General features: G+C 39.9%; 5 protein-coding genes across 6 annotated transcripts in view; 2 read left to right on the top strand and 3 right to left on the bottom strand.

Moving 5' to 3' along the window:
- The window catches only part of pitpnm3.S (PITPNM family member 3 S homeolog), a 251,653-nt gene extending 220,138 nt beyond the window's left edge, over window positions 1–31,515 (bottom strand). Inside the window, exon 1 of the mRNA XM_041583703.1 lies at window positions 31,357–31,515. Within this exon, the coding sequence (XP_041439637.1) occupies window positions 31,357–31,378 (22 nt within the window). The 5' untranslated portion in view covers window positions 31,379–31,515. The remainder of the gene's footprint in view (window positions 1–31,356) is intronic.
- A 31,534-nt stretch (window positions 31,516–63,049) lies between these two features.
- Window positions 63,050–94,997, bottom strand: kiaa0753.S (KIAA0753 S homeolog). 2 transcript variants are annotated; one of them, XM_018249140.2, is made up of 17 exons: window positions 94,851–94,997; window positions 92,326–92,492; window positions 90,779–91,328; window positions 88,004–88,110; window positions 85,864–85,926; window positions 85,492–85,713; window positions 84,170–84,386; window positions 81,893–82,089; window positions 79,353–79,510; window positions 78,600–78,722; window positions 77,126–77,215; window positions 76,466–76,529; window positions 67,888–68,010; window positions 66,928–67,006; window positions 66,734–66,854; window positions 64,744–64,956; window positions 63,050–63,998 (listed from the first exon to the last, which is right to left on the bottom strand). In XM_018249140.2, the coding sequence occupies exons 2-17, from the start codon at window positions 92,434–92,436 to the stop codon at window positions 63,881–63,883; spliced, it is 2,556 nt and encodes an 851-aa protein (XP_018104629.1). In that variant the 5' UTR covers window positions 92,437–92,492; window positions 94,851–94,997; the 3' UTR covers window positions 63,050–63,880. The 2 variants fall into 2 exon arrangements, with proteins under 2 accessions (XP_018104629.1, XP_041439636.1); XM_041583702.1 differs by having other exon boundaries at window positions 92,326–92,472.
- Window positions 94,998–95,410: 413 nt separating this feature from the next.
- On the top strand, window positions 95,411–106,274 carry txndc17.S (thioredoxin domain containing 17 S homeolog). The gene is given in 4 exon segments (NM_001096331.1): window positions 95,411–95,566; window positions 98,740–98,821; window positions 104,759–104,834; window positions 105,907–106,274. Coding segments are annotated over 4 exon segments (375 nt in total). The 5' UTR covers window positions 95,411–95,418; the 3' UTR covers window positions 105,976–106,274.
- A 386-nt stretch (window positions 106,275–106,660) lies between these two features.
- Window positions 106,661–115,498, bottom strand: med31.S (mediator complex subunit 31 S homeolog; the record flags this gene model as incomplete). Its single annotated transcript, NM_001092024.1, is given in 4 exon segments — window positions 106,661–107,656; window positions 109,743–109,839; window positions 113,161–113,235; window positions 115,227–115,498. Coding segments are annotated over 4 exon segments (390 nt in total). The 3' UTR covers window positions 106,661–107,463.
- A 2,951-nt stretch (window positions 115,499–118,449) lies between these two features.
- Window positions 118,450–130,089, top strand: LOC108709367 (protein kinase C delta type). Its single transcript, XM_018249137.2, has 10 exons — window positions 118,450–119,809; window positions 120,251–120,363; window positions 123,125–123,292; window positions 123,480–123,571; window positions 124,622–124,684; window positions 125,137–125,275; window positions 125,425–125,616; window positions 126,767–126,895; window positions 127,621–127,944; window positions 128,184–130,089. The coding sequence occupies exons 1-9, from the start codon at window positions 119,383–119,385 to the stop codon at window positions 127,732–127,734; spliced, it is 1,437 nt and encodes a 478-aa protein (XP_018104626.1). The 5' UTR covers window positions 118,450–119,382; the 3' UTR covers window positions 127,735–127,944; window positions 128,184–130,089.
- The last annotated feature ends 14,090 nt before the right edge of the window (window positions 130,090–144,179 follow it).

Below are 144,179 nucleotides of genomic sequence, written 5' to 3'. Positions count from 1 at the left end.
TTCAGCCATGTATGAGCAGGGAGAAAGAAAGCCCCAAAGGTAGTAGGAAAGCTAGAATAACATCAATATGATCAAAACCTCTCATGATTATTCGCCAGAATAGTCTGCTGGCTGATTCCAAAACACTTTCCTGTAAAACAGAAAGGTTCTGCAACCAGAGCTGCACCTTTACAATGTATATAGTTATAAACCAATGGCTGCAGTACTGTGGAACAATATACACTTCAAAAGCATAGCCAGGCTTTCTCTAATCTCCCAGTCTATTAGAGTTGAGAGATTAAACAGATTAAACAGGAATGTCCATTAGACATTTAAAGTGGACCTGTCACCTACACATAAAAAACTGCATAATGAAAGTCCTTTCCAAATTAAATATGGAACCCCAAAAAATGTTTTCATTATAACATCCATACCTGTTATAAAGGTGTTTAAATATCTAAACTGTCAATCAAATATTACCTGCCCCGCCTCTATGCCCGTGGCATAGAGGAGGGGCAGTCAATTACTTTCACTTTCCATTCAGCACTTCCTACATGTCACTGCTCTCCTCACATTCCCCCTTCCCTCCTCAGGCTCTATATTTGTGTAGGGCACTGCACATGGACATTAGGACCCTCATTCTGGTTCATACACAAGATTTTGGGGTGATACACAATTTCCCTAAATAACCGTGTCCACAAAATGGCAGCTGCCTGCTTGCTATGATTGTATAATTCCAAAACAGAAGGAAACAAAATTTAAATAAATACAGTGAAAGTAAAGTTTATTTTGCTCAACTAACATGATAGAAAAGAATTTGAAATTATTTCTTAGGGTGACAGGTCCCCTTTAAGGAAACGAAATGTAGCAAACTATGTCTGCTGTAAATTATATAGGGAACAATGCACCACCTGGAAAATATAAGGATATTAGAAGTCACAGAGATCACGGAATATCACGGAATATCACATCTATTATCCAGAATGCTTGGGACCCAGTGGTCTTTCCATAATATGGATCTCCATACCTTATGTCTGTTGCAAAAACATTGAAAGGAACTGTAACATCAAATAATGAAAGTGTTTTAAAGGAACAGCAATCTAATGCATTGTTGTCCTCCCTTGGCAAAACTGGTGTATTTGCTATAAAAGTTTATATAAACTGCCATGTAGCCATAGGGGCAGCCATTCAAGCACAGGACACACAGTAGATAGCAGACAAGTTCTGAAAAACCCACTGTATAGTACAGAGCTTATCTGTTATCTGCTGTGTATCCTGTGCCTTTTCTCCTTTTTCAGCTTTGAATGGCTGCCCCCATGGCTACACAGTAGTTTATTTATATAAACTATAAAGGTGTTTCTGTAGCAAACACACCTGTTGTACCAGTGCAACACAACCTTACATGATATATTCATTACTTTAAAACATTATTCATTTTTTTCATTAAATAAACCCAATAGGTTTATTTTGCAACTGGATTTATGCAGCTTACTTAAGATCACATACAAGGCACTGTTTCATTATAATGGAGAAAAGGAAAATCTTTATTAAAATAACAGAACTGCAGAATATGTTGGCACTCTAAAAATACATGTTATTAATAATAATAATAATAACACTAATATTAGAATTATTTGCTATACTAAATGGCTTTCATGTAATTCTGAGCTTTCTGGATAATGGGTTTTTGGATAAGTGATTAGTGATGGGTGAATTTATTCGCCAGGCATGGAATCACTGTGAATTTCTGCATTTCGCCACCTGCAAATTGTTTCGCGAACTCCTGAGAATATTTCTGCTTTCATGCATAATACAGTATGGGAGTGTATGACTATAACTATACATGAAGTTAACAAGCAGAATCCTATGGATTGCTTTGCTATTTCTTCCCTCAGAAGTCTATACTCAAGGAGGAAGTAATCATTCAGAAATGATGTAATCTACAGGCTAAGCTTACAGGGCAAACGGATTCAAGAAAAGCGTTCTTTAGGAATTACTATTGATGACAAACCACAACCATGTCTTTTAATCATCTTGTCAGCACACAGCAGCATGTTTACTACTTGCAAAATTATCTTTTTGTGAGTAGCTGGCTTCAAAAAGATACGGTGAAATCTCAATTTTACTGATACATCCACTGTTTTTAAAGCGGACCTTTCACCTACACATGAAAGTCCTTTGCAAATGAAACAATGTACACAAATTCTTTTTTTTTTTCATTATAATGTCCATACCTGTTAAAGGTGTGTAAATATCTGAGCTGTCAATCAAATATCTGCCCCGCCTCTATGCTTGAGGCATGGATGTGGGACAGTCAATCACTTTTTATTCAGCAATTTCTACTGCACTCCTCAAATTTCCCCTTCCCTCCTCAGACTTTATAATTGTGAAGGACATTGCGCATGGGCATTAGGACCCCCATTCTGGTGCCTAGACAAGATTTTGGAGTGATACATAATTATAATCTTAATAACAGTGTCCACAAATGGCTCCAGGCTGCCTGATGTGATTGTGTAACTGCCAAGACTGAAGGAAACAACATTATTAAATAATCAATATACTATAAGCAAAGTTGATTTTGCTCAACTAACATGATGAGAGAAAAAAAATGAATTTGGAATTATTTCTTAGGGTGACAGGTCCGTTTAAGTTTTCCTGTATTTTACACCATTGTTTGTGGTCCCACCTATATATAATTGCATAATGAATTTTACATTTTACTGGATTTAACAAAATTTTTTCCAGCCTCCTGAAAAACATACAATTGGGGGGTTCTACTGCTGTTAACATGTGTACTTTTTAACATACTTTGCATATGTCTAATTTAAAATTAGATATTGTAATTAGAGGGGTTTTTATATTTCTTTTGCTTCCATAAAGATAATTATAAGGCTTCTGAGATTTTATTTTGAGAGAAGGAATTAACTACTGTCCCATATTCCTCTTTATCTACTTATATATTCCTCCTCTCATTCGTAGGCATGATACCTATCAGCAGATATTAGTTTGGAAGCATGGCCTTTGACCTGATGCTATTATTTACGGGGCATGACAACACTGGTGGTTGCAGGCGGTAACAAAGCAGGTTGACATTACCCCTTAAAACTTTATGTAAAACTCATCATTCAACATCAGTGTGCACCTATTTATTTAAGCTGGCACCACTGAGAGACCCCAGTATAATATTTTACCCAGATGCCAGGTTGGTGCTTCTGTTTACTAAAAATTGCATTGGCCCTGGGTACTACTGAAGAGGCACCTGTCACCCTCTTCTTCTATCGCATAAAGATCCCTTGTGGTCGATGTTTTCAGTGCATGTTTCCTTTCTCTAATAAATTAAGCTTATTTGGTTATATTTGCATATATTTGTGATAGCATTTTTTTTGTAAGGGCTTTATTAATGATGGAAAAACATAATCTTGAATTTTAACACATTTGCCCCTTAGAGTAAATAGTCTTGGGAAGGAGATCAGCACAATGTATATAAGCTTGGTTGGGCAAGAAGAGCTTGCTCTGTTTTTTGTTAATATTCCTTAACATGACAGAAGGAAATAAACAAAGAGAGTATATATATCTTTTAGATTTCTAAGCTTCAGATTTTCCTAGTACTTACTATAAACATACAACCACGACATACTGACATGGGAGGCACCTCGTCAGTACGTATTTACACAGATGGTACTGCAACATTTTTCCTTTTTATGTGTTCTTCAGTGTTTCTAACCTCATTCTCTCAGTACCAACCATAAACAACTGGATCATTGCCATAGCCTCTTTGTGGTTTCATATCCTTTTTAAAAGAACCAGATTCGCCTACATACAGTATTGTTAGGTCACATGCTGCAGTTTTTCTGAACGCTCTTAGTTCTTTCTACCTGACTCTAACCCCCATATGCAATAAAAGCCACCAAGTGTGCCCAGGTACAGTAATCTATAACAACCAATAAGATATTTGGTGACCACTAAATGCTTCTTGCCTTTTTGGTTGTTATAGGTGATTAGACCAGTAGGGTGGAGATATAGTTAAATTCGGTGATAACTGGCATTCCACTTATCCCACTCACTGGCACATTAAAGGACATATAAAGGATAATATACTGGGGGTGCCAATATGTCAGACATCTTTCAGTGTATTCAGGGTTGGATTGTGCCAGCAGGAGGAGGGACGGTTTGCTGCTGACTAGAAGTACACAGTACTCAATGGCAGCTGCAGGGGGGCTGTGAGTGGTCTGTGGCTCTCTAAGGCTGGAGGACCCCAGTGGTCCCTTGAGAAAAGAAAAAAACATTATTGGTTAATACATTGGGGAGGTGCCTTGTCATTTAAATTGCATTTCCTTGTCATTCATCATTAGATCAGCTAGGTCAACTAGGTATGAAACTTGAAGGATGATATGTAAGAGTTATAACTATGAATAATATCTGGGGGCAGGAGGAATACAGTATATACACTATACACCAGTGGTGCACATGATCTACCAGTATATCAGGTAGATTATGTGATTATGTGCATTATGTATATATATCGTTTTTGTTGTTTTAAATTAGTTTCATCGTAGAGCACCAAGATGGCGTTTTAACCTGCCCATTATTTAACACCCATTGATGTCATACTAAGAACTACCAATTGAGTAGTCTGTTGCTAACTTGTTTGTAACACTTTAGCATGCCTGCCATTGATTGGCTCTACTTTGTTTTAAATATGTTGTGGGAAGTATGAGTACCTAGCATATGATTAAGTATCAGTATGATATGAAACGCGTAAGGCTGATCTTTGGAAGTGCCTGCTCTATTTGTTTGAGATTATGTGCAGTGCACCACTCATCTATATAGCAATATGTATTTTCTCATAGTTGCATGATATTAAAGGGGAACTATAGCAAAAATAAAAATTTATTATTAGCTTCATCTTACTGAAATAAGAAACTTTCTAAATATAATCAATTAAAAAAATATGTAGCATTTCTGAAATAATCAAGCTTATCTTCATTATTCTTCTCTCAGCATCTTCTCTTCATTCGGGAGTTGGATGTCAGATTTTCATTAACAGATCCAATATATCTTTTAGGGGGGCTTCCTTTCCTAGCAGATGTATTAGAGCTCACCCAAATAACTGATTCCAGTAAAAACAAAATCTAACAACATAAATGTATTTTTGCACAAATCCTGCATGTAGAGAGACATGATGTCTGGCGATTTTATTAAAGTGAGCTCTAATACATCATCCAGGCAAAAGGCGGACACTCTTAAAGATACATTGGATTTTACCATCATTCAAAATTAGACTCCCAACTCCTATATGAAGGGAGAATGAAGATGCTTAGAGGAGAGGGAAACAGATGCTTAGAGGGGGAGAGTGAAGATAAACTTGATAATTTCTGAAACGGCTCAGAATTTTTAATTGATTTTATTTAAAAAATGTATTGTTTCATTATGATGAAGCTTATATTAAATTTAAATTTTTCACGATAGTTCCCCATTAAGTTGTTTTCTATGGCATTTGATATACCCCACATGGGAAAATTTGGGCAGATCTGCTACATGCTTTGTAAAAGAAGTATGGAACAGAAACAACACTGCCAGGTCTGTCTAAATAGATTTGAAGAAATAAAGAGAAAAAAAAAATACATACTAGTTTTAGTAACATATGGCATTTGTCTCAATAATGTTAACTGGGTCTTTCAAACACATTATTTACCCTTCATTTATAAGAAATAAGGAAGATTTCAGGGCTCATGGTGGGTTAGGAAATTAGATCATTATTTGTCTATTTGTTTCACATACTATAGGCCATTGTTAGTTCCTTTAGGCTTGATTTCATTTCAAGGGATCAAAAACCTGGGTTGGTAAATGCAAGGTAAAAATAGAGGTGATTTAAAGCAGCAGCTCACAAAGGAACCTGTAATGGATCCTGCTGACACTCCACATTGCATTGTCTGTCACTGGCGAAAGATATTATTAGCTCTAAACAATATCCATGTTTCATTACATGGACTAAAGACAGGTTTTTGAATAGTTATTTGCATGCAGTTGGTGAGAAAAGTAAGCTTTGTAACTGTAGCATTGCTGGAAGGAGTTTCAGGCATCTCAATAGGTCTTCTACAACATTGTACAGAATATTTGGTTAATTTTGTGCCACTTGTCAGAAATGTGACAGCTGGTGGTTGGGAAAGGCTGACTAAAGATTTGTATTTATTGTTAGAAATTTTATTTTGCTCCTTTATGTTAATACAGTTTGATGAAGTTTTTTTGGATAAGGGATCTTTCCATAATTTGGATCTCCATATTTTAAGTGTTTTAATCATTAAATAAATCCAGTATAATTGTTTTACCTCCAGATCAGGATCAATTATATCTTAGATGGGATCAAATACAAGGTACTGTTTTATTATTACAAAGAAACCATTTTTAAAAAATGTAAATTGTTTGATTATAATGGAGTCTATGGAAGATGGCTTTCCTGTAAGTTGGAGCTTTCTGGATAATGTTTTTCTGGATAATGGATTCCATACCTGTACTACTGTGTAGCCAAGAGATGGCAACAATTAAGGGCCTATGTTTTATGCTGTGCAAAAAAACACATCGCCAGGCATTGATGCGTAAAAAAGGTTTACATATCTTTGTTCTAATTTCTGACAATCACCTACCTCCAATAACAAATCCGGCGTAAGTGTAAGCAGCCACTTGAAAATGTATCTGCTTCAGAAACTACCTGTGTATCTACTGTGTATCTTGTGCTTGAATGGCTGCCCCCATGGCTACACAGCAGCTTGTTTATATAAACTCTATTAGAGTTTCCGAAGCAAACACAAACCAGTTTTAACAGTGCAGGGCAACAGTACATTATTTTGTCATTCCTTTTAAACACTTTCACTTTTTGGTGTTACTGTCCCTTTAATATTATACTGAGCGTGTCACTCATTACACATCCCACCTATGTGATTTTTTTTACATAAAATAATTGCAGCAGCACGGTCCAAAGTATGTTAAGTTTCAAAGATCAACGTAAGCAAACCAGAATTAATATAGATTCAGAATGTTATCTAATCCCAATGACCCCACAGAGAAATCGTCCCCATCAACAGTTCTGTCCCACAACAATTGTAGTATAAAACCCCTCTGTTTATGGGACAGCTGCCAGAACCCACGGCACTGCATTATGTTTCTCAGACTGACAGGCACATTTTGGACTGATTCACACTCCAAGGGCACAGAAAGTTGAAATACTGAACACTTTGTCTCTGGCAATGTTTAAAAATGTATAAACAGTTGAAATATTTTACAAAAAAAGGCATAAAAGAGAAGCCAGATACAAAGCTTGCAACTGCCTTTAGTCCTTCTCCTGCCCTCTGAGTATTAGGCCATAATTGTTCCATCTCTTGATTTGCATTCATTCCGACTTGCAGCATTAAGCCCTTGTCCTCTGAATATTTTATATCACTAAGCACTTTTCTACTTTAAGGTTTTTATTTTCTGTCCATAGGATAAGGAATAGATTTCCCGTCTAAGGTTACTGCTTTCTAAGCCAGAGACCAACCTGACACCTGTTTCTGTTACAGTTAGCATGTAGCTAGACCTTGGAAGCAAAGAACTTTATTGTGGATTTGCATTACAAAATAGTAACATAAATAAGGAGAAAAAACATCATTGTTACAGTGACATGCCCCCTATATATTATATTATTATTGCTGTTAAAACCAGCAGATTGGCAGGCTGTGTATGGAGCATTTCGGACTGTCTGCATTCAGTCAGGTGTTTAAAAAACCCATTGGGCGATCCAGTCCTCATAGGCCCACAGTTGCTGACAGCAACCTGTCAGGCGTTGGTTTTCATTCTAAGTTGTAGTAGAACGATAAAAACGAATTTCTGATTGGTTACCATTGGCACCTGCATTTTAGCACCTTGGAGCATAAATCAGCCCTAGTGTGCATCTCATTTTGCTCTACTGTAAATCTACAGCATTGTTTTTTAACATTATTTGCTGGCGGAAGTAGTTGTAGAGGTGCACAACCTCTGTATCTGTGGACATTTTTGTACCTTAGGCATGAGAAAACAACATAAGTCAAGCTGTCTAAAAATTAGGGTTTGTATAAAGGAATTCCTATAACCTTGCTGAAGGCAACTGATGGGTATATTAGAAAAATGAACAAGTAGAGCACACTGCCCATTGTACTAAAAATAGAAATCATCACACATCTCAACATTCCTGCCAGGTGCTCATATTAGATCATAGCCACTGCCAACCTATATGGCAGATTAATTGCACGAAAACAATTCCATATTCATATTTTTTTTATTTTAAAGATATACTAATGCATAGTGTGTGTGTGATCTCTGTGTCTTGCCACAGGTAAATACGCTGCATGGGAGCCCATCACATGGAGAGAGGAGAGCAAACAATCGGTAAAAGCCGATCTGGTAACTTGGTCAAGCGTTCAGCGGAAGCACACTTGCGGCTTACCGGGACATTACTTGTAAATACGAGTGCATAGATAAAACTCAAAATATATTGGAAATTCTGGATAAAACTATTGCTGGATACAAACAAATAAAACGGGCAGGGGAGAGCACGGCTCGTATTTATAAATCCTGCATATATCTCGGTAAGCCGCAAGTGCGCTTCTGATGATCCTTCACAGGTAAATAGTATTACATCCAGAAAGTAATGAAACTTGGCACCCAACTCTATGTAGTAATGCCAGTGTAGGAAATATACTGTATACTATTTACAGTATTCAAAAGGTTCTACTAAAATAAGGGATGCACCAAATCCATTATTTTGAATCCATCTTGGAAGATCGGCCGAATACCGAACCAAATCCTAATTTGCATATGCAAATTAGGGGCAGGAAAGGAAAAAATTGGTTTACTTCCTAGTTTTGTAACATATGCAAATTAGGATTCGGATTCGGTTCGGCCAGGCACAAGGAAAAAGGCAGAATCTTGGCCGAATCCCGAACTGAATCCTGGATTCAGTGCATCCCTGACTAAAATCCAAATATATAGTGAATAAAGTACCCCCTCTTGTAAAATATAAGGATATTATTAGTTACCGAGGAGTTTCATGACCATATAAAAACACGATTTTACAACTGGGGGTACTTTATTTATTATAATACACAAATTTTAGTAAGTCATGTGACAGAAATGACATCACTACTCTCCGTTTATAACTGATGACATCACTACTCACCGTTTATAAGGATATAATTTACAGGATATTCATGGCTTTTGTGTATTATATAAGATTCCCCTTACAATCATTTGAATACAAGAATAAACCTGACTTATAACCAAGTCCAGAGTTGCTATGGGTTCCTTTCATTATTGCACTTTATTAGTTTTCCGCACACATGCTTTATATAGAGCTGTGAATTTACACTAGAGCTGTAACTCTAAAGGTCACAAAGGCACAAAAGCTGTTTCCTGATTCTTTTAGTAGTGAAAGTGCTTTATACAGCAGCACTTAATATCAGCAATATGTACAATAGTCACTCTTCAGCTGTATTGCTGCCATAGGCCATGCCACTTCTATATCGCTTGCAGTTCACTCACGGGGTAACACAGCTCTGGGTGTCAAAGTAAAGATCCTAATGGTGGCTTTTAAAGTGACGGATGAGATTACACATTTTATTTTCATCTATTCCTTTATCGTTAATGACAAGCATTAATAGGCCTTTTGAAGGGAAGGTTTTACTAAGAATTAATTAAATGGAATGCAAATCCCTCTCCTTACGATATTCAGTATGAATATACAATTAGACCTCCAATTCTTTCTGGCTTTAACCCCCACAGTATTACATACCTCCCAACTGTCCCTTTTTCAGAGGGACAGTCCCTCTTTTGACAGCTCACCCTGCAGTCCCTTATTTGTACTGGAAAGTCCATATTTGCTCTGCACTGAACTGCCAGAAAAAGAAACAAAGTTTCTAACTTAATTGGCTTTTAGCAGAGAGCCCAGAACAGCTAACAGGTGCAAATAAGATACTTTGTCACAATTTTGAGACAAAAAAAAACATTTGCGATAAGGAGAAATAGTTTCAAACTTTCATAACCTGCCAAATTTTGTAAAATGAACATGGTAATTAGGGGGTGTGGCCACAGAAAGTGACGTGGTCAAAAAATTTCGCTGCGCTACGTTTCAAAACATTTTTTGTCCCTCTTTTTACTTATAAAATGTTGGGAGGTATGGTTATAGTGATTTTTTTTTATTGCTGGTGGTAAAGTGGGTTTTAAGTGGCTGTGTAAATAGCCATGATTTTTTCTACTCCACCTTTTCTTAATTAAAAACCCCTCTCTCAGGCAGCTTTGTCACTGTTCTATTATATTATATAATGTAACAAAATATCTTGTTTCCTGTGAGTTTCCAGGGAAAACGTCCCAGTGTGGGATGAAATACGCCACACACTGTAATCTTTAAGCTGCTTTTGACCCATGGCCAAAAATTGTTGTTCTGGTGTTTTCTGCCTGAGATAGGATTTCCTAAATAATGTCCTGATTTCAAATATTTCCCTTAAAATAGACATACTTCCCAATTTTCAAATAAATGAATGCATGGGTGAAACTAATTGTGCACTTATTTCCATGCAGGCACAAAACGCGTCAGGCTTTACTTAGTAATTTCCTTACATTTTCTGCAACATTTAATGGTCAGCTGTTTAAAAACTCACTCAGACTTGCCTGCAATGTGAATTTGTATATAATAAATTTCTTTTTTCTGTATGTAATATCCCTGTTGTACCTCTATCTACTCTACACTATAAGCTCTCCGGTGTAAGTGCTTTACAGAGCGTTATCGTTTTTTGTGTGCTGTACATGATATGACAATGGAAAAACTGTGCACTTTATAAATAAATGATTATCATCATTCAGAAGCAGCTAAAAATAGTATAAATAGTAATAGTATAAATATAGAAATGTACTCTGCACTCTGCACAGAAAGACATTAAAGGATACGGGTTGCTGTACAGCTGGCAGAAAATGTTAGAAAGTTATATGCTAGATGCCATCTCTGAATGCAAACACGCTTTTAGAGACAATTATATTATCACTCATGCTTACAGACCTCAACAGTGAGTTGGAGAAAGAAAAATGCCTGTGGCGCATTTGAGCTTCATGTGTTGAGTGATCTTATTTAATGGCAAAGACAGGTCTAAAGGTATAGAACTTCATCTTTGAAGGAACTAAAAGCAAGGATGCATTAATGACTACCTTGGACCTATTCAGATGTAGCTTGCTGTAATGAAGAAGGTTAGTGCAGAGGGAACAGCATTCTGGCAGCTGAAAAGTATGACCCGTATTGAGGGCAAAGATGTTCTAAGTGCAGCATAGTAATTAGATGTACAACTCAGTGCTCCCCAATAAGGAGCACTTACTAAGTGAGGGTCACTCACACTTTCAGGTCTGCCTCCAGGCACACAGGAACCAGTCAGTTCTGCATACCTTATGCTGGTGCTTGCATTACTTTTAATTGCATCAAGGTCATTGGTGTTTACTATAGAGGAAGCAGAGCCCACGGCCGTGGAGGACTCAGGGAAAAGTCTTGACTGCAGGGAGGGCTTCCTCTATTGCTTCAAAATACCTTCTCTCCAGCTGCTTCTTCTTCAAATTTTCGCATGCAGCCATGCAAGCAGGTGGCAGGGAGGTTGGTGCGGACGAGTTACACCACTGTGACATTACTGGGTAAAACCTGCTACCTCTGGATTTACTCACCAGCACCCTACCAATGCACACACCAAAAACTTTGCCCTGCCCCACTTTAAGCATGTTACTGCTAGATGTTGTAGCATAGCAGTCAATCACCAGGTAACATTATTTGCCAACTGCCAATTTCGAGAGGTCATAGTCCTAGTGCAAATGTGAAAATGCAGCCACACTCACCACAGTAATTCACACTGAATGACAGATTTTCTGCCTCCAAAAACAACATCACATATGGCTCATTTGTAGAGAGAGCAGCTGTATGTAAACTTTTAGCCGAGGAGTGCCCATACTTTACTAATGTGAGGCCTACTTTTAATGATGATGTCCAATTATGATCTACGTCCATAAAAGTATTGTTATCAATTCTGTTCCATAGAAAATATTGCTTAAATACTGATTTATGCGGAAATGTATAGGAAATGTATTTTGCTAACAAACAACTATTTCTTATAAATAAATATCTGAATGAAAAGCATAAAATAGGAGGGTGATTTAGACAAACTGTTTATTGACAGTGTCTTGAGATCTACTGATCACCAGCTACAGGTCTACTGGTAGATCCCGATCTACCTTTTGGGCACGCCGGTTATAGCCCAATGCGTCTATTAGACAGATAACTACACATGTATCATCGAGTTTCAGTGCCCTCAACTAGTTCCAGTGTCTTCTGTCTTCAGTTTATAAGTTTGGGAATCTCATCTAGGCACAAGAAAGAGAGAGTATCATGCCAGAATCTTACTAGATGATATGATATGGCTGTGACTATTGGGCGAATTCACTAACGTCCGAAAATTTGCCAGCGACGGCTTTGTTCACAGAGCAATACTTCGCCAGGCGAAGATTTGCCAGAACAACGCTAATTCGCTAAAATCCAAAGTTGCGTCTAGGACGCCGAACACTGGTGAAGTTTCGCCATCGTTACTGTGCCAAGCGAAGCAAAGTTGCGCTAGCATTGGCTAATTTGCATACGGCGGGAAGTTAAAGTTCAATGGATATATATGTTGCAGCAAATACATTACACTACACAAGCCTGGGAAGTCTTAATAAAATAAAATAAAGTTGGATATTGCCCTACACATGAGCCCAGTGTAAAGTTTATGTGCTATATGTTAGGAAATGTTGGGGGGGAAGCCGGTTACCCCAAAAAAATGTACGCTGTTTTTCAGCCTATCACCCTGAAAAAGGAAAAGACGCTAGCGTTTTTTGGGACATTTTCAGCTATTTTTTTAGGAATTCCTATATACTCTGTTGCACTTCGCCTGGTCTGAGCTGGCGAAGGCAAGTCTGGTCAAGAGGTAACGTTCAGTAAAATCTTCATCTTAATGAATTTGCATAGTTACGTCCATTTGCCAGAGCGAAAATTAGGCAGGCGTAAGGGAGCGAAGTACTGCTAGAGTCTATCTCCTTCGCTAGCGAAGTTACCCCAGTGACCGTTAGTAAATCGACGAAGTACCGAAATTACGTTGTGCTGGCAAATTTTTATCCGTGTTAGTCACTTCGCCCTATAGTAAATTTGCCCCTAAGTATGTAACATAGCCCCTACATTTTCCTTGCTGATTTTGAGAGATATAAAGCTCTAATCAAACAATTATTTTCATCATGTACTGAACTGTTTTTATTGATATTTAATTGTGCAGAACTGATAAATCAAACCCTGTAATTCTCAAGGATACACGTATGAACAGAAAATGGTTTCCAACGTTTGTTTCTTAACAAAATATTTCCCATTAACCTCTGTCTTTAAGCAGGGGCAGTCCTGACATCTTTCCATGTGGTAAGCATGTCTTTTTTACTGATTTAGGAAATCATTTCAAACCAAGCATTGAGCGACATTTCCATTTTCCTCTGCTACTCAGAAGACAAAGCATCTCTGGCAAAGGAAACCATAAACATTAAATATCTTCAAGGGGTAAGCTGATCAATGCACAGCATAATTATCTTTCTGAATTAACTGTGCACTGCGTAGCCACAAACTGTTTTCATCTTTAATAACTGCTAAGTGGTCATAATTAAATGCTTCAGACCACAGAGGGAGAAGTGCACAGAGGCAAGGCTGGTGCATCTGTTACTCACTATGTGCAGGGTCAGAAGTTGCTCGCAATGTTTAAGGTACAGAAGAAATAAAATGAATCCATCTCTGGGTATTCGCTATCTTAGCTATGTTACAGTATTAACAATCAAATGGGACTTTCTGCAACCTGAGTATAATCAGTTATGGTAACTCAGAATCTCTGTAGCAGCTCATCTTAAAGGGATTCTATAATCATTAAGATTAGAATGCACATTTTGGAGAGGTACTTGTGCCTAAAGAATCACATGCAGATGTAATTTTGATGGTGATAGAGAATAAAATTTTTGTGAGGGAGCTATCATGACCCCCTCCCAAAAAAACAGGGAAACCCCCTCCCAAAAAAACAGGGAAGTAGGGCTTTGCCTCCAGTGCTCGTTTCATTTGTCTATGCATTGCCCTACTTTGTAGTTTGAACTCAACTGCAGTGACCATACTGTATTTCCCTAAATCAACTTAAAAATCAAAGTGGGGGGCCTTATTTATGAAAGTCTGAATTTTTCGGACTATTTTAAAGAAAAAAGTCAGACCAAACTAGAATCCATGATTGGACCTTATTTATTATTAAAAAATCAAAAAAATTTCGGATCGGGACAAACACAAAACATTTAGCAAAAATTGTGAAAAATATGATTTTTTTGGATATTTTCCTGAATCGTTAGATTTTTTTGATTTTTGCCGAAAAGCCCGAAATAGTCGGATTTTCAGGCTAATTCCAGCACAGACCACAGAAATTTCCAAATAGTATAAGGACCTCTCCCCGTGACTTATATACAACCTCGGCAGGTCTGAGATGCCTGATTTTTAGATTCTGACTTTTCCCATGCTCGGGGTTTAATAAATCTCGAAAAATTCAAGTTTTTCTTTTCCACTAAAAAATTTGGATTTTATAGTTAAAAAAACAAAATTATTTTGAGTTTTTGGCATTCTGACTTTAATAAATAAACCCCTGAATGTTGGTTTTACTAAGGGTATCTACAGCAGTTTAAATTTTATATTGTGCTAGTAAATAACCCCTTATATATCCATTCTTCTTGATGTTTATATATATATATATATATATATATATATATATATATATATATATATATATATATATATATATATATTGGTATATATATATACTAATCATTTTGGTTACTCACATGGTAAGTTTAGGGCTCACAGTTCTCACAGTACAGACACCACCACATTGCTAACAACCCCCAGAACAGATATTCATAAACATCTCATTATATTCCTACAGAGAATTTGCCTCCTGCCAATTTTCTATGTGTGTATGAAACACTTTCTGTTTCAGATTATATGTAGTATTGATAATCAATACATTCATAACAGGATTGAAGCGGCAATAATTCAGACTAGAATTGTTTAGTAAAGGGCGAATTTATTCGCCAGGCACGAATTTGCAGAGAATTTCCGCATTTTGCCGCCGGCGTATAAATTCGGGAATTTGTGCTAAAATTAATGTGCATTGGATTTGTCGCCGGCATCACAAATTTTTTGAAATTCAACAGCAACAGTTAATATAAAAGTGGAAAGAACACTCTATTCTTCATCCTCCGATGTACTCTACTTTGATTCACTGGTACATATAGTCATAACCAGCAGTGCCTTGGATAGCATAACATTATTGTATTTGTTAATGTATTTATATATACTAATGCTGACACAAGTAGATGCAGTGTTTACAATATGTGACATTTACAAATACGTTTGAAATTATTGGAAATATGTAATTAATTTATTTTGTAATTATATATGCTTTCATTATGAAAACACTATTTCCAATACGAAGGCTGCACACCCAGGGTTTAACCCCTTAACCCCCTGTAGTTCATATATATTCAATGGAGTTGGCCCAAAAGTACAAGCACCATGCATACATTGCAGGTTCTATTTTCCCATATGGGAAAACAAAAGAATTAAAAGCAACTAAAACTGTATTTAAGTCACCCTAAACTGTCATCTGCTGAAAACAAATGATTATACCAAAACCTAAACTGTCATCTGCTGAAAACACATGATTATACCAAAACTCTTATATCTGAATCTGTAATACAGAGATGTAATGTCACTCATAAATGCTTACATAATCTAGAGCAAATTGCTCTATCATTTATCATAAAAATAAATGTGCTCAATGCTGCCATGGGTCAGGGCACTCCCTTTGTATTCAATTGTTCTGTCTATATTTCAACAGCTGGCAGACTTTGGCTTTATCATGTTCATCCTAGCATCAGCTGTCATTTCTCCCTCTACATAATAACTAGTAATCGTGGGAGCAATGCTTCATTTATACCTGATGGCTTTCTTTCAGTGATTTCATGAGCTTAAAAGCGAAAAACATAGATACTGCTAGATTTTTGCACTGTATAATATCAAATCATTGGCTAATTTTCTTTTTATTCACCTATTCCTTTCATGTTGGCCTTTCTTGCAGGTGTACTTGTTCTCTTTGGAGTTATCCATCTGTTTCATTTTGTTACCAGTGAAAGCTTATTGCAAATGAAAGAGTTTTAAACAAGGATTTTCCAAAATCTGATTTTTAGTGAGGGTTTTTATGCCTACTACATTCTGCAAGGGGCAATAGTACACCCAGACATTGTTCTATGTTTTCCAACATTCAAACTACTTTCCACCCACAATGCACCCCCCTCCCATTACAAAACCTAGTGTATTGATTCTTGGGTTGGCTCACAGGTCGAGCAGGTTTGGCTTTACCAACTGCCCCCAGAGACATGGCTGCCAGCCCAAACACTTGCCAGCCTCTCTGCCCTGTTCCAGCCTCATGTTAACATTGTTTCTCTTACTTATACACTCACACGCTTATCACCTCCATTGGTGATGTTGAAGATGGGACAGGCAGGGTTATATAAATCAGCCCAGCATGTAAGCACATCTCTGACCTGTCCATTACTAACCTAGTGCAACTTTCTCCAAACTTCTCCAAATCTTAAAGTATGAACCTTAAAGCACTGTGATTTTGCCCCTTAGTGCTCTTGTGCCATATCCCCAGTAAATTAGTATTTTATTTAAGTTTTTAATACATTTAGAGGTGGGCACTAACATTTGCTGTTTTTTTTTATCTGTGCTGCATAAAGTATTTAACCCCTGGCATATTTTTATTTTCATATTAATAAATAACAAACTGAATGTTTGTTTTTTTTTTTATTTCAGAGCAACTAAGTATAAGAGAGAAAGCAAATGTAGAGACCCCGAGGTTTAGGTTTCCCCTGTATTTGGACACCTAAGTGGTCCTTTAATTCATCTGGGCAGCTATGTCCCTTTTCCTGGGTCCATTGTAGTTTAAGTTTGCCCAGAAGTTGGCAGCACTTAAAAGGGAGGACACTCACATGCTTAGGGCTCTCTTCCTGGATCCCACTTTGCAGGGAGGTGGATACAGGAGTGGGTCTGGACAGTACCAGGGTCCAAAATAGGAACAGTTCATCTAGCTGTAGGAGTTTATGTTATAGTCGCTTTAGGAGCAAAAGGCAGGGCCAGGTTGTTTAGCCAGGCAGCTCAAGGCCCCATCGAAGAGGACAGTGGGGTTAGTACCCTTGCGGTGATCAGCTGCCAGCACAGGAACATGAGTGGGTCATCTTAGGACAGAATATTTGCCAGGAAGCAAGACACCACCGGTGAGAGGGTGAGCTCAGGGGCAGGAGGTCTGCCAAGGAAGCAAGATATCACCATTGAGTGGGTGAGCAAAAGGGCAGGGGAAGCTGCCAGAGAGCAAGATACCACCATGAGTATACTGTTATGTTTTGGGTAGCCTAGGATGAGTAGAGTATAACAGTGCTTTATTAGCAGAGTCTCATGCAGCCATTATACAACAGTAACTTTCACTTTTAAGCTGTCAGGAAGTATGCACAATATAAGTCTGGGCACAGTGACATCTACAGGCCATTTGTATAAACACCACATATACCTCTGCTGGGGAAAGGATCACAAAGACAGGCAGTACTACCACTGGGGAAGAAGTTACCAAGAGTATTCCTAACTGTGAGTGTTACAATCTATTGAGAGGATCTTTGGGATTGATGTAGATTTGCACCAACTGCCATTGAGAATTATTGCATTCACTAGAGGCCTATACCTGTTTGCTTGAGTCAGCTGAAATCCCCCAATATGAATGCAGTAATGGGTGCACGTACCATCAGTGGTCCATCCTCCACCATTAATCCAAAAAGAAGGTTTTCGTACAGCACTGATAGATTAAAATGCCTTTATTAATACATTACATGGCAAACAGCCTGGTCCGGACCAGGCTGTTTGCCATGTAATGTATTAATAAAGGCATTTTAATCTACTGGTGCTGTACGAAAACCTTCTTTTCACTAGAGGCCTGCCTACTTTGCTCAACAAAGAAGTTCATTTATTTGAAGCACTCTGGAGTGCTGTTACTTTCAGCTTGATTGATATGTGCACCAGGAGACACCCAGTATCCACCTGAGGGTAAGGCGCTTAAAGGGGCCACTACACAATGCTGGGAGTTACATGGAATTTCCCACAGCCTAAGGGTATCCTGGGTACTTTGTTAGCAAGTCCCTACTCACACACTTCTCAGGCCCACCCATGGGTATGCTACACATGTATCAGCTTGCACATAGTTTGGTATAGATATTGACCCAGTCTTCCAGGAAGAATTTCTCCATATTGATCAGGTTAGCCAGACAGATCTTTGCACACTTACGTTTTTAAAAGGTTCCCCACTTGGGATTGACACCAGAGCTTTGTAAAGCATTCAACTTTTTGTTGCTGAGCCATATATTACATGGAATCATCGTCCCGCTGAAAGGTGAACTTTAGGCAAAACTTAAATTTGCTAGCAAAGTGAAAGCTCCTCTCAAGAGAGTAACTACAAAGGAAGTGGAGCCTTCGGTCTCAGGCCCAGAAGTGCAGAAATCCAAATGAGGCCCTTATTAGTATGCAATTGTAATATTTCTTAATAAAATAGGTTAATGTATCAATGTTATCAGTGTGGGGCCCTAAATTGAATAAGCTGTGGTGCCTAGTAACATTGAATTATACCACTGGGTCCACTACTACCATATCCCTATACATATCCTGTGTGTGAATGAGAGCACATGTGTGAAAGAGCCATATTGAAGGATACACAATGAGCTACCAGAGATGGGGGACACAAGGGTTCACAAGAGGTACTAGCCTGGCGCCCCTCCACCTTTGAGCCCTAGGCACGTGTGTCTTCTGCCTACCCTTAGTTCTGGCTCTGGACAGTGGACTTTATTAGTAATGCTGACACATTCCTACTAATTTTCATAGAAACATTTCAGCATCACTTTAACCTCCTTTGGCACTGAGATCACTAAAATACATTGGGTTTTTTGCCTTGTATAAATAATACACATGGCATTATGTATGGCATAACCATCTCTGATTATAGAACCCCTATTTAGCATTTCGCCAGGTTTCACCAAGAAAAAAAACACCCATAGTCTCTAATGTATAGTAAAAATGCTCGTTGACATGAATGTGTTTAGTTATTTTTTTGCCATTTTGCTAAATTTTGCCAACACCCTATTCCATTAAATCCGAATGTGACTTAACTTAAATAACATTACAAGAGACCTTGCATAGTTTGCACTCAAGGCAACTGTGACCTTCTGCGTAACTGAAAGCACAGTCTTTCCATTAACCATTTGTCTTTTCAGGATGACAGCGGGAAGCAGTTTGATATGAAATATACTGTAGCTAAACATTCTGAGACCTGAGTGCTCTGATTTTATGCCAAATAAACCATACACACCAACACCCTTTTAATAAAACCTAATAAAACTTGTTTTGTAGCATCCCTTTGTGTTTCACAACTGTTGCGGCTTGTTTGGCTGCAATTATTTTAGAGTACAATGTGCATTGTTTGTTTAAAGTTTTTAGCGATACATTTTTTGGATTAATAATCTCCAATACAATCTCATGTAACATTAGTTAAAATTGCTACAGATATTATTGAGCCTAGAGAATCTCTATGCAATTTTTTCAACAATATCTTTATCTGTGTGCCACCCCTATCTGGTCGGGTCACAAACTAGCTATTAGTGTTTAACCTGCAGTACATAGAGCTCTGTATCCTGGGATTTGGGGAGCAGGCCTAATTTATAGGTGTTGGCTAGATATGCAGGGTGTTCCATTACAGGAAATGCTTCACTACACACACCACTAGTACAGTTCAGCACAGCAAAGGGTACCCTACATGGCAAAGTATCTGGGCACCCTTATAACTATTAGAATTGACTATTTAAGCCACAAACACAGGTACCACTACATCATAATATAAAATCAGGTATAGCCTGGGCAGGCAGGACACCAGGAAAAAAATCCAGTCTCACCGACCCAGACCTACTACCTGCCTCAGACCTGTCTGCCTTCTGACCTCCCTTAACCATTGGGGGAGGATTGGGGGCCCCTGATGCGGAAGACTGGTGGGCCCAGACCCCTTAGTCCGATGTCATATAATATTGTTGACATTTCTGTATTTCCTACTTTTTTGGGAATAACATTTGTGGCTTCAGCAGCATTACAGTCCCATGCACAAAGTAAAATTCATAAGTTACAATTTAGAGATGGAAGTGTTAAAACTTGACTGACCTGCACAGGTCTGCACAATTTTTCAACTGGGGTGAGTATTATGGCAGCTCATGATTTTTTTTGTACAGTACAGAACACCTGTGGAAATGCATTTTTCAGTGTAGCAATGGAACCATCATGGCATGGCAGCTTATATCCAAATGCAAATATGCGGAATACGGAATCAAACGTGATTAACGAAACATAACTAAAATTATTATTTTATTAATAACATTTATTTATATAGCGCCAGCATATTTCGCTGCACTAAAATGTTTAATTCTGGAAAAATACAATAAGGAAGTTATTTTCCCTTAAAGTTCTCTAATAACTGCACATATCTGGCATTCCTAGAGTAACTGGTTTAACAGATGTTTATGCAAGAAGCCCGACAGGAAGCCAAGGATCACACCCAAGCTGAATTGTTGCAGTGACTTGTAACAACTAGATCCAGCCTAGTCTGAAACACTCAGTATTGTATGTGGATTCTATTGTGTAACAGGCATATACAATGTGTGAATAGTAACTGTTTAATGTTTAACTATATTCTATAAAGATAAATATTTGGTAATATTTTGACAATGGGCTCAGCTGTTGACTTGTATCCCCAGCATCCTCAATCATCAAATTACTTGTGTGGAATAAAGGTAAATATAGCTAAGACGAAGCAATTGCACCACAGAATTTAAAATTAACGTGTGTGTTCTCTCTGTGCTTCTGCAGTTTTCATCCCACACTCCAAAGACATACATGCAGGTTAATTGGCTTCTTATAAACCATGGTGAATGTCATAGGGGCCTTCATTGATATTTATGATATAATGTTTCTGTAGAACTTATTGACTCTATAAAATAATAACATGAACTAAAAGACATTAATGTTTTTTCAATGCTTTGAAATTGTTTGTAAATGTCCTTCACGGATCTTGTTAATCAGTTTGTTTCTGCTGCATTGTTGCAAATGTCTGTACTGCCAAGCGAAAAAAAGAATGGAAAAGGAGATCCTGCTTTCAGTAGCAATCACATTTAGTAATAACTAGAAAACCACTGAAAAGTGTAATGAATGTTTATTGCAAAGATGCTTTGGATTCAAGTTTCTTACATTAGGCAAAAAGTTATTTTTTTGGTTTATATACCCTTTAAAGGAGACATATAGGATAAATTGATAAGCCCTAATTTTGTAGGCGATAATGAATAATATATGGTCCTGATTTAAATTTTGGCCACAAATCAGAGCCGGGCCACACTGGGCAGGCGCCCTAGGAAACCGGGGCCGTCGCAGAAGCATGCACGTATTAAAGCCGGTGCACATGCGCGGAAGCGTCAATCACGTGCGCACATGCGCGGAATCGGCGTGCAGGAAGACGGGGAGTGAGGGGACCAGACATGGGGTAGGCGACAGAGCAGGTACGTGCCTGCCGCCCCCCCAGCTTTGCGCCCTAGGCACGTGCCTACTCTGCCTGCCCCTAGTTCCGGCCCTGCCACAAATAAATTAATTATCTTTAAAAATGGCCCCTTTATATGGAGCTTCCTATAGATCTGCTAGGGTCCCTGTCCATGTTTCAAATGAGTGGTGGGTGTGTCCTACTGTTCCCTGCCAGAAGCACAATAGGAGGGGCATAGCAAATCACAGCCCTACAGTAACACAAGTAAAGACAGGCTTTAGCTCTCTATCAGGCCAACCCAGCTGGTTTCTATCATACAGTGCAGTTTGCCCTGCACAGCCTGGGAAAGGAGGCAGCAGGAAGTGGAACAGATGGGAGGGACTAGTAGGGTTTTTGCTGAAATATTCAATGAATCAACCCCAAACACTACTTTTAAGCACATTCCTTCTATTTTAAGAGTATAATGCACTAGAACAGTGCTGTCCAACTGACGGCCCACCGGTTGCATGCGGCCCTCGCCCCCCCCCCTTGTGTGGCCCTCCACATGAAAGTCTGCCTGCTGTGTCTGCTTACCTTGTGTAGATTTAATAGGTATCACTACAGAGATTAACAGACCCCATTGTTTAAACCTCAAATTTAGACTGTAATCCCCTGTATAGTTCACACATGTAATCTCCCCCGTATTGTTCACACTTGTGACACAATTGTTCACATCCTAAAACCCTGTACTGTTCACACCTGAGACCCAGACTGGAACTGCCCACATTGTTCACCTGTCAAACCTTATTCAAAATGCTAATGGAGCACCAGCACTGTGTCACTGTATGTAGTACATCTTAGAGTGGTCCTGATGGGTTTCCCTGTCTCCTGCTCTGTTCTGCCCTATGCTTCCTGTGTGTGCCATACTCTGCCTGCCCCATGCTCCCTGTGTGTGCTAAACTCTGCCTGCCCTTTGCTCTCTGTGTGTGCCATGCTCTGCCTGCCCTATGCTCCTTGTCTGCCATAATCTGGCTGCCCTATTCTCCTTGGGTGTGCCAAACTCTGTCGGTGTGTGCCATACTCTGCCTTCCCTATGCTCCCTGTGTGCCCTGCTCTGCCTGTGGAACATAAGTCTGGTATTTGTTCTGAGGGTTTGTTAGCGTTTGAAAATTATTGTTAGGGCCCCCTAAGGTGTTTAATCATGTGCTGGGGATACTATGTTATTCACAGGGGAGGAGGAGGTATATGGATTTAAGTGTATGTTTTAATATGACTTAATTTTTATATGAGTGATATCCCTGCAGTGAGCAGTGGTTGGTCCATTTGGTTTTTTGGTGTGCTATGAATGTGAACATGGTTTTGTGGTAACATGGGTGTGGTTTAAAGTGGTGTGGTCTATAACAGGGAGTGGCTAATATTGGCTTCATTATCGGCCCTTCACCATGTAGACCAGAAAAATTCCGGCCCTTAGTAGCACAGAAGTTGGACAGCACTGCACTAGAACATTCTTGTTCGTCCAGCACGGCTAGTTTTCTGTTGTTGGTTGACCATCTTGCTCTAATAAAGCTACAAACACCCTTCCTACCTACAGCAAGGGGCGTTTCATGGGCAGCCCCAATGCTGCCCCCCCTTCTCACCTTGCCTCATGGCAGGAGCAGCTCTGCCTACAGCTACTGATCTCGGTGTCTTATTATATACGAGCCCTGGATGTTTGTACCTAGTTATTTCCCCAAACACTGCTCCGATGATATTTTTTCACATTGCATTTTTCCTGAATGGACAAGAGATCACACAATTGAAGCACTGGAACCACTTTCTCTTGTGTGCTTGTTGTACTGCTGCTTTATAAATAAACTGTGCTAATAATAATAACAATAAAGAGGAAATGCAGCAGTGAGATAGGGCTGTGCTCAGGCTTCTGCTACTGACAAGAATCTTGGATAAACAAACAGCTCTTTTCCTTTGCTCAGAATTCAAACTGAATGTTGGGCAATTTATAGGGAAGGGAATTGTTTTAATGCTGCGCCTTAGCTTTAGCAATCATGCAGCTAAACATCTGATTGTAATGAGACAAGGGACTATAATGCCAATCTGAGTCTGCAAGGAGAGTATGCATTTATTTATTTGAGTGTTTTTTGGCATCTGAAGAGGGCTATGCCAAAGGTTACATCCTGGCATAGGCTTTGGAACAATTTTTAGGTCAAAGAAAAATTGTTCGATCGATGGATTAAAATCCTTTGAATCAAACGATTCGAAGGATTTAATCGTTCAATCTAACGATTTTTCGTTCGATCGAACTATTTGCGGTAAATCCTTCAATATTCGAAGTCGAAGGATTTCAATTCAGCAGTCGAATATCGAGGGTTAATTAACCCTTGATATTCGACCATATGTAAATCTGCCCCTTAATGTTGTGCTGACTCTATGAAGCTATGACTGACCACACATATTATTTGTTGAACAAATATCGCTGATCTATGTGCTTCAGCAACACACAACCTCCTCATAATAGCCCAATAAATGACTGCCACCAAAGAACGCATCACTGAAACCTACAGGATTTCCATCTTTAATAAAACAAGTCTATTATGACAGCAAAAGTTCTGCACCCACACTGTGACCCCCAAATCCAAACTATTGCTGATAGGTTGCTGTAGGCAACTATGTTAGGGCTATTTAGCACCTATGTTTATAATTAATGTCTTTTGTCAGGTGAGTTGCCTGGGTATGATTGTCTATATTTTTTATTTTCAGAACCAGACAGCACCTGCTAAAACTGGGATGTCTAGTTCAAAACCAGATAGGTGTCAACCCTTATATGAAAACCTGTGAGTTGTAGTTTACAAATTATATATATATATATGGGATGACTTTGACGTAGTTGGCCAGCTTAAATATATTGCAATATATGGACAAACAATCCCTGTTTTGTTTAAAGGGTAAGGCATATTTCAGTAGCAGTATGCACAAAATGTCTCTGTCTTAAATATATTGATAATGGGTTGAGTGCAGAGGAATCTTGTATTAGTTTACAAATTGGCAGGTCTGGGACTGAGTTGGGCCTCCCAGTATATGATTAAGTGCCTAAGTGCACAAAACGTGTAAGGCTTTGTATATTATTTGCCTAAATAAAGTCTGCAGTTCCTTTACATTGCCTGTCCGTGGGATCTGTGAATGCCTATTGTTTCATGCTTCCTCTGATACCTCCACCTTGAGCTGTAGGTATAAAGCATGTGCAACCAGACCCCCACAAACTGGTGAGATTCTCTACTTATATGGCAATGCACCAAGAATGTTTCTACTGCATTCTATATGCCTTCTATAATTAGAATCAATAACATTCAGCTAATATTATCACTTACAAGTTGTACTTTAATGATAGAGACTGAAATATAAAGTTGCCATGTCATCCTTCTAGTTCCTGGGTAGTAGAAACTACAGAGTATCAGCCTAAATTCTCTGCATGTATGCAAAATGAATAATTTGTAAGGCAGAAGCATCCAGCAGCTTCCATCTAAATCAGCACGTTTTAGATTCTGCTATTGTCATAAACAGCAGGGAGTAAATCAGTCTTTAACAGGCCTATGGTAAGTGCAGTTTACGGGATTTGAATGAGGATACACATAGTAGTGAAAAGACATTTTGCCTGCTGTCTCTAATCATGGCTAAATTGCTGTAGACCTAGAAATGCTCCGGTACTGATTGATTGGACCATTGTCCCCTTGTCTTCAATGTGTATATAATTGCAAAATGCTTTACTATTGATCAGCTTTGCTTATCACAGTGATTTTTGTTTTTATTCTGCTGAAAAGTAATTTCTTTATAATTAAAAACCAGTTGCAGGTGCAAGTAACAAATTACTAAATATCAGATTCGTACATGGAAACTCATATGTCTTCCCCACTAGAAAGCCTGAGCTTTAGCTTACAGAAGGAATGCTGGAAAATAAGCCAAAATCTGCAGTATAAATTCAATTTGTTCTTGCAGGAAAGTGTCTGGTTTAACATTAAGGGCCCTGTTTATAAACTGTTGAAGTAGTAATGGATCCTACTCCAACATATTTCAGTGGTACCTGTCAAAGTAGGAATGGACTATTTATGGGTCTGTTTATAAAGCCCCAGAACGTTTTTGCTGAAATAGTTGTAAATGTCAAAATGGAAATATCAACAGAATAGTAAAATGTTACGGAAATCCCATTACTTGTAAAGGATTTCTATTTGTTCAGTTAGTTGCAGTAGTTGACAGGTAGGAGATTGTTTTTGTTTTCTTTTATAAATCAACTTTTAATTTAAAATAAGGTATAAAACAGACATTATGCGATATAGATATTACCTAAAAGGCATTAATACCTGTTAAATATATCTTGTGTGTCTTGTGTCACATGATTTATTAAAATCTGTGTATTATAGGAAAAAAATCAGCAATTTTAGGTACTTGCATCAAATACACCCCTGGCACATCTTTATCTTTTACCCTTATTGACGCTACGGAGCCCTGGGTTTGCTGCCAAGAAGTGTCACAATTGCCAGACCTGTGCCAACAGAAAAGAATCACATGCTAATGTTTTAATGCCACACACCAGAATCACACAATCCCACTCTGAAAATGTTAGCAATAACTGGCATATTATTTGCGCAATCACAGTGGGCACTAGGCACAGCTTCCCATGGTACCCCAATTAGACAACTATTCTGGAAGAAAATGCTGCATTGTAAGTAAAAAAAAGATTTATGATTTGTATCTGAAAAGTACACTTTGCACACCGCGGTGTGTTCAGAAATGACCCTTGTTCTTTTTATGAAAGATTGTTGATTGCAGCTAATAGAATCCGCGGAACATGAATTATAACAGAAGCTAATGGATACTATTTTTACAGAGCTGATCCTTTCAATGCAATTTATATCACCATTTATACTACTATATTTTGCCTAGATGAGAACAGAACAAAACTGCTAATATACAGTAACTCAGTTATCTGTTATAGCCACAGGTTTGTCGGCTTCATTTTGTGGATATTAAGGGGCAAATTTACTTAAGGTCGAATATCGAGGGTTAATTAACCCTCGATATTCGACTGTCGAAGTTAAATCCTTCGACTCCGAATATCGAATGATAGAGACAGTACTTCGACTATCGAATGGTCAAATAGTGGAACGATTTTTAGTTTGAATCGCTCGATTCGAAGTCGAATGTTGTAGGTCGAAGTAGCCCATTCGATGGTCGAAGTAGCCAAAAAAACCATTCGTAATTCGAAGTTTTTTTCCTCTATTCCTTCACTCGAGCTAAGTAAATGGGCCCCTAAGTCTGTAGCCTGACTGTTGTTTTATGACTAAAGCTGGCCATACATGCAGCTTCGTACGATTTTCGGTCCGTGTGTGGAGTTTCCCGAAATTTTTCGTGCCATGGCAATCGGTCGTTTCATGCCATGGCAATTGGTAATTTCGGTACTTCACCGATTTACTAACGGGCACAGGCGTAAATTCACTAGCGAAGGAGATAGACACTAGCACCTAACGACAGGCAAATTTACGTAACTGCGCAAATTCACTAAGATGAGGATTTTACTGAACGTTAGCTGTTCTGCCTTGCCTTCGCAACCTCAGACCAGGCAAAGTTTAATGGACTGTATAGGACTTCCGTGTTGAAAAAACGCCAGCGTCTTTTCAATTTTTCAGGGTTATAGGCTACAAAGGTCCGTAAAAATGTTTTTGGGTACACAGGTTCCCCCCCTACATTTCCTAACATATGGCACATAAACTATACACTGGACTCATGTGTAGGGCATTATAACAACTTTATTTAGTTGTTTTAAGGTTCCCTGGACTTAATGTAATGTAATGTATTTCCCTGTAATCTATTTCCCTGGACTTAATGTAATGTAATCTATTTGATGCAACATATAGGTGCATTCAACTTTCACTTCCCGCCGTATGCAAATTAGCCAACACTAGCGCAACTTTGCTTTGATTGCTGACGTAACTCTACCGAAAATTCGCCAGGGTTCAGCGCCCTGGACGCAACTTTGCATTTTAGTAAATTAGCGTTGTCTGAGCGTGGCGAAGTGTAGCGATGGGTGCGAAGCCGTCGCTGGTGAATTTTCGCAGGTTAGTCATTTTCCCCCTATATCTCTGCATGTATTGCCACTCTGACGATTTCAGTGGGAGACTGTCACTAGCTTTTGTTGGACCGAACATTCGCACGATTGCTGTCAGGGGCAGAACATTGTCTGATCTGTTTTCTTACTATTTTATTTGATCTGAAAGGTTAGTGGCAGGTCGGGAGATGGCACAGAGCGATCGTTCGTCCATCCGTCCGATAGGAAGTTAAACCTGCACGTCTATGGCCACCTTAAAGCTATGTATCTCCCAGAAATGTTCTGCTAGTTTTGGTCCCAACTCCTCTGAGTCTCTTGCAGTATCAACAAAGTCTCCTTTTTTTTTACAATTCCTCCAAAAGTAAATATAAACCTTAAATTGACAATGCTGAAACTCTTTCCAGATTTTTCATGTCTTGTAGATTTACTTGTTGACTTTTGGGGGGGGGCAGAGCTGTGGCTGGGACATGTCCAGGAATAACTTCTGGGAGTTTGATCTCTCTGATCTCCCAAACTTATATGTTCCACAATTAGACCTTGTCTATTCAGGTAACCCCTAATTTCAACCAGCCATGGACACGATAATAACAAATCCTACAGTAGGTTTCTCCTGTGTGTCTGTACTTTATGGTCACTCCAGAAAAAGAGGGGCAGATGGGAAATATACTGTCTAGGAGCTTTACTGGAATAACATTTAAAAGACAGTAAGCAGGGCCATAGGAGACAGTAAATAGGACTCCTGCCCTGCACACCACACTCAAGAAATAAAGAGGGGGGCCCTGGAATGACGGCAACTCAGAGTAGAGGGAGTGGGCACCTTCGATATAGGGACCTGGCACTTGCCCCAAAAGCCATCAATCCCTAAAGATTGCCCTGACAGTAACTTGTAATGCCTGTTACAGAAAAGAATTATGTCAATCACAGAGATCTGGTTTCAAAGAGAAATATTTTTCTCAAGTTAAGTGAGTAGGTCCCCCAGCTGGGGGACATCAGATACTTCAGAGTGGCAGAAGGATAGATGTGTGTTTCTTTCAGCAAGGATTGAAATATTGTACATTTTCTCCGTGATACATTCAGATGAGAGGAACGTCTGGTTTCCAAAATCAAACAACCCTCCTCATATTTCCCAATAAAATCCAGTAAAATGTGACATTATTAGAAATGCATTTAGTCCAATCAGATGTAGTACAACATGCTCAGAATAACAGTCCTATGTACTATAGGTCCCACCAAAACCGGCCTATTGAGTGACACAGTTGTAATAGTTATACAGTACCATCTGCTGAATGAAAATGATAATGAAAAAAATTAACTTATTTTATAATTTAACAAGTTTGGGCTATATGCATCTGGCATTATGAGCATCTCATTCACTGTTCTGTTTATATCATTAGCTCAACCATTATATTTTGAAAATCGAAAACAGTGATGATAATGCATATAATATGTATTTTGCCACAAAACATAATGAAATCAGACTCTGAGCTCCGTATTTTGATATTGGGGTTCTCTCTTTTATAAAAAAAAAAAAAAAAAGCATGCAGTTCATAGCACTAGTTTCTGTCATTATTTTTGTCTATTAACAACTCAGTAATGTTGGCTGAATATAATCTAAATAAAATGGGCGATTCTCCTTTCAAAGAGGTTCTGCAGCAGGTGCTCAAAGTCAATAAGCAATATTTGTAACATTAGTGGATCTTCTTTGCAGCTGAACGGAAGAAAGCGGAATGCATGGGAAGGGCAGCAAAAAAAAGGTTCCTTAGCAGCGGCTGTATCTTGATTGTATGCAATAACAATAATCAGATCTCTGTTCAGATGCAGCTGCTTTATGTTGATTGGAAACAATCTCAATAAGCACCTAGATCTCCTTACAGGATATTCTGTTGCTGCTGCAGCTGTGTTCTATTTTCAAAAGCCACCTCTTATCAATTCTCTTAAAAAAAATCTTGCCAAAAATCCACTAACAGCTTCAGATTCCAGTTAGCATCATACAATTGATCTGCCCTGATAACTGGACCAAGCTCTATAGTGGACCAGTTTCTATAGTAGAACAGTTTCTGCCTTGATGATAATTAAAAGCTATCTACAACTTTCAGATTTTGGCTTTCCCATCATTCTGCGAGGTATAGTTCAACAGCAGGTGAGATCATTAGACTAACAGGGTAACTGGTGCGATATTGAATCATGCAATAGGTAAGATCTGCTCAGCTTACCAAAGATCAGAGTATAAAAACGATCGGTTGTGAAAGGCAGTATCTACACAAAACTTGGCCAGACATACTGCAGCAGAACAACAGAACACAGGGAGGTTCATTGGCAGCAACAGCATAGATGCTCACAAAACCCATGACATAAACTGTTTGCAAACATTACATAGTGAGCTATTGGGTGCAATCAATTCCAGCAATCATAACATGCAGCTGATGATACATTGATTATTTGTTTGATATCATTCAAATTGCATCTCATTTACATTTCAAGCACTGTTTTCGCTTTACTTCTTATTTTGCGACTAAAGTATTTTTTATTTTATTTGTACAGGTATGGGATCCATTATCCAGAAACCTATTATCCAGAAAGCTCAGAATTACAGAAAGGTTGTCTCCCATAGACTCCATTTTAGCTAAATAATGCAAACTTTTAAAAACAATTCCTCTTTTCTCTGTAATAATAAAACAGTACCTTGTACTTGATCCAAATTAAGATATAATTAATCCTTATTGGAGATAAAACCAGCCTATTTTAGGGCTCTTACAGACTAGCGTTTTTACCTGCGCTCCCCTGCGTTGTGCTTTATTCCATTAAGCCGCAGGGGAGCGCAGGAGTAGACGCACTAAATTATTGCCAATGGGGCTGTACTCACACAGACGCATGTAAGTGCCGAACGCAGGTAAAATGTTGCGTCCCAACCTGCATTTGGCGCTTACATGCGTCTGTGTGAGTACAGCCCCATTGACAATAATTCAGTGTGTCTACTTCTGCGCTCACCTGCGGCTAAACGGAAGAAAGTGCAACGCAGGGGAGCGCAGGTAAAAACGCTCGTCTGTAAGAGCCCTAATGTTTACATGATTTTCTAGTAGACTTGGATATGAAGATACAAGTTACAGAAAGATCCTCAGGTCCCAAGCATTCTGGATAATAAGTTCCATACCTGTAATTGTTTTTCCCATGAGCCTATTCTATTGGCCGAATAGGAGAAGTGCTTGAACATATATTAAAGTGGACCCAGGGGAGACTTATTCAATCAGCAGCAACAGGCTCGGCTCTACATTCCTACAGTAAGTTGCATTTGTTTCATTCAGCCGCTGACTTTGCTTGTAGGTATATTTGTCCTATTGCCCTCTGTAGCTGTGGGGGTGACAGGGGGTGCAGAGGCTGCTTTCTGTTTAGTCTGGGATCAACTAAAAAGCACATTGTAGACTCCCAGGTTAAATAGCAGAATGTTCCACTAGTATCCCAGTTAGCAAGTGCTGTTATACAGGATGCCCTCTGAGTGTAACACTATCCATGCCACCCAAAAACCCAAACAAAGTAAGGATGTCAGAGTGCTTGCCGTGCCCTTACCTGTCTGCTGCGCTTGAGCCATGTCCACCCTCTCCCCCAAGTAGTGTTTTCTCAGCTATTCCACTGCCTCCTGTCTTGTCACAGAGTATTCCTTTCCCTGCAGCTGCTCTCTGCTTGCTATTTCATAGCATTGAAAGCTGCTGTGTGTTTTACAGTAATCCTCCCCCTTTTCCTTTAGTCTTCTTTAGGCATTTATTTAGCTTGGCTGCCTCTAGTGGCCACAGACAAGCTGCAATTATGAAATCTCTCACAGGCTTGTACAACTGCACTAAATGTGCCTGGCTTTCTGGATCCATAGAAAAATTAAAAAAAATAATAAAATTGATGAGAATGGCACAATTCACTGTTTTAAAATAAAATAATCTGGTCTCTTTCTAAACTTTTGTTCCCGGTATCCTCGATAAATTTTTCCCCGACACCTCAAACGCCACTGGTTATTTTATGTTGCCAGAATTGCTGTAAACAATAAAAGCCGACTTGAGTTCTGAGGCCGACTGAGGTCTTGCATTAAAGGGCACAAAACAAACCTTTCCCAACCTCAATTTGCTATCATAATAATCACTGGGAAATGCATAACTGCATAAATGAATAACCACAAAAGTCTATGTTTGTTAATTTAAAATAAGATTGGCGTAGAAATGTCAGTTTCTAAATAAGAACATTTTAGGGTAATGGCAGAGAGAGAGAGAGATAGGGACCGCTATCTAGAATGCTCGGGACCTGGGGCTTTCCGGATAACAGAGTTTTCCATAATTTAGATCTTCATACCTTAAGTCTACTAGGATATCATGTAAACATTAGATAAACCAGATAGGCTGGTTTTGCTTCCAATAAGGATTAATGATATCTGTTTGGATTAAGTACAAGGTGCTGTTTTATTAATACAGAGAAATAGCAAAACATTTTTTAAAATCTGGATTATTTAGATAAAACGGGAGACAGTCTTTATTTAATTCAGAGCTTTCTGGATATTGAGTTTCTGGATAACTGATCCCATACCTGTACATACTGTAAATATCTCAGTCAATATAGATGTCAGCCCCTTTTCCCGCACTTGGAATCCAGGTTCTGGTGGATCACCCTGCAGTATTAACTTTGTACTACTTTGCTAACTACTCGAAAAAGGGCAAAAAAAAAGTGGAACGTGAACAATGGGTTTTTAGGGGATTACATTAGCCAGGGTGTTTTAAAACAAAACAAAGGTAGGGTAGTATTCCTATTCCAAATTCCCCCACTGCTTTGGAAGGCTGTGTTAAAGGAGAACTAAAGCTTAACTAAAGAAGTAGCTAGAAATGTTGTACATTATGTTTTGGGCTTCTGTACCAGCCCAAGGCAACCACAGCCTTTAGCAGTAAAGATCTGTGTCTCCAAAGATGCCCCAGTAGTTCCCCATCCTCTTTTCTGCTGATTCACTGCACATGCTCTGTGCTGCTGTCACTTATTGAGCTTAGGGACCCACTCACAATATACAGTACACATAGAATAGAAATGTCACAATATAAGGCTGATTAGTAATCAATTCAGACAATTACTACATGGCAGCAAAGAAACCAGTGCAATTAGCATCAGAATTTAATAATCAGCCCTGTAGCATCAGCTTATATTACAGACCAACAGGTCATTTTCTGCTGGATAATTTATGACGACCTCTCAACAGCTTCTCAGAGCCCACTGAGCATGTGAGTGTCGCAGACACTTTCCAAGGTCGTGACCCCCCGTGACAAGTTTTAAGTCCTGAATCATTGCTGATATTGAGAAGCTGAAACTTTAGGCTGGTACAATAAGTTCAGTACATAAAATATGGCATTTTTAGCTATATTAATTTTTAGAGTTTAGTTCTTTGAATGCCCTACCACCAGTCCACAGACTCACAGGTTAGTATCAGGAAACAAGCAACTTTTAAAATTAAGTTTTTTTGGTACGGAGTAAAAATAGATTAACATCGTTAACAAGAGGGGGACAACATTTTAAAAGCTGAATATGAGACTATTAGCCAGTCGTAGGGGTTGATATTGGTTATGATTTAGTGATTGCTAAAGAATTTGGGTGTTGTTAGCTGCGCCTGCATATTAAGGGTCCTTTCCAATGCCCAATGCTGACATCTAGTGATGTTACAGGATCTGAGTGAGGATCTGGTCCTACACTGGCTATCCCTCACTCATGTTGGCTCTACTGTGACTTGAACTTCTTGGGGGCATAACCACTCTAGGTTTGGGTACAATATTATAATTGCAAAGGGTAAGTTCCAAGAGAGAGACTTTTCATTTTTAATGCTTAGATTTCTCCATTTCATGATTAAATTGGAGACAAGCTTTTTGGTTGTGCCTTTTCTTACACAAATGCAGAAAAAAATGTTACAAAATCTCATTTCACAGTAAATTCAATAAGTACACAAGAGACCTTATTGACAAAAAAAAGGGAGGGAGAAGGTTAAGGAAAGATATGTTAAAGCCACAGAAGAAATACTGTATGGGTTTGACATACAATTTTAATGAGAATTTGCCACAAAGGACACAAGCGCGATAAACACATTTATATTCCCCAGTCCTACATATCACTTAGTAACTTCCCTGGGTGAGAAGTGAATGTATAGCATGTGTGTGAGTAGCTGGAAGTTGTCAAAAAGCATCAGACTGATGGATCTTTATTTACAGTATGAACTTCAAAGAAAGGGCAACGTGGGAATTACCTAGAAGCTCCACATTAATCTGTGTACCACGGCTTTCACGTAATTAAATTCATCCTTTCTCCTGTGGCATAAAGAAACTATCTGCAGAACATTGCCAGGGAGCTTTAATCATCTACAGTGGCCCTGGAATGCTCAACTGATCACTTATTTAGCTGAATGTAGGGGAGCTGGACCAGTAGGCTGGGAGAGTTTAAAGGGATACTGTCATGGGGAAAAAAATCCATTTCTCAAAAGAGCAAACAGATTTTTTTATATTCAATTTTGAAATCTGACATGGGGCTAGGCATTTTGTCAATTTCCCAGCTGCCCCTGGTCATGTGACTTGTGCCTGCACTTTAGGAGAGAAATGCTTTCTGGCAGGCTGCTGTTTTTCCTTCTCAATGTAACTGAATGTGTCTCAGTGGGACATGGGTTTTTAATATTAAGTGCTGTTCTTAGATCTACCAGGCAGCTGTTATCTTGTGTTAGGGAGCTGTTATCTGGTTACCTTCCCATTGTTCTTTTGTTTGGCTGCTGGGGAAGGAAAGGGAGGGGGTGATATCACTCCAATTTGCAGTACAGCAGTAAAGAGTGATTGAAGTTTATCAGAGCACAAGTCACATGACTTGGGGCAGCTGGGAAATTGACAATAAGTCTAGCCCCATGTCAAATTTCAAAATTGAACAAAATAAAATCTGTTTGCCATTTTGAGAAATGGATTTCAGTGCAGAATTCTGCTGGAGCAGCACTATTAACTGATTCATTTTGGGAAAAAAATTTTTCCCAGGACAGTATCCCTTTAAAGGAGACACAAAGCAGATTAAATTCTATTCTCTTTATCAAAATGTTGCCATGCAAACTAAGGCAAATGTTGAACCCCCACGAACCACGAACATATATATATATACTGGAGTAGGAATCTTTTAAACAACGCCCCACCCCCCCATAATAATTGTACTGGCCTACACATGGCATGGATAGTGAGCATTTTGACTTACATTTGATAATGCCAGTAGCCAGTATGCCTTTAAAATATCACTCTTATTTGATCCATATGTGCTATTTCTCTTTTGTCTGACCTTATTTCAGAAGAGTTTTTGATACGGATGGTAATGGAATCTTAAGATTTCCTTTTAACCATCTGGTCCAATGAGAGCGTTTAAGAATTTTTTTGCCCAAAAGTTCTTTAGCTGACCAACAGAGAAGAGACTTTGTCCCAGTTCAGAATTATCAACAACACAGGGGCTAAACAAATTCTGTATTAAAAGTTACTGCATCTCTGTGGGAGAGATGCAGTATTTGGGGTTATTCCCCATATCTTTTCTTAGATATTAGATATAATGAGGACTAGTAAAGTTAAAGCCTGTTGAGTAATGGTGTTGATGGCAGTGGCATCATCGATTAAGGATTTATTGGAAGTAAAAGAGTGCACACCCAGTAAAAAGAGGCAAATGTCCTTGGTGCACAAAAAAGTTACATATAGGGTTTGGTTGAACCATGGCAAAGGTTCACAAGTTGGGTTGGAACGTTATTTCTTATACACTAATTATAAACTAACTTTTAGTCCTGTGTTGTGCAATTTTTTTATATAGATTTATTTATGGCTTTACTTCTAGTGCAAATGGCCAGAGATATCTTTGGCAGTGCCTGCTCTTGGTACTTATCTCCCCCAGCAGAGAATGCTGGGAATTGTAGGAGGTGCAGTTAGGAGTGCAGTTAGGAGGCCCCTGGGAGTGCAGGATATTAGGAAAAAGATTGTTGGATACACTGTTTCCCAAACACCTGCAGCCTTTCTCTCATGGACGTAAGCATTCAATGATGCTGCAATGGCTAGAATTGGTTAGATTCTACACACATGGGACATTTTGTCTGCCATTGCCATCAATCAAGTACAGGTAAGTATGTTTTTGCACAGAAGTCTATCTGTCAACAGCAGTCAGGGAGTTAAAAAAGTGGTGTCAAATAATAATACTGTTTACCAAATTGTGTTATTTTCCTAATTCATTTTGAACATTATCCAATACTTATTTAGTAAGTGCAAGAATACACTACTGAACTGCACTATTCTATAGTCTGAACCATATAAATAAATAACAAATTCTCCAGCTTCCCTTGTCTATGCCTAGCACGCGCTACCATATACATAAATAGCACAGTGTCCAGGAGAGTCCAGGAGAGTTTCTCTTTTTTCTTAAATGCTGAATTCATCCAGAGCGTGTACATGAATGCAAAACGTTTCAATACATTTCAAATTGTTTTGTTTATATTCTTTTTCCAAAGCTGCAAGAAGGCTTTCAGAATTTGTTTTGGAAACAAATTTGTGTAATCTTCCCGCCTTCAACTGAATCCCTAAGCAGCAATGTTACTCAGCCTCTTAATAAGCTTAGCATAGGCTTTTCTTGGGTCAGGTTAGGTTTCAGTATTCACTAATACAGTAAATTATCATTTATCTGCCTAATATTCAGTTTTTGTCCAAAAAAAATCTGATGCCTTTTCATTACAATGAAAAATAATACTTACTTCTTTTTCTAATCATTAGGTTCAAATAAGTGCTAAAGGACCGAATAATAATAACCCCCGTTAACACAATTCTTGCTTCATATGTTTTAATGTTATTCCCTATAATAAATGTGGGAAGCAGGAGCATAAATGTTAAACACAAGTGTGATTAACTAATAAAAAGCAAGCAGTTTCATGAACTTATCACTGTTCGGAGGGGAACCAAATGAATTAAATTTTTACAATTGGATGACCTTGTGCAATTGGTTTTTTATTATTTGTAGTTTTTGAATTATTTAGCTTTTTTTATGTAGTTGCTCTCCAGCTTCAGATTTTGGCAGCTAGTTGCCAATGATCTATTTTGAATTAAAGGAAAACTATACCTACCCCCAACATGAATACTTAAGCAACAGATAGTTTATATAATATTAAGTGGTATATTAAAGTATTTTACCAAACTGGAATACATATTCTCTTGCCTTGAACCCCCATTTCGTGATGGTCAGAGATCACCTGACCAGAAATACTACAACTCTAATAGTAAGAAGTGTGAAAGCAAAAGACAGAACTCTGTCTATTAATTGGCTCATGTGACCTAACAAGTATATTTTGTTTGGCATTTTTGTGTGCACTGTGAATCAAACGATCCCAGGGGGGCCCTTATTTTTTAAAATGGAAATTTTCTATTTAAGATTACCCAATGGCACATACTACTAGAAAAGTACATTATTATGAAAATGGTTTATTTACTTGAAGCAGGGTTTTACATATGAGCTGTTTTATGCAATATCTTTTTAGGTTTCAATATTTTTTATTGAAATTTTTTTTAAAATAGAACATACAGTCATAAATATGACATATCTTATTAATAACAGTAAAATATTTACATCACAAGATAAAAACAGATAAACGGACCAGGTCTGAACTTTAATGTATAAAGAATTGGTTAATAGCTGTAATTATACATTAAAACATTCTTATGAAATATTTGCTTAATCTATAGGACCAATCACACTACAACTTTATTTTTGTTGTTTTCCTAAATGGAGCAGAGCCTAATAGAAACTGGGGGACCAAGATCCTCCCTGCTAAGTTTCCAAGGGTCGCATCCATCCCTTAAGGATATATGCAGCGCATTTGTGTCCTTTTAACTAATAAACTTTACATATTATTTTTATTTGTAGATATGTCTACTATATTAAGGGATACTAATGTGAAGTTCTATCGCTTACTAGTTTATTTCGATAACAATAAGTAATCAAATAATAAACAAATGAACAGGGATTGTCTAACGGGACATGTCACTGAGTATATGGATAGGATAATTAGCTATAATGACCAGTTGATTAAGTATTGCAGAATCAAAGTAAATTTAGCTAGTGAGAGATCTAAAATTCAGATAATTTGGATGCAGGATACACTGACAACCAAAGACTCGCCCTGTCGAGAAAGGTTTGTAGATCTCCACATTTAACAGCCCAAGACTTCTCAGCTGTCAAGTTGAAATCCACTTTTTTCAGAATTTCAGTAATTTTTGGAACATATGGAGATTTCCAGTTATCAACAATTAGAAGTCTTGTGGATACAAATATATGATGTAATATGAGCCTCTCTCTCTTGGGCAGGTCCCTAATTCCCAAGTGTAACAAAGCCATACCTGGGGGGATATGAGTAAGGTTAACTGGTAATGTTTGTAAAACTTTTTCTACTTCTTCCCATATTGGTGTAATTCCCATATTGGTCCAATGAGCCTGTTTGGCCACAGTTCCTCCAGCACAAAGTGCACAAAGTGTTGTTCTGCTGTCAAATTTGGATATTTTTTCAGGCGTCATATACGATTGCCAAACCATTTTGATCCAGTTCTCATGATGTGAAACACAATGGGATGCTTTCTTTAAGGATTTTAAGGCTAATTCCCAATCTTCTTGTGAGATGTCAGTTTGTAAAGTTTCTTGCCACTTTTTCAATTGCCATTTAGGTGTGTCATCTTTTAATGATAATAATGCTCTATATAATACTGATGTTCCTTTTTGATTATTTTTTTCAGATTTTAGCAGTCTATTTATCTGGGGAGGTAAATTTATTGGATTAGGGGGATTTTTAGATAGAAATTTATGCATGGTAAGATATTTGTTGTTTTCAGATCTAGGAATTTTGTAAAGGTTTACTAATTCATCAAATGTTTTCAGTTTAGTGTCATCAAAAAGTTTGTCTACCGAATCTAGGCCTAGTTCTATTCAGTTACCTATATCTAAGCCTTTAATCATACTAGATAAATTTATTATGGGGTTTATTTGGATATTTGCTAATGGGTCTTCACTGTTAAGTTTAATAAATTCTTTCCATACTCTCAAGGTGTTGGCTGTAATGGGATTGGAGGTTTGCTGTTGGGTTTTCCATATTAATCTAGATTCCAGAAATGCTCTATAGTTTTTGAGGGGGAGTTGGTCTTGTTCCAAATGTTATGCACTATCACTATCTTTTTAAAGAGACCTACATTGTTTGGGGGGTATAGTAGAAATATATAGTTTTCCTTTAAGGACTGGAATCTGAATAGGAGAGGGCCTGAATAGAAAGGTAGATCATAAAAAGTAACAGTAACAATAAAGTTGTAGCCTCACAGAGCAGCGGGGGTTAGTGATCCCCCATTTGCAAGTTGTAAAGAGGTAGAAGAAGAAGAAGGCAAATAATTTAAACTGAAAGATTGATTAAAAGTAGATTTTCTTTAACAATTAAAAGTTAAGTTAAATGTGAACAATCCTTATATGACACATGGCCTTTTTACACTGCATTAATATGAAATTGCAAAGATGTGCAGAATTGCCTGGAAAATAGAAAATAGAAGCATGTATGTATCAGCCAGGTGTATTTCTAAACTACCCATAATTTCTTCTGCTCTCCCACAACCTTTGCACTAACTGATTTCTAGCAAAGCAGCACAACTTTTTACCAATATCGGTAATGCTCCATGTAATGACTAGCATCTAAACATCTTATATGTATATAGGGACCTGACCAAAAGACATTAAATGATGGCATTGCAGAAATTCTGTAATAAAGCCACGTATCATTATATAATGACCCTATACAATGACACAGAACTGAATGCTCATGTCATTTCAGCAACCATCTTCAAATACTCTATGTTTACATGCCACATATGCCAACAATCCAAGCATATTAATTTGTTTTAACATATTTTGATTATGCCTGGCACATTAGCACCAACATGTGAAAATGGGCACATTCTCATGCAATGATATACAGAGACTCAATCATTTCCCTTACATTTCTGTTCAATATTATTTATGGTTTCGCCTTCACATCAATACTGTATGCCTTTGTGTCTCCTCCTTAAACATGGTCGCTAACGTTCGCAACGGTGTTTGCAAACATTTTTAACGCTAAAGAAACATATTACATTCCCCCATTAGAACTTTATTGTCTGACACATAATCCGTGTATTCTCTTTAATTATACAGAAGTTCTTCAGTGCCGCCAGAAAGTCAAAGAAAGATAATCACATTGCTGAAATTGCAGGTGTCTCTAAACTCATAGGAAGCGAGAATAATATTTTGCAGCTAGTCATATATTAGGCTTTTTTGAATTCTGTCAATGTAAAAAATGAGAAAGCTCATTCAATCCTCAGTTTCATACATTTTCAGATTCTGCTCAATATGAAAATAGATTAAAAAAGTAGGTTGCTTCTGTAAGTAATCAATCTCACTATGTTAACAATGCTGCAGATCTAAGCAACTGGGGCATCAATGCTCTGTCCCTTAAGGAACCCTACTGATCATGAAACAACACATTTGACACAGAAAACATTATATAGCAAAACATAAACTGTATTTTAGAATTTGGTTGCAGGCAGAACGACTAGAACAGTGGCATGACAGCTGCTGAAGAGCTGAATTTACTACCTATTAATGTGCTGGTAAAAGGAGACAAGAAGTTAAAGGAGAACTAAAGCTTAACTAAAGTAGCTTGAAATGTTCCAAAGAGTGCTGCCGATCTCACCTCAGAAAATGAAGAAACAAAACAAAAAAAATATATAGTGTAGCGTTCTGAAATAAGATTGCGCCTCAAGGTGAAGGCATACACCACTAGCAGTGTATTAACCCAACCTAAAATGAGTGCAGGTGAAGTTATTCTCATATACACTTAAAACACCATCAAATTAAAGTGTGATTAAACTGGTACGTGAAGAAAAAAAGTTCTCTTAGACAATAGGTGGGTACCCACACTGGCTTAAGACCCAGTTTCTGGAAGTCGATTATACTCACAGACGTTCAGAATTAAATTCACATATCAAATTATCAATTGCTCTTCCTGTCCTTCCAGAAGTTTCCTTTTAAAATCGCTTTTGAAACCAATGCGCAATGTTCCTCTCATAAGAGATGGTGCTTCCTGTAATCTTGAGAGGTTGGCAGGGTCGGACTGGGGGGCCCATGGCCCACCGGGTCTGTAGTCTCAGGTCTGACCCTGGTTCTGTGCCTCAGATACCTCCTGCAGCGTTCCCATCCTACGCATGCGAGCGTGCCTAACTTTTCGTTCCTAACTAGGCCGGCGCTGCAGCAAGACCAAAGTGAGTGTAGGAGTGGGTATGGGCTGGCCGAGGTATCTGTGCCTCAGATACCTCCTGAACCTCACCTCCTGCTCGCACACGCGTACCTATGTTTTCCGGCGTGGCAGCATGACCAGAATGAGTGTAGGAGCGGGTCTGGGCCAGCAGGGCCCAAAAGAGTCTGGCCCACCGGACTCTTCCCGGTGTCCCGCTGGCCCAGTCCGACCCTGGAGGTTGGAGAGAAACTTTACGTTTCAGGAAAACCCCTTAATTTATGACAACCCCTAAGCTTAGCTTCTCAACAGCTGCTCAGAGCCACTAAGCATGTGATTGTCGCAAGATGGTGACCCCTTGTGACACGTTTGAAGTCCTGGATCATTGCTGCTATTGACAAGCTGAAACTTTAGGCTGGTTCAATAAGTTCAGTATATAAAATATGGCATTTTTAGCCTTATTCATTTTTAGGGTTTAGTTCTCCTTTAAAACTCTTTATCATTGTGATGTGCCTGGTCAGGGGATATGTCACTGATGATGTACATTGGACCTCCCTTTCACACCTCTATTGGTTTGTCACCATGTAATAATTATTATCAGAGTCAGCTCCAAAATCCTCCTATTATGCAGTACAGGTATGGAACATTTCTGTCATTTGGGTCTCCATACCTTAGTCTACTAGAAAATCATGTAAACATTAAATAGACCCAATAGGCTGGTTTCATCTCCAATAAGGAATAAGTATATCTTAATTTGGATCAAGAACAAGGTACTGTTTTATTATTACAGGGAAAAAGGAAATTGTTTGTAAAAAATTGGATTATTTAGCTCAAATGGAGTCGATGGGGGACAACTTTTCAGTAATTCAGAGCTTTCTGGATAACAGGTTTCTGGATAACTGATCCCATGTATATGGTGCATGTACAATTAATGGCCTTGGTCCATTCCAATGACTGTAGAGAGTAGACGTACATAATAATTTAATAAAAATGCCTTTATTTCCAAAAACATGGATAACAGCGATATTTCAGGCCGCTCTTGGCCTTTTAGCAAGATTACCAACAGCTGGGGGTCAAGCCCCTTAATAGACAATACATTTGTGCCATCTACAGCCTCAGGTGTCGCCAGACCTTACTGGTGTGGGGTTTAGTTTTAGTGAAATTATCACATTGTGTCCTAACAATTCATGTGTTTACACTGCCTTGTGATATATAGTGTCACTGTGTTACACTGGAAAACAACACATATCATAATTCTTTTAAACTACCATTTCCCAAGCCATTCATTTAAAGGGGACCTGTCACCTTAATAAATAATTTCAAATCCTATATTATGAGGTTAGTCAAGCAAAATAAACTTCATTTACACTATAAAAATGATTTAAATCATGTTTTTTTAAGTCTTGGAATACACAATCACAGCAAGCAGGCAGCAGCCATTTTTGGGCACTCTTATTCAGGCAAGCTTTGCATCACGCCGAAATCTTGTTTATATGCCAGAATGTGTTTTTGATGCTCATGCTTATGCCCATGCAATGGCTACACAAATAGATGGAGACAAGGGAGGGGATGCAAGGAGGACACTGACATCTAGAAGTGCAGACTGGAAAGTGAAAGTAATTGCCTAAAGGTGGCCATAGACTCAAAGATCTGCTCGTTTGGCGACATCGCCAAACGAGCGGATCTTTCCCCCGATATGCCACTAAACAGCATGGCTATATCGGGGGTAATTCGAACATTCGGCCGTATGGCCGAACGATCGAATTACGATGCGCCAAGGGGCTCCGACGGGTCGGTCGGTTAAAAATCCAACCTTCCCGATCGATATCGTGGCCAGATATCGATCGGGAAGACCCGTCGGAAGCCCCCATACACGGGCAGATAAGCTGTCAAATCGGTCCAAACGACCGATATCAGCAGCTTTATCTGCCCGTGTATGGTCACCTTGAGGCATAGAGGAAGGGCAGGCAAAATATGACAGCGAGATTTTTAAATGAGTTTATAACAGGTATGAATGTTCTCATAAAAAAAAAGAATTTGGGTTTCATGTATGATTTGAAAAGATCTTTTATTATACAGCTTTTTATGTCTGGTTGACAGGTCCCCTTTAACCAGGAATAATAGAAAGTAATGATCCAGTGGATCTGTAGACAGTAGTGTAGTAGCTAAGAATGGGCACCTAGCAACAGGAGCCTGAATGGTTGCAAAAGTCTTATGTTTAATTTAGAAATGCAAGTGGCACTCGTGCTGAAATGGATGTGAATGTTGCACAAATAACATTCTTAAAAGTTATTATGTCCAAATTTGCTTCTTGCATTTCTGCATAATGTGCCTTTTGACACTGGGGGACCCTGGAGCTACCACCACCCTGAACGGTAATGGTTCCAGGGTTTCCACAGCAGGCTGCGTCAATAGGTGCGTCTCATAATACGAAGCGATGATGGTGGGCACATCAGGGCTCAGTGTCTTCAGGCTGGTCGCCGCTCTCGCAAGACTTCAGTAACTCACCTGAAGATTACGATACTAGCAGCAACAATCTCCCATTCTGAGCGCAGACCAATTCACACTGAAGTCGCTTTAAATAATATTAATCCGGCTTTATTTTAGCATACAATGTGATCCAACACCCACTGTTTGGATCACATTGTATGCTAAAATAAAGCCGGATTGATATTATTTAAACCAACTTCAGTGTGAATTGGTCTGCGCTCAGAATGGGAGATTGTTGCTGCGTCAATAGGTGCACCAAACTTGCCACGCCTCTACTCAAGAAGTATATGGGTTGCAAAGTTTGCAGGTTTTCTATGCCAATCAAAAAAGTGATGAGAAATATAAAGACTCAGAACATGCTCTGTAATAGTACAAGTCACTAAAGTTTTTAAGAAACAGCACATCAGGTTGTGATGTCATCATGGTGTGTCATCATGCAGCAAATTAAAATACACCAGCTACAGACTGCTTGGATCGATGGTTATTGATTCCTGGGCATAGCAATGTGATTTGCATTTTAAGTCTATGTCAATGTGAGTTAATTTAATGGGATTAATGTTTTACTAAATACTTTTTTCCACTATAATTTCCCACCTTTTATGTCCTGTAGCACAGCTTGTACTGGAACATATAAATGCCCAGCCTGCCAGAACCAACCCTGCACATACTTTCTGGGCTTTTTTTTTAAGTGCTAGCTCCATTGTAGACAGTTGGATGGGTTAAAAAGATTTGCAATTTGCATTATAAAATTGCACAGCTTGTCTGGTAAGTAAATGCCCTTTCTGGTAAGTACAACTAAGTAAATAGTGAAGAAATTGTTTAACTGTTTCATATGAGGACAAGTGAAAGAGAAAATAAAAATAATGCTAATAAGAAGAGAATACGTATGGTAAGGTCCAACATATATGTCAACTGGGGAGAGCATTATACAGCTAGCGGGAGATCTGCTTGCCTTTAAGAATGCCTTTAAGAATGGCTTGGATGATTTCTTGGACAAGCATAATATCCAAGGCTATAATGAGATATTAGTATATATAGTTTCAGTGGGTAAGTATGTTTGCTGGGTTTCATTTGGAGGGGTTGAACTTGATGGACTTTGGTCTTTTTTCAACCCAACTTAACTATGTAACTATGTAATTATGGATTTTGTGTGTTCATTCGTTCAGGCCTAGATTAAAGCAAACATACTATTATTTGAAATGGGTCAGAGGAGGCAAACTTTTCCATTAATTCAGTGATCCTCTGGTGTGCTGAATTCCTTTTCTTACTGCCTGAATGTATTTTATAAATGCACAAGAAATAACACCGGCCAAACAAATAATTAAATATAGACACTTCTATAGACCTTTCCTTCCCTAGTGAAGGTTTGTTCTGCACCATTATTCAGTTACCTACTGCATCTTTACTTCATTACACTGGAACCCCCACAGTTTACCCCTGAATGCTTTCTATCAGTGTGTAAGCCCATTGTGCACTCACTAAGATGGATTGCTTGTCTGCAGCCAGCTGTGCAGAGGACACCTAGTAAGGCTTACTTAATTACATTTATTTATCACTTGTTTTATCGGAAAGAAAATGTTTGCAATAAAACCCCATAAACCCTGCTAATTAAATAGGCATTTGAAAAATATTGCTTTGATTTCAGGATGTGCAAGCTAAACTCCCAAAAGAGATCAAAATGCATATGTGAAGCAATGTCACATAACGTGCAGACTGGAAAGGGAAGACTTTCATTTTCCTGCTCCCTTGTGAATCTAGCAGGGATATAGTCCCTCCTTATAATCTCTCTCTGCAATGTTCAAACATCTCCGGGGACTTGAAATGACATAAATTTGACAGTGACTTTTGCCAGCGCTGCATAACTTCAGCTGATTTGCAGCTCAGTAACATGAATATTTTGCACGTCTCGTCGGCTTCTAGTAACCCTAATTGCAGACAAGGGTCAGAATTGCAACGTTCATTCAGAAGCTCTGCACTCAATGAAACAGCTGTAGCTGACACTTTAAAAGAAATCGAGGGATTAAAAAGCCTAGCCACCGTGAAACAGGGGGAAAAAATAAAAGAGCTTGGAACCAAAAGCAGTGAATTATCAGAATCTTCAGCGACGCAGCCTGGCATTCTACCGAATTGCTTGCTTCTATAAATAGCATCCCTAAATATTCCCCATGAAGCAAGCAATGCCGCAGAGGGTGGGGTGATTGCCAAGTGCGTGTAATGACGCCGGGACTGAAGCAGAGCTGTTCAATTAACTTCTTACAACCCAAAGTATTTTTTGCTGGAGTTAAACCACAAAGAGATTGCAGCTGTTGATAAATGCAGTGTGGACTTATTCTATATCTTATATCTAATATATCAGGGCAAGTAAGGCAGGTTCTGCCTAACTTCAGCTAAGCCCCAGTCCTGCGGTAGGGAAAGGGATGCACAATGCATTGCTTTAAGCAAGTGATGCTAATGAGCAGTATGTGATCCGCATGAGAATGCAAAACATAATTTGTTATAAAGAGCTTGCAGATTGATATACACTGTTACATACAGCTCCACACACCTTTCAGGGAAGCTCAGTGCTCATAATATGCTCATATCTAGAGAATAAATGGAACTGCTGTCAGTGGATCAGTCCCATTTTGATAAAGATTACTAAAGCAAGCTACGCCATTCACGTGTTCAGATATCCTGCCACAATGCACTAGGGGCACTTTTGCAGAGAAGACAGGCACCACTAACAGATTTACATACTGTATAGGATAGTCATTTTGATTCATTTTGAGCTTGTACCATTTCAGTTTGAGGCCGTAACTCAAATAAAGAGGCATCAGTAAAATAATATATTCATGTAAATTGGCTCTTTGCTGCCATGTTTCCCATGGAGCTTTAAAGTTCCTGTTTTTAGCAACTTTGGTCTTTTTTTATTAGTTTCCTTTCTCTTCTTGTCTTTTCTTTCTCCTCTTGTCTTTTCTTTCTGTATCAGAGAAGTGTTGGAGATGCAACCGGTTAGAAGGATCATTTAGCCACATTTGGGAAAAAGAGTTGCCATTGTGAAGAGATTATTGGAAAGAAGTGTTCGACACAATCGAAGATCTAAGACCCAAGAAGTTCACCAAATGCATAGAGACAGTATTATTCCGTTTCGATAACAATACACAAACAGTGATAAAGGACAAACTCATAGTCCATATGCTACAAGCAGCGAGAGTGGTGGTTCCAAAACACAAGAGAAGTCAGGAAACACTGCATGAATATGAATGGATAAGTGATATAGAAGATACAAAGGTAATGGAAGAATTAACAGCAATTAAAAATGGGACATCTAAAGCTTTTCCGAAAAGTATGGGAAGACTGGATACAGCTCACTAGCCCAGAGCCCAGGTGAACCAAACAACTAATATCTGAACAGAAGAGACACATAGTAGTCAACAAAGAAAAAGGCCACTAATTGAACTCTAGACCTGCCTGCTCTAAACCGTCTTAACCCCACCCACCTACACCCACCTAATCCCACATTTACTTCCAAAATTATTTTAAGTTCAGTAGCAACATGATGTTAATAAAAGTGAAAGACAAGAAGCCATAGATTGCTAAATGATCAGAAAGTGAAAATAACATGACAGTTATGTATATGGAAATACTGAATATGTGATTGGCAATATGTATGTAAAATTTAGAAGACCCTGGTTCTAAGTCACCCTTCCCCTTCTTCTTTCTGTATCCCTTATTAATATGAAAAGCAAAAATAAAGACTTACAAAAAAAAATTCCTTTTGTTCTGTTATATTGAAAGTATGCAGGCTAATTATTTATTTACCCAGGAAAATATAGGCAATAAGAACAGAAACAATTTTTAGCATCTTTTTAACTTTCTTTGCTTAGTGCCCCCGTCAAGTGTCAGCCATTTATTATGCAAGTATTGGGCCAGGGTCAATGATTGGATCAGCCAGATATGGCCTTGTGTGTAGGTGGCGAAATCAGGCACAAATTTACTTGTTTGGCACGTGGATCTGACAGTATATGGTTTACCTTAAACAAAGAAAGGTAAAAAGATATTATTAACCTATATATAATCCTATGTCTTTGCTCCTCTGTAAACAAATAAGAGCTCTTACACACTTGGCGCACGTTAAACCGCATTTTTTGAGAGCGGAAAAACAGTTCTGATTTTTGTTTTACTCCATTTATGTTTGAATGCATTGTTTTGATGCAGCATGATGCATTTTCTTGTGCTTGATGCATGTTCAGCTTTAAGTGTAATAGAGGGCTGCATTTGGAATGGAAACAACGCACTTCGCTGCATCAAAAAAGTGTTTATAAGCAATATATGCGTGTTTTCTCGCTCAGAGTCGGTTTGAAAAATGCATAAGCAAACGTTCGTTTGTAAGTGCCCTTAGGCTGCAGGCTTGAGATATAACAGAACAAAAGGAACTCAGACCACTGACTCCATATTTAATTGAGGCTGAGCTAGAATTACAGAGCTGGGAAAAGCAGGAAGGCTTCAAGGGCGATTACAAACATTAATATTAGTCAGCCATGATAAATCTGCTCTACTAATACTAATCTCCTGCAAATGTTTTCCCATTTGCAATAATATAAATTGCCAGTGGAAAAAAATACGTCACTTTGTTTTCCCGAAGAAGCCCAAAGTTGCCTTGTGAGGCACTTGTGCCATAGCCCTAAATGTGTACAGGTATGGGATCCCTTATCCGGAAACCCATTATGCAGAAATTTACGGAAAGGCTGTCTACCATAGACTCCATTATAATCAAATAATACAAATCTTTAAAAATGATTTCCTTTTTCTCTGTAATAATAAAACAATAGTTTGTACTTGGTCCAAACTAAGATATCATTAATCCTTATTGGAAGCAAAAGCAGCCTATTGGGTTTATTTAATGTTTACATGATTTTCTAGTAGACTTATGAAGATCCGTTATTCAGAAAACCCAAGGTCCCAAGCATTCGGTATAACAGATCTTATACCTGTACTAAAAAATATGCAAGCAGACAATTGAAATTTGAAAGTAATTTTTTCTAGTGCAGAAAATACACATTTATGACCATGTTATATCCAGAACCCAATATTCTGGGGACACTTTGTTTTTCAAAGCTTAGGAATCAGAGTCACCTGCAATATGCCCACCCAACCATTATTTGACCAATAACATTGTACCATTCCATAGTACCAGAGAACTACTCAGTAGAGCACTGTGGCAAAAGAGAAGCCATATACCTAGGGGTTGTCAAGGGTGCTGAGCTTGGTTATACGGTCCATTTACCTGGCATGTTGGGTGTAAGCCTACTCAATTGTCTGACCAATGACATTGCAGCATTCCATAGGACTGGAAAACTGTTTAGCAGCGCATTTAGGGCAAACAGAAACCATGGTTGGACTAATATTAGTGTGTATGGAATAATAACACAAAGCTTCAGTATATATAATGTTGTAAAATGATATAGCATACAATAATACAACCTAACATGTTTTTAAAGCAACAATCTTGACAGTAGTGATGTGCAAGCTGGCCCAATACCGACGTGTGGGTCGGGTTCGGCCGACCTCGCACTCCTCTTCGCGGGTGGCAAAGTTGCTTCCGACTTTCGGGTTCTTCTTTTATAGACGCTGTGCCTGCTCGCCCCATCCCTTTTGTGACATCATCGGCGGGGCAGGCCTGGCGCGGGTCTATAGAAGGAACCAGGAAGTCGGAAGCCGGCACTGCAACTTCGCCACCCGCGAAGAGGATTGTGAGGTCATTATCATATTTCCCAGGCAATGTTGGGTTCCTCAGATTAAAGATGGATGTATTAGCATGAGAGTGTTCCAGTTCTGGATTCTGTTAACCTAATTCCTTTTGTTTTTGAAGCCACAACTAAACTCACAAACTCTAAAATCACGACTATCATTGAATTTATTAAAATATCCAAATATAAAAAACACAGTAAAAACCTCTAAAAATTCAAGTTTTTGTGAGAATTCCTAGCGAAATATAATCCGAAAACCTCTAAGGGGCAAATTCACTAAGCGTGGAAAATATGCTAGCGATGCCTTCGCCACACTTCGCCGCACTTCATCAGGCGAAGTTTCGCCAGGGCGCAGCTAATTCACTAAAATCCGAAGTTGCGCTAGCAATGCCTAATTTGCATATGACGCCAAGTTAAAGTACAATGGACGTATATGTAGCAGCAAATACTTCGCCTGGTCTGAGGTGGCGAAGGCAAGTCTGGCGCAAGAGGTAATGTTCAGTAAAATCCGCAAGTTAGTGAGAGTAGTTATGTCCCTTTCGCCATAGCGCAACTTTGCCTGACGTAAGGGTGCGAAGTAGCGCTAGAGTAGGTCCACTTCGCTAGCGAATTTACGCCAGCACCCGTTAGTAAATCGGCGAAGTAACTAAATGACGTCACGCTGGCGAATTTGCGCTAGCGTTAGCTACTTCTCACTTTAGTGAATTTGCAACTAAGAGTCCATTTGATTAAAATTGGTCCAATAATATCAGCGCAGTTCCCATTGACTCCTAAAGCACCTTGACAACTTATACCTAACGAAGTTTGGAATTAAAGGTTTTGTTCGGTTTTTTTGCACGTAATAAATTTTGCATTTTTAGAGCTTTTTAGAAATATGTGAAAACCACACATTTTTTGAGATCGGTGAAAAAAAACAGTTGCTAGTAAATTAGCCCCTAAATGATAAACTGAAATGCTATGACTCTTTTAAGAGTTGATATCTCGGTAAGGCCACATTGTGGATTGAGGAGACCATTCAATCAACAGGGTGTAGCATAGGTGCTCTCTGTGTAGAATCTTTGAGTTTCTATGTGACATGTGCAGACTCAGTATCTTTTGGCTGTGAAAACTGTGCAAATGCCTGCATTGTGCTTCCTACACAGAAGTGGATAAACTACATAGCAGTCTGACAGACAAGCAACACTATGAAACAGCTGCTATGCTGCACTGATGAGAGAAGACAATGTGATCAGTTCAGTGGAGAATACACTTCATGGAAACTTTACAACCAGGGAGTATTCAGTCACATCTTCCAGGTCCTCCAGGGAATGGAACCCATTGTCTTTTCACTCATTAGTGCAGTAGGACAGATGTTTCACAGCTTTGCTGCTAGTCAGACTGATGCAAGATAACCCCTTTAATGCACAATGCACATGTAAATAATTTGCATGCTTTCCATGGATGTACCTCTGACCAAAATAATAGCCTTAGACTGTTGTCTCTGGTTTAGGCAAGGCCCACAGTTCCATTAAAAGTAGGGATGAGCAAAATGTTTTGACCAGTACAGTCTAGCTGCAACGTTTTCATAAATCCACACTAGAATTTAGCTATGCATTTTCTTTTACATAGCAACATAGTAACACCTTTGAGCTGTGCCATACAATTTCTCTACTTGTTATTGCCTGTCTGTATCTCCTGGCAGGGTAAGCAGCGAGTCTGGGTTGATGGGGCACACCAAGTCCTGTCAAATGATGTGTAAAGGGCTCGGATCCCATTTCTTGATGTTATAGGCAGAAGGTGCACTAGAAAAAAAAAATCATTTTGAAACCCTTGCCTTCAACATCAAGAAATGGGATCAGAGCCCGTTACCCATCATTGGACTGGACTGGTGGGGCACCGGGAGAAAAACTTGGTGGGCCCCATCACCCCAGACTTGCTGTTTACCCTTCCAGAAGATACAGTTGCAGACAAGCAGACTGGCAGGCAGTAGCATGGAGAGAAATTGTATGGCTCAGCTCAAAGGTGCACATTGGCTAGGGAGTTATGTTTTGGGGTGTTTTGAATTTGCAATAATATTGGAGTATTGGGGTTAACACCCCAGTCCAACACTGCCCGTACACTCATTTTTCATTGATCTGGTATAATATGAATTATATTAATGGTATGCTTAAAGTAGCAGAACAAGCAGGGCCATTACATGCAGTAACAACTGGCCTGATTGCATTTATTTCATGTTCTATTTCAAATGCAGTAACTTGAGCCTGTAGGTGTGAAGGTTAGGAAGTGAAGGTTAGATACTATGGCAAATTGGCTATTTATTTAAACACTATATTCATAATATGTCACCGCCAGTTTACATCTATAGTTCTGCCAACTAAGCTGGAAGTTGGGAAACATTTCAGAATGATGTTGCTCTGCTTAGAAAAGATCACTTAGAAATTACACTACTCAATACAAAAAGGGGGACCATTGTGTATGTGAAAAAAATTTAAAAATCTTGACACGTAAGGGGGGACCATTGCATCTGTGAAAAATGTCAAGACGTAAGGGGGGACCATTGGGTATGTGAAAAATTTTGAAAAATCTTGACATGTAAGGGGGGACTATTAAGTATGTGAACAATGTCAAGACCTAAGGGGGGACCTTGCATATGTAAAAAAAATGTAAAAATCTTGACATGTAAGGGGGGGGACCATTGCGTATGTGAAAAACTTCAAGACATAAGGGGGGACCATTGCATATGTGAAAAATATTAAAAAAACTTAGAAATGTAAGCAGAGCCGGGCCAACCCATCAAGGTGCCCTTGGCAACCTGGCCGGGTACGGCGCCGGCTGAGTGCGCAAAAGTGCGCATGAGTGTGCAAAAGTGCGCGAAACTTTGTGCGCACATGCGCAGAAGCGCAATTCTAAAAATATATGCGTGCCAGTCGGGGAGAGACGGGACCGGACAATGGGGTAGGCGTCAGAGCAGGTACGTGCCTGACACCCCCCAGCTTTGCGCCCTAGGCACGTGCCTTCTCTGCCTACCCCTAGTTCCGGCCCTGGATGTAAGGGGGACCATTGCATATGTGAAAAATGTATGGGGAGTACATTACATATGTGAAAAATATTTAAAAATCTTGACACATAAGGGGGAAAAATGTCAAGGCATAAGGGGGACCATTGTGTATGTGAAAAAAATGTACAAATCTTGACATGTAAGGGGGACCATTTAGTATGTGAAAATCCCGACCCACACATCACTAGTACCAAGCCCAAGCATCTTAGGATCCACCTGTGTCAACAAGAAGTTATTTCTTAATTTAGTACTACAGATATTGTATATATTATCTGGAAAACCATTAGCCAGAAAGCTCCGAATTACAGAAAGGCTGTCTCCCATAGACTCCATTTTAATTCAAATAATACAAATTTATAAAAATTAATTCCTTTTTCTCTGTAATAATGAAACAATACCTTGTACTTGATCCAAACTAAGTTACACTTCATCCTTATTGGAAGCAAAACCAATCTATTGGGTTTATTTCATGTTTATGTGATTTTCTAGTAGGCAAGGTATGAAGATCCAACAGTTTTAGCATTAAAAGAATACTCGTAGGGTGAGCAGTAACTCAAGTATGAGGTTATATGATGCTGTATATACAGTATATATATAAGCTTAGGAATCCACAAACGTTTAAGGCAGTTTATTTACCCACAGGGGTGACCATTTCAGGATACAAAACACAAATCATAAAAATAAATCCTGCCCACTAGGCGCTACCTTCACACATGAAGAGTTCCCTTACTAAACGGGGCCCCTTGTGGACTACCAGTAAGCAAACACATAAGTCACCCCTGTACTCACAATACTTCTGCCCTGATGTTGGGGTATCAGTTTTGTTTTTAATTAATGCTGCCAATTAAGCTGGGTTACGTAAAATGTTCAAATTCAAATCCCATAGACACATTGCCCAATCACACGTTGCCTGCAATCTCAACTGACAAGTGCAGGGATCACTGTATATTCAGTGTTATCTATGGATTCCACTCTTGACATGGCTTAGCTTGATATGGCCTTGCAGCTATTAGCAGGATCAGTCCATATCATCATCAACACGAATGGCTTTCAGTACACCATTAATGAGCCTGATTAAGTTTCCCCTGGTCATTATAGGCAGCCTTCACACTATGGATGTTTCCCACAACCATGCTGATAGGACAGGTCCAAAAATCATCTTCAATGAAAGCCTTTTCATCTGGAGTTTACCTTTAGTCTTAGAGAGACTAACCAAAAGCTCATTTGAACCTCTACAGTTTCAGACATGACACTATCTACGAAGACAGTCTTTTTGGTAGTGGTAACTTCATTCAGACTTGCAGGCTCTTTCTTCAGGGAACTGTGAAAAGTGGTCCAAGCGGACAGAGTTCTGTTGCGAACAGTGCCAGGTTTCTTGCCTAAGGTGGTTACAGAACATGATTTGAACAGAGAAATGATATTACCTTCATTCTTCTCTAATGCTGGCCATAGACGCAAAGATCTGATCCTACGAACCGAGGATTAGTACGATTTTCGAACCGTGTGTGGTGAGTCCCGACATTTTTCGTCCGGCGGAGATCGGTCGTTTGGTCGATCGGACAGGTTAGAAAATTTCTGTCGGCTGCCGATAATATCTCTGTGTGTATTGCCGATCATACGATTTTCAGTGGGAGACTGTCACTAGCTTTGGACATAGATATCGTACGATTGCTGTCAGGGGCAGAACATTGCTGATCTGTTCTTTAACTAATCTGACTGGTAAGACTTTGATCTGAATGGTTAGTGGCGGGTCGGGAGATGGGAAAGTCCGATCGTACGATGATTCGTACGATCGGATCTTTGCATCTATGGCCAGCTTAATCCTAAACCAGAACGGGAAAAGGAATGGTACAATGTAGACACAGTCAGGTGTCTGTTCCTTTTCTTTGAATAGAAGAAGGTCATGGAGGAAGTCAGACAAGCTGTTTATCATTCCTTCCGGTAATAGGAAGGGACAAGCTGCTGCTATGTCCACAATAAGTAGGCAAATTGTCAATTGTATCAAGATGGCTTATCAAGAGAGCAGAATAAGTTTTCCTGAAGGGGTAAAGGCACACTTCACCAGGACAATTAGTACTTCATGGGCATTTCAGGCAAATGTTCCAGTGGAAGAAGTACGCAAAACAGCAGCATGGAGTTCGACAAAGACCTTCCTCAAGCACTACCATTTAGCTGTATGGTCTACTAAGAAGCCAAATATGGGCTTGAAGGTTTTGGAAGCAGTTTGCGATCCAAAATAAACTTGTTTTCTTTTCAGATGAATTGTTGTTTAGTCCCAACATTACAGATTGCTCCAGTATATAACCCTTAGTGTGGGGGCTGCCATAGTGACCAGAGAGAAAATTGCACTTCATACTTATCGGAATTTTCTTTTCCTGGTTATTATGGGCAGCCTTCACACTAAGCCCTTCCAACAACAATGCTCAGACATGAAAAGCAAGGGTGGGAAGGGGAGGTGGATAAATATAAGGGTGAGAAGGCTTTTTCTTCGACCTGTCCTATTAGCATGGGGGTCTACTAAGAAGCCAAATGTGGGTTTTGGAAGCAGTTTGTGATACAAAATAAACTTGTTTTCTTTTCAGATGAATTGCTGTTTAGTCCCTTCCATACAGATTGCTCCGGGGCAAATTCACTAACCTCCGAAAATTCGCCAGCAACGGCTTCGCTCACAGCGCAACATTTCTCCAGGCGTAGATTCATCAGGACAACGCTGATTCACTAAAATCTGAATTTGCATCCGGGGTGCCGAACCCTGTCGAAGTTGCGCTAGTGTTATTGCACCAATTGAAGTGCAGTTGAGCTAGCGTTGCCTAATTTGCATACTGCGGGAAGTTAAAGTTGAATGGACGTATATGTTGCAGCAAATACATTATACTACACAAGCCCAGGGAAACCTTAATAAAATGAAATAAAGTTGTTATATTGCCCTACACATGAACCCAGTGTATAGTTTATGTGCCATATGTTAGGAAATGTAGGGGGGAAGCCGGTTACCCCAAATAGAATTTACCCTCTTTTTCAGCCTATCACCCTGAAAAAGGAAAGACGCTAGTGTTTTTTGGGACTTGTTCAACTATTTTTTGAGGAATGATTCCACACAATAATGGAGTGCTCTGACCTTGCGTGATGAGTTCCTTAGGACCAGGTGCTTGATCAGTGTTAAATCCTCCCTGCCACGGGTCACAAATTCAATGTAATAGTCCAATACACTGCAGCACACTGTAGAATGAACGATTGTTTAGAAAAGTGAATTTATTGGCTCATAATTTAGAGCAGACAATAAAAATGGCAACGTTTCGGGCCTCTATAAAGGCTTGATAAAGGGTCCTGCGAGGCCCGAAACGTTGCCATTTTTATTGTCTGCTCTAAATTATGAGCCAATAAATTCACTTTTCTAAACAATCGTTCATTCTACAGTGTGCTGCAGTGTATTGGACTATTACTATTTTTTCAGGAAGTCCTATCTACTCTATTGCACTTCGCCTGGTCTGAGGTGGTGAAGGCAAGTCTGGCGCAAGAGGTAACGTTCAGTAAAATCCGCTTTTTAGTGAATTTGCGTAGTTACATCCATTCGCCATAGCGCAAATTCACCAGGCGTTAAGGGAGCGAAGTACCACTCAAGTCCGCTAGCGAAGTTATGTCAGCGTCCGTAAATCGGCAAAGTACCGAAATGATGTCACGCTGGTGAATTTTCGCCCGCGTTAGTCACTTCACCCTTTAGTAAAAAAGTGAGAGGGCTGCCCATAGTAACCTGGAAAGAAAATTTCAGTAAGTGTGAAGTTAAATTTTCTCTTACTTCCAGTGTTTAGTGTTATTAATGGCTAGTGATGTCAAGACAAAATTGTCGCCCATTGACAATGCATTTGGAGTGAGAAAAAAAAGTCTTCCGTAAAAAAAAAAAATACTTTTGTGACTAGGTCACAAAACAGAAACTTCACCACTACAGTCTAAAGGCAAAATGTTACATGCATAGAAAGCTTTGTTAAATCCATTCTTCGGCATGAATGTGCCATCATTTAGAACAGGGGTGCCCAATCTTTTTTACCCGTGAGCCACATTTAGATGTAAAAAGAGTTGGGGAGCAACACAAGCATGAAAAAGTCCCTTTGAGTGCCAAATAAGGGCTATGATTGGCTATTTGGTAGCCCCTATGTGAACTGGCACTCTCTACTTGGCACTATACTTCGTAATTAAAACTTGATTCCAAGCCTGGAATTCAAAAATAAGCACCTGCTTTGAGGACACTGAGAGCAACATCCAAGGGTTTGGAGAGCAACATGATGCTCACGAGCTACTGGTTGGGGATCACTGATTTTAGCTTTTCGGGTTTTACATGCCTAGTCTAATGGAATCAATGGGGATAAGACTGTATGGGAAGGGAATTAGGTCTGCAATGTAATGACACACAGAACTTCTGTTCCAAACTTCACCAGTTTGAAAAAAATTATTGTTTTAATGTATAGTGGTTTATATTCCTACATTTGCATTATTTTGGGATCTTGGTTGGTAATTTCAGGCAAGCTGATCCAACTTAGAAACACAGAAAGAAAACTCCAGCACTTGGTCTAACTCACACTCTGGAGCTGACCAGCTGCTACAAACAACAAAAAGCCATTGTTTGTACTCAAAAAGAAGAATGATTGCCAATCCAATTTACTACCCTTAATATTCAAGTCAACCCAAAGCCTTTGCTCAAACAGCACCTGATACTATTTCATTAAAGGCTGCAAATGTGCTGTATTGAACACTGAGCAAAAAGAAAACATCGAAGAATTCTAACTGACTGCCATGTATCATTTATAAACAGATCTGTGTCTCATTTACAATTTTATCCAAGTAGAAGAGGTATCAATTCATCACTTAATGAAACACCTCTGAAGTTGTAGTCATCATTCAGTCACTCGATGCCCTACAAATTTCAGTGAACACCAGGACCAAATGTAAAACATACTTTTATTCACTTACTTTTATTTTGGGTGCTATAGAACGATGAGAGTTCTTATCTTAGATGGTGGACTAATTGCTACCCTTGATCCAGAACTGCAAGCAGATAATCTGGGCTAAAAACTTCCTTTGGCTTCATGAATTCAAGCCATTCTGATATATGGGGTGGGATGTATTAATCACAGGATTCAGAAATATTAACAGCACTGATGTATGATACATACAAAGTTTATAAGTCAAAATATAGGTATATGACCTGTTATCCAGAATGCCCTGGATTTTTCTGGATAAGGGGTATTTCTTCATACCACAAAAAAAATCAATAAACCGTTTATTAAACCCTATAGCATTGTTTTGCCTCCACTAAGGATGAATTATATCTTAGTTGGTATCAAATATTTCATTATCACAGAAAAAAAAGGAAAGAATGTTTATGCATTTGAATTGTTTGATTAAAACGGAGCCTTGGAAGTGACCTTCCTGTAATTCAGAGCTTTCTGGATAATGGATTTCCTTTATGGATAGATATTTGGCAAATAAAAGAATCCACTAGGCTGTTGGTAATTAGTAATGAACATGCGTGAGTTCAGCTATAGACCAGACTAGTACACTCATTTTCAGGGCTTAGACACCAGCAGTGATCGATTCTAAATATGGAAAAGCTTGCTCAATTACATTTTCAAAGGCACAAATGTATTTTATAATGAGAAGTCAGTTAATATCATTGTTAAAGGTCAGTGTAAAATGACATAGCTCCTCATCTCTTTGGTTGATATTTGCTCTGATGAGCAGTAATATGATTGGCAAAGGCATTGGTGAAGGCCCCTATGTCTCAGACCTACATTTGAGACCATTAAAGTTGTTGCTACAGCTTATTGAGCCATGACTCTAATTCAAGTTGACTTTTGGAGGAAATAGATGTAACATAGCTCTAGGCTCTGAGATATGTTCAGCCACTTGGGAGATGAACAGGAACCACTGTTTTAAATCATGGTCTGCTCTGACATTTCCTGACTTGCCAAAAAACATCATTAAAAAAAAAATGATTAAAGCATAAAAAAAAAACTTCGCCCAGTTCTCTGTATTCTCTCCACACAACCAATATTTAGCATTTTTCAAAAGAATCATAGACAAGTCACCATATGAAGCAATATGCTCACTAGATCATGATCAAGATATTGCATATTAATGATTAAACAATGCTTCTGTAGGCTACAGCATCTCTAAGGCATGATACTGAACTGAAGCCGATACCCCCCAGTATTTAGGGGGCAGGCAGGCCATCACATTGGAAAGTCCTGTCTAATAGCAAACCTTGAGCCCCATTGCATCTGGTTTCAGAAGACACTTCCCATTATATTCAGTGTAAAAGGGGTTGTTCACCTTAAAGCTAACTTTTAGTATGATGTAGAATGATATTCTGAAACAATTTGTTACTGGTTTTCATTTTTTACTATTTGTGGGTTTACAGGTATTTAGCTTTTTATTCAGCAGCTGGTTGCTAGGGCCTAGAATACCCTAGAAACCATGCATAGATTTGAAAAGGGGAATGCAAAATGTATTAGGGGGGAGGCCTGAATAGAAAGATCAGAAATAAAAAGTAACAGTAACAATGTATTTGTAGCCTTACAGAGCATTTTTTATTATTAGGATCAGCGACCTTCATTTAAGTAACATTTTCTACAAAATAAATATAGTAGTCTAGGTAACCCTATTCAGGCTATACGGATAGTAATGTGTATCAGTACATTCTTCTCATTTAAGACACACTGAAGGATGGAGAAATTTGAGCTTAAAGGGGTTGTTCACCTTCCAAACACTTTTTTTAGTTCAGTTGTGCCTTTAAAGGGGAACGCTGGCTTGCAAACTTTGATAAAGAGGCCCACATAACACAGAAACCCCTAATATATTCATCACAGTTACCTGTTTTCTATGCTAAAATCCAGCTGTTTAACAGTTCTTCTTTTTCTGCATCATTTCCCCTGGCAGGGAAGGAGGGACTAAACACTGATGTTACAAATTTTAACAACTTCTCCACAGTTTACAGACAGCATGCAGGAACTACATAACCCACAATGCACTGCACTGTGATGTTCCGTTCCTAATTGAAATCACGTGTGCAGGGAATTGTAGGGTTTGGAGGATGCAGGCTAAGGACAAATGGCTGCTGATACAAAGTAACAGTAGTCAGCCAGCTCAGCAAAGTAGTCAGACAGATCAGCAGGAGAGCAGGGGGCTAGGCTTAGGGAACTGTCAGAAACCATTGAAATCATGAGAAGTCTGCATATTTTTTAACTGATGTATATTACAAAGTTGCTTGAAATTATGGCAAAGATAAGAAATGTATCAACTAAATGTATAAAGTTACAGTCCATGACCCCCTCAAAACTGCTTCAGAAAGACGTAAAAAAGTGAAAAATTAAACTTTGAACTTCTTTTTAGAATTTTAGAAAAACAGTCACAAATAAAACCAACTGAACTGAAAAATGTGTTGGAAGGTGAACAACCCATTTAGGATGTCAGTTAGTATTAGCTGTAGTAGTCTAGGCAGGATAGGAAAATAGCCATCAATCACCCTCTGTCATATAATGCCTGGTAATACCACACAAGTTAAATGCCCTAAAGGCTACAGAATATTCTGCAAGTGAACTACATGATCATCAGCTGTCCACTGTGTCTAAGGTATGGGGATATACAAGAATAATACTACCAGTGAATGCAGGGCCGCCATCAGGGGGGAAATTGTCTGGGCCCGATGGCTTCTATATGTTAAGGGGGGACAAAGCCGTGCTGCATTTACTGGAACCCCTTGAACTACTGCAGTAGGAGCAGAGTTGCGCCGAATCGGGAGCAGAGCCATACCAAATACCAATTTTCTTTTAAACCTTTGGCCACTACTTTTTTTTTTTTTTTTAATTTAGGGGGTCCTGGGCGCTGAGGTTTTTTTTATTTATTAACTTGGGGGGGGGGAGCCTGGCCACAAATTTTTTTTTTCAACTTGGAGGGGCTGGTCACCAAGGGTTTTTTTACTTGTACTGGTCCTTGGCCACCAATGTTTTTGCTTTTAACTTATAGGGGAGCCACGCCACCAGTTTTTTTTGCTTGTAGGGGGGCCAGAAAATTCGAATTCTGATGTTGGCCCTGATTGAATGTGTAATCTTACAGACAAGCTTTTTATGCGTTCCGGTTTTATGCATTCAGCCACAGGGGAGCGCAGGAGTAGACGCACTGAAACCTTTTCAATGGGGCTGCACTCACACAGACGCATATAAGTGCCGAACGTAGGTTGGGACGCAGCATGTTGCATTTTTCCTTTGTTCGGCGCTTACATGCATCTGTGTACGGTAAGTACAGCCCCATTGAAAATAAATCAGTGCGTCTACTTCTGCGCTCCCCTGTGGCTGAACGCATGAAACCAGAACGCAGAGGAGCGCAGCTAAAAATGCTCTTAGGACCACACAGTAACGTGTGAAAAAGAAAATAATGCATCAGCAACTTTTGGTGATGAAGACACAACAAAAGTACAAGAAAGACTAGAGAGGTAAACAACGCACAGGGACACCTGACTAGACTCATCACATTAATAGCACTTAAATACCTTACTCTTATTTGTCATATTAAAGGCCAAACTGGAGTGGCAGTTGACGCTGAACAGAATATCCACAACACCATTTAACCATAAACTGTTGATTTAGGTTTAGTACCAGCATTAATGCACATGACAAAGGCAGTCACATTTACACAGTCCAATAAAATAAATTATGCTTTATTAAAAATTATAAATAGTTACATGTTTAAAAAAATAACTTAAAACATTTCCTTTAATTCACATTTATCCCGTTTAAAAGAATCCCCCGACCATCACCAATAACACAAAACACACCAAAACAAAAGCACTTCTAGATAAAGTTTATGTGAAGCAGAGAGCACTGATATTTTGTCATGTATTCCCTGAGGAATTTGCAGACTAGATCAAGTAAACTTGCTGCGACAAAGTTCTAGGAAGGTTGTGTGAATTTTGTAAGACGTTCCTGAGTTGTTATGAAAGTAGATTCACTCATACAGTTTTAGACCTACTTTTCTATTAGCGAAAAAAACTCATATTAAAGCAAGAAATCCTGGATTATGTTTTATTACAATTAAGCTGTACAATAACAAGGAGCACTAACTAATCATTACTAAGGTATAATGAAATCTGGACTAAATGCAGGATATAGTTGCTAGAGTCAGTTATCACAGCAACTAGAATCCAGCAGGCTCAGTGTAGGTTTTTATTCATTTGTATGTTTATATGGACATTTTTAACTGACCGAACTTAAGTCATATGAGATAGGGGTGCAAAAATATGTCTCATAGATCTACCATGTGATCCATCAGTCATTGTAAAACACTCAATTTGAAATGCCCAAAATGGGCTGCAGAAGAAAAATAATCTGCAAATTATGATAGAAAAGGAATCTCAATTAAATAAAAGTTCATATTAAGAACTTATGTTTTAGATAATGATTTTCTCAATGTACTTCAGGTATTAAATACATCCGCACATGGAATAGAAAGCCAAAAATCCCTGTTCCTTTCTATATAAGAAATTAAATAGTAACGATTTTGGACCCGGATTTTCTAATATAGCTACATTTTCTGCATGTTTGCATGTACCTCATTCACTTCAGGGAACTATTATTATATTACAATATACATAATGTATATTATTACTTAAAAAGTTGCTTGTTGAAGTGACAGAGATAAATGTCGCAAAGTCCATTTCAAGAGCTGGAATTAGAAGGGTACGGTCACACTGGGAGATTCAGTCGTCCTGCGACTAATCGCCTCTTCTTTGGGGCAACTAATCTCCCCGAACTGCTTTCCCCTGCCTTCCGCCTGCTAGAATGAAAAATGGCCAGCGATGTGGCACTTGCAACGCTTCTTTTTCCAAAGTCATCCGAAGTTGCCTCACGAGGAAACTTTGGCGACTTCAGAAAAGGAAGCGCTACAAGTGCCATCCCGCTGCCGATTTTTCATAATAGCCGGTGGGAAGGCAGTTTGGGGAGATTGTCGCCCAGAAGAAGAGACGATTATTCACCAGGTTACTAAACCTCCCAGAATCTCCCCATGTGACCTTACCCTAAAGGTGCATTTGACTGTGATGGAAAGCCTGTCAACTGATTATGCAGTAGCTGTAGGAGAATTCATCACACTACACTATTATAATCTCATATAATACCAATGTAGTTATATGGGGGGGGGTCCACCCTAAATTAGGGTTTCTATATATATATATATAAAAAAAAAAAAAAAAAAGAAGTTTTATACACTCCCTCCAAAAGTAAAGCACAATTCTTGTACAAGTATGGGATCTGTTAACCGGAAACCCATTATCCAAAAAAGTTCAGAATTACAGAAAAGCGGTCTAATGACTTCATAATAATCCAGATTTTTTTTAAAGCAATTTCCTTTTTCTCTGTAATAATAAACCAGTACCTTGTACTTGATCCCAACTAAGATATAATTAATCCTTATTTGAAGCAGAATTAGCCTATTGGGTGTATTTAATAGTTACAATGATTTTTTAGTAGACTTAAGTTATAAATGGAAAGATCCATTACCCAGCAAACCCCAGCTCCCGAGCATTGTAGATAACAGGTTAAATGTAATGTAAATGTAATTAATTTCTCCGGAATATAAAAATTCTATACACAGATAAAGTGTTAGATAAAAGGTATGAGGTCTAGTGGGAGCTAGTAAAATATGTTCACATTTTTTAGCATCAAAATTATAAATTGCTCGTGATATAATCTTGCATTTAAGCATGCTGCAATGATGCAAGTCCCCGAGCAGAGTGCTTCTACCAGTGTGTAACACCTGTTTGGAGTCAGGTGCAGATAGGTGTATGGCCAAAATAGCCAAGGACCGAAAACAATATCCAGACAAAACAAAAATAGCAATGACATAACTGATGCAGTTGAACCGGTGAAGGATGTTTATTAGCTCATGACAAAGTGGCAATGTTTCGGCCCTATACAGGGCCCTTTATCAAGCATTGGCATAGAGCCCTGAATAGGCCCGAAACGTTGCTACTTTGTCATGAGCTAATAAACATCCTTCACCGTTGAATTGAATCAGTAATGCCATTGGTGTTTTTGTTTATTGGTGTTATTGTTTTGAAATGATGCATGTAAGACATCTGAACCATTTGCACAGATATGCAAGTTAAAAAAACTAACAAAAACATTTGTTACAGAGATCATCCTGCTGATAAATACAGTGGATAAGCCATGCCATAAGATTCAAGAGCTGCTGCAGCTGAGAATAAAACGATCTGACGAGTAAGTCACCTTTGTTTCACCGTGTCACCTGTTCTATTCAGCCTTTTCCTATAAGTTGCAATTGTACAGCACCACCGAGAACAGTCATAATGGACGCTTGATAAAAGTTTAAATTACTCCAAGATATATGGTCTTTAGTGCATGAAACCTTTCCTGTCACCCTGATAAGTGAGAAGATCCTACACAGAGATTGTGACATTTAACTTGTTTCTCAATAATAAAACTCTAAAAATAGAAATATAATTTGCAGGTTTATAGCACAAAGCGAGAGACTTTAAGAAATTGGCTGTAAGAATTCAGATGTGAAGACGGCTTCTGCGTATCCCTCACAGACATCCTGCAGTTCTGCCGCTACCTCATCCAGAGCTTCTTTCAGCAGCTCCTCTGCCAAGCTGGAACACAAAAACAAGACGTTATTCCAAGAAATGCTTGGAAACAACCAATTTACAGCAGAACAGCTGGCACCTGATAAATGTATGCATTTTATTACATGACAATTACTTGAAATTATCATAAAAATTGTGTGATATTAAATTATGCTTCTTTCTGGGGATATAGCCCATGTGCCTATGTGATTTAACGTGTCCTACCAAATGTCATGGAGCCATGAGCTTTCAGGTGATGGCTGACTAAGAAATAATATATTATACACAAGATTCCTGAATATCCTAAAAATTATATCCTTATAAATGGCTCTTCGTGATGTCATCAGTTATAAATGGTGCTTGGTGATGTCATTTTTGTCACATGAGTCGCTAAAACTTGTGTATTATAATAAAGTACCCCTTGTTGGAAAATACGAGGATATTAGAAGTAACCTCGGAGTTCCATGACCTGTATAAAAGCTATCGACCTTCAGCCTTCGGCTTTGTGCTTTTATACAATCCTCTGTAACTTAGAAAATCCTTACGGCGACTTAGTGACTTCCGGCGAAGTCACTAAGAAAAAGAGGCTAAAAAATGTACAATGTTTGTTACATGGTGAAGCCTGGCGATGTGTAGTGTATTATCCCACTGCTTTTTACACAGCATAATAAATATGGCCCTTAATGTTTATCTACTGTAACCCAGCTCCAAATGCCTAGGACATTTTCTGAAACATTGTCTTCTTCTGGAAATGTAACATATAGACCTTTACCTCTCTGAGATCTGCCATGGATTGAAGCTGCCCACCTCCTCGTGGGATGTCAGCCGAAGATGCCGTTGAAATTGCTCAGTGTAATCTTTAATGCTTTGCAGCATATTTACTGGGACAGTGATTGGCTTGCATCCTTCCCTCCGTTGTGCTAGGTTAAGAGGAAGACTTTGCAGAAAACCGTTGGTCAGCTCGTCTTTACTGATCTGTAGGGAGCTTAGGAAAGGCAAAAGTTTAGAACATTTCCACTGTATTTATGTCCTGTCATATCAGATCATATGTTGGAGGGCCTGAGATACAGTTGTGTTCAGAATAATAGCAGTCCGACATCACTAACCTGATCAATCACTGTTTTTGCTAGAAATTATATTTCTACATGGCAAATAATTTACTAGTAGGTGTAGTAGAGTAATATAAAACCAACAACCCAACAGTCATGATTCTGTGTAATTGAATCATTGAGGCTTGTTCCAAATAATAATAGTGGTCAAAATAATAATAGCTTGTTCCAAATAGCAGTGAAAAAACTGGTGCCACTTACAGTCCTTGGTGCAACATTTTGTGGACTGATGAAAGCAAGATTGTTCTTTTTGGGTTTAGGGGCCGGAGACAGTTTTTCAGACGACACCCAACCACTGAATTTAAGCCACAGTACAGTGTGAAGCATGATGGCACAAGCATCATGATATGGGGATGTTTCTCATACTATGGTGTTGCGCCTATTTATCACATACCAGGAATCATGGATCAATTTCAATACATCAAAATACTTGAAAAGGTCATGTTGCCTTATGCTGAAGAGGAAATGCCTTTGAAATGGGGGTTTCAACAAGACAACGACCCCAAACACACCAGTAAACCAGCAACATCTTGGTTCCACACCAACAAGATTGACGTTATGGAGTGGCCAGCCCAATCCCTGGGACCTTAATCCAATATAAAACTTGTGGGTTGACATCAAAAATGCTGTTTCTGAGGCAAAACCAAGAAATGCAGAATAATTGTGGAATGTAACAGGTGCCAGAAGGTGGTGGACTCCATGCAACAAAGATGTGCAGCAGCTCTCAGAAAAACTGCTTATACAACTAAATATTAGTAAATCTTGCAACCTTTTTCATTGTATAAAGCAAATCTTTGAGTTTGTAAAGAAATGCAGAAACTGCTATTTTTTGGAACAGTCTAGTATTACCTTTTTCTCACTTTTAAACATTAAAACAAATTTGATACATTTTACTTCATATTTTCATTTGGAATAGAAAGTGCAGTGTTCCCAATGCATTTCTGTGTATGGAAATAAAATCTATTCTAAGGATTTCGAGCTGATTTTTTAGCAGTACCATCAAATAAATGGTGCAGTTACATTATGTATTCAAGGTTGCAAAGGTGTGCTTTTCCCTTACGGAAACACAATGATATCTTGGAAGGCTGACCAATCTTTTCTGTGGCTTCTAGGACCCCTGTCCATTTTGTGTTAATTGGGCTTAACTTCACCATAGCTTTCAGCCAGATAAAAGAGCTGTGATTACGATATGCCTTGAGGGGGCCTTTAACCTTAATTACCTGTCTACATTTAAAAGATTAAGTGCAGGTATTTGATGCAACATTGAAAATGAAAGGGTGTGCAGCAAGGCACGGCCACCAATATTCTATTGCGGCGAACAAATACAGGTATGGGACCTGTTATCCAAAATGCTTGGTACCCGGCGTTTTCTGGATAATGGATCTTTCCATAATTTGGATCTTGAGTCTTAAATCATGGAAACATTAAATAAACCCAATAGGCTGGGTTTGCTTTCAATAAAAATTAATTACATCTTTGTTTGGATCAAGTACAAGGTGTTGTTTTATTATTACAAAGAAAAAAGGAATCATTTTTAAAAATTTTAACTATTTGATTATTATGGAGTCTATGGGAGACGGCCATTCCATAATTCTGAGCTTTCTGGATAACGGACCCATACCTGTACTACAGTTTGACTTATTTGTTACTTACTCTCCTTCAAGAGGCTCTTCTAATAGTATGTCCACTACTGGATCCCTTTGGCCTGCAGGTTTAGTAATTCTGATTGGGTGTGGAGAGAGTGGCCTCTTGTCTATGGCTGCACTCGCTCTCTCTGAAAGAACAAACACATTTGTTAGGGAACTGCATATTACAAAACATGTCTGACACTGAAGAACATTATTAACCTTTTTCTTCCTGGGCCCAGAATTCGGGATCAGCATACACAACCCGACTAAACCTCTGCCGAACTGCTTCTTGATGTTTCTGAAAACAAGATCAAAATCAGAGCAGAAAAATAAAGCATTCAGATACACACATCACTGGAGCGGTTTAGCTGTGTAACCCATTATGGGAATCTTAGCAAATTGGTTTAAATCTATCTATCTATATATATATCTATATATGTTTTCCAATGAGTATCCGCACTCCAAAGCTGTTGTAAATGGCGGGGTGCACGGTAATTGTTTATGTATCAAAAATCTTCAGACCAGCACTCCCTTTAAAAGTTTAGTAATTTTATTGTCATTCTGTAGTATCCGACATTTCGATCCACATTTGGACCTTTTTCCTTGAAATAGGATATATCTATATATATATCTCTATATCTCTATATCTATATCTATATCTCTATATCTCTATCTATCTATCTATATCTCTATCTATCTATATCTCTATCTCTCTATATCTCTATCTCTCTCTCTCTCTCTCTCTCTCTCTCTCTCTCTCTCTCTAGCGTGTATGAAGCTCCCTAAATTCTGTGTAAATATGATGGCTCATGGAAGGCACGTTATTAAAAATGGCAGTAATCTATTTTGGGATAATTATTATTATATTATAGAAAACTATTATATTATATTATAGAAAACTATATTTTTCAAAAACAGGCTTTATTTAAATGCAAAAGCATGCAAACCATTGGTCAGTCGATGGGCACTACAGAATGCACTTTCCACCACTAAATCTAAAAGGATGTTTTCCAATGAAAACATGGCCTTTACTAAAGAGTAGATACAGTGTACCCATATGTTTTAATAAATAATGGTTCCTGTGTTAGTTAAAATCAGTGATTATGCAAATATGTTACATTTCTGGCATTTGAAATTGTGATTTATAGCATAATGCAAGACACGGCTTTGAATACTTACTTCTATTTCTTCCATTCTTTGGATCATGTTATCCAGAGTGGAAGACCCCAGCCCGAATGCATCAGATCCATCCAGACTTCTGTCTGCAACATTACCAGGCAAAGATTCCACCACAGGAGGATTCTACAAATAGGACAATATGAATTTTTACATTCTATTAGGTCTGTGTTATATAATGCAAAAAGGATGGAAAGGCGGCACTCCGGTAATAAGAGAAAAGGAGATTTTGTGTACTCACCGTTAAATCTCTTTCTCTTCAGTCGCTTGGGGGACACAGGGACAGTGGGGTATAGCTGGAACCACTAGGAGGCAGGACACAAAAAAAAATAGAAACTTGACCCCTCCTCCTCCTGCTATACCCCTCCTCTGTAGGCAGAGACACTCAGTTCGTACCAAAGGAGAAACAGGAGGTTATCAATAATCAACAGAAAATCTGATAACTAATTACAAGAAGAACAGTCTGAAGCCAAGAGAAGGCCTCTATTCAGGGAGGGAAGCCCTGTGTCCCCCAAGCGACTGAAGAGAAAGAGATTTAACGGTGAGTACACAAAATCTCCTTTTCTCTAGGTCTGCTTGGGGGACACAGGGACAGTGGGGACGTACCAAAGCTGTCCCCTGAATCTAGGGCGGGAAGTAGAGGCCTACGTGGAACCAGCCACTGCAGCCTGAAGTACCTTCCTGCCATAGTGGGTGTCAGATGCCACAAGGTGCCAAACTGGTAAAATTTGGCAAAAGTATGGATTGAAGTCCACGTTGCAGCCTTGTTCCGCTGAGGCTTATTTTCGAAAAGCCCTCTGGCGGAACGTGCCCTGATTGATCTGGGGGAACCTGACCCTGTGATGAATAGGATCTCTGGATGGCCTGCTGTATCCATCAGGATATGGTGGTCTAAGGACAAGGAGTCCGATAGACGGATGTCCTCGACCCGGTGCAGGTAAAACTTGAGGGCCCTAACGGGGTCGAGGGTGTGCAGTGCTGCTTCCTTCGCATTGGAAAGGGATGGGCAGAAGGTAGGAATCGTAATTTCCTGGTTGAGGTGGAAAGTGGAAACCACCTTGGGAAGAAAAGAGGGAGAAGTATGAAGTACTGCCCTGTCGTTGTGGAAGGTCAACAGAGGAGACCTATAGGATTGGGCAGAGATCTCAGATACTCTCCGTGCTGAGGCAATAGCCAGCAGAAAAAACTGTTTTCCATGTGAGCCACTGAAGTGGAATAGAATCCATGGGTTTAAAGGGAGCGTGTTGCAGGGCACGTAGGACTAGGGTTAAGTCCCAATTTGGCACCGGTGAAAGTACCGGGCGCTTTATGTGGGCCATTCCCTGAAGAAAAATCCTAACATCTGGGAACAAGGCGAGAGGTCTTTGGAACAGGATGGAAGTGCCGAAAACTGAGATTTCAGTGATCCGAGGGACATGTGCAGGGACAGTCCCTCCTGTATAAGGCCAGAAGGAGTGGAGAGGAAAACTTCAGTGAATTGAAACCATTACATTGGCACCACCAATGGAAAGTGAACCAGACCCAATGGTACGTCTTGGCGGAGACCGGTTTGCGGGCTGCACGCATGGTAGAATGACAGTGTCAGAGAAGCCCTTTCGTCTTAGGATCGCAGTTTCAGTAGCCACGCCATCAAATTGAGGGTGGCAGGACAGTGGTGAAGGATTGGACCCTGAGAGAAGGTCCAGGATGAGAGGCCAAGGTTCCTCTACTGAGAGATGTACTAGATCCTAGACCCAGGATCTACGGGGCCATGTTGGAGCGATGAGGATGAGAGTATGAGTTCTCTCTGAAGTTTCTTGATCTTTCTTGGAATGAACGCAAGATGGAAGTCCCAGGGAGAGGTGAGGGCGTCTGCCGCCAGAGGGTCCCTGGACCTTGCAAAGTAGAGAGGAACTTTACGATTGTGATCGACCTCTGGCGTCCCCCATCTTTGAGTGATCTTGTGGAAGATGTTGTCCTTTACAGGCCATTTGCAAGGATCTAGGGATGTCTGCTGAGATAATCTGCTTCCCAGTTTAAGAGACCTGTAATGAAGATGGCTGACAGGCGAGTCGGATTGCCTGTATCTCAAGAAGGTTGATGTGAAGACATTGTTCCGATAGAGACCAGCGACCCTGCGCTGACCGACCCTCTGCACTGCTCCCCAACCGGAGAGGCTTGCATCTGTGGTGAGCAGTCACCATTGTGGATCCCCTAGGGGTCTGCCCCTGGTCAGGTGACTGGTTTGCATCAACCAGAAAAGAGAGACTCGAGTCATGCGGGATAAACGAAATTCCAGAAGGGATTTGTGCCTCCAGGCCGCAAGAATATTCCACTGAAGCTCCCTGAGGTGACGTTGGGTGAAGGGAACTGATTCTATCATCGAAACCATGACTCCCAACACCTTCATGTAGAATCTTGCGGTGTGGGACTTCGAGAGGAGAGACCGCACGAGGGTCCGCAAATGCTGGACCTTGTCACTGGGAGAGTTTGTGTCTGGGTGTTGAACTGCATCCAGAGGAAGACCATGGATTGGCTTGGGGTTAACGAGGACTTGTCCAGGTTGATGAACCAACCAAACTCCTGTAATCGAACCATGGTGAAGTGCAACGCCTGCTGGGCCACTGCAAATTAAGGTGCCTTGATCAGGAGATCGTCCAGATAAGGAGTTATGGAGATCCCCCTGGAAGACACGAGGGGCCGAGTTCAGGCCAAGGGGAAGGTCTGTGAGTTGGAAGTGGCGATTTTGGAAGGCAAATCGCAAGAATCTCTGATGGGGACAGAAAATTGGGGCCGCGATGACAGACCTGAGGGATTCCAACTTGAACCTTCGCGGTCGAATGAAAGTATAGAGTTCCTTGAGGTCCAGGATTGGCCGAACAGATCCATCCTTATTGGGAACTACAAACAAGTTTGAGTAATAGCCTCGGAATCTCTCCTCAGTCGGAAAAGGGATGATGACCTCTGAACGGATAAGCTTGCCGATCGCTTCGTGCAGCGCCTGAGCCTTTTGATGCCCCTGAGGATATCTGGACATAAAGAACCGGCGGGGCGGGAGAGAAGCGAATTCTAGGTGGTAGCCCTGACTCACGACCTGTACCCAGGCGTCTTGCGTCAGATTCTTCCAGGAGTCGGCAAACCTGCAAAGTCTCCCCCCCCCCGACGGCTGAGTCGCTGAAGGGAAGAAGGGGTGAGTAATGCAGACGTGGACTTGCGGGACTGCCAGGATGGCCTGGACCTTCCACTGAAGCGTCCTCTGCAGGTGGTGGAGTGTCGTGAGAGACTTTTTTGAAGACAAGTCCGCAGTTTCATCCAGAGAGATCTGCGAAACGATACCGACAAGTCAAGTCGGCTAAAGTTCTGCTAATCACCTGTAGCGCATCGAGGGAGGCTTCACATAGGTAGTAAGCTCCTTGATTTGCGAGGCCAAATGAGCGAGTTCTTCATGGGGGACCCTTGTGGCAATCGCTCGGCATAAGGCGTCTGACCAAGTTTGGACGGCTCTACTTACCCAAGCCGAGTCTAGAACAGGCCGAAGGGAGGTACCTGAAGCAGAGAAGAGGGAACTTAGAATGCCCTAAAGCTTCTTGTCCATGGAGTACTTGAAGGAGGCTGCATCAGGAACTGGTAAAGCAGTGCCCTTAGATAGTCGAGAGACAGGCGCGTCCACTGAAGGTGGGGAGGTCCACTTTTCCGTTAGTTCCTGTGGAAAAGGATATAGTTTGAGAAAAACTGCGGTTAGCCTGGAAACATCCCTCTGGCTTGAACCATTCCTGTTGTATAATTTGCTCGAGTTGAGCATGAGAGAGGAAAGGAATGTGAGGACCTGCTGACCTGCTGCGGCGCTTAAACAAGGAGGTACTGCAACTAGGTTCAGGCTCCTTTAAGTGAAGGGTCTCCAATACTGAAATGAGGGAATCAATGGCCTCGGAGGAGAGTTTGGGGGGATTCCCCTTACTCTGGGTCGGAACTGTGAGATAGTTCACCATGAGACAGAGCCGGATCCTCCTCGGAGTCAGGCGGCAGGGATGAAGTAGTGATGGACTCCGGCTCACATTCATCCTCGGAAGGAGAGGGGGCTCTACATTTTGGAGGCTTAGGCCGAGGCTTATCTAGCCACGGGACTCCACCAATTTAGGAATGCCGGCGGCAAGCTTAGATGCCCATTCTGGGGGAGGCTGGGGGTCCAGGGGGGTGGAGTCCCGGGGCTGGCCTGATGGGTCCCCATGGGAGGCTTGGCTTACCTGAGGACGGAGTTCTGATGTTTCCGAAACTGCATCAGGTGGCTTGCACGTGGAACACAGAGGGTCCTTGTGACCAGATGCGGCATTTGGCACAAGCTAAATACTGAACCGATGAAGTAGTTGCTGGCCTGGAAAAAAGGTTATCACCTGTACCTTCAGACATGGTGTACACAAGCTGTTCCTGTAAGAGAGGAATTAAGTTAACAATATATATAATGTAGGATATATATATAACTGAAAATGCCTCCCCAGGGTACTGCTGGGAGTAAAGCCTTGGAGGGGAGTAAAGGCTGATAAGGCAGTAATTACAAAGCCTGCTGCCCTGTGGCATTAGATAAAAACCCCACTGTGTCAGAAGTACTGCCCTGTTGTGTTCTTAGTATAAACAGGGGGGGGGCTGCGCTGCAGAGAAGCTGTGAAAGAGTTCTGCCCAGTGTGGTGAGTCTGCTAGTAATGGAACCTCCTCCAGAATCAATGGGAAGTAGCTGCCTGGGCGCACAATGGAGAGTGCGAAGAATGGCCCCTCCCCTAGCAGTGACATATGGTGCAGACGCACACCTTAGAAAAATGGTGCATAAGGCACTGGCGTGCAATTTTTGGGTTGCACACAGGGTGCACGTACAGTAATTGCAAAATCTGCCCCAGCTATTGCCTCCCCAGGTAGAGTGAAAGACAGCCTTGGTGAAGTCTCTTGTAAAATAGTGCTGCGCAACTGGTGTTAAGCCCACAATAACTCTCTTGTGCTGCTGACAGTGAAGACAGTAGGAAACATAAGTGCCATTCCCATTCTGGACAATTTGTAGAGATGATTTGGCAGCTGTGCTCTCAATCTCAGTAAGCCACACCCGCTACAGGTGTAGGAAATTAACCAATTAGTTAGAGTACTGAGAGAAAGCAAGTGAAAAGGCAGACCTTGCTGCTAGGTGCTCTTTATTGCCCACAACATGTTTTAGACCAGAAGCCCTTTATCAAGTGCCTGTGTTGTTTGCTGGAGGCTGATTAACATACTGCCTGGGTCTGAACTAGTGACCTGCAGGTTGCAACAAAGTCTCCTATACTGCTGTGCAAGGCAGATGGATTGTGCAGAGGGGGAGGGGGGCTCAGAGAGTGAATAGGCTGCTATTAAGGATATATGCTTACCTTAAATGAGCCACGGCAGGAGTTCCCAGACTGTAGTGTAGGGATCCTTGGGGCATATAAGGAGGATTGAGCAACAGGATGAACCTGGCTATACCTCAGCCCTGTGTCCCGGCCAGCGCATCCTCTCTCTGTATGTCAGAGGGAGGGAATCAATGCTGGATGGTCAGTGCACAGCACAAGAGACCCCGGTGACATCCTGAAGTAATGGATCAGACTACTCAGTGTAGCCGTCCAGCTCCATATCATGTGAAGGAATTGTAATGAAATAAAAATAAAAGAGCAAAATAAATAGTAAAATACTCCTGAATGCAGGAGACGGTCCTAACCTCCTGAGGACACAACGAAACTGGGTGTCTCTGCCTACAGAGGAGGGGTATAGCAGGAGGAGGAGGGGTCAAGTTTCTATTTTTTTTTGTGTCCTGCCTCCTAGTGGTTCCAGCTATACCCCACTGTCCCTGTGTCCCCCAAGCAGACCTAGAGAAAGGTGGTTTATTGAAACAGGTCACACACCAACATCACCTGACGCGTTTCGGGAGCAACTCCCTTAAACATAGGCTTACAGATACACTTGTGTCACTTCCTTAAATAGGCTATACAACAGTGACCTCTAGAGGAATTACAAAAGAATACAACAATATAAGGAAACTTGTTTTTTTCTCTTCCTTCTTTTTGATGTGTCTAGATGTTAAATTAAACATATAAATACCTGTATAAAAAATACTTTTATTAAACGTTTAAAAACAGTAATACTGATTAAAATAACCACAAATAAATCCAAAGGAAGCATTTGTGGCTTAAGGCTGAGACATGTGCCTGATCTAGTGGATAGTAAATTCTAAAACATTTATATCTGCATATTTGTATGCATGTTTTTATTGTTATTGGGTCTTGCTTCACAACTATCTGTAAAAGTAGGGGTTGCATAAATAAAGGCGTTTTTAATATCTATGATATTTATGAATCTCTGTTTCAATAAATTTGTTATTCCTAATATTTATTATTAATTCATAGATTAAATCAATTATTCTAAATGAGCCTTACTCTTATTAATAGGGATTAAATCTTATTATTTTACATTAAATTAGATTAAGTTAAATTACATTTTTAGGTATGTGCTATGATTAATTCCATAAATCAGAATAGGTACATGATCATGAGATCATGTCTTGTATTCAAGCCTGTTGGTGTTCTGGTATCCAATTCCCTTAAGTTTAAGGGGCGTAAAATATCCCCTCCTCTCAGGGGGCTCTTCACCTGTTCAATGACTTTTACCCCTAGATCTTGTGTACCTCTGGTGGAGCACGACGAAAAGTGTTTTCCTATGGATCACTTATCTTTCTTTTCGATTACCCTAATGTGCTCCCTTATTCTGTCTTTCAGACATCGAATCGACCGACCCACATACTGTTTTGTACAACATTTACATTCCAGTAAATAAACTATCCGTTTGGAATTATAATTGTAAAAACCTTTGCTTTGATAAGTTTGACCTGTAACATTAGATGTGAAGCCGCTACTCCTATTAACAACGTTGCAAGTTTTGCATTTTATATGCCCACATCTAAGGGGCACATTTACTAAGGGTTGAATTTCGAAGTGGTAAAACTTAGAAATTTGGCCATCGAATTGTAGAAATTCGATAGTTTAAGTTTTTTTTTTTGAGTGAACTTAGCTGTTTTCGATCAAATTCAAATCGATCGATCGTTCAAATTGAACGATTTTCAATAAAAACAAAAAACTATACTGGTTATAGGTTCTAGGAGGTCCCCATAGGCCAACATAGCAATTCGACAGGTTTAAGTTGGCAAAGTGTCAAAGTCGAAGTTTTTTAAAGAGACAGTACTTCGATTTTCGAATGATCGAATATTCTAAGTTTTTCAATTTGAATCTAATTTTGGCCTATTCGATGGTCGAAGTACCCAAAAATTCGAAATTCAAAGTTTTTGATTTTGAAAATTCACTTTGAATTCACTTCGACCCTTAGTAAATGGGCCCCCTAAATGTGCCCTTCGAAGAGAGCCAATCACCCCTCTGTTTGGGTGTGGAAGAGGAGACTATGCTGGGTTCCAATTTATTTCTCAGAGTGGGGGCCTTTTTGGATACAAATTTAATGTTGGTAGAGGATAAAATCTCATTCAGTTTCTCATCACCCCCTAAAATCGGGAGATATCTTTTGACTATTTTTCAAATTTGATTATATTCTTCACTATATTCAGTTATGAAACAAATCCTTTCATTTTGATAGGACGGTGTGTCCTTCTTTTGTTTATTTTCATCCATGTGTTTATTTTGTAATACTATTCTGTTCGCTTTATCATAAGAGTTGTTAATAAGTTTTAGAGTAACCCCTTCTGCAGAGTCTTTGAGACAATTCCCTCGACTGTTCACGGAAGGAGCTAATCTGACTGTAATTTCTACGATAGCATACGAATTGACCATATGGAATACTCTGTAAATTGTGTTGTGGGTGATAGCTATTCGCTTTCAATACGGTGTTTCCTGCTGTAAGCTTGCTAAAAAAGCCAAGAATGAATTTTACCCTTATCTCGCTCACCTGTTAGTTTCAAATCCAGAAAATTAATTTCCTCTCTGTGATATTTTAGTGAAAATTTTAGATTAAAACTATTGTCATTCACATAGTTGTGAAATTCTTTAATTAAATTAAGTGGACCTTCCCAAATGAATAGGAGGTCGTCAATAAAACTACCATACCAGATAATGTGACTACGACTGTTTTAAATAAACCAAGTGTGCAAAGTGTTTTGTGAAGAGTGGACAGAGCCGCTATGAGGAGGGTACAGGGAGTACTACAGTTAATTGGTCCTTTAGGGCAAGTTTGTGGGGGAATAGGCAGGGTTTGCAAGGAGCATGGGCAGGGTTTTGGCATATATGTGGAGTGACCAGGATGGGTCAGGAGTGTGCCATTGCAAGGGATATTTTTTCATTAGATCATTTTACTTGCTCAGGGGGCCCAGGAGAGTAGCGGACTAATAACTGGGGCTTCCTGGTGGGGAGGGTTCTGCTCACTTAGCATTATGGGTCCTTGTGAATAAAGGATGTTTAACTGGGACTCGATTACGCCTGTGTGGCCAACTGCTATAATAAAAATACCCCTATACACAAATAACCAGATTAAATCTGTGTGTTGCATTTTGTGGAAGGTATTTCCTTAACAAGCAAAAACAAGTGTACAGGTATCTAAAGTAAGGAAGCTATACCTGTTGAGAGTTTTTTCTTTTTTCATCCAAAGTTGGTAATCGGTTTGCAAGACTTAGCTCCTTCCTAAACCAGAATAACAAAAACATTGCGTTTATTTTTGATTAACTTCAAAAGATAAGAAAGGAATCATAAATGTGATATTATATAGGATGTATAATGTGGATGGAATGCTATGCAACAAATGTGATCCAGGGATTTAGAAAGAAAATCTATCCACTCAAACAGCATATGTCCAATCCATTCCTTTTTCCGAAAATAAAATCATAATCTTGTGCCATATTATCTGTACTGTTGGCCATATACTTCAGAATAAAAACGTGCAGAAAAATAAAATTATAGCCCAGAAACATATATGGGAAAATGACTCACTCGTGTCACATCGTATATGTAATTAGTATTGCCCTCAAGTACTGTATGCCAGCTTTCATGAACTATATTAACATTTTTGTCTTGATTTACACACATTAAAAAGCCTTACTGGGTGATACTATGTACGGTTTAAAAAGTAGTGTCTTTTTGGATTGCTATATCAGGCACTTTTATTTTATGAGATGGTGGGAGTATTTTTGCTTCAGTGATATAAGCACATAAGCAAAATGCATGCTGCAAGCAGAAGTCATGAAAAGTTTCCTGATATCCCAAGGGTACACGGGTCTTACCTGAGGCTTTGCATACGTGAAACTTCTTCTTTGTATAGATTCTGTAACTCCTGCATTCTCTGTGCTGTTACAGAGTCTAGCCATGCAAGCCTGTTAGAAAAGGAGAAAATCAGTTGGCATTGACTGAAGCATTAGAGAGCTGAAATGGTTATAAAAACCACATGCTGACATATTTAATATACAAATTAAAGCACAAAAATAACTATTTCAGGTAATATTTTAAGCTGCTGTACCAATGATCATATACAAACTCAATATAATACCCAGTCTTCTGATACTTTTTATTTCTGTGACACCAAACCCATGTATAGTTCATCAGTCACACACGTACACTGGGCACCAGCGCTGCTGATGGGACAGGTACAGGGACAGTAAAAAAAAATTTAGAAAACAGTGTCAGATATTTACGAGAGCGCAAATTAGATGTTCTTTGTAATACTGCTGTACAAAGAAATATATCCTGGGGCTACTAAACAAGGACTATTGTAGTCAATTCAGGTCGCACTCACTTGTCTGCAACTTGATTCACAAGTGCACTTTTCCCATATGTCCTTCCACACAGATACAACACTTGTTAGGAATTCAGATGGGTAGCACTCCGATTAAAAAATGTCTTCATTTATCAAATGCTGGGCAACAAAGACAGAGCTACGCTTCGAGCCCACCTGGCTCTTTGTCAAGCTAATTAGCTTGTTGAGCTAATGAGCTAAACTCATAGGGGTAAATTCACTAAGCGTGAATTCGCTAGCGTTGGGCATTTTCGTTACTTTGCAAATTCACTAATGGACGCTGGTGTAACTTCGCTAGTGTTACTTCGCATCCTTACGCATGGCGAATTTGTGCAACGGACATAACTACACAAATTCACTAACGCTCCGTTGTTCTGAAAACTACCTTTTACGCTAGACTTCCTTCGCCACCTCAGACCAGGCGAAGCGCAATAGAGTAGATAGGGATTGCTTCAAAAAAAGTTAAAAATTTTTCTAAGTCCCAAAAAACGCTGGCGTTTTTTCTTTATTATGGGTGATAGGCTGAAAACGATCAAAATATTTTTTGGGGCTCGCCTCCTTCCCCCCTACATTTCCTAACTCATGGCAACTTAACTATACAGTGGGCACATGTGTAGGACAAAATAAAAATTTTATTTGATGTTTTGAAGGTTTCCCAGGCTTGTGTAGTGCTGCTACAAATAATTCCATCGAAATTTGAATTTGGCGCCGTATGCAAATTAACCATCGCTAGCGTAACTTCGCTTTGCTTAGCGAATCAACGCTAGCGCAACTTCGCAACCTTACACTACCCCTGAGCGCAACTTCGGATTTTAGTGAATTTGCAGAGCGTTGGCGAAAATACGCCTGGCGAAGCGGGCGCCAGCGCAACTACGATTCTTAGTGAATGTCCCACATAGAACCTGTTAATTCAGTGCTACCACCCATTCAGTTTTTAGAGACTGCAAATTTTAAAAAAAACTCACCTTACTGCTTCTTCATCTACAGCTTTTGGTATCTCAGGTGATGACAACTTGGGTTCCTCAGCTTGTATAGATTTATTTGGTGAGGAAAAATGTATCTGCTTCTGTTGTTTATTCCAGTTAACCCTGTAGCATAATAAAATTTAATTATTAAAATATACATTAATAATTGCAGTTATGTGGTTGTATTTCTTTTTCCACATACTTCCTGCAGGAACTGCCAAGATTCAGTGTTTTTCTTATTGTATATCTTTATAAGCAGAATGCTTTAATGTGTTTTATTTTCATAAGTTTTATAATCTCAACTTTTCAGAATCAGTTGGACTGGCAGTATAGTCATTTACCCACAGGATAACTGCAGTTGTCTCCTCATTTTATAAAAATACGGTATTTGTAGCACGGATCATAAACACAACATAGACCAACACAACCGTTTTTGAAAAGCCTAACAGTATTTGTTTGCGGCCTCCTAATATTTTAAAACTCAAGTTACGAATTTTTAACAAAATGCAAGAAAAACACTTATAAAACTTAAATATATGATTACATCAAAGCAAGTTATAAACCCCTGCTAGAGAATAACTGGTTATTTAGAAAATCAACTAAATCAGATATGAAAATGAGTTACCTTTACCTCTAGCGTAAAGGTAGCATCTCTTCAGAAGGCAAAAACTGAAATGATTCTGATCAGACATCATTAACTGCCTTAAAGCACCCTTTACCTCAATGTGCACCATCTCCTCTAAGTGTGCTCACCTTTTTGGGGAAGCTTGAGGCGAAGTGGGATTTGGGGGCACCCAAGGAGTTTTCTTCTCACGAACAAAAGGACGATTTTCTTTCAGCATAAATGCCATTGTTTTTGCTTGAAAATTTGCTCTCTGTGATGGCTCAGGTCTGCGAACCTTTCGGAATCCCTAAAAGTAAGAAAAAAATTAAAAAAAGAATAAAATTGAATTTATAGAATTATCTTTTAAACCATATCAAATTTGGATAGACAATCCCCAACCCTTGGCTCATAAAACAAAGAATTAACTGAAGAATAGAAATACATATATTTGATGGTAGCATGTGAGCTCATTGTACTGTACTGTTTTTTAAACACAAAAGCTGAGGTGAAAGTACTTTCATGTAGGCTGTGACACTGCAATGTGACAACCCCAAGGCATTAAGCAAACTGGAAACAGTGTGAAGGCATGATTCTCAAAAAACTGGAGTGTGTTTAGCAGGGAAGAAGATGACATGGGGAATGTTATAGCTTTGGGTCTATTTAAATGGGACCCGTCACCCATGCCTAAGGCATAGAGGAGGGCAGGCAATATTTGATTGACAGCTGAGATTTTTAAATGAGTTTGCAACAATTTAAGAATGCTTAAGTAAAAAAAATAAAAAAAAGAATTTGGATTTCTTGCTTAATTTAAAAAGGACTTGTATTATACAGATCTTTATGTCATGGTGAAAGGTCCACTTTAATCATTATTAGCACTATATGTTTTGAGAATTGTCTTAGTGAGCGCTAACATTGCAACGCACATCAAACAACACTGGCCAAGACTTACTACATCAACAATGTTATGAGGCTAAGGGGCAGATTTACTCGTGGGCGAAAATTTGCCAGCAACCGAGTCGCAGCCATCGCTACACTTCGCCAGGCGAAAATTTGCTCAGACAACGCTAATTGAATGGAATGTGGAGTTTCGTTGTGGACGCCGAACGCTGGCGACGTTTCACTAGAGGTACTTTGGCAATGCGAGCAATTGAAAGCGAAGGTGCACTAGCGTTGATTTCTGGCTAGCACAAATTCGCTAGAGGTCTCAGGTTAATTTGCATTTGTATATATATATTGTTATAATACACAAAAGCCATGAATATCCTGTAAATTATATCCTTATAAACGGTGAGTTCTGATGTCATCAGTTATAAACGGTGAGTTGTGATGTAATTTCTGTCACATGACTCACTGAAATTTGTGTATTATAATAAATAAAGTACCCCCAGTTGCAAAATATGAGGATATTAGAAGTTACCTCGGAGTTCCATGACCTGTATAAAAACACTCGGCCTTTGGCCTCGTGTTTTTATATGGTCATGAAACTCCTCGGTAACTTATAATATCCTTATATTTTACAAGAGGGGGTACTTTATTCACTATATAATGCCCTACACATGAGCCCACTGTATAGTTTATGTTCCATATGTTAGAAAATGTATGGGGGAACACGGTTACCCAAAAAAAAATTTAAAGACTTTTGCAGGCAATCAGGAAAAGGAAAATACTCCAGCGTTTTTTGGAGTTTTTCCACTAAAGAATATGATGTAAGTAACAGAAGATTAAGGAAGATCTATACACTCCAATGCACTTTGCCTGGTCTGAGCTGGTGAAGGCAAGTCTGGCGAAAGAGGTAACGTTCACTAAAATCCACATTTCATTGAATTTGCGGAGCAACGACCATTTGCGAATTGTCCAGTGATGACTGCACCCGTTAGTAAATTGCCAATGTCCCTGCAGGCGGTAACGCTAACGAATTGGCGCTAGCGTAAGCCACTTCGCCCTCGAGTAATTCTTCCACTAAGTTCTTTGTTTTTAAAAGGTACAATGTGACCAGTTTCTACACGGACTTTTCCAATGAAAATCCAGTAAAACATGTTGGCATGGGTAGCTCTGTGCTATATGAGGCTTGGGTTTCCATCTCTTCTGAAACAAATATCTGCCTTCCTTCATAGTTACACTTCCTATTAATAACATTGGCATCAAGCATAATATTTACCGGCCAGGCCAGTCAAATACCTGCCAGATGACAAAACTAACTGAGCCACCATATCTGGCAGATACAAGCTTCAGTTTAAGTCTCCTCCAGCTGTTCTCAGGTCTGAAATCATTTTTCATTCTGAACAGATGGGAAGATGAATGAAGAATAGTTGGGAGAAAGCAAGCTTTCTCCTTGAGCTGGTGGTGCAGCTTCAATAGGTGGCTCTCTCTGCATTGCATTATTATTATCACAAGGCAAGTGTACTTGAGATTAATTTACTATAATTTAATTTATTGTACTTACAGGGCATGTAGGCTGAAAGACTTAAAATAACATAACATACAGATAGCACTAACCATTACTAAAAACAAGAAGATAAAATTTAAGTAAATGATGGTATTTGGTCCACAGAAAGTCAAATACAATATAATAGGATTGTGCTGGCTCAGTAGACAGCACACTACATGCAGGTCTAATGGTTCTTCTAAGCCAACTAGCTTATTACATTAATAGTGATATTTCTGTCTTAATGCAGACATAAGAATGTACCTGAGGCCTCTGCGGAAGCAACACTCCTTTGTTCTTCCGTTGATCAATTCCATTCTTGCGCAAGCCTTTCAGGTCACTAGCTTGTATTAAAGCCTCTAGTCCTGATTTAAGTGCAGCTCTCCATTCTGGTGTTGGCTGGTCATCCTTTGGAATGGGTTCTGTTTGGGTGGCTGTGTTTAAAGACTCTGAACAATGATCTATTAATAAAGACAAAATAATATATAAAACAGAAATGAATGTGTTGACAAGATCAGAATTGGTAGACGTTAACCATCATCCATTACAGGTATGGGACCTGTTATGCAGAATGCTTGGGGTTTTCCAGATAATGGATCTTTTCATAATTTGGATTTTCATATCTGAAGTCTACTAAAAAAATCATGTAAACATTAGATAAATCCAATATGCTGATTTTGATTCCAATAAGGATTCAATCTTAGTTTGGATCACGTACAAGGTACTGTTTTATCATTACAGAGAAAAAGGAAGTAATTTTTTAAAAATTGGATTATTTGGATCTATGGGAGATGGCAAATAACATTTTCATCCAAATCACACCAGCCGCAGAAATAGGGAATGAGATTGGAGGAAGCAATGCAGAGTTGAGGACAGGGTGGAAGCGAACAGTTCTTCTTCTAGGCTTAGGGAACTGTTCCAAATCATGAAAAGTCTGCATAAATTGTGTTTGAAATTGTGTTTACTTTTCAAAAATCTTAAGTTATGTTTTGTGGAGTTCCCCTTTAAAGGAGAAGAAAAGTCATCTTGCACTTAGGGGTGCCAAATGTTAGGCACCCCCAAGTGATTGTACTGACTTACCTGAAACCCAGGGCTGGTGCTCATATCAGCAGAAAACTTCAGCGGCCCAGGGTTATACCAAGGAGCACCACGGAGCGATCCTCTTCCGGCTTCTTTTTTCAAATTTCCCGGGGCAGAAGCATACGCAGTAGAACAAAATAGGTGACTTTTTCGTTAAAGTTGGCATTTCACTCTACTGCGCATGCGCATCTGCGCGAAGAAAGAGGAAGACGGAAGAGGATCCCTCCATTGGGCCCGGGGTTTCAGGTAAGTCAATACAATCACTTGGGGGTGCCTAATTTTTGGCACCCCCATGTGTAAGACGACTTCCCTTCTCCTTTAACTTTTGAGTTATGTAACAATTTATTCAGCTGCTATCCAGTTTGAAATTTCAGCAATCCCTAGCAAGTTTGCAAGGGGTCAAATTACCCCAGCAACCATGCACTGATATAAATAAGAGACTGCAATATGAATGAGAGGCCCTGAACAGAAAGATAAGTAATAAAAAGTATCAATAACAATAATTGTGTAGCCTTACAGAGCATTTGTTATTTGCAATGGGGTCAGTGACTCCCATTTGAAAGCTGGAATGTCAGAAGGAGGCATTCAAAAACGATAAAAAAAAAAAAAAAGAAGGCCAATTGAAAAGTTGCTCAGAATTAGCCTTTCTATAACATACTAAAAGTAACATTAAAGATGAGCCACCCCTTTAATACATTGCTGTCTGTATTATGGCAGGCGGTAATGACATGGCTGGCTTGCACCCCCTAATGCTAAGGTTTGCTCCTTGCACAGTGATGTAGAGCGCAACAATACCAGGGCCAGCCTGAATGTGCACTAAGGGGTCTATTCTTGCACTTTACCCCCGTCATGGTACAACTACAGCAGCACCCTTTAAGATAAGCACTTGTTTAATGAATTGAAATTATTAATAAAATAATTATTACTCATGAGGTTTATTGTCACATTAGCTAATGTGTGTTTATGTAGTGGACAGGGCCATAAGGGGTGCTGTTTAACGTGGCTTCCCAAAGGCGTAACATTTTATATGAATAACTCACCATACACTACAATTTGGTCAGACAGTCGAGCAGTTTTCAATCGAATTATTTATTCACACAGGGTCATTTGATGGTAGTTTTAACAGGCTGTGCTATTAGACCACCAATAGGATCTCTGGTGCCTGTAAAAGGGTCTATTTAAAAAAAGGGGAGAAGCCTGTGATTCATTTTTTGGTTCCTGAGCCAAATGAGTCGGCCAGCCAGCCAGCCATCAAATGAAGTGCTGCTGCTGTTATCTATAACACAGCTCTAAATGATATGCTTGTTTTGCACTGAAAAAAAAAATAAAAAAAAAAATAGCATGGTTTGGAAATACGGCTTACAAAAAATGGTAGCAGGCCTGATTCTAAGTGCAGTTGTGACTACATGTTAAAAATTGTAGGCATCTAAATGGCAAATACTCTATGAGGAACAAACTCACCCAAAACAAGCTGTCTCCTTACAGGTGGTTGCTTCTGTTCACATGTATCTCGCTTTTGGATTACTGGAGGGGGGTATTTTTTTCTCTCTCTCCTGGGAGACAAATTCGGTTCACAGGCAGATTCCTTTTTGGTGGCTGGAGATCTGCTTGAAGCTCGGTTTGGTGACACTTTACGTGCATGTGAAGACATTTTTTCTTCAAGAAAGATGTTAACATCCTAAAGAAAAGTTAGTTTATGTTTTTATAGTGTGCTGTATTATCAGAGTGGTATTAGGTGATATATTATTTGGAAAACCAAATAGCCAGTTCAACCGGGAGATTTCGTTTGGCCTCTTTTGTACTAAATATAAAAGGAAAGCAATGGAGCGTGGGAGACCAAGAATATTTTAAGCACCATTAATAAAGTATGCATTGACATTTTCCTATCATATAGATTTGGTGAAACCTAGGTTTGTAGTTCGTCTTAATGTAGCTAGTATAACCAATACACTAATCAGCACAGCACTAATTTCATTTTAGAATTTGAACCTTCAAAAATAATGCAGCATTAGAAGTATCACAAATTACAATGCATATGTTATCTGTCCCATGCACACAGGTCACCCCGAGCTCTAGGATGTTTTAGCTAGCGAAGACCAGTAATTGTCTGCTGTATCATGCAGAACTAATGTGCACTAATTATACTGTATATGACATTAGCCTTGTAAGGATGAAGGCAAGAGAAAATTCCAAGAAATAATGTTTAGTCTTCAATTTCTGGATGTCATAAACTTGACTCGACCGTTGTTAAAGTAGAAATATACACTGAACATTAAATAGGGGTTATTTACCATTTATTTTTGTGTACTCTTATGACTATAACACAAAGGGTGTTTTGATGATGGATACCTTTTTTGTTGAAGTCATGTGTTTAAATAATATACATTTTAAATTCTGTGCTTATTTTGTTTCAACACATTTGCACTAAAATAAAGCGTGTTGGAACTGCTACATGACTTCTGCTGACACAAGCTTTACCCATAGAATACAAAGGGATATGGAGCATCTCAGTTTTAAATTGCAGATAAGGATTGTTCCTTGTACACTTCTTGGTTTACTGCATAATAAGATAAACCAAACATATATATATGGATATATATTGCCTTTAATACTAAACAGGGATAAGAGTAGGAGATGGGAAATAAAGAGGCCTATGGTACAGAAACAAATAGTTTTACAATTTATAACAACACTTATTTCCTTTTTTCACACTTATAAAGGACCCTTAGATACAGTTAAAACATATATTCCTTTTAAATCACTAAAGACAAAGCTTTTCTTACCTCAACTTTTTGGAGAATGGATATGATCAAATCTGAAGATGCATGATCATGCCCAGTTTCAAATTTTGCAGTGCAGAGGGACAGCTGTCGTATGAGGTGACCCAGGTCCTTGTAAAGAACAGGAAGCTGTTGTTCACCTTTTTCATTTAGCTGGGCAACAAACATTTGCAGGGCCCGAATGGCTCCTCGGTGGGCTGCTGCCAACCTGGACATAGTTCGAGACTAACAAAATATTTAACACATTACTATATATTTTTAAAATCTAGTTTCTGTCAAAATGAAGATGCCACCAACCTACAATTACTGGTGGTTTATGGCCTGTTAAGTCATAAAGCATAAAGAAACAGAGATTTATTTTACCTCTTCTCTTACCTTTTTTGTGTGTCTTAGTTTCTGAGGACTGAGCTGTTCCAATTCATCTTTGATTTCTTTTACCTGTGTTTTTTTAAAAAAGAAACACTATAGTAATGCACTGAATGATGACTAAGAGCATCTATATCTTTAAGAATGCATTTCTTGGAAGGTCAGGGCATGAGCTACGCAAAACAACACTAAACATATTTAAGGGATAATTACCTTTTTTAATAATCCCATTTTGTTTTCACATTTAGTTTGAATGGTGCAGTGTTATTGTGTGCCACTGTGTTTATTTAGATATTTAAAAAATGTTGTGGCTTATCATTTTGTACCACATGCCCATGCTAAAGTCAGTACTGTCACTGTAAATTAACCTTTGGGACTAAAGGATAATTAATCTTGTAACCTTATAAGAATATAATTAAACAACATAATGACCTTTTTTTTTCAATAAAAAAAAATTTACACTACTTTATACAATATAACTGTTTTGACTGGAATATTTTTTTATTTTAAATACTTCTACTCGTAATAAGTAGAGGCAAGTGTGGCATGATCCTTTTACTAATGTAACGTTAGAAAGGTGCTGTGTGTAACCCCACTATAGACGCTAACACTGGAAACCACACCAATGAAAGACTCCACCAAATATTTAAAAGAGAAGTATTTAAGATAAAAAAAGATTCCAGTTAAAACAGTTAGGTTGTGTAAAGTATGGTAATTTTTAAAATGTATGGATTACATGAAAACCCATGAGAATGAGCTATTCTTACCAACTTTTTCATTGGTCTACATTTATTGACAAACTTGCAATCTGGGCAGGTAAGTGGCAGTTCAATGTTGATAAATGTAAAGTCATGCACCTGCGCTGTCAAAATATCCAAGCCACTTATACCCTTAATGGGACTGCACTAGGCAAATCCATAATGGAAAAGGACATTGGAGTCCTTGTAGATAATAAACTTGGCTACAGCAAGCAATGCCAGTCAGCAGCATCAAGGGCAAATAAGGTCTTGAGCTGTATTAAAAAAACAGATTCACGGGAGGAGTTGGTTATTATTCCACTGTACAGAGCACTGGTAAGTCCCCATCTAGAATATGTCCTACAGTTTTGGTCTTCAGTGCTCAAACAGGACATTATTGAATCAGAGAGGGTACAGAGAAGGGCAAATAAGCAACATATAAGGTAATCTTAGCAATGAGAAAAAACTGGCCACGCTGGAGAAGAGGCGCTTAAGGGGTGATATGATAACTATGTATAAATATATAAAGGGATCATATAATAATCTCTCTAATGCTTTATTTACCAGTAGGTCTTTCCAGCTGACGCAAGGTCACCCATTCAGATAAGAAGAAACGAGTTTCCGCCTAAATATTTGAAAGGGTTTTTTTTACAGTGAGAACTATGAAGATGTGGAACTCTCTCCATGAATCAGTGGTACAGGCTGATACATTAGATAGCTTTAAGAAGGGGTTGGATGGCTTTTTAGCAGGTGAGGGAATACAGGGTTATGGAAGATAGCTCAAAGTACAAGTTGATCCAGGGACTGGTCAGATTGCTATCAGGAAGGAATTTTTCCCCCTCTGATGCAAACTGGAGAGGCTTCAAATTGGGTTTTTGCATTCCTCTGGATCAACTAGCAGTTAGGCAGGTTAAAATAGAGTTGAATGGTTGAACTTGATGGACGTGCATCTTTTTTTCTTAACCTATAATTATTTGCCTTATACCTTTATCTGTCTTTCATCAACTAGTCTCTTAATCAAACCACTGGCTGGTTGCAGAGTAATTTAGACCCTACTGATGAAATCCCAAACTGTAGAGCTACTGAACAAAATGCTAAATAATGTAAATATTACAAAAACTGAAAAAAAACACCAGAAAGGGTGAACATAGGTTTTACCACAAGATGGCACATGCTACAAATCCGTAACAATTTTTTTTCAGTATACAACAGAACAATTGTCAAATTAATTTTTCAGAACATTAATATTAATTCAAATTCTTATAAAGCCTCTAAATAAAGCCCATTTTAGCTAATTATTTTCCATTTGTGAATTCATGCTCTCCAAAAATGTATTCTTTAAGTTATTATTCTCCTCAAATCACAAAGTAAAACATCCCACATGCTGCTGGATGGATCCCAGCTGGTCTCACCTGCTGCTGTAAAACATAAAGCATCCTAGCTGAGCGTGTGGCTCTTTCCTGTTGGCGGATCCGACCTCTAGCTTCTTCATCAGCATCCAACACATCCCCTGAGCGCTCTAAAACACAAACATTTATTCATGTACATGTTGCTATTGTCCCTATTATCTTACTGCAGTAAGAAAACCTTTTTTTTTTCTTCTTTTCATAGTCATAACTGGATGACATTAAGAGGCAGATTTGGTGGAATTGAAAATTCGAATTTGAGGTCCAGAGATCAATTTTGAGATGTTTACAGTCTTCCTGACATTCAATTTTTTTTTGGAGAAAGAAAACTCTAATTGAGTTTGATCTAATTCGATTCCAATTTTCGGGTCGTTTAAATTTGTCTGCATTAAAAGTGTAACACTTCCATACATATTTTACACCTGTGTCCACAAAAATGTTGTGTCATGAAAAAACTCTCAGCAGCAGTAAAGCTGGTGCAAAGCACCTATCTTTGCACATCAAGCTGTGTGGGTGCAGCCCATTCTGTGGTATACAGTGAACCCACACAGACTGCTTTTAATGTATATGGAATTTTTAATATAATACGAACATTTAATTGGCAATTGAAGCCTGTAATAATGTTTCCTTTTTTCAATTCCTCTTATGGCACTGGGTTGATGTACGACTTTCAACAGCCTGCGGCTCTATGTCATTTAGACAGAGACTTATTTGTCTGTAGTTTTCTCTAACACAGCCCTATTATTCTATACTGGACTGAGCAAGCAGTGCACTGTATTGGAATGAAGAGTACTTAATTTGAATATACAATAATGGACTGCACTCCAGGGGGGGCCGTAAATATAGGTAAATGAAGGAGGCACTGATGGAACATGGAAGGTTCCAACTTTTGTGGAAATAAATGAACTCAGCATCCCATGAACAATTACCTCTATGCTGTAACTTTCTTTTTTGCATTTATTTTCTGTGAATAAAAAAATCTGAGTTACTTGGGTAGTGGCTCTTCTGTTGATTCAAAGAGGATTCAGATTAAATCTACTAACCATCTGTAACCTTAGCTATTGAGTAAAAGAGCGGTGGTGTTTCTCAAAAATCAGTCACCCAACACAAAATACAGCGGCTTGGGAAACGGCTTACACCTGGATTCTGCTTTCTGGATATCGCCTACCAAGATAATTTTTGACCCTCAGTCTACTCAGCATACAATGGTGCTTGAAAGTTTGTGAACCCTTTAACCTTTTTATATTACTGTGACCTAAAACATCATCTAATTTTCAAACAAGTTCTAAAAGTGGAAGAAGAAATCCCAAAAAAAGGAAACAAACAATTATATTTGGTTGTGTATTTATTGAAAAAAATGATCCAATAACATATCTGCATGTGGCAAAAGTAAGTGAAACAGTATTCACTTACTTTCATGCAGTATTAAGTGTGACCACTTTGAGCAGACATAACTGCAACTAAACTTTTGTGGTAACTGTTGATCAGCCCTGAACATCGACTGGAGGAAATTTAGCCTATTGCCCCATATAGAAGAGCTTCTATATGGGTTAGTGGGTTTCCTCAAATGAACCTCTCACTTTATATCTTTCCACAACATTTCAATTGGATTAAGGTCATGACTTGGCCATTACAGAGCATTCATTTTATTCTTCCTTAACCATTCTTGTGTGTTTAGGATTGTAGACTTGCTGCATGACCCACAGATCATGGACAGATGTCCTGACATTTTGCTTTAGAATTCTCTGGTATAGATCATAATTCATTATTCCATCAATGATGGCAAGTTGTCCAGGCCCAGATGCAGCAAAACAGACTCAAACCAGAACACTCCAACTACCATGTTTCACCGATGGGAGAAGGTTCTTATGCTGGAATGCAGTGTTTTTCTTTCTACAAATGCAACACTTCTCATTTAAGCCAAAAAGTTATATTTTGTCTTAATCCATCGAAAAAAACTTTCTTCCAGTTTACTTCTGGTTTGTCTATATGATTTTTAGCAAATTGTAAACGGTCAGCAATATTTGGGGGGGGGGGGAGCAGTGGCTTCCTCCTTGCTACAGTGCCATACACACCATTGTTGTTTAGTGTTCTCCTTGGAGATAGTTTTGTAAACTTTTCCAGCTTAATGGGCATCAACAACTCTTTTTCTGAGGTCCTCAGACACCTCCCTTGTTTGAGCCATTAAACCAGGGGTGCCCAAAAGGTAGATCGGGATCTACCAGTTGACCTTTAGCTGATGATCAGTAGATCTCAAGACACGGTCAACAAACAGCTTGTCTAAATCACCCTCCTATTTCATACTTTTCATTCAGATATTTATTATGTTAAGGATAGATATACGAAATAGATGTTTAAATTAGAACAGTATACATTTGTATTCTCATAAATCAATATTTAAGTAATATTTTCCATGGAACAGAATGCTAACAATGCTTTTATGAATGTAGATCATAATGGGACAACATCACTAAAAAGTCGATCTCTTATTAGTAAAGTATGGGCACTCCTGCAGTTAACACATCCACAAATGTGTTGTAGGTGTGATCAGGCTTTGCTGGATCCACTTACTTTTGCCACAAGCAGATATGTTATTGGATCTTTTTTTTCAATAAATATATGACCAAACATAATGATTTTTGTTTCATTTTTTTAACTAGGTTTTCTTCATCTACTTGTAGAAAATCAGATGATCATGGAGCTATCTTGGGCTGTATAACCAACATTGCAGAAAGAATGTAAATGTACATATTCCATAACGTTTAGAAGTGTTTAAAATACCTCTCTGTGCCAACTCTTGGATCTTCTGTATATATGTGTGCAACTCTTTCTGCAGGCGCCTTACTTCCTGCTCACCCTCCTCTGCTCCTATTTTGATGATCCTTCTGCCAGGTCCTGGATCGTGAGTAGGTGGTGAGTCTGAAAATACTGGTGGTGTTTGTGTATCTGCAGTGTACACATACACTCGAGCTCCAGATCTAGTTACTTCAAATTTTGGTCCACTGACTGGTAACCTAATTTGCTTTTGTGCTTTGTTCTTCACCTTTTCTGCAACATGGGGCTTCACTCCGTGTCCTTTTGGTTGTAATCTCTCTTCTAAGTGTTTCCTTTTCACATCACGTTTTGCAAGTTGAACTGCAAGGTTTAAACGTTCCTCAGACACAACAGAAAAAGAGACAGAAGAGGAAGAATTTCTTAAATCTTGCTCTGCTGTGTTCTCTTCTGCACGTTGATGAGATGAGCGAAGTTTTTCTATTATAATTGGACTTGGGTTTGAATACTGGGCAGCCAAATTTTTTTGGTGAGTAAGCACATCCAAATTGAACTGGAGCTGCAAAAACATTCTAAATGTAAATTGTCAAAGCAAAAACAGTATGTAGTATATATTTTTGATAGATAATATTGCATTCCTTATAAAATTATGGATATCCGACTGACCATTTAAATGCATTTTCACAGAATGGGAAACGGGCAATGACCAAATTGCCCCATAGTACCAAAAAATTAATTGGGCAACAATAATTCCTTAAGTCAATGTCCTGTTATGAGGAGTACTTTGCAAACCATATTTGATGGAAAGGCCAAGGCTATTGCTCAATGTAAATCCCACTATATTCTAGTTAAAGCATAGGGTGCAGCAATAAAAACGCCCAGTTGTAAGGCTAAGGATAATCGCACAAGCTGCATTTGCATAGTTAGTATCTTGTTAGAATAAAATCACAGCCTAATCTATACACAATTCCCTACCTTCCACAAGCTGTGTCCTGTTAAGCGTCGAGACAAGAAACAGCATATTATACAGAGGCTGTAATGCAAGATCTAGCAAATCTCATTCTCCAAATTAGTTTTTTACTGTAACTTATGTAAATTACTCCAGAACAAATTAATTTTAGGGACTTGAAACATTGGTAAATTGACCTGTTCTATCAAGATTTATTGAAATTGCTCATTAATAAGGCGCTCTACACTGGTGGGTCCCCCAGCAGCCACAGGGTATGCTTCCACTGTACTTATGCTCCTGCCTCTCTGTATAAGGACAGAGTACCACACTTATCATGATTATGTGCAAAGAGCATTTAAACAAAAACTCACTATGGTTATTTTAGTTAGTTTTTCAGAAAAAAACTTGATTATACAGCTATCAGTATTTGGACTTTATTTGCATATTTTAAGATGTTTTTCTAACCCAAATTAATGCAGTTAGAAACATGGGACTCATTTCAGAATTTCTCATGTGACCAAGCAGGGCTGTACTCAAAGGTAGAGAACACATTTCTGTAGTATATACAAGCTTATCAAGTCCCTTTTCTCGGTTTCTAGCTACAAACCTGATTGTCCTTCATCTTTTGGCTTCCCCGGGGAGGTAAATTCCAAACTCCAGACAGATCAGACAACGCTGAATGTACTGGTCTCGGATAATGTTGAAACTCTAATGTCATCTTTGAACCCTTGATCCAAAAATTGATTCTTCAGGCCTGTAATTGAATGCCATAGACTATGAAAATAAAAAAGTATCAATGTTATAATTTTGTCTGAACAAGTCACATAAAAAGCAACATTATGAAACAAAAGGTAAGGCCCCTTACACACTTGCGGATTTACGGATCGTTTTCGTTTGTTTTTTTGTTTTTTTAAAAAAAAAAGCAGATTGCTGCGTGGATATGCTAGTAGTTTAAGCTTACGCACGAGTACAATAACGCTAGCGTATACGCGGCAGTCAGCACCACGGTGCGAACCAGGCTGATAACGCATGTTTTATGCGGGGGCTAAGTGCATGCATGTAACCAGCTAAAACAAAAGAGGACAAGTTAGTCAAGCCAGGTCACCAAGTCACAAAGAAGTGTTGACACTATGACATTTATTTTGCTGAGTAAAATGAATCTCGCGAATAGCACCGGACTCTACACCATTATTCTACCCTGCTTAAGACCTTGCTTAATGCATTAAAGTCAGTGGGGAAAATTCAAGCAGCAAATAAGTTCTACTGGAAGTCACTCTAGGAAAAGAGGCTGCTTTCAGTTATCCTGGATTTGTACACGGAGGTACGTGGTTGGTAAAAATCAGTACCAGGTTCGATAATTCAGCTTTTTTTTTTTTTACATGGCTACACCTGGTGATGTGTGGCGAAATTTGTCACCTTTTTTGACACAGCATATTAAATAGGCCCCTAAATTGTTCAGGATTTAGAACAGTCTCTAACAATAAAACACCTTACAAATGTACTTTTGCCTTAAGTAAGAAACTGTGCCATCGACACAGAGGGGGCTACTACCGACCCTTTAATCGATGCGTTATTTTGGTAGCCTCTCAACCAAGGACTTTCATGTAAATCTTCTGGGAAGCATGGATGCTTTATCAGGCTACTATTGCCTTACTGGTGCTGACACCAGTGCTTCAGTGAGTCCAAGGGGGTTGCATTGAAACCAGTTTGAGCTACTAAAAAGCAGCTTTTAGAGCACGCTAAGAAGACCTTAAGCATTAGGCTGGTGGGCAAAGTGTGTATCTCTAAGAGCTCTTACACACATGCTGCCCACGTACAAAGGCATATATTGCAATTAAAAGCATTTTTTTTAGATCAAGTGCATTTTTTTCCATTCCAAAAGCAACCCTCTGTTCTGTTGATAGTTGAATGTGCATCAAGCACACTCAACCCTGCATTTAATTGCGCATTAAACACAGAAAGCTAACATAGCATTCTTGGATAAGCAAGAAACAATATGGCATTACCCACATTGCACAATATAATCTGTGCATTTCAGATGCTAAGTGTGCCAGGCACAGGCCATGTTTGCAGCATGTTTTTTAAATAACATATATATAATAATAACATCCCACAATAACCAGCAGCGAGGGTGGATACTCCTACAGTAAGTAAATATTTGGAACATATTTCTGGAACTATGGATGACTGATACAGCTATGTGCCTTTAATGGAGAACTAAAGGTAGACATGTTGTATCTTATGTTTTGTGCTTCTCTACCAGCCCAAGGCAACCACAGCCCTTTAGCAGTAAAGATCTGTGTCTCCAAAGATGCCCAAGTAGCTCCCCATCTTCTTTTCTGCTGATTCACTGCACATGCTCTGTGCTGCTGTCACTGAGCTTAGGGACCCACTCACAATATACAGTACACATAAAATAGAAATGTCACAATATAAGGCTGATTAGTAATTAATGCAGCTAATTACTACATGGCAGCACAGAAACCAGTGCAATTTGCATCCAAATGTAATAATCAGACCTGTAGCATCAGATTATATAACAGGCCAACCTAATTTTCTGCTTGATAATTTGTGACGACCCCTAAACTTAGCTTCTCAACAGCTGCTCAGAGCCCACTGAGCATGTGAGTGTCGAAGACACTTTCCAAGATGGTGACCCCCCTGTGACAAGTTTAAAGTCCTAGATCATTGCTGCTATTGACAAGCTAAAACTTCAGGCTGGTGCAATACGTTCAGTATATTAAATATGGCATTTTTAGTCATATTTATTTTTAGGGTTTAGTTCTCCTTTAATCTTGGTGTGAGCCCTGAGCAAAAAGCTGCATCTCCATGGCGGCCATGCCATGAAGAAGTCCAGACAAGCACAGGCGTAGACTAATAAAACTATATTTTGCCTCCTTAAACAGCTCCTTAAACCTTAGCTGCCCGATGTGGTAAAACTACAACTCTCAACACCCAGGAGTCTGTCGTGCAATAGAGCAAGATCTCTCTATTGAGCATTTCAGCCAGGCTAAGATAAAACCAGTATGTCCCCAATCTAGAATAGCTTCCTGAGAAAATACCCCAATAACCAGCGATCCCGGATCCCCCCTGTATTTCCCCGTCCCTATGTGCCGCCGGTCTATTCCTTACCGCAAGATACTAGTTCAAAACACCGCCATGGAAACAGCTGTGCGAAGAACTGAAAGCGTTTTACTGAGCGCAACAAGGACCATAATACCTAAAGTTCCGTAGTGAGCGGCGCGGAACGTCACCACTGAGGCGGGAGTAACAGCCAGGGGCTGAGCTACAGAGACCTTAGACGGCCATCTTTGATTCTGGCAATGATAAAGGCGTATAATAATTTTCAGCGCCGCGGCCTATTTAATAAACACATAATACGAAATGACTAACTTTGTCTATTTACTTGTGTAAAGAATGTTTTTATCAGCAAACGTTCCAGTCACGGTTTTTGACTTGCTGTCACTCATGTCTTGAAAAGCAAGATTTTCAATGTCTAGGTATCCGCTAAAAAGCAATATAATTGCCTATAAAGCCAGACCCTTATGAAGAGCTCGGGGTTACATGTTGGAACGGGCTCTTAATGATGTCAGACAGGAAGTGGAATCCCAAGTTCACGTGGTTTTGCTGAGTGTGTATCTGTGTGAGGACTGGAGTGTTGCTGTGCTGGGTTACATTCCTAGTAACTGTTAGGCTAGAGATGGCTGAAGCTTACACAGAAGTTAAAGTGCGGGGATATGAGGAGTTCTGCGAGACGGTTAAGAAGTACAAAGGGAAGCAAGTGTTTGCTTATTTCTCCGGGAATAAGAACGATGAGGGGGTGAGCTGGTGCCCGGACTGTGTGAAAGGTACAAAACTCTTGTGTGTTTGTGGGGGGGGAGCCTGCCAGATACGAGTCATTTATTTGGATGTTGTCATGTGACAGGATCCTTGTATTTGACTGAGCAGAGATTTTACTTTTCTTGGGGAAGAGGGGCATTATGGGATTGTCACTTGTTGGCTTCACTCCAGTTATAGTCCCCATAGATGCAAAGATTTTTCTTGCCGAACCACCGATTTTAGCGAAGTTAATCGAAATTATTGTGCGGTTAGTGGGATTCAAACGATCTTACGATTTTTCGGCCGACATCTGTCAGGAAATTGATCGGGCAGGTTTAAAAATCTCTGTCTTTTATAGTTCAAATATATAAGTATGCCATTATTTCATATGGCACCTACTTGTGATTCTAACAAGCAACTATTATGAGTGGGGTTCCAATTTAAAAGGAGATTCAAAAGGGAATGAGTTTTGAAAAGGATATTCATAATTACATAAAAATAGGTAAAAATAGGTACGACACAATCTCCCCTCTCCAGCAAAAAGAAAAAATATTGGACAAGTACTCACAAGCAGAGACTGTCTTGTGAAAATGGGAATTGTTGGCAGATATGCAGAACAATCGTTCTTTTGCGAAAGCCCCCCCCCAGCTAGGTTTGTCACCTTTTCCGGAAAAAAAAATACCAACCTTCCTATATATTTATCTTTTTCTCCATTAATAACATTGGGATCAACCATCATTTTTAAAACACCGGCCAGGTGGCAACCCTACTCCCAGCATTCAAACTAAAAGCAACCTGGAAAGAGGCAGAAGAGGCAATTTAAAATAAAAAAACAACTGAACTTGTTAATAATACTTCCTCTTAACTAGAGTTCTAGCTGGAGTCTTGTTTTATTTCTGCTTGTGTTGTTTACATCTCATCATAAATGTTCTATATGATGGCACAAGCATAGGGTCTAGCAAATAGGCAGTATTTATACATTGTTTTGTCCTTTTCCAGCCCCAACCATATATATATATATATATATATATATATATATATATATATATATATATATATATATATATATATATATATATATATATATATATATATATATATTCAACTACAAGAGGTCCTCTGCACTCAACCCATTATCAATATATTTAAGACAGCGACATTTTGTGCATACTGCTACTAAAAAATGCCTTACCCTTTAAACAACACAGGGATTGTTTGTCCATATATTGCAATATATTTAAGCTGGCCAACTTATATTGCAATATATGGACAAACAATCCCTGTGTTGTTTAAAGAGTAAGGCATTTTTTAGTAGCAGTATGCACAAAATGTCGCTGTCTTAAATATATTGATAATGGGTTGAGTGCAGAGGACCTCTTGTAGTTGACTATATGTATTTTGTGGTCACACCCTCATTGCACCCCCACCTAATGGTTTTAAAAAATAGTGGTGAGCACAACTTTCCCTTGTTTGTTATATATATAGAGATATAGATAGATAGATATAGATAGATATCTATATCTATCTATCTATCTATCTATCTATCTATCTATCTATCTATCTATCTATCTATCCTTGAAAAAGGCCCTAATGTGGGCGAAACGTCGGATATGCACTGAAGAATAAAGACACATTTATTCACTTGATTATGGAGTGCGAGTCCATTTACTGATATAGAGAGAGATATATATATATATATATATATATATATATATATATATATATATATATATATATATATATATATATATATATATAATGTAAAGAAGGTTCCTGTTGTTTTCAATTGTGCCATAGATTGAAGTTTAACACTAGGATTGGCACACTGATACAGGTGGTACAATGTGGTGCCAGTACAGGTGAGGGTACCATCTATTTGTAAGGTACACACACACAGGTATTGCTCCAAAACTAATTTAATAGCATAAAAAAATGCATTGGCAAAATGTCATTTTTTTTTTCCAGTCCATGCTTCGGAATTGCAGTGAAACTAGTTAGCACAAACTTAGGGATTAGTGATAAATCATTTACATTGCTTAGTTAAAATGTAGCAACTATATCACTATTTATTACTGTTGCTTTTTTATTATTTAGCTTTGTTTTAAAGAAATTGTGTGACTGCCCACAGTTACTGGGGCCTAAAAAAAATAAGGCTAATAAGGTAATAAGGCTTTTGCATAAACATATATTGATACTACCTATTAATTAGTGCCACACTGGACCCCCAGTACCTCCTGAGCCACTTAGCAGTTGAAGGGTCAGCTTTGGTTGTACTTGTACCCTTGCTATGTACTAGTAATTGCTTACCTAAATCTCCCACCACCCTCCAACAGCACATCATTGGTCAGAGGAATCTCTGATAATGCATAGTACAGGTATGGGATCTGTTATCTAGAATGTTCGGGACCTGGGGCTTTCCTGATAATGGATCTTTACGTAATTTGGATCCTCATGCCTTAAGTCTACTAGAAAATCATGTAAACTTAGGCATAAATACTAGGCTGGTTCTGCTTCCAAACAGGATTAATTATATAATTATAGTTTGGATCAAGTACAAGGTACTGTTTGGTTACAACAGAGAAAAAAGGAAATCATTTTTAAAAATTTGGATTATTTGGATAAAAGAGTCTATGGGAGATGGCCTTTTTGTAATTTGGAGATTTCTGGATAATGGGTTTTCAGATGACGGATCCCATACCTGTACCAGCAAATGTCTACAAGTTTTGCATGCATTGTATGATTTTACTGAAATATCATTTGGCTTTCCTTTTCCTTAAGATGAAAATGACAGGTGAGTTATTAAGCTTATCTGTTGTCTTTAGAAGAGATCATTATCTGAAGTCTTCAACTAAAGTGCCAAGGTTCAGTGTTATTATATAAACTCTCTTAGATTTTTAAAGGAAATCTGAACCCTCTGAACAAATGCAATTGCTCAGAGCACTGTTCTAGGCACTTTTGCGATTTGCTTTACGTTTTTTCAAGGTATTAACAACAGTGTCTGCTGAAAATGGAAGTTTGGCAATGGTGTCTTAAAAATTGAAGTTGGTGACTAGAGTTAGTTATAATCAGAGCAACATTACAAGACATTCCAATTCTTACAGAAATAATTTTCATTAGTCAACCATTATGTGGGATTAAAAAAAATCATCAACATTGTAAAATGATGCTAAAAAATTAAGATTCTTATGTTTCGTTTTCAAAGCTGAACCAGTGGTCCGTGGGGAACTCAAGAGCCTTCCAGAAGGATCGGTTTTTATATACTGCCAAGTTGGAGAGAGACCTTAGTAAGTTATTTATTGCATGTACAAATTCATAAATCTGTAATTTTATTTTGTGTAAAGTATTGTGGTCAAATTACCACTCACCTAGGTGATAACTAAGTATCCTTATTGCGTGGAACTGTGTTACAAATTATATGCATAATACAAATTGCCAGAAAAACATACCCATTAGAGTCCTGCTGGGAACAATTTGTTAAACCTGACCCGCATACCCGGACCGGCAACCCGCATACTTAACCGATTGGACTCGCTACCCTATCCTACACGACTGGTAAGTACCTTATCCGCAACCCGATCCGTGACACGCTGACCATCAAGAAACAGGAAGTGCTGTCATTGTAAACTGGGTGACATCATTAGAAGTAGGCGTGATCAGAAAAACAGGAAGTGAAACAGGAAGTGCTCTCATTGTAAACCGGAAGTGCTCTCATTGTAAACCGGAAGTGCTCTCATTGTAAACCGGAAGTGCTCTCATTGTAAACCGGAAGTGCTGTCATTGTAAACCGGAAGTGTCGTCATAAGAAGAAGGCGTGATCAGAAAAAAAAATGAGTTAAACTCACTATTGAGAAGACCCGCGACCTGACCCACAACCCAGAGAACCGCCGACCAGCGTCTATACCCCTTCGTGAAACTTCTACCTGCAACCCGCATGGTACCACAGGTTTTTACGGGTACCCGACCCGTTGCAGACTCTAATACCCATGACAGCCACACTGAGAGAGACCCTGTGTTCCAGTTTATATTCCTCCTTCAGTGGCTACCCTCCAAGTATCTATATTACGCAAGAGTATATGTTCCAAGGCCAATATGTGCATTTATAAAGTTTTTAGACTAACACAGTCATGGACTCATTTCTAGCAACTTCTGTGGCTGACACATCAATCTGACAAAATTACTATTGTTTTGTATGGTTCTTCCTGTATGCTAAATACAGTAACGCATATGTTGATCCTTTTTCTCTTACTAAAGCTGAGCAAGCCCAGTACACTTCAGGGGTTATTTATTAAGCTCCGCATTATTCTATTCGAACTTTTAAAGGGGAAAATACCTTTTTAATTTTTTTTTTTTTTTTTGCTCCAAGTGTATATTGAAGTATGTCTTTTTGTATATGCTGGTTTGTGAGTGTGTATCATATTGGGTTGGGGGCAGGAAAACGGACTTATGCAATTTTGTCTCATTATGTATCATTTCTTTTGAATGCAGAAGAGGTGACAATAAGTGGCAGATGTAACAAGGGTCGAATATCGAGGGTTAATTAACCCTCGATATTCGACTGCCGAATTAAAATCCTTCGACTTTGAATATCGAACGAATCTAAGGATTATCCTTCGATCATAAAATTGTTAGCAAGCCTAACATTGGCCTCGGTAGGTTTTAGGTGGCGAACTAGGGAGTCAGAAACTTTTAAAGAGACAGTACTTCGACTGTCGAATAGTCAAACGATTTTTAGTTCGAATCGTTCGATTCAAAGGTCGTAGTCGAAGTAGCCAATTCGATGGTCGAAGTAGCCAAAAAAAACATTCGAAATTCGAACAATTTTTCCTCTATTCCTTCACTCGAACTTAGTGAATGGGCCCCTAAATGTGATTTGATTTTTTTCAGAGAAAAAAAATTTTTTTTTTTGGGATGTATTCAAATCCGATGGTGTTAAAAGTCTGAATAAAAAAAGTACTCCAACTCAGACCTGCTGAGTTCATGTAGAAGTTAATGGCATATGTCTGTTGATATCCTGATCTGCGCTGGGTTTTGACCAATAATCCAAAGATTTTGTGGTTTTTAGGGCATCTAATCTGAAAAAGTTGCAGTTTTCAGAGACAAATCGGTAAATCTAGTACAACTTGGATTTCTTCTCGATTGTATCGAGTTTTTTCCGGAACAAGAAATTTTCGTTATTTTAACGAATTTAACATTTTCAAAATGTAATCTGTTGATAAATGGGGGGGGGGGTCCGTGCAGTTTTCAGACAATAGTGAGAACTTTTTGGATTTTGATAAATAATTCCCTCTATGTTGGGCCTTTCTAAAGTAAAGTGTTACTTTACCCTAAGAAGGTATCTTCATCCAATGTTGGACTGCCCCACCGGAATACTAGGAAAACTCCTTGGGTTGCCATCATGTTCTACTGGGCAGAGATTAGAGGAGAAGGAAAGCTACTGAAGCAGTTTATTGCCAATAGATTAACCACAATAGTGCAAGCTATAACAGTATATTTATTCTGCAGAATGCTTTACCATACTTGAGTAACCAGCTCTTAAAGTGTTCTCTGTTTGTTTGGGATAGCAGCTGCCATATTGGCTTGGTGTGACATCACTTCCTGCCTGAGTCTCTCCCTGCTCGCTCATAGCTCTGGGCTCAGATTACAGCAGGGGGGAGAGGAGCAAACTGAGCATGCTCAAGGCCGTGCCCTGGAGGTTTAAGATGAAAACAGGAAGTCTGATACAGAAGTCCATGTGTACACAATAAAAGGAAAGAAATGTTGTGTTTATTTTGACAGAGGACTCAGAGCAGCTTTACTTTGAGGGTTTACTGGTGTATTTATATAGACCTTTCTAATAAAGCTTACTTAGTTTTAGCCTGTCCTTCTCCTTTAAAGGGGATGGACCATGATGTAATAGTGTCAGATTTTGTCATAGAAGGGGTAGAGTTATTGGGCAAATTGCCTTGTATAAGTATGGGTCCTAGGGCTTTCCTTATAACAGATCTTTCTGTAGTTTGGAAATTCATGCTAGAAAAGCATGTAAACAATAAACCGAATAAGCTGGTTTTGCTTCCAATAAGGATTAATTATCTTAGTTTGGATCAAGTACAAGGTACTGTTTTATTATTACAGAGAAACTTAAAGTCCTATTTAAAAATGTGGCTTATTTGTATAAAATGGAGTCTATGGGAGATGGCCTTTCCATAATTCAGAGTTTTCTCGATAACAGGTTTTTAAATAATGAATCCCAAACCTGTACACTAGAGGTGCAACAAGGGCCAGATTTAGTGAGGTGAAAATGTGTGAGGGCCGACCATTCAGCCTGACATCCATTCCGAGGTAGCTAGCTTGTGATCAGGATCATTCACTCCTGGAGAAGGACATGTACACGGCGTTTAGGAAGTGGAGTCTGTTTGGACTTATTCTCCGTGCCTCAATAAAACAAGAAATCATGTACGTGCCAGTACGTGTCTATTACTAACACCTTCAGCACACAGGCAGACTAAGTGGCCGATCATTTCACTAATGTGTCCAAATATTATTGCTACGGCTATGGGATTCCTGATCACACTGTGCTAGGGAGCCACAGTTTTATTCATTTCATGATGGAGGCTGAGGGCCGGTGTAAATTTCATAACGGGCAGCAATTGGCCCGTGGGCCTGACTTTGGACATGCCTGCTATACACCAATACCATAACCATTCCCAATCTTTATAAGAGAACACATGAAAGCAAATGATAATAGAAAATATGTAAGCAAAAATAGTTTGGAGAGTAGGCCTGTGGTCTAAGGTTACTGGTAAATGCCTGACACCCCAGTCCAACATTGCCCCTGTCCATCTGAGTGAGTAAATGTTCTGAAATAATAAAAATTAAAATAGTTCATTTTGTCTTTCCTGAGAATGTGGCTTGGTTTTATTGTTTTTAATAGGAAGGAAATAAAGCATATGAGAAGGCAGTTTTTTTTCACATTAAAGATGGCAAATCACCACATAACCCTAAGGAGTAGGAAAACATCACGTTGTGTATAAAGTGATGTTACAAACATACATTTTTAATCTAATTTCATGCAACTGATTTTTTTGTTCAATTGGACCACCCAAGCAGTGGTCCAAAGGTAATTTAGTGCTCAGGACAACATTCTGATGACGTTAGGGGCCCGTGCAGGCCTGTTGACCAAGGTCCACTCCTATGACCAAATACAGTGCTTGCCTGATGGGATTTTATCAGCATTTGGGCTACATTTAATGGCCAATAGGCATAGTGAGAATTGCATGTGTATGAGCCAATGCGTATAAGACAATGGCAGCTAGGGCATTTTGATGTTACAAAAATAAGAATTTATATCACCTTCCATTTTACAAATACTGAGGGTAAATAAGAAATAAAGTATGGGGTCCATTGTACAGAAACCCGTTATCCAGTATGTTCCGAATTACGGAAAGGCCGTCTCCCATAGACTCAATTATGATCAAATAATCCAATTTTTTTAAATGATTTCCTTTGTCTCTGTAATAATAATAAAACAGTACCTTGTAGTCGATCCAAACGAAGATATAATTAATCCTTATTGGAATCATAACCAGCCTATTGGGTTGTTCACTTTTGAAATAACTTTTAGTATGATGTAGAAAGTGATATTCTGAGACAATTTGCTTTAATTTTTTTTTTATTATTATTGAAGGTTTTTGTTATTTAGCTTTTTATTCAGAAGCTTTTCAATTTGCATCTTAAACAATCTGGTAACTAGGGTCCAAATAAGGCTAGGGCCACACGGCGCGATTTTGCCGCGATTCTGCGCTGGGCGAGTTGCGAGTCGCTGCGGTTTTTAAGCCGAAATAGCTTTGTTAACTTTGGCGCTGGCGTCAATGCAAATCGCGGCGAAATCGCTGCGCTAATTCACACGCGGCGATTCGTTTTCTATTGTCGCCCGAAGTTGCCTCGCTGGGCGTTTCCGGGCGACAGTAGAAAAAGAATCGCCGCGTGTGAATTAGCGCAGCGATTTCGCCGCGATTTGCATTGACGCCAGCGCCAAAGTTAACAAAGCTATTTCGGCTTAAAAACCGCAGCGACTCGTAACTCGCAACTCGCCCAGCGCAGAATCGCGGCAAAATCGCGCCGTGTGGCCCTAGCCTAACCCTAGCAACCATGCATTGATTTGAATAAGAGACTGGAATCTGAATAGAAGGATAACAAATAAAAAGTAACAATACATTTGTAGCCTTACAGAGCATTTGTTTTTTTAGAAGGGAGTCAGCGCTGCTCATTTAAAAGTTGCAAAGAGTCAGGAGAAAAAGGGAAAAAATTGCTTAGAAATGGCCGTTCTATGACATAATAAAAGTTACCTTAAAGGTGAACCACCCCTTTACAGTATGAAGATCCAAATTACGGAAAAACCCTTTATCCAGAAAACTCCAGGATAATAGGTCCCATACCTGTACATACCCTTATTCGTTGCCATGAAGGGAGGAAGACTTTGCTAGGGACAGTATATATTGAATGAATACTTAGGGTCAGGCCACACTGGGCGTTTTGGGGAGATTTGGTCGCCTGGCGACTAATCGCCTCGTCTTTGCGGCGATCAATCTCCCCAAAGCCTTCCCTGACTCTGCACCGGCTAAAATGAAAAAAACGCCAGCGCTAATCACAAACGGCGATTCGTATCCCGAAGTTTCGGGAGGCAACTTCGGAAAACGAATCACCATGTGTGATTTAGCACCGGCATTTTTTTTTCATTTTAAGCCGACGCAGAGTCAAGGAAGGCGTTTGGGGAGATTAGTCGACGCAAAGACGAGGCGATTAGTCGCCAGGCGACCAAAACGCCCAGTGTGGACTTACCCTTAATGGGGCAAGTTTTCCCTCACTAGTGATCATTGTCTATATTTTGCATTTCAATAAAAGAATTTTAACTCTATATTCATGCTGATAAAAAGTTTTTTATTGTATTTTAAAATGCATAGCATTTCCCCATATGGGCTCCATGAGGGGAAATGCTATGTATTTTAAGATGATGCAATAAAAAAAACTTTATCAGCATGAATATAGAGTTAAAATTCTTTTTTTTTTTTTTTGTTACCTCAGTTTGGTCACTAGAGGTCTCTATCATGCTGTATTCCTATAAACATTTATTAATCTATTATTTACTAATACGGATTCTGCAATCCATTTTTTTGAGTATTTAAAGAAACATATTTTGCATTTGACTGGTTGTTTTTATAAACTCATTCAATATATGTTTGCAGCTGGAAGGACCCAAATAATGAATTTAAGAAAAAGCTGAACCTGACTGGAGTCCCAACTCTTCTCAAGTGTGGAACAGTAAGTCTTGTTTTGGAAACTGACCAGCAGATGGCAAAGTTGTAACAAACATTCATTCTATCAGCAGTACATTAAAGGCATACTGTCATTTTTTCAAAATGAATCAGTTAATAGTGCTGCTCCAGCAGAATTCGGCACTGAAATCCATTTCTCAAAAGAGCACCCAGATTTTTTTATATTCAATTTTGAAATCTGATATGGGGCTAGACATATTGTCAATTTCCCAGCTGCCCTAAGTCATGTGACTTGTGCTCTGATAAACTTTAATCACTCTTTAATGCGGTACTGCAAGTTGGAATGATATCACCCCCCTCCCTTTCCCCCCCCCAACAGCCAAACAAAAGAACACACATTCAGTTACATTGAGAAGGAAAAACAGCAGCCTGCCAGAAAGCATTTCTCTCCTAAAGTGCAGGCACAAGTCACATGACCAGGGGCAGCTGGGAAATGGACAACATGTCTAGCCCCATGTCAGATTTCAAAATTGAATATAAAAAAAAATCTGTTTGCTCTTTTAAGAAATGGATTTCAGTGCAGAATTCTGCTGGAGCAGCATTATTAACTGATTCATTTTGAAAATTTTTTTTTTCCCATGACAGTATCCCTTTAATATCTTGGAATCTTAAAAAAAGAATGTCAATTGCAAAAGTGTTTAGAATAGCAATTTTACATTAACATCATTTAACAGGTTTATATACCCTTTAAAAATGATGTTAGGCTTAGGCTGAAAATGAGCAGCGCATCAGAATACACAGTGGTAATAAAATATTTCATGGTCTCTAATGAAAGTACTACACACGGAAAGAAATTTAGAACTTGTTTGAAAATCAGATAGTTTATTCATTTTAAACATTTGTATAAACATTTAGAAAGTTTTAAAGGGTTCATACACTTTCAAGCACCACTGTAAGTAAGGGAGTATTCCAGTCTGATACTGTCAGCATGCACAAGTGAAGTTGTATAGGCCTTTAAAGCTCTTTGATGATGACTGCCAGGAAATACATTCTACCTGCTTACGCTCTACAATAGGAATCAAATTCTGATTATGATTTATTTGCTCTTTTTATATTAGCCAAAGAAGCTGGTGGAAGAGGAATGCCTGAAAGCTGATCTAGTGGAGATGATGTTTACAGAGGATTGACATTCCCTGTCAGAAGAGCAGCTATTTCAGTGCTAATAAACAAAGATTTGACCAACTAGAGGACCTGATGATGGAATTTAAAAGTCATAGTTCAGTGAATTTGCCAGAGCAGACATTTTTTCTTTGATTATTTTATGACAATCAATCATTTTGTCAAGCCTTTCAAAAAACTCGATTATTCTGAAATTCCCCTTGGTAAATCAACTTGTCTCTGTAAAAAAAAAAAAAAAGACATCAATGCATAGATAAGTGCATCAATAAGAAGCATGTAATAGGGCTCTATGAATAAATAAAATAAAGTCTTTATTTTGTTTGCCCACAAATTACTAAATGTTATACAGGCACAATTACTCCTGCCTGCCTTTTCCTCTTTACAGACAGGTATATATTGTTCAAAATGCAGGACCACTTGTTTTCAATATGCACCTGTCACTAAACCACATCTGGGCCCCTAAGTCCTGACTCCCATCAACTTCCAGTTTGGGGCATTCTGAAAAAAAAATTTCATTCCAGTGAAAATCCTTTGGACTTGGGTTAAAGAATATAGATAAAACAGTGCATTTCTGCACCAGTGTTTCTTTTGAAAGAAGGCTATTAAATTAACAACACATGTCAGAAAGCGACTACCTGAAACATTACAAATAAAACTTCAAAGAAAAAAATGGTAAAAAAAGCAAAACAGAGAGCAAGTGAAAAAATGTATTTATTTCTGGTCCCAAAACAACATTTTTGAAGCAGAAGGAAATGAATACAAAAAACAAAGCTCTTACATGGCTAACATCATTCTTTAAGACTAAGGGCAGGAATACACGGATGTTTTTAGCGAGATCCGATGCAACAAAACACATGAAGTCGCAGTGTTGACGCGACTGTCGGATGCAGACGCTGCGTTGGATGCAGACGCTGCGTCTGCATCTGACAGTCATGTCGTATCAATGCTCCGACTTCATCCGACATTTCTATCGCTTACCTTATTTCCGTCGCATGCATTTTGTCAAAGCGCATCGGATCGCGCCGAAAACGTCCGTGTAGTCCTACCCTTATATATTGTTGGGAGAATAATCCACGCTACACAGCCTGGGTGCTCCAGCTAGCAATTGTCAACAAATATTGACAATTATTTACATTCTTATCAGCCATTCAAGCTTGGAATGAGCTACTAACTTCTATGTTCTACGATGATGTGCCTGTATAATTTTTATTTTATTGTACAGTGAATTGTTATATAGCTTAGTCACTGGCCAGAGGGTAAGTGACTATGATCCAACAGAGCACATCAAGGCTAGAATTCAACTGTATCTGCAAGGGATTGTGCTTGTATAAACAGTCCATCGTGGCATAGTCACTATATGACACCATGATCTACAACTTCATAGCGATGTGCATCTGCAGTCATAGTCCAATCATGGAGGCCTTGGACTCCCGCATGACTGGCTTGAACAGGGGCAAGTCTCAAACACATAGCTGTCTGGAGACAACTGGGCACATTTATTTGCTGGAAGTGTTGTTTTGCTGCTGCTGTTCTGCCAGGGCTTGCTGCATTCTCATCCTCTTGCGAGAGTAGTGCTGCCAGTGTAAGATTTGCTGTTCATCGATGAATTTGGCACACTGGGCATTTACCAGCTCTTTCCGGAAGTGTTCATACTGCAGCAGTTCCAACATATGTAAGCACTGTGGGTACCTAGAGAACAGAAAAAGAAATAAACCAGGGAAACAGACATTTTTGTCTTCCAGTGAAGTTTCAGAACACAAATGGTTTCCCAATACAAGTTCATTAATAACACAATATAAACTCTTAATTCTGTGCTGTCCACATAGAGAGACTAAAAGGCATGCTTTAAAGAAGAAGGAAAGCTACTGAGACAGATTATTGCCAATAGATCAACCGCAACAGTGCAAGCTAGAATTCTATATTTATTCTGCAGGAATGCTTTACCATACCTGAGTAAACAGCTCTAGAACTTCTCTCTGTTTGTTTAGGATAGCAGCTGCCATAATAGCTTGGTGTGACATCACTTCCTAGCTGAGTTTCCCTGCTCGCTCATAGCTTTCGACTCAGATTGAGCATGCTCAAGCCCTAGCCCTGGAGGTTTATGCTGAAAACAGGAAGTCTGATACAGAAGCCCATTTATACACAATAGAAGAACAGAAATGCTGTGTTTCTTTTGACAGATGACTCTGTGCAGCATTACTTCAAAGGGTTTACTGGTGTATTTTTATAGACCTTTCTGATTAAGCTTACTTAGTTTTAACCTTTCCTTCTCCTTTTACCCTCCAAAAAAAGCTTCATGGCTTCCAGTCTGCACAGAAGATCCAAATATTGCACAATAAAGATACTATATTTGTTTGTAAAGTAAATTATACACTGCTCAACGTGCAACTACAAATGCATAAAGAATTAGACTAAATAAAGGAAATATGTTGTACATAGTGCATCAGTAGCAGGGCAATTGGGCTGCTAGAGGTGCCTACTCTGCCTAGCCCAATTATATCATGAATAGGGGACTGAAGATCTCATATGCTGCCTAAAATAAATAACTAAGACTGATAAGCCAACTGCCCTGAGTGATGGCCAGCCCTCCAATCATCCCATCAGTAGCTGGTTTCATATCAGGTTAGCAAAGTCTTGGGGTATCCCTGTGCAGCTTCAGAAAAAGTCTACTAGTTAAAACTATTTCTTACACCACCACTTAAAACAAACTGTACCTATCCATATTTTTATCTGTATCCATGAAGATGAACCCAACACTCAAAAGTCTGACAGATATAGAATGCACAACAATTATGCCTTTATATATCAGTAAAACTACAACCTTTACATTTTACAGAAATAGTACAATCTAGGTTAGTGCTGTCCATCCTGTTATATATATGTCCATATATTGGGCCAATTATTCACTATGCAATATGCTTGAGGAACCATAAAAATCTCTTAGATGGCCATATCCAGCCCTTGGGTCTTTTCCAGAAGTGTTTCTGATTTTTCACTGGTGAAAACTCAAAGAAATGTCAACTTCTGAAAAAGCTTGCCTTCTGACCCCAATTCAAAGTACCGTAGTCTTATTTATTTAATATGCTCTAGGTCAGGGGTAGGCAACCCGCGGCTCTTCATCCTGCTTGTTGCGGCTCGGTCTTGCGGCTTTGCCTGTCATGTTGTCTATACAACCCTCGCACCTGCTGGCAGCTTCTTGAGTGTGCGACCACAGTAAGCTAATGGTTAGCTTACTGCGGTTGTACATTCAGGAAGCCGCCACTGGTGCGAGGGCTGTATAGACATCCCAGGAGTGACAGGCAAGACTGAGCCGCAGCAAGATGATTCATCGTGGTCCTTACTGTGGTCACACACAAGACAAGAGAAGTCTCCAGAGTCCAGCTGTAGCAGGTGCGAGGGCTATAGACGTGGATGTGACGCATATTTTAATAACGTCTATAGCCCTCGCCTATAAACAGATGAGAACACTAGCATTTAATAGGGCTTTTCAGTGTTTAATTTATTTCAAAGTAGGCCTACACATTCACACTGCACTTCTGTTTGTTGTATTCTGTTGTTGTAACAGTTAAAATTAAAAAAAGATTAAAACTTTTAAAAGTTTATAAGCAGTGTTATGTTTTGCGGCTCCAAACTATTTTTCTTTAGTGGAAGAGGGGGCAAAATGGCTCTTTTGATAGTAAAGGTTGCTGACCCCTGCTCTAGGTCTTAAACTGCTCGTATTGAACTAAAAAACAGTAATAGATACTAAACCAGTTATTTGTACATTATTACTTACTTTAAATATTTGGCATATTCTGGATCTTTCCAGTACAGCAGATATTTCAGATAATTCACAAAAGACTTGTCCTTAAAGTATCCTCTTTGGGCCAAAACTGTGGAGGAAAAAAGTACTACTGTTTTAATGCATTCAGCAGATTCTTGTCTGCCCCCCTGAATTTTGCCAGGCCAGTAAAAATAAGACTTGGTGCCCATGTTATTAATAGGGGAGAAAGTTAACAGAGAATTGGTTACCATACCATGCAGTTAACAAATCAAAGCACTAACTTGCTCCTTGTTGCATTAAATTGTCCCTGAGTAACAGTACCTCAAGATAGTTGCTTTATTTGCCATTTTTCTTACATTCTAAAGTCTAAAGCTGGCCATATACGCAAAGATCAGATCGTATGAATCGAGGACCCGCAACCTGCAATCCGCAACCCTAATTCGTACCCGCTACCCGACCCGCAAGTACCTTATCCGCAACCCGGACCCACTGACAATCAAGAATCAGGAAGTGCTGTCATTGTAAACCGGAAGTGACATCATCGGAAGTAGATGTGATCAGAAAAAAGGAGTACAATCGATATTGAGAAGACCCACGGCCGACCCTCAAACCCACAGAACGGCTGACCCGTGTCTATACCCACACCCAGAATTTCTCCCGCTACAGGACTCTACCCCCAGCCCCGCGAACCTTCATTGACCCGACGGTCCGACACAGCTAAAAGATCTTTTGTGCTGTTTTGTGCGGTTTCAGTGACGCTGGGCTGGGGGCGGCGCAATCCATCCTGGGGGCGGCGCAAGCTAATTAGCCTAGGGAAGGATCGCTCCGCCCCCAGCATAACGGAAGCAAGACAGAAGATCAGTTATCTGTGTCCGCTGCGCAAAGGTTTGCGGGGCTGGGGGCGGCTTTCAGGGGAACTATTCAGGGCGCTGCAACTACTTGATACTGACATTGTTCCTATAATTTTTATAGGAACATGTTGGTATCGCTTTAAGGGTAAGGCCACATGAGGAGATTCGGGGAGATTTTGTCGCCTGGCGACTAATCGCCTCGTCTTTTGCGCGACTATCTCCCCAAAATGCCTCAGCGGTTTTCCCCATAGGCTAGAATGAAAAGTCGCCTGCGCTAATGCACACGCGGCGATGCGTTTTCTATAGTCGCCTGAAAGGCGACTATTGAAAACGCATCGCCGCTAAGGAGATGACAAAATGTTTAAGCAGTTGATGCTAGCTACATTCAATCTATCATCCAAATTCAATTAAAACCATAAAATAGGATTTAATATAGGTTTAACTATACTCTATTATTACTCCATACAGTGTCTTTTTGTTTAGAGGATAAGCAGTCTCCTTTTTAACACTGCAGGCAGCCATGCAGGGCTTTGTAGTGACCAACCTACATTTTAGATAACATAATCTTTTAAGAAGTTGGTGGTTAATAAGATCAGACATTAATAGTAGACAGAGCTCTCCTTTCCTAAACAATGACAACCCTTGTTTATTAAAACTCAGTGGGGTTCATTTACCAACTCTGGACAATAAGCCATGGAGACCAATAGAATTCATGCCTAGCACAAACCCTATTTTGTAGGTTAATAGAGTATTTATTTATTGAGTATTTATTGCCCCTTTAACATAAAACACCGGACAAATAGCCTCCCACATGTAATCACTATACACAATTATATAAATCTGATGTTATTTAGAAACAAGACTTAAAGGAGAACTAAAGTGCAAATCACTGGGGTGCAAATGCCAAATGAACCACCCCCCCCAGTGATTGTTATCACTTACCCAATCCCCAATAAAGCCAGTGCTATGCAAGCATCACGGAGTGATCCTTTTTCTACTTTTACTTTCTTTGTGCAGGTACACACATGCAGAAAAGTGAAGAGCCGAGCTTTAATTTAAAAGGGTGGTTTTTTTACACTACTGCACATACTTCTGCCCCAGGCATCAAAGAAAGAAAAAGAAGAGGATTGCTCTACTCAGGCCGGTGCAGTTTTTTCTAATAGGAGCATCAGCCCAGGGTATCAGGAAAGTGATCGTTTTTCTTTAATTCTACAAGATATTTACAATTATACGGAACTTACATTAAAGAATTAACATTCTAATTTGCACTCTTTCATAAAAGACCCTTGCCACATTAATCATTTAGACCTCTGGAGGCCAACATGCAATCACAAAAATGATGAAAGTCTGCCTTCATCTTACGACTGAGAAACCCAACCACAAGAGTTAATAATTTGTAATTTTACTGGAAAGGATTCCAGCAATGACAGAGAAGATTTTATTTGGGAGAAAGAACCTTTCCTCATAGTTTACCCTTGAATAACTCACACATTTACAAAAAAAAGAGTTTGTGGTTTCCTTTTGTACCAGACTGAACAACCCCAGTACTACTTGAAAAACTTTTCTACCCCCCTCTGCTTGGTTAGCCACATCGAAGTCCCCTGAATACCATGTATGCCATTCATGAAAGGTCTGCTACTAATACATAGCCAAAGCAGGCATTAGCCATTTTGCATGTAACGTAAATACAATAGGCATATTCACCCCACAGAAATGAAAGTACTTCAATATAAGGAGGCTAACATTCTGTCTGTGTATAAAGCATTAATGAGACTACACCAAGTACAGATTTGGGCACTTGCCAATTTAAAAAAAATTACTTTGGGAAGGAAGTTTTATTTACACAGGTGAGTGATTTATTAGTGGGGTTAAAAACAAGGGGTATATGTTTAAGGGTCAGGGCACACAGGCAGATTTGGGGAGATTAGTCTCCTCTTCTTTGGGGCGACTAATCTCCCCGAACTGCCTCCTCTGCCTTCCCGTCAGCTAAAATGTAAATCACCGGCAGGGATGGCACTTGGAGCGATTAGTTTTCCGAAGTAGACCGTAGTTACCTCTTGAGGCAACTTCGGGTGGCTTTCGAAAACGAATCGCTCCGAGTGCCATTGCGCTGCTGTTTTACATTTAAGACGGAGGGGAGGCAGTTTGGGGAGATTAGTCAACCCAAAGAAGAGGTGCTGGGCGACTAATCTCCCCGAATCTGCCTGTGTGCCCTGACCCGAAGTGTTGGTACGTTTTGTTAAACTTCCCTTGATTCAGCTATAGACGGTTGTGTAGATTAAACTAGACAAACGTATTCCTGCTTCAAATGTAGTGACAACCAAAAGAGATAATTATACAAAGCCTATTATTGACCAGCACAACCTTTATTTGATAGTTATTTTTATTTGATAAATACTTGCTGTATAAGGTATGAAGTGCATTTATTTGTGTGTTAAAGTAAACATATCTTTCTTTCCATAGACAGGGACTCCATCCCTATGGCCAAAGTATTTTATACAAAATGGCAGGCATTGGGTTTTTTTTTTTAAGATTTTTGGATTCCATCAAAAATAGAACAGGGATTCAGAAATACTCACAGTTGAGGTAATTAGGGTTTGCCAAACACTGAACGAATTCTAATTCTAACTGGAAGCGAATCCGATGTTGCTCATCTGGAATGTGAAAAAGACAAATAACAGCATTTTTATCAGTGATTCAATAGTAAGAAATATCATTAATATATCTACAGTAATTAATAACGTTTATAGGATATTTTACCTTGATCAAATATTCATCAAAAAAAGAGAAAAAAAATGAACTCAAATCCTTATTTTTAACACCCAAGAAACGAAAATGGTAGTATAAAGTTGCCAACTCACAATCCGACATGTAAGGACTGAGGGATATAGGTGGATTGAGGGGTACATTTACAAAGAAACTATACCCCTGAACATAGCAGGTCCTTATATTATTAATATATTTCAAAACTTTTCAAAGAAAGGCTTTTTTTTTAATAAAAACTATATTTTTCTAATTAAAGGTGCCATTGGATTCACCCACAGTCCTGCACTGAAGTCTATCCCTCTGGATAACGAGGCATTTTTTTTTAACACATTACAACCATCCCCCTGCCACAGAAACACAAGGTTTTTATGTTCCAGTAAATGGCAGAGGAACATTTTTTTACAGTTACATTTATTCCTGTTACAACCTACATTTTACAACACCTGACAGAAATGCAAGAAATATCTAAATCCAAATATTTACTGCAATCTAAATATGTATTTATTTGTATATACTATATAATATAATATATATATGTATATTTGTATTATTATTAACATGTATTTACTGTATATAGCACCAACATATTGCGCAGCACTGTGTCGGATTAATATGTAACACTGTATGCAAATAAAGCATTTCTTCACTTCAACTACAGTGTGTGCTGATCCTCTATATATATATATATATATATATATATATATATATATATATATATATATATATATATATATATATATATATATATATATATTCCAAGTCATCAGGATCCTTGAGGTACCGAAACACGTAGATGTTTATATGATTCGGTAAAGGACTTCTAACAAACTTTATGCCGTGAGTGCTTCCTTTTATTTTTGGACTTTATATTGAATTGGGTTAGCACCCGGCGAAATTATCGAATGGCGGAGATGCCAGCACTCTCGAAAAAACCAAGTGATGTGCCTGGGTGCAGAATCAACAAATATAACACAGACTTTGAATAGAGTCCGCACTCTCAGGTCTTAAAAATAAAACTTTTTTTATTAATAAAAGCTACAGACTGACGTTACTTTGTGCCATTCTCCATTTTCAATACATTTGTGACATAGTTTGGTCTGTTTAAACTTTAAGATTAGGCAGGAGGAAAGTATAGGATGGTTACAATCAAGAGCAGCGTTACTTTGTATCTGTTTTTATGTATTTAATTTTTTTTCTTCTTTTTTTGTTTCTTTTTTAATTGTTTATTTGTATAAATATTGAATAGTAGTATAAATGCGAATTTTATTGCCTGTTTAATGTTAATGGAAGTTATGCTATAGATATCTGAAACACCGGGCGCTTGCATCTGACGAAGTCTACAGTCATCTTTACTGAAGCGGTTTTCCCGCCAGTATGTTGATATAAGGCATATCCATGGTTTATTTGATACTTTGAGAAAGGTCTTAGTGGGGCCCTTTAGCTTTTATTAATAAAAAAAATTTGATTTTTAAGACCTGAGAGTACGGACTCTATTCGAAGTCTATATGTATTTTTTTTTTTTTTTTTGTGGGTTTCCTTAAGGTTTTCTTAGACACCCCTACAACATACAGGCAAGTTTAATGACCCCTAAAGGAATGGACCCTAGTACATGTGTGTGACACAGACATTAGACTGTAAGCTCTACTTCTGGGACAAGGACTGAAGTGAATGATAAAAGTTCTCTTTAAAATGTTACTTAAATATGTCAGTGGCAGCTGCTGGAACTCTATTGGAGCCCAACTCTCCTGGTTCTAGAGAAGCCTTAGATTTCTTATTCTTTCTTATTGTGAAAATACAGTCCCTTTATTGCCCTTACGATAGACCTGCGAAACCAGAAGCTTAAAGGCATTTTAGTCACACAGCCACTGATATTCATTACCTGCCTCCATCGCAGCAGCAGCCATAACAGCACTACAGGGAAATTAGCCTCCAATCTCACCAGCAATAACACCGTAAAGCAACCAATCCAGCCGGAAATGATCAAATGCCGGTGAAGGACGTCTCAGCTGACGCCAGAAATATTAGAATGCGTGCAAAGCCTCGATCTGGAGCACACAGGAAATCATCATAATATGCAGATTCCTCTCTGGTGTCAGTAGCTTTGCGTTCATTGATGCCTGCTCTTATTAAATGCGCCTATAAAAATATGTTATCATAGGAGCGGCAGAAAATAGCTGACACTTTATTCAAAATATATGTAGTAAAGCAAATGCTGCATGTTTTCAGTGATCGCTAGGTCTGAGGCTTGTTCAGTCTTCTTGCTAAAAGGATTGGCAGAGTAGGGTATAGGCAATATGGAACTAGATATTAGTGCATCCAGGTCAGTTATATAATCTTGTAAGCAATTTTCCGCATCAAATTATAGAGAAAAAGGCTAGAACAGCATTAAACTCCCTGACAGGGAGACGTTCAGCTGCGTGACGTGACGTCTCTCTGCTGCAGACTGACTGAGAGAGAGTATCAATCAAGTCACAGTGACGTATGGAGCTTGCGAGCGAGGGCTTGGTGATGTGGGCGGGCAAAACTCTGTGTGCTGCTCAGTTACTATATGGGAGAGCTTACTTCACAGTACGGAGGAGGTGTTCAGCACATTGCGTTGCAGACAGGCAGCCGGTAGGGAAGTTGGCAACACTCATAACAGACCAAGGACTGGGGGAGCTTTTGTAAGGGGCAGAGCAGCAGCATTTTTGTCCAGTTTACAGAAGTGAGACAACCGGCCAGATACTGTAGTTGCAAACCGGACTGTACCTGGAAAAAGCTGTCTGTCCGGTTCAAAACCCTGTGGCAGTCCCTGTGCTGAATGGCTACTGTAGCAATCAATGGGGACCCGTAGTGTAAGGTTTCTCAGTGATATTCTGTAGCCTTTAGGATGTCGAAATCGTATGAAATCTGGGGTGGGAGTGGCACAAATTCTCAGCCCTATTCTGGGGTACATATGAGAACTCATAATTGCTGCTGCTGCCAGTCTCCCTCGCTTCCCGGTTACACACGGAAACCAAGCCGTGATTCTGAGAGGGGACAGCGAGGCAAAGAGGAGGAGCTGCGCGCTACTTCCATCTGATCGGCTGTGAGAGAGCGGAGCGGCTGTGAGAGACTTTTTGCAGGGAGGGGATATGTGTGTGTGTGTGTGAGAGTGTGTGACAGTCTGTGTAACCACGAACGAGGAAGAACTTGCACAGAGAAAGGGTTAACTTTGATGTTAGCCAGGAACTTAGAGGGGAACGAGAGACTTGAGTTGGTGAAGGGGTTAATTTAAAGGCTCACTGCATATTATTAAAGGACAGCTGAGCGAAACACAGAGCAAGTAATTCACCTAGAAAAATCACTTCACAAATGCACTTTGTAATAATGTGAGGAATGATTGTACTTGAGCTCACTGGCCTATCCAAACGTATTGCAATCCCCTTATACATTGGCTGCATAATGTACTGGCATGTTAGGGGTTAATACCTTACTCTGACGCTATTTTGTAGATGACCTTCCAGTCTGTGGTTAATGCTCATTAACCATTTGGTACAGTGATCATACTGGTATAAGATAACTACCCGGGTGCACAGACAGTGCCACTTAATCAGAACGGTAGGGGGGAAAATCAGCTCATTCTGCTCTGGTGGGGAAACCGCTGTGAATAGCACTGCCTTAGCCTCCCCCAAAATAATCCCCCTCCTTCTGTGTGTGTGTGTGTGTGTGTCCATACAGTTAGTGAGAAGCTGATGCCCAAGAGATAGGCTGCTGGTATTGTTCCCGGAAGAGTCACCCACAAAGCTACACTGCCAACTATATCACTTGTATTGCCTCTGTCAGTGTTGTGCCTCAGTCTGTGGGAAGGGGGAGCCTCTGGGCTCTGAATCCACGGGAAGGAGCCTCTCACCATGCAGCCCCTCTAATACCAGTTTCCTGTGCTCTCTGGTGTCACCCTCTGGTGTCAGTGGGGTGAGAAGGAAACTCTGTGTGTGTCTGAGGATGCATTTTGTAATCAATCCTAAGCAACTGGTTTGTGTAGAATTAAAGGAAGATTAGTTCAGTGGAAATGCTGCCTTGGTTTATTGGGGTCTGAGTATTACGCACCCACCGTTGAAAAGATGTGTCAGTAGCCCTGGGGTAAAATGCAGGGTATGGTACAATTGTTATTGTTATGGCACAGTGATTAAGTTGGGTTGCTCATTATACTAGCGTCTTATATAAATTGTGTTTCAGCAGACACCAAGAAGTGATTTGTGGGTTGGATGGGGTTTGGACTTAATTAGAGGCCACAGCAAATCACTCATTTCCATTCCACTTGCTGGCAGGGCCACCAACCAGGTGACTGGTGGGCTAATAATCACATTCCTTCTAACTTGGTAGAAGGGGCCCCTGATTACTGATGGCAACCCTGAGTTACTGGACAAACATGCTCAGCGTCAGTCCCCAATTCTGTGTTACTCACACAACATTTTGGGGCAGATTTATAAGGGTCAAATTGAATATTTGAAATTCGAATTTTCTACTTTTATGGGCAAAACTGTCAAATAAAACTAGGGATTCATTCAAATTCAATTCGAGTTTTTCAAAAAATTCAAATTCGATTTTTAAGATTTATCATACACTGGCCCTTTAAGAACTCAAATTCGACTATTCACCTACTTAAACCTGCTGAATTCTTGTTTAAGTCAATGGGGGACGTCCAGGAATAATTTGAAGTTTTTTGCAACTCAAATCGAGTTTTTAAAATTCGAATAAAATTTGATTCTAATTTGATTCAAGTTTTCAGGTCGATCCTATTCACCCCAGCTTAAAAAATTTGATTTTTATAATAAATTTTGATTGGTCGAATTTCGAGTTCATGTGAATTTATGGGAGTTTTAAAAAGCTTACATGAATTCGAAATTCAACCCTTGATAAATGTGCCTCAAAGTGTGTTTTACGTGCGGTGATTCGAATGTTAGAGATGGGGAACGGATTTTCAGCAGACTTGCTTCCATTGCCCTTATTAGGACTGGTTATATTTTGGTCAAGGGATTAAACTAAATGGCTCTTATTTGTACATTAGAAATGCAGAATGATTCTAAAACAAAGTGCAATTTAGGTTTGAGTAGGTACCTGCTTAAAGAGTCTACCTTGACGTGGTGGCAGGCTTAATAATCCTCTGGCCAAAAGTGTTTCATTTATTTTTATAGCTCCCATGTCTGTGTGGCCTTTATACTGTGCGGTGGGGAGGGAATGGGGGCCAAATAATTATATTATATGGGGACCTATGATTTCTAATGGTGGCCCTGCGTGCCGAAACCAAATTGAGCGGTGAACCTTGACCCTTTGGATTTAGTTTAAGGGCTCCATTAAGCAGATTCATACAAATAGACCCTAATTTTTGTATTTTGGGTGATTTTACGTGCTGTGTTTTTTTTAATTGCCTAAACACACAACACCAAAACACCCAACTTTGCCCTGTTTCCTGGGCTACTACAAAATACGATGGACAGGCCCCAAATCCCTCATGCCATTGCCCTTAGACAAAGATTTCTTTATCCACATTACAGAATGGACACTTGCCCACACTTTCATCACATGTTTAAAGGTCAAACTTATCTTACAGTTTATTACACATATTTAGAAAGCACCAACATATCCCTCAATGCTGTACAATCAATGGGTTTATACATTAACTTTACAAGAATACAAAAAAACACAATCCAAAAATGTAAAGAGGACCCTGCCCAAAAGAAAATCTCAGTATGTTGTAGATGGACATAATGAAAGCAATTTAGAAGTTATTTGCATCAATCTGTCCTCTGGTTCCTGGTGTCAGTGATTGTAAGACTAGATTTTTGCTAATGGCACATGCTGCTGCTATTGGTTGTATGTCTCACTGCTGCTAGTCACATGATTCTCCTGAGTAAACTGTTGGTTGTCAACTGCCACTGCCCAACTGTCTTTTGGACGGTGGAGAGAGAGGGAGCGAGCGAGAGAGATTTCCACATTGGATGCTATAAAGAAGACAAATTTTGGATAAAACGACATAGAATTACAATAAAAGGAGAAGGAGAAGGAAGGCGAAGATGAAGAAGAGGAAAAAGAGGAGTTTGACTCCAGAAGAGAGAGAACTTCCACAGGATGAAAGTGGGAAGAAGAAGGAGAAGAAAGCCAAGAAGCAAGATGCAGAAGAGAAGACCAACTACAGTCGAAATAGGAAGAAAAGACACACTGAGAGTAAAAAAACAATCCGTGTAGGGGAGAAGCCCCCTGAAGATGGAAGGAATAAAAGAAAAGCTGTTAAAAAAGATCAAACAAAGAAGAGAAAAGAAAGTCTCTCAGATGTGAGCAGTAAACCTGAGAGCAAGAAGAGAAGACAAGAAGAGAAAGAAGAAACAACTAAAAGTAAAAAGAAAACCGGCTTAGAAGAGATGAAAATTCCTCAGAGCAGCAGAAGAAGGAAGGAGCAGGACAAGAGGAAAAGACCAAGGAGCCCAGAAGATCCATTGGAAGGTAAGGGAAATATCTAAGAAACATATTTCATTATTATTTTCTGTTACATCTACTTCTAATTCTTTTTAATATAGAGTCATGATAGTTATTCAACTGCCCACATTGGTGGGTCCTGTTGGGGGTGGGTTTTCCACAAATCCATCCCTCTGCTTTAATTAAAACTTCTGTATGTTTTTAGAAAACATATATTGACAGGTGGAACAGTTAGGACAGTTAGGGAAAATTGAAAACCCCAAAGGCTTAAATAAAATCCCTCTTACACTAAATGCTAGGAATACTCACAAATAATAAAGATAAACAGTTTTTCTCTAAATGTGGGTGCTGCCTTAGCCACCATTAATTGTTATGGAGATACTTATAGGTAGATATATTTAGGAAAATATACAATGCATAATATATTTTGATATGGGCTCTTGACTGAATTTGTTTTGTTCCCACAAGGTGGAAGTGGAAGTGCACCGAAGAAATCCCATGTGGATGGGAAAAGACCAGCCCCCCTGGACATACAGAGGTACAAATTCCACCAAGAGCTAGGAGAAGGCACGTTTGGACAGGTGAGTGCGGGGCCTCCCAATATAGAAATCTCTTTTGTTATCTGGTATAAATCTGTACAGAAAACATGGAAGTACAATCAAGCACTTGGCAATGTCTTTAAAGGGGTTATTCACCTTTGAGTTAAAGGGGTGGTTCACCTGAAGTAAATTTTAGCATGTTATAGAACAGACCATTCTAAGCAACTTTTCAATTGGTTTTCATTATTTATGTTTTATAGTTATTTGTCGTTTTCTTCTGATTTGCAGCTTTCAAATGGGCATCATTGTCCCCTTCTAAAAAAGCAAATGCTCTGTAAGGCTAAAAATGTATTGTTATTGCTGATCCTTCTGATCCTTCTATTCAGATGCTTTCCTATTCATATTCCAGTTTCTTATTCAAATCAATGCTTGGTTGCTAGGGTAATTTGGGCCTTAGTTACCAAATTGCTTAAAATGCAAATTGAAGAGATGCTGAATAAAAAGCTAAATAACCCAAAAACCTTCAATAATAAAAAATAAAAACAAATTGCAAATTATCTTAGAATATCACTTTCTACATCATACAAAAAGTTATTCCAAAGGCGAACAACCCCTTTAACTTGAAGTATGATGTAGAGAGTGATATTCTTAAACAACTTGCAGTTGGTTTTCATTTCTGTTATTTGAGTTATTTAGCTTTTTATTCAGCAGCTCTCCAGTTTCAGCAATCCGGTTGCTAGGGTCCAAATTACCCTAGCAACAATGCATTGATTTGAATAAGTGACTGGAATATGAATAGGAGAGGCCTGAATAGAAAGATAAAAAGTAGCAATAACTATACATTTGTAGCCTTACAGAGCATTTGTTTTTTAGATGGGGTCAGTGACCCCCATTTAAAAACGGTAAAAAGCTAGAAGAAGAAGGCAAATAGTTTAAAAACTATAAAAAGTAAATAATGATGTCTAATTGAAAAGTTGATTGGAATTGACCATTCTACAGCATATTAAAAGTTAAATTAAATGGGAGGAAGACCTAGGAGTCCTCACTGATGAACAGTGGAAGTCCCTCCTCAAATCACCCAACAGAGTGTCTGTCAATCCCAGACACAAAATTCGACAGTTATATTTGACACACAGAGCATACTATACCCCCGCCCACCCGAATAGAATCAATCCTAATCTCTCTCCCCTAATTGCCTTAGATGCAATTAGTCAGAGGGTACTCTAGTACATACACTATAGATAGTCAAAACTATCGGACAGCCATTGTGGATATGTTATCGGAAGTGTTAGGCCTAAGGTTGGTCCCTGATCCACTAGTCTGTATATTGGGTCTGTTTACAGGAATTCAAATGCCCTCAACCACAAAAAATTTTCTGAACAAAGCTTTGTTTCAAGCCAGGAGGTTGATATGCCTTAATTGGAGGTTGGATAGGCCACCCGCCCCTCTAAGAAAAAGGGGGCAAATGGCAAAATTCCATCAGATCTGGTCCCCTTGGTTGATGAAATTTCCCATTCCCAACATACTGGAACAGGAAAACCTCCCTTAAGCCTCACAGTAAAGTAATACAAACACATATTTGGTTACCGTATATACTCGCGTATAAGCCGAGATTTTCAGCACACAAAATGTGCTTGAAAATCCTACCTCGGCTTATACGCGGGTCAGCGCGGTGAGAGGCAGTAAGAGAGTAACCCTCCTCCGTCCCACCAACAAACCCACCCCAGTACCTGCTACTCTTTGCCTTCAGTCTCCCCTTACTCTCAACTACCGGTACTTCCTGTTTCTCTCAGCCGCGCCTGCGCACAAGCCGCAATTCCCTTCGGGCAGAGCTAAAACTACTCCTCCCGGCATGCCTTTCTCTGGCATACGGGAGATGTTACGGTACGTAACGAAGACGCAGATTGAAGGCGGAAGTCTGAGGTGCGAGGTCTGGGGGAGAGGTCTGGGGGAGGGAACGACCGGGAGCTGCGGTGAGCAAAACGATCGGTTTGGGACGGGACACTGCGGGCGTAGAGATTTGGAAGCGATTAGGTAAGGCGACTCAGTTAACTATAATTCCCACAATCCTCTGCTGTCAGTACAACGCTGGGGGTTGCAGTTAGAGGCTTCGAGTGGTTAAAAGAGCTCAGGGCAGAGCCTCTTTGTACTGGTAACATCACGCCTGCTATTAGCACCTGTATTTTATTTATATATGTGGCTCAGCTATTGAGTGGATCTGTTGGGATGTTTGTTCCCTTTGTTATGAGGTGGGTACGACTAGCTGCTGCCTGGCCAATCAAAGTGCGGAGGAATGAGGCCAATAGTCTCTTGTTTTTATGAATTAATGTTTTAAGCATCATGGCTTGATTTTTAACATTAAACCGACTGTTTGATATTTCTGAGACTTTTCTGAGTTGTGTCTAGGCTTATACGCGAGTCAATACGTTTTTCTGGGTTTCATAGGTAAAATTAGGTACCTCGGCTTATACGCGGGTCGGCTTATACACGAGTATATACGGTATATACAGTATGTTTTATTAAATTCCGTTATTGCATAAGGTGTATATTGTTACATTATTGTGCCTAATTGTGCTGTACAATGTCAAGAGAAACTATGTCCTGCAATTCAAGAATACAATTCTGTAATGTTTATCTCGCATCATGACTGTCAATAAACTTACCTGAACAAAAAAAAAAAAAGTTAAATTAAAAGTGAACCACCACTTTAACATTCTTATTGACTCTGATATTATCAGTCATTCATGTTGTAAGCAGCATTCAAGACACTCTATAAATTCTAATCTCTTTGTTCTGCTCTTAGGTGATGTTGGCATCATATACACCGAAGAAACAACTTGTGGCAATGAAGACGGTGTCCAAACAACCCAGCAAGGGCAACTATACCTGCATCATGAAGGAGGCCCGACTCTTGAAGATCGCCAGAGGATGCCCCTTTCTATGCCATTCTCATGCCACGTTCCAGTCCGAGGTACAGAACACTGTTTATATTGATATATAATCTGTTTCATTAATGGTTTGACTTTCTAAGGCCAACTTAATGCCCATAACAAGGGAAAACACCCTTTGATAACTAACAAGTCCCCAATTCACCTTGCTTGCTGAACAGTTCTGTGCCATATATTCCTCACTAATTCTTCATTTGTCTCTCTAACCAGCTGCATGCCTTCTTCGTGCTCGAGTATGCCGGTGGGGGAACACTGCACAAAGTTATTGCAGACCAAGGAAATCTGTCAATGAAGAACATCCAGTAAGTGATACGATTCTTACTATAGAGCAGTGCTGTCTAACTTATTGCCCCTTGTGTGCCCCCCCCCACATGAAATTCTGCCTGCTGTGACTTACCATGTGTAAAGTTTAAAATGTATCACTACAGATATTAACTGGCCCCTGCATTGTTTAAACCTCAAATTCAGACATTAATCTCCCCTGAATTGTCCACACTTGTAACACCTCTATATTTCATACCCCTAAAGCCCTGTACTGTTCACACCTCAGACTGAAAGTGCTCATATTGTTCACTTGTTCACACTCAGACAAAGGTGCACCAGCATTATGTCACTGTATGTAACACAGTATGTACTGTTCATCTTAGAGTGGTCCTGATATGTTTCCCTGTGTCCTGCTGTATTTTGCCTTCCCTATACTCCCTGTATGCACCATATTCTGCCTGTCTTACACTACATGTGAGACATGAGCCTGGTAGGGTTTGTTCTGGGGGTTTATTAGCATTTGAAAATTATTGTTAGGGGCCCCTAAGGTGTTTAATCATGTACTGGGGGTGCTGTGTTATCCACAGGGGAGGAGGAGGAATACAGATTTAAGGGTATGTTTTAAAGGAGAAGGAAAGGCATCGTACACTTCGGGGTACCAAATGTCAGGCACCTCCAAGTGATTGTATCGATTTACCTGAAACCCCGGACCGGTGCTCCTATCAGCAGAAAACTGCACCAGCCCAGGGTTATACCAGTGAGCACCACCTATAGGTGGGCCATGTGGAGTCAGTATGTATCATAATACCTTTTAAAAATGTGAATAATAAATATTTATTTTTACTGAAGATGAGCCTTGGGACATAAATCTTTTGATTTAATTTTATGGGCAGAAAACACACTGCTGTGTCTTGGTTCTTGGGCCTTTGCCTGAATAAGAAAGGTGTGTGCACAGTAGCAGAACCAGGGCACCACTGATTTGTATGAAAGGACAAGAAAAGTCAAATTTAACAGGTGATAGGTAACCCCCATGATATTTGATAAGTATCCCCCATGGAATTAAGCTGGTTGCTTTTTTTTTTTTACAGATTCTACACTGCAGAGATGGTGATAGCCCTACAGTTCCTTCACTCCAATGGCATCATTCACCGGTGAGTAAAATCTCAGTTCTCTTCTCTATTCTATTCACTAGTAGCATGATATAGTTCACATCTTGATATCTCTTGATACTTAACTTTGCTAACTAACAGTAATGTTTGCACCCCTTATATCTGGTGCAGTCAGTTAGGGACAGTTCCATGTAGTGGCTCACACTCTGTCCAGACTCACAACAAATTGTGATTTAAGCCTTTCATTTTAACCAAGCAATGCATCTTTTTCTCTGTATAATCTGCCTTTACTGTACCACCTCTTGTTTTAAATATCCTTTATCTGTTGCTATTTTCTTACTACTTAACTTCATTGCTTCCAGATGGGCCTATTCCAAAAATATCTATTTTCTTTTACCTTTTAATGTGCATGAACTTACTTACCCCTGACTATCACTCTCACACGTTTCTCTTTCTAATATTTCCTGCGTTAATTTCCTGCGCTTATTTTGCAGTGATCTGAAGCCTGAAAACATCTTGGTGGATAACAACGGGCACATCAAGATCTGTGACTTCGGCCTCGCTGTTGAAGGAATGATCGGCGGAAAGAAGATCAGCGGATTGACAGGAACACCTGGATACCGTGCGCCGGAGGTCAGAAATCTTTTTTTTTTTAATCTAATTTATACACAGAGGAATTCAAATCTATTTGTCTTTTTCTATTTTGGACACCTTTGCTGTGTCTAGTTTATATAACTGTGTTTCTGTTACCCAAGAAGATAATTAGTTCTTTTTTTCTGAAGGTTTTGTCATTGGAGAAGTACGATGCTGCAGTGGACTGGTGGTCCTTCGGGGTCATCATGTACGAAATGGCCACCGGCAGACAGCCATTTGCCCCATCACTGGTTTCTGCACAGGAGTTGTTTCAGATTAAGGAGAGAAAGCTTGAATACCCGCGTCACATGAGCCAGGAAATGCTGGACCTTCTGCCAAAGGTAAGTAGAAACAATTACACACCTTCAAGTGAAATAATGTCACATCAAAATTTGGGGTCCTGTACATGGGGCCACAGGGTACACGGATCAGGTACATGGGGGTACTGTGGTTAGGTACATGGGGCCACAGGGTACATGGGTCAGGTACATGGGGGAACAGGGGTCAGGTACATGGGGGCACTGGGGTCAGGTACATGGGGGCACAAGGGTCAGGTACATGGGGGCACAGGGGTCAGGTACATGGGGGCACAGGGGTCAGGTACATGGGGGCACAGGGGTCAGGTACATGGGGGCACGGAGGTCAGGTACATGGGGGTACAGGGGTCAGTTACATGGGGGCACAGGGGTCAGGTACATGGGGCATATGGGTCAGAGGTCAGGTACATAGGGGTACAGGGGTCAGGTACATGGAGGAACAGGGGTCAGGTACATGGGGGCACAGGGTACAGGGGTTAGGTACATGGGGTTACAGGGGTCAGGTACATGGGGCACAGGGGTCAGGTACATGGGGGCACAGGGGTCAGGTACATGGGGTTACAGGGGTCAGGTACATGGGGCCACTGGGGTCAGATACATGGGGGCACAGGGGTCAGGTACATGGGGGTCAGGTACATGGGGGTACAGGGGTCAGGTACATGGGGGCACGGAGGTCAGGTACATGGGGTACAGGAGTCAGGTACATGGGGGCACAGGGGTCAGGTACATGAGGCACATGGGTCAGAGGTCAGGTACATAGGGGTACAGGGGTCAGGTACATGGAGGAACAGGGGTCAGGTACATGGGGGCACAGGGTACAGGGGTTAGGTACATGGGGCTACAGGGGTCAGGCACATGGGGGTACAGGGGTCAGGTACATGGGGGCACAGGGGTCAGGTACATGGGGGTACAGGGGTCAGGTACATGGGGGCACAGGGTATAAGGATCAAGTACATGGGGGCAGTACTTTCAAATAGAGTGAGGGATTCCATTACCTTCTTCCTCTGTTATATGCAGGTTCATTTCCACTAATGTAAGCAGTGCTCTAATTTCAATTTAGAGGGCTAAATATAGATACATTTGGTGGATACTCATAAGCTGGACAACCCTCCTATTGTTGGATGGTGCCTGACTTTACATCTATTGTATTCAGATAAATGTTTTTCTTTTTTAGCTTCTGGAGATGAACAAGAGCAAACGCTTAGGAGTAAATGGCAACATCAGGAAGCACTCATTCTATGCCAGAATGAACTGGAGTGAGCTGGAAAACAGAAAAAAAAAGGCACCTTTCCAGCCCAAAATTGTAAGTTTATAACTGCACCAAGCAATGGGAGTCGGGAAGGCCAAGTTTTTTATTGGGGAGACTAATAGGCTGTTTACTTTATTGGAGCATTTCATAGGCAGTTGGTTGGGCTTTGCATAAACTGAGCTTCCATATACCTTGTCATGTCATATTTTTCTTCTTTGCATGTAACTATTAAGCTATTTTAAGGGCATAATACTTGAACCCTCTTAACATTTTCAGGCATATAGCCTGGAGAAACTAAACTGCTTATAAATATATTTCAAAGACCTGCAATTGCCTTTGCACAGTCCTAAATTTATTACTCATTTAGTGCTCTGCAGCAGCTTCACAGTCCTTGACCCAGTTGTGGGTTCCCTGTATATCTGTGAGTTGGTAGGCTCTGGCCATATATGTGACCAGTGGACCCCTGTCATTTTACTCCTTCGCCCATCAGACAGATCGCCAGCCACTTAAAAAAATCTTTTGTTGGGTGTCAGTAAAGCGGTTGGAAAATAACACTGAAAGAGTTGGGAAAATATGTATGACTCCATTCCTCAAATTGTCCTAATACATGTATGGGGCCTGTTAACTGAAATGTTTGGGTCCTTAGCTACGTGTCATTCATATATATGTGACCATACTGTATCATATATTATATGTTCATGCTTAAAATGATATATAATATAATATATATAATGATATATAATATAATACAGCAAAGTGTATTGCTTTCTTTTTGATAGCTACCAGCAGATAAGTTACCAGTCATACATCCAGGGTTCTGCGCTGAGACATCTAAGAGAGCTAATGTGGAAGGCTTCTCCGAAGTGGATTCCAACTGGAAATGGCAGGAGTAAAGTGTTTTCTGTGCTCATGTGGACTTACCTCAAACTCCCTGTACAGCAAGTGATGACGGCAACGTACCATTCATGGCCAATTCCATCAATGAACATCAGATCTGCCGTCTACTGTCTACTGCAAGTGTACAAGTGTCTGTCTCTACAGCCAACTACACCAACACCACATGGGATCCTTGACAGAAAGTAGAAAGAACTCGAGGCATAGTGGTAAGTGAAATGAAATAAATTAGAATGGGAAAGATGAGATAGGATTACTTATAGAAGGAGTATTAAATGATAGTAAAGTTGTTGAGGTATTAATGGGACTTTCATAACATTGAGGCAACTTGCTAGTGAGCTTGTGCTCTTAGACTCATATAAATGTGTATTTTACATGGGAGGGGGCATCTTTTTATAAAGTAATATACAGAGTTATGCTATGAACAATGCACTCTTTTCTTCTTTAGCACACAGTACATCACAGGAGGCCCCACCAGAAGAAAGGAATAGCTGCAATCCGGACTTTCTAAATGGACTTTCTAAACAGACCCTTGGATAAGGGTAAAAATGTATACTGGACATACAGTGCACTTATGGTAATCCAGTGCACTGTTAATTAACACCGTTCAGTGTACTTCAGTTTCTTTATATAAGGTAAGGTTTAGGGGTAAGTATAGCATTAAGTAAGTTTACTTCCTTTTCTAACTTCCATCCCATTGTTTTACTGTTTTCTTATAGATAGGATGTTATATAGAAATAGAAATGTTAGGATTCCTTCTCATCTTTAATCTTGTCCCATTCTTTTCTTTTACCATTTTCTTTTCTCATTTTCCTCTTTTCTCTTTTCCTCTTTTTCAACTTTAATGTACTGTAAGTTAAGGTAAAAAAGGGTGGGTGGTATCTTATATTGGAATAGGAATGTTACAATTGTTTCTTGCTCTTCTTTTATGCTCTCCTGTCTTTTCCCTGTAGTTTGTAGCACATACTGTACATTAAATGTAAAGTTTATGGGTAAAGGTATACAGGATATGGCAGTGGTTATGTGGGATAAGGGATATATGTATATAAATATGGGATATAGGTACTATAAGGGTTATAGTAAAGGGATATGGGAATAGTGATGTTGAATAAGGGATATATGTATATAAATATGGGATATGGGTACAAAAAGGGTTATAGTAAAGGGATATGGGAATAGTGATGTTGAATAAGGGATATATGTATATAATTATGGGTTATTGGTACTATAAGGGTTATAGTAAAGGGATATGGGATTAGCTATGTGGGATAAGGAATATGCCATATCCTGATAGAAATTTGCAGCAAATCATAACAGTAAATTAACTGCTGAAGAAACACCACTTTCAGCCTGTTTACACTGTGATTTGCTGCAATAAGTATGAAAGGTATGAAGTGGTGTGTGAATGTAAATAGGGATCCCCATTGCACCAATGTAGAAGATGAACATAGCGCACCTTCTGATTGGCTGCAAGTTTAATTTAGTTCACCATTAAAATGTAGAAAAATCTGATGAGGCCATCCGTATGCTTGTGCCTCTTTGTCCCAATAGGAGGGAGTAATATTGCAGCAGATAGAGCTGCAGATTGTAGGCCCCTTTTTAAAAAGTAAAATAAGCCCATTAGAGTTGTGAATGTGAAGGTGTAAAGTTTTAGGATCAAAGGAATAAGAATAGACTAGGCAGAGCTGTAGGTCCCTAAATGCTGAGTAGCCACAACTCCCTCCTTCCCCTCCCCACCATGAATCATATATTAGTCAAGATAAATAGGCCCATAATAATCCTCATCCCCCATAACCAGGCCTTTTAGATAATAAAGGCTGCTGGTATTCATAGTTAGTAGAAAGTTGATCCAGGGACTGGTCCGATTGCCGTTTTGGAGTCAGGAAGGAATTTTCTCCCCATCTGAAGCAAATTGGAGATGGCTAAAGATGGGGTTTTTTGCCTTCCTCTGGATCATCTATTATAAACCTGATGGACACGCTCACCCTCAATTACTGTGTAACGGTGTCCTTAATTCATCAATAGGATCCATCAAATTCTTACTGAATAGGGAAGTACTAGGGGAATTATATAGTTAGTAAAGCAGTGGGGAGTGGAATTCCAGTCTCACTGACCATGGGATTTGCCACAGGGACAGAGAAAATAGTGAGTGAATGAGTGAGAGCATGTGGGTGTGCGGAAGTGTGTGTTATTGTAGATTATCCATTGGGGAACTTTTGTTCCTTACACCTCACAGTCTGATCTGAGGAGGAGGGGTCCCATGACGGCTTATATCAGCCGGTATCTGGCCAGATAGGGAACTATTGCAGCAAGTCATCGGGTGAGCCATTTGCTGCAATAGGTGTGTGAATGGACAGTAACGTGGTTGAAGCCTTGACGTGGCGTTACTGCTCACATGTATATCATGTGCCAATTCAACTGACTGCCAGAGTGTCAATATAGTAGCAGTTGTAATAGAAAGAGAAATGTATTTAAACTATAGCGGCTGGAGTGAATAGATGTCTAACGTAAGAGCCAGAACACAACTTCTTCCATTGTATCTCACTACCCTGATAGTCGGCAACAAGAAGGGGGGGGCACAAGGACATCAATTCAATTAGTTTGCTTTTAATTCTGATTTATGTGCTCAAGATCGGGTGCTCAGATATGGGATTGCTGATAGAGAGCACTGAAGTACAGAAAGGCCATCTCTGTAATAATAAGAGTTCCCTGCAATTGATGGTGACTGAGCTGAATAAATCCATATTGGTGGCAAAACAATCCTATTGGGTTTATTTCATGTTCATATGATTTTAAGGAGAATTAAGGTATGGTGATTCAAATGACAAAAAGCCCTTGTCCAGTATATCCCAGATCCCAAGTATCCTGCATAATAGATCCTATACCTGTATAATGGATACATGCGATACAAAGTACTATTTTATTATTACAGAGAAAAAGGAAATCATTTTTAAAAATGTAAATTATTTTATTAAAATGGAGTCTATGGGAGATGGCCTTCCCATAATTTGAAGCTTTCTGGATAACGGATCCCATACCTATAGTAAATAACTGGCACACAATACAGTAGTTGGAAAGAACTGTCGTAAAGACTATCTTGCTCTTGATCTAGCAAACTGATGAGATGGAGAACATTTAAGGCCATACTGAAGTCTGGAAAAGCTCCTACTATAAAAACTGCAAGATGGCCTTGAGATGCTTGAGAAATGTCTATGGAGCAGCAAATTGGTATAACCAAGTCAGAGCGCCAGAAGTGATGTTTCCCTATTCCAACACTTGCCATTATTCAGGTGTCTTCTTGTAGCCGATACATCAAGAAATAGTCTATGTGTGTATGCCCAGCAGTTTTATGAAACAATCAGTGTTTGCCATATGGGTGTCCTTAAGTGGGTGCAGGGAGACAACAGCACTTTCATTCCCTGTGAAAAAAGTAGTATTTTTATTTTAATGCCAAAAAAAAAGGTTTTTGCTTATAAATATTAAGAAATGTTACCCAAACATGAAAATCAAAGCATAAACCTCTCATCCACATACAGATAAAATGCTCTTTGTACAATTGTTGTTCAGTGTTGATGTTGGGCTGATAGTCCTGACTGTCTCTGCAACATGGAGCAGCTCCTCTTCTCTTCCTGCAGTCGCCCCAATGAGCAGAACAATAGAGATGTGTCATACGGTGTAAGGCCACTATTGCAGCACGACTTTGGTACAGCCCAGAAGGAGCTTCAGCTGGTTACCACCCACACTTGCTCCTATCTCAGTTTCTTGGAGGACTGGCCATGTTTGCTGAAGTTGTGAGTTCTGTAACCTGCTCGGCACCAGTAGCCACATTCCTTGGAAGTGGGGTCTTTAAAAGGGCACCTACCGGGTAAAAATGTTATCCCAAACCAAAGGTGCGGGCTAATAGAGCCTGCATTCCAGTTGTAGATAACATTAGTTTTTTTTAAAAAAAAAATGCCCCCCGCCAATGCTATGCTACCCGAGCAGAAATGTTGTGTCACTCTAACCCAACATCTGCACATTGATGCCGCCCTTGATCGGAAGCTGACATAGCGGCAATTATGATCTCGCGAATGAGGTGGGTTGAAAAACTTGTCTCAGGCAGCAGCACCAAATGGGTTACAAGGGGCCACAAAAAGCAGCCCCGGATAACTTTAAAAGTCGAATTTTCAGTTTTTAAACTGGAAATCCAGCTTGACTACTGGGAGAGAGCACAATTGCACTCTCCACATTAGTGTTGCAGTCTCCCCCCAGATCTCCATGCATGAAAGGTGAGGGGGCGGCTCTTGCTTTAGAAACGTTCCTTCCTGATCGTTGGCTTGAGGACCAAATGTTTGGATAAGCCTAATATTGCCCAACTCAAGGTGTACATATAGGAGAAAGATCCACTCATTTGGTGACCTTGCCAAACAAGCAGATATTATAACGTATGGTTAGCTTTACAATGAACAGAAACAAAAGACACTGGAAAAAAACTGACAGCTGATGTGTAGTGAGGGCAACACATAGAGCCTGTTAGATGTAAGGCACCAGACAATAGCTCCCATCATGTTTAACACTTGGATCAACACAAGTTGATCCAGGGCCTGGTCCAATTGCCATCTTGGAGTCAGGAAGGATTATTTCCCTTCTGAGGCAAATTAGAGAGGCTTCAATTGGGGTTTTTTACCTTCTTTTGGATCAACTAGCAGTTTGGCAGGTTACATGTAGAGACTATAAACTATATTGAACTTTATGGATGTTCGTGTTTTTTCAACCTAACTTGCTATGTTACCTTAATATCCAGATTTAATAGCATGCACTAAATTTGTCTAGGTAATTAGATCAGTAGCAAACAAACCCTTTATCACATTTTCCCATTAGGCTCTTGTAGTGCTATTGATTATTAACAGCCAATTCACCATTTGTTCCAATAAATAACTAGCAAGTAAAACCCTCAAGTAAACTTGCATACACATTTGACCAAATTTATAGAAACTATAAATGAGAATATTATGTATATTCATTCATTACTTAATAATACCTGTACTAGATAAATAAAAATTAAATTTTTTTAAAGTTATGCCATATAAACATAGTGAATGTAATGGAATCAGCCCCTTCAAGGCAGAGCTCTTAAGTAAGTGTCAATCCTAAGTGACAATCTCTTGTGTGCTGCTGAAATGAAGCTTTCTGTGTAGCAGAGGGACCTATAGTTTCTATAAGTGAGCAATCCTCCCGGTGTGACTGAGCCCTCTGTAACTTAGCTTATACAGGCAATTAGACCTTAGACACGCATGACTCCATGGGATGGAAACAGGGTCAGACTGGGCCTGCAGGACACCAAGAGAAAAACCCGGTGGGCTGTGGCATAACTAGATTTACTGGGCCCCACAGCAAATTAATTGCTCATTATTTAGGGCCTTGTAGGGCCCCTGCAGGGTCTGCTTCCTCAGTAGTTTCACCCCTTCTGGTGGGCTCTTCTGACCTTGACCCGATCTCCAACTTCTCTCCCCCCTCGATCCCCCGCTGCCCTCCCTCTCCCAACTGCAGCAAAGGTTAGTATAAAGGACAGTGCATGGGGAAAGGGGCTGGTGGAGGGTGAGCAGGGTCCTAGAGGGGGTGTGGAAGCCCCTGGGGTAGCAGCCTTAGTTGACTTCACACACCCCAGTCTGATGGAAAAAAGTCAGAAGCAGCAAAATTTCTTAGCCTTCAAGATTTTTAGCAAGAAGCTGCTAAACGAGAAGCAAAGCTGCAATTTAGAATGGTGCCTTTGGGCCACTTCTCTGTCACATTTCAGCCTGTAGGACAGAGGCACCAGGTGGTACCGGCTAAAGCTGACCATAGACACAAAGATTTGATGGTACGAATCTCCATTTTTCAGCAGACTGTTAGTGCTGAAATACACCAGAGTTGAACTTACATTAATGTACTTTATTAGAAGGAACTCATGAGAATTCAGTGACACTCTGCCAACAGTGAACCTTGACTGGATAACAATGAGCACTAGGTTCTGTATCTGCCCACACTACAGAGAAACACACTGACATCTAGTGGTGGATAATACATGTATAATATATTTGTTAGAAAACAAATGATAATAAGGGCTCATGAAGCGTATGATTCACCTGCAAATTGTTATGAGGAGGAGAGAAGCGTAGTGAAAAGTTCATCTTCCACCTGCATGCGGCTACATGGAGAGGAGAGGGGATTGGGCTTTGGTGTTTTTCAGGCCCATCCCTGCACTGCTCTGTTTAGCCGCACACAGACAGAAGTTACATGTTTCAGTGCAGACAGAGGAAGCTAATGATTTGAGGTGATCCGATCATCTCCGCCTCATTAAATCTGCAGGCAGAGAGAAGTGTTCCATACGCTTTGTGTGCACTTGCACTAATGACTTTCAATTCATTTTAGCATAAAAAAAAAGAAAAGTATCCTAGGCCCAGCACAGTTCGCCAACTCCTGCAGTTCTTAACTCATCTATTGTTCTCACAACTATTGTTACTATTATACAGTAGGGTTGCCACCTCAACCCTTTAAAATCGACCACATATGGAATCCACAGCTTGCATGGCTACTTAGCAATTTATTTAAATGCATGCTGCAGACTGAACTGATTTATGTGCAGCCATGCATCTAAATGAATTGCTAATCAGCCATGCAGGCTGTGGATTCTATATGTGGTTTTAAAGTGGTGAGGTAGCAACCCTAATAATACTTACCAGGGGGTCTGCTGCTGTCACAGTCCTACACTGGGCTCTGGGACATGCTCAGCCCCTCCAGAGCCCAGCACAGCAGCAAGAGTAGTAGAGTTGGGGAGAGCAGCCTATACAGTAGGGTTTTGACTTAGGCTAAGGGCACACAGAGTTTCAGCTCTGCTGCTCTCAGTCTGTTTTTTTTTTGTTTCTTGTTCGTTTTTACAGGTGACCAGTAGTTGCTTTTTGCTTGGTTGCTATGGGTTACTGTTTCAGGGTAACACTGCAGTGGGGCTCATTTACAAATTTGCACCTCGGCAGTAACCCATGGCAACCAATCAAATATTTGCTTTCACTGTTCCACCCGCAGCTGGCTGAAAAAAATGCTAATCACTGATTGGTTACTATGGGTTACTGTCTATGGGCAAATTTGTCCAGTATTTATAAATGAGCCACTGTGTCTATTATTAATCCAAGGCTATAGTGATACTAAAATCTAAAATTAATATAGATATTGGTATATAAACTTTATGTGAGTGTATGGAGGGGTTGGTGTCTGTATGGACGCTGGGTTTCATTCGGAGGGTTTGAACTTGATGGCCTTTTATCTTTTTTCAACCCAACTTAACTATGTAACATAACCCCCCAAGTGTCAGTAGCCATGCTGCATGTGTGCGCGCAACTTGTTTTACTTGTTTTGTGACAAAAAGTCAAACGATTTCCCTCCCTGTCCCTCATTTGCATATGCAAATTAAGATTCATATTTAGTTCAGCCGGGCGGAAGGATTCGGCCGAATCTGAATTCTGTTGAAAAAATCGTATCCTGGCCGAATCCCGAACCTAATCTTGGATTTGGTGCATCCCTTTTATACATTCAGTATTATTAATTTTCTTCAGGCTGCTCTATTGTTTGCTCTTTGGGGTCAGAAAGTAGAATGTTGCTTTAGTTTCCCAATTCACTAAACCAATGTTGAAGGGGGGTGGTCTACTGACCCTTTAAATTGTGTCCTGTTTAGCCCAAGAAAGACAAATATCATAGATAATTCCTAATAAGCAGTTTAGCTCAAGTCCTATTAACTGCAGCAATGTTAAAGAAGGGGCATGTTATCCCTTTAATCACAAATAACAGCACTGGGAATTTATTAAATGCAGCTAGACCCCAAAGTCTCAAAGATTCATAGAGCAGCCGTTAGGCAACACAGTGGTCATGTGGCCATAGCCTTATAGTAAAGATACATATGCACTGCTATAATATATTTTATTTAGTAACATTGGATGAAACAATAAATTGACATTTAAAAACAATGTTGTGCCATCTTGTTCTTCTCTGTCACTGTCTCTCCCATCCATAGTGGCAACTCAGCCACTGAATCCTCATCCCAAATCAATGTGCCCAGAATGTGAGAAGCGACAGTGTGATCCCAGCGTGACTGAGAGAACTAAGGATTCATCAGCGCCCACACAATATTGCCATTAAATCAGATCTGAGGGGACTGAACATGTACACTCTATACAGTATATATAAGCTTTTCTATGAAGCAGCTGTCATTTCATATTCTGAGTGAAGAAAGTTCATTTGCCTCTCTATGCTAAAACTGCGGAATTATTTTCAGTAACACATATGGGCACCAATATACTATGTATGTATTCAGAAGTTTATTGTTTTTCTACAAGACTGACGGGATGCCTCCCATGAACTGCCATCAGCCATCACAACAAGAACAAGGAAAACATGCCCAAGTGATTCTCAGAGGCTCCAACTTATTATGTCACTCCACTAAAAGAAGATATTTTTAATACATTTTTGATTTGTGCTGAATTCTTTTTGCAAACATAACATTTTCTGAACCGCATACTTCTATTAGTTTAAATAATTCATGTAAATCTTTGCAAAAGCCTTGCACCCTTGCTAGTGAATAACAAAGCCCACAATGATATTTTGATCTCTGTAATATTTTCAATTCAAAGCAATGAAAGTCAAGGAGGGATGTTCATACTTCCAGCTGTAGAAATGTTTTAGTCAGTAAATAGATTTTTGCCTTTAAATATTTAAATTGTGGTTTAATGTACTACTGCAAAGCAAAGTGCAAAAAGTAGGCACAATCTTGTTATTTTGCACCCTCCCCTGCAGATAGAAGTATCACTCCAAAATAGATGCAGAATAGAGTCAGTGGTGTAACTTTGGCGGCCCCCACAAAAAATGTTTCCAATATATAAGGGTGTAATGCACCTATGTACTATATGTTCTCTAGTTTTATAGCAGATACAATTGTTGCAAAGAAGTTCTTTCAAAATATGTGTGTTGGCCAAGAGGAGAAGAAGTATTTCTTCTGCAACAGACAGGGCTGACTCCTACAAATAACTGGGCTGTTATACAATGGTGCTAAAGTTCTCTAAATCCCTTGCAGGGCCAAGCCAACCAGGCACCCTAGGCAACCTGGCCGGCCAGCCGATATCCCCTGTGCTCTGACCATGACTGCGCTCCTGCAAAATACCAGAGGGGAGGAGAGAGTGAAGGAGAGGAGGGAGAGCTAGAGAGGGCAGAGAACATGGACTAGGGGTAGGCAGAAGATGCTTAATAGGTACCTGCCAAGCGACCCCTTATCATTGCTCCCTAGGCAGGTGTCTCTTCTACCTACTCCTAGTTCCAGCCCTGGTCCCTTGTCCTAGCTGTTAACAAGGAAACATTTTCCTTGGTTTCTTGAGATGCCCTTGAACATGTCTGAAAGCATTATTTTGCTTGTGCCTACAACACATCAATTCACCCCAACTCCACCCCAAAACATTTTTTTCTGCAGAATTAAAAAATTCATTTAAAAGCAACTTTACACTTTACATCAATTCATATTTTGCAGTGGTATAAGAATTGTAAATAAATGTGTATATATATTCAATGTCCAGCAGCTGTACTCTGACCTGAAATTTTTCCAAACTAATGTGGGTGCAGGGTCAACAAACATATTCACAAGGATCCACACTTCAATGCTGTAAAAATAATCAAATTTCTTTTACTGTGTACATCTTATACATCCAATGTTTTTCAGCCCACCTAAGGGCCTTTCTGTTTGCCTAAATTGGGGGACACAGGCACCATGGAGATGAAGATCCTGCAGCTGGAGACTGGACACTAAACAGTTAAACTTTTGACTCCTCCTCCTGCTCTGGGCTTCATCCCCTGCCTCCTCCTACAATCTCCAGTTTCGTTAAGTGTCCTCAGAAGGAGAAGACACAGATTTTGGTGGCTGGAACAACTGATCAAGACTCCAGGTTATGATCACGCCACACTATGGGGCCATTGATACTTTCAGGAGCCTCTCCAGCTTTTACCTTATATACCTATGCCCTACAGCCTTCCCGCTCTACGGAGGTCTGCAGGCTTGCTCCTATCTCCCTGCACTGCTTCCCGCTCTTCGGAGGTCTGCAGCAGCGCCATACACTCACCCTGAGTGTATTCTCTGATACAGATACTAATATATATGTGGTTCTCATATATATTTTTATTTGTGTTTGTACAGGAAGATCTACCAGACGGGCTTTTACTAAGCTGGCATCAATCGTGAGTATGTTTCACCTTACCCCCCTTCTCTTAGCTTGTGGCTTTTCCCCTGTCCTTCCCTCTAGCACCTCTTCCTATTTAGCTCCAGCCCCAGCTAGGCCTTCCCAGACCTCCGTCGCATTCTGCGCAGGCTCTTAAGCTCTCTCCCCTTGCCGCGGTTTCTATGCGTCCCTGCTCTTCTCCTACGTAGAGCGGTTTACATTCTCCCGCGTTACAGATTGCGGAAGAGCCTGGGGAAAGCACTACCAACTCGCCTTGCCTACGCTCACGGCTCCACATTCCACCGAGACCCCAGCGCTGGTGCACTCCAGATCGGGCGACACGCTTGTGGATCTACTGGCTCAGGGCCCTGGGTTATTTTCACTCGCCCTTAGGATAACGCATGCATGGCTCTAACCTCACACAGCAGTCAGGCAAGTACTCTCTCTCTCTCTACCTTCTCTCTGCTGCATGCGCATTACACCAGGGTCAGGGCCACTCACTCCCATGTGCCCCTTCTCTGTCTCTCCAGGTTAACATACCAGGAAACGCTTCTGCCTGTCTACCCTGCTTAGGCTGGGATCCCCTGCCTCCTTTCCTTTTTTTAAAAAAAAAAAAAAAAGATTTTATTTTCACAAGGAGCATTATGGTAGACTAAACAGAAGAGCCCAGGACCTCCAAGTTCTCAGCTCATACACGCTCCCATACACAGGTTTCCTTCCTGGCTTGCACAAAATGTAAGACCAAATTCAGTTCTGCTTCGACTGACTCTGTGTGTGCAGCCTGCAGACCATCAGAACCCTTGCCACCCCCTCTGGCTAGCACTTCTGAATCTGACTTCATCAAGGCCCTATCCCTCTCACTTGCAGGAATCCAAAACCTTGCCCGCATTCCTGAGACCTTAGACAAGGTACTTGAACGTCTCTCCCAACCCACCAGGGTAGATGACCGTCCCACAGGTGCCAAAAGGCTTGCACCTTCGCCTCCAGAATCCCCTGGGGACCACTTCTCTCCCTCCGATGAGGAAGGTCAAGTTCCTTCTGAGGAAGACTCTGACCAGGAGCACCTTGATCCAGATTTAGACACTCCCAGAACTTAAAGGGAGGTGGAAGGTTTGATACAAGCTGTTCTCAATACGCTAAATAACGAAGACTCTTGTCCTGTGGTCGAACCTGCCAAAAATATCTTCAAGAGACATAAGAAGACTTCCCATATGTTCCCAGACTATGAACAGCTGGACGAACTCATCAAGGCCCAATGGAAACATCCAGACCACGGAGTGCAGATTTCCAGGCGCTTCTCACAGACCTATCCTTTCCCGCAGGAGTGCACTGACCTTTGGGCCTCGCCACCAGCAGTAGACCCACCTGTCTCCAGGCTCTCCAGGAACACTACTATACCGTTGGCAGATGCAGCAGCCTTCAAGGACCCTATAGACAAACGATTAGAGGGGTTCTGCAAGTCTGAATTCACAGCGTCGGGTTCTGCCTTTAGACCTATCTTCGCTAGCGCCTGGGTGGCAAAAGCCATGGAGGTCTGGGTGGAACAAACAGCTCAGCTCATCGGGTCAGAGGACCCAAATACCGACAACCTCCTGTCCCAAATAGCAGACGCTACCTCTTACATAGGCGACGCGGCAATTGATGCAGCGAAGATGGTGGCCCAGGCCTCAGCACAATCTGTGGCCGCTCGTAGGTTCCTGTGGCTAAAGACTTGGTCAGCCGACTTAAACTCCAAACGATCTCTGGTTAGCCTACCCTTTCAGGGCAAACTACTCTTCGGAGCAGAACTTGACAAAATTATTTCCCAGGCAACTGGTGGCAAAAGCACCCTTCTCCCACAGACAAGAACCAAGAGAATGCCTTTCAAAAGACGGCCCTTTTTTCGTCCCTTTCGGCAGAGCCAAAGGTCAAAACCGCAAACGGATAAAACCACCTCTAACTTCCGCTCCCGCTACCAAAACAAACAGAGATCTTCATGGTCCTCCACCAAAGCTCCAACAAAACCTTCTCAAGACAAGTCCAATTCAGCATGAAGGGGTGCCCACCCCCGAGGGGACTCCTCTAGGAGGCCGTCTCATGTCCTTTCGGGAGGTGTGGCGACAAAAACTGAAAACAATGAAGGGTAAGGTAGGGTCTGGGTGGCGCAAGATTGGTGCTGAAGTAAATAACCTTTTTAATTTGTCAAAGGCTGATTGAGCAGCCTGAGACCACTTGCCTTACGAGTTAGGCAAGTGATAGGGGCTATTACGGACGAAAAATTCCTAATAAAGCGTCTGTAAAAGTTGCCAAACCCAATAAATCTTTGAATATCTTTAACAGTTTTGGGTATTGGCCACTCCAATATTACTTTCACTTTGTCGGAATCCATCTGAATTCCTTCTGGAGAGATGGAGAACCCCAGGAAATTGATATGTGACACTTCAAATGAACACTTTTCTAACTTCGCATATAACTGATGGGCCCGAAGACGCTGTAAGACCACCTTTACAAGTTCCCGGTACTGTTCTAAATTTTCAGAAAAAATCAGAATGTCATCCATGTAAACTATAATAAACTGATCCAGCAAATCCTCGAAAATTTCATTTAGAAAAAATTGAAACGTGGCGGGGGCATTACATAATCCAAATGGCATCACGAGGTATTCATAATGACTGTAATGTGTCCGAAACGCGGTCTTCCACTCATCTCCCTGTTTGATTCGAATTAAATTGTAAGCCCCCCTCAAATCAAGTTTGGTGAATATGCTTGCTGATTTTAACCGATCCAGTAATTGAGAAACCAAGGGAAGAGGGTAGCGGTTCTTAACCGTTATGCTATTTAAATCCCGGTAGTCTATACATGGTCGAAGGGTTCCATCCTTTTTTTAACAAAAAATATTGGGGCTCCAGCAGGGGAAGAAGAAGGACGGATAAATCCCTTCTCCAAATTTTCCCTAATATAGGTTTTCAGTTCCTTGAGCTCTGGCTCAGATAAACTAAATATTCTACCATAGGGAATTCGCGCCCCAGGGAGTAATTCAATTGGACAGTCATATGCCCGGTGGGGGGGGGTAACTTCTCAGCCTCCCTCTTATCAAATACATCCCTAAACTCCATATATTGTCTAGGGATGCCAGAGTTATTTTCATAAACATGACATCCTTGAATGCTAGGAACTTTACAAACTCCAGGTGTCATGGATTTTGCGTTGTCACAAAAAGGAAAGGTAATGGAGTGAGAAACCCAATTAATAGTAGGGTTACAGTGAAGTAACCACGGGTACCCCAAGATAACCTCGAAAGAAAGTGCTGGGAGAACGTCAAATGAGATGCTATCAACATAATTTTTATTGAAAATAATTTGAACATTCTTTAGTTCTTGCAAAATAGGACCAGACTGTAATGCAGATCCATCCACAACCTCGACGACAACTGGTCGTTGCTTAGGAACAGAAATAAATCCAGCCAGTCTAACCAATCCGGCCGACACAAAATTTCCACCAGCACCCGAGTCAATGAGGGCAATCGTTTCCACACTACGGCCCTTTTCTTGTAACAGAATGGGAAGTGTTAAATACCTTGTATTATTTTTAGGAAGGATTTGATTAAGTGACACCCCCTCCCCTCCTAATTTAATACCTGGATTATCGGACTTCCTCAATTTTTTAGGGCATACTGCAACAAAATGCCCCTTTCCACCACAATACAGACATAATTGCAGTGTTCTGCGTCTCTGACGCTCTTCCCTGGAAATGGGCCCTTGAACAAAACCTAATTGCATAGGCTCATCTGCCGAAGCTTGAGCAGCGGGGAAGGCTACTTCTCGTGAGGACCCTGTATTAGCAAAATCATGACCTCTGCTCCCACATCTTTCCTTATGCCTTTTTTCAATCTAGAATCAATCTTGATGCAGAGCTGAATAAATGAACTGAAACTTTCTGGGGTATCCACACGAGCTAACTCATCTTTCACAGCCTCTGACAGGACTTTACAGAAATGGAACCGCTGAGCAGCTTCATTCCAGGATGTGTCTAAGACCACCCTCCTAAACACAGCTGCATATTCTGCCACTGAATTACCTCCTTGGGTGAGGTTTAATAAAGTAGTTTCCGCAGTAGAGGCCTTATTAGGGTCATCAAATATTATGGCCATTGCAGCCAAGAACTCCTCAAAATTAGACAGGAGTGGGCTCTGTCGTTCCATTAAGGGTGAGGCCCACGCTAACGCTTCTCCCGAGAGCAATGTTAGAACCCAACCCACTTTAAGTGTGTCCTGCTGGAAACGTTGTGGCTGTAACATGAATAGGAGTTTACATTGATTAATAAACCCCCGGAACTTAGCTCTGTCCCCTGAAAATTTTTCCGGCAGAGGCATCTTAATATCAGAGGAGGCGCCCCTCACAGGAGCCTCCTGCTGGGGTAGCGGTACCTGCGAGGCCTGCAAATGTACGACCTGAGCTTGTAGATCCTGCAGCACTTTCGCAAACGCCGAGACCTGCTGTGAAAGGCCGGCAAATGCTTGCTCTGCTCCCGCGGGATCCATAATTGAGCCTGAACAAACTGTTACGGCTCGGTAGGTTCTACCCTTGTTTACTAGGACCCGATGGCAGGGAGCACACTGAGGAGAGAAACTGTTAAGGCAGCTGAACAGAACTCCGCGACGGAGCACCGCTCGAATACAAGTCCGGTAAGATTTATGGCTTCCCTCCTAATCACCGCTCTCTGTACAGAAGGAAGTGGCTGCACTAGAAAATGCCTGTACGGCTTGCTACAAACAACCCGCCCAACAAAGGATTCAGTCAGACCTTGTACTTGTAACAAGGTTTCTGCTGGATTCAGCAACAAAGTATCTCCCGGAAAACTTAAAGGCAGCAACACGCTGAAAATGAACTTAGATTTTAGCCGCTTGGCTTATCAGATAACAGAAAGATTTATGTTCTACGGAGCTCCGCTCAGTAACAACCAACTCTTACAAAAGGCTATTGTTCAGTCTAAAGGGTCAGGTGATCACAGACCTTAAAAAACCTCCCGTGCACTAGGATTGGCTGCTAGACCAAATGATCATTAACCGTTGCATGCCTGACTGGCAATCCCTAATACCGAGTGGCTATGCAGACTCTCGGGACGATGGTTGCATCCTTCCCAGCGATTCCCTATGCCCAATTCCATACCAGACCTCTCCAGCATGCCATACTATCTCAACAAGGCAAGGATCAGCACGATCTAGATCGCCCGATAGTCCTCCAGCAACAAGTGAAACTCTCCCTGGACTGGTGGCTCCATCCTCTCCGCACCACCACAGGAAGACCCTTCCTATGATCCTGGTGGCACCATACTGGCCAAGGAGAGCTTGGTTTGCAGACATAGTGGCGTTGGCAGCAGACGCTCCGTTCCACCTTCCCCAACGAGAAGATCTGCTCACTCAGGGGCCTGTTCCTCACCCGAATTCTCATCAGTGGGCTTTAACGGCGTGGCTCTTGAAGCCCTAGTTCTACAGAGAGCGGGTGCTCCTTCGGCAGCCTTACCTACTATGCTTAGGGCATGAAAACCTGTTTCAGCCAGAATATACCACAGGGTTTGGAAGACCTTCATCACTTGGTGCAAAATTCGTGGTACGGATCCTCAGAGGGCAAAGGAGAGTGATATATTATCCTTCTTACAGGATGGTCTGTCCAAGGGTTTGGCCGTTAGTTCATTGAAGGTTCATGTCTCTGTGTTGTCCATCCTCCTCCAGGAAAAGCTGGCCATGAGGAGTAACATCAGAACATTCATTCAGGGAGCGACTCGGCTGAATCCTCCTTATCGTTATCCAGTACCACCATGGGACCTTAACCTGGTTCTTTCTGTCCTACAGGAGGACCCTTACGAACCAATCGACAACATTCCTCTGTCTACACTTACTGAAAAGGTTGTATTCCTTTTAGCCATCACTTCTGCCAGGAGGGTTTCCGAACTTGCCGCATTGTCGTGCAGGTCGCCCTTCACCATCATACATGCTGATAAGGTGGTCCTTCGACCTACTCCGGACTTTCTACCAAAGGTTTTTTCAGACTTTCACCTTAACCAAGACTTGGTGGTACCTTCCTTGTGTCCGGAACCCAAGAATCCCGTTGAGTGTAAACTGCACAGCCTCGACGTGGTCCGAGCTTTCACGTCATACCTAGAAGCTACTAAGGATGTCAGGAAGACAGATGCATTGTTTATCATCCCGCATGGGCCAAGATGTGGCACAAAAGTGGCCAAGACCACGTTGGCTAAGT

Source organism: Xenopus laevis, chromosome 2S (assembly GCF_017654675.1).
Source record: "Xenopus laevis strain J_2021 chromosome 2S, Xenopus_laevis_v10.1, whole genome shotgun sequence".
In the NCBI taxonomy this organism is placed as follows: domain Eukaryota; kingdom Metazoa; phylum Chordata; class Amphibia; order Anura; family Pipidae; genus Xenopus; species Xenopus laevis.
Note: the sequence above shows the minus strand (reverse complement) of the source record. Positions and strands in the feature narration are given on the sequence as shown.

What these genes read in the sequence shown, in the direction of transcription:
- LOC108709367 (XM_018249137.2), top strand. Translation starts at nt 119,383, where the DNA reads ATGAAGAAGAGGAAAAAGAGGAGTTTGACTCCAGAAGAGAGAGAACTT. An exon ending in GAGAAGGCACGTTTGGACAG is followed by an intron (nt 120,364 to 123,124) that starts GTGAGTGCGGGG and finishes TTCTGCTCTTAG; the next exon opens with GTGATGTTGGCATCATATAC. An exon ending in CACCTTTCCAGCCCAAAATT is followed by an intron (nt 126,896 to 127,620) that starts GTAAGTTTATAA and finishes TCTTTTTGATAG; the next exon opens with CTACCAGCAGATAAGTTACC.
- kiaa0753.S (XM_018249140.2), bottom strand. Translation starts at nt 92,436, where the DNA reads ATGACATTAGAGTTTCAACATTATCCGAGACCAGTACATTCAGCGTTG. An exon ending in AACTAAGACACACAAAAAAG is followed by an intron (nt 85,714 to 85,863) that starts GTAAGAGAAGAG and finishes ATATTTTGTTAG; the next exon opens with TCTCGAACTATGTCCAGGTT. An exon ending in AAGGAGACAGCTTGTTTTGG is followed by an intron (nt 82,090 to 84,169) that starts GTGAGTTTGTTC and finishes CTTTATTAATAG; the next exon opens with ATCATTGTTCAGAGTCTTTA.